This window comes from Lontra canadensis, unplaced genomic scaffold (genome assembly GCF_010015895.1).
Source record: "Lontra canadensis isolate GAN:19392208 unplaced genomic scaffold, GSC_riverotter_1.0 scaffold86, whole genome shotgun sequence".
Classification (NCBI taxonomy): Eukaryota; Metazoa; Chordata; class Mammalia; order Carnivora; family Mustelidae; genus Lontra; species Lontra canadensis.
Window position 1 is genome coordinate 6,615,694 of NW_022631080.1, and position 123,207 is coordinate 6,738,900.

Here is a 123,207-nt window from a genome sequence, read left to right on the forward strand (position 1 = left end):
CTGCTTTTGTTGTATCCCAGTTTTAGTTTATGCTTTTACTTTCATTTGTCTTTGCTTTTCATTTTCATTTGTCTCATAATGCTTTCTAATTTATTTTTCTTCTTGACCTTTGTTTGTTCAAGAATGTGTTGTTTAATTTCCAATTAATTTAATTTGTGAACTTGTGAATTTTCCAGTTTTCCTTAAGCTACTGATTTCTAGTTTCATTCCATTGTGCTTGGAAAAGATACTTGGAATGATTTCAGTTTTCTTAAATTTGTTAAGACTTGTTTTGTGACCTAACACGTGATCTATCCTGGAGATTGTTCCATCTGTGTTTGAGAACGTTTATTCTGTTGCTGTTGGGTGGAATGTTCTATATATGTCTGCTAGGTCCATTTTGTCTATAACGCTGTCAAGTCCTGTGTTTCTTATTGATATTCTCCCTGGATGTTCTATTCATTATTGAAAATGAGATACTTAAATCTCCTATTATTATTGTGTTGCTATTAATTTCTCCATTTCTGCCAATGTTTGCTTCATATATTTATGTCCTTTCTTCTTGGATGCATATATAATTGTTATATCTTCCTGGTGAGCTGGCCATTCGATCATTATATATTGTTCTTTGTTTCTTGTGACAATATTTTACTTGAAGTCTATGTTGTCTGGTATAAGTATGGCCACTCTGGCTATCTTTTGACTGCCATTTGCATATCTTTTTCCATCTTTTTAGTTTCAGCCTGTGTCCTTAAATCTAAAATGAGTCTTGTAGACAGTATGTAATTGAATCTTTAAAAAACCCACTCAGTGACTCTATTTTTTTATTAAAGACATGAATATAATTACATTTAAAGTAATTATTGATAGGCAATAACTTATTGCTATTTAGAAAACTATATTCTGACTTGTTTTGTCTCTCTTTTCCCCTCTTGCTCTCTTTATTTGTGTTTCATTGACTTCCTACTACAGAAGGAAGGATTCTTAGACTCATTTCTCATATTCTTTTGTGTATCTCCTAAAGGTATGTTCTTTGTGGTTACTATGGGGCTTGCAAAAAACACCTTATAACAGTCTACTATAAGATAGCAAATCAACTTCAAACAAAATACAACTTTATACTTTTACTTCTCCAACACTTTATATTATTGATGTAACAAATTATATTTTATATTGCATATCCATTAATATTATTTTTATAGTTTTTTTTATATTTCATTTTTTAACTTCTAGGCCAGAATTAAAAGTGATTCACACATCGCCACTTCAGAATTACACTATTTGGTACTTGTTTATATTATATTATATTTTCCTATGCTTTTGTGTAATTGTTTAGCATCTTTTCATTTCATCTTGAAAGTCTCCCTTTAATATTTCTTGTAAGGCAATTCTAGTGGTGATGGGCTCTCTCAGCTTTTATCTAGGAAATTTATTTAATTTCAAATGACTGTGTGGCAAAGAGGAATATTTTGCTGGATACAGTATTCTTGTTTGGCAGTTTTTTTCTTCTAGCACTTTGAATATATCATTGCATCCCTTTTGGCCTGCAAGGTTTCTGCTGAGAAATCCGCTGATAGTCTTATAGGGTTCTCTTGTATGTGATGAGCCACTTTTCTCTTGCTGCTTTTAAAACTTTGCCTTTGACTTTTGATAACTTCATCATAATGTGTCTCAGTGTGAAATTCTTTAGTTCCATCTTATTTGGCATCTGTTGGGCTTCTTATATCTGGAAGTTCATTTTCTTCCCCAGATTTGTGAAGTTTTCAGTCATTATTTCTTGAAATAAACTTTCTGCCTTTTCTCTCTTTTCCTCTGGGGCCCTAATAAAGCACAGATTGGTCTTTTGATGTCCCATAATTTCTTTAGGTTTTCTCCACTCTTTTTCTGTCTTTTTTTCTTTTTGCTCATTGGACTGGATAATTTCAAATGACCTTTTCTTCAAGTTTGCAAGTTCCTTCATATGTTTGTTTATGTCTGGTAGTGAATCTCTCTAAGGAACTTCTCAATTCAGTTACTGCATTCTTCAGGTCTAAAATTTCTGTTCACTTCTTTTTCCTAGTTTCTCTTTGTTGAAATTCTCACTTTAGTCATTCATAATTTTCCCAAGACCCTTGAGCATCTTTATGACAACTGTTTTGAATTCCTTGCCATGTAATTCATGTATCTTTGTTTCTTTAGGGTCAGTTCCTGGAGATTTATTTTATTCCTTTGATTGGGTCATTTTTCCTTGTTTCTTTATGTTCCTTATAACCGTGTTGTTATTTGCACATTTGAAAAAACAGTCAACTCTCTCAGTCCTTACAGACTGACTTCATAAAAGAAAATATCTTCACCAATCAGCTCAGCTAGAGATTCTGGGGGCCTCTCAAGTCTTTTTTTGTGAATGTATGTTCTTTGGCCTTGTACATGCAGATTCCTAGTTAGAGAGATTTGTTGGAGTTCTTTTTTCAGGAGTTTGTAATCTCTTGCTCCCTCTGGTGTGTGTCTGCTATACTGTAGGTCCTCTGAAGCAGCAGCATGTTGCCCGGCTCTTCATTCTTTGTAGCCCCCAGGCATCTAGAATATGCCTGTTCTTGTCTCTTTACTAACTGAGACAGAAACTAGTCCCTCAAACAGCCCTCCCTAAAAGCCAGAATGTCAGATGCATACTCCACTCCTTTCCCACTGAGGGAGAGGCCACCCAACTCTATCAGCCTTTGTCTGCTGTGCCATAGGCCTTCTGGAACAGCAGCATGACACACAGCTCCTTTTTGTTCATAGTGGCCCTGCAGCATCTGGAGTATGCTGGGTCCATCCACACTCTGAGATAGACAAGACAGAAGCCAGCTCCTCGGAAAGTCCCCTGAAAATCCAGAATGGTGGAGCCATGTTCTAGAAAAAGCGGCTGCTGAGTTATATCACCTGTATCTATTATACTGTGGTTCCCCTAGAGATCTAACATGCTGTCCAGCTCTTTTTTGTTCTCAGCAACCTCCAGGCACCTAGACTATGTCAGTTTCCATCAGTGCTCCAAGACAGGTGAAGCAGAAGCCAGTCCCTTGGGCAGCCTCTTAAAAGTCAGAACACTGAGTATATGGTTTATTGTTCTCTTTCCCTTCCTCTGTTAAAGCCAGGAGCTAGGTAGGAGTTGGTTCCAGATTACATGGCACTGTGCCAGGTGGAGGGGCTATGGAAAGAGAGCCCCACAAATGTTCCTATGGACTTCAGTGTATCTGGTTTCATGCTTGGACTCCAGTGCAGGAGCCTCTTAACTGGCCTTCAGATTTCTCACAGAGGGCATTGGTTCATATATTGTTGTGGAATCAATTTCCCTGAGCGGAAGGAAGTTCTGGGGCTTCTATTCTGGCATCTTGCTGACATCACTCTCTGTACCTTTGACTTGTTTTAATTGGTGAGAGAAACTGTTGTACCTAATTTTTTTAATATATCTTTCTTTTTAAGCAGCTAAATCTAATCCTAATGGATGCAGATGGATGCCCGCTTTAGGTGGCAGGTAATATTATACAAGGTCTTAAAACTTTATAAATATAGGATGATATAAATCCAAGATTCAAAATATTTTTTGTCTCCCAAATATCTTATGAAAAGGAAGAAGTTTAGAAGAATCATGAAAATACAGAGAAGTATAGTTCTCAGGAAAGCAAATCCTCTTTTTGTTTTTACCCATAGGAAAACAATGGTTCTCATGCTGTTTGGTTAATTAGGAAGAATAGGATAGATATCCAGACGTTAATCCCTTAGCCAGACTCATGCTCCACATCTTTTTTTGGTCTAGATACTTAGTCTACATCACAAACCAGTGTGAGCTTGTACTAAATAAATGTCTTCATTTTATTTATATTTAATCATTAGGTAAATGAAATAAAGCCATTATAAGAGATAATAGACCTCAGATTTAAAAATAAATATTGAGACTAGATACATATCTCTGCTTTTTCATGACATTTATCTGGCAGTGGGAACCTATTAGACTGTCATGATGTTCTATTCCATTGACTTATCTCCAGGTTCCTTATTATAGAAGGCCAATCCTTTGGATGCTTTTACACTCATCATTTACATGTACTTACCTACTTATCTCTTCTGAATCCACTAGTCCTTTATATCTGAATTCCAGTTTTGTATGTCTCATGCAAAACTCAAAATGCAAACATATAGCGCTCTTGACAAAAAGAGGTTAAATGTCACCATCTGAACGAAAATCAATTTTACTGAGTAGTGGTGGCCTGGCGATTCAGTTAAGTGAAGGTTCTAATTGCCTGCATGTTAAATAGGCAGATAATACTGACAACTTTCTGGAACATCTTAACTGAAAGAGAAAATATAATTAAAGACTGAATATACTGATTTTTTCTTTTTAAACTAAGTTTGTACTATACAACTTCTAGCCAATAATAAATGGAATTTCTCTGTCAATCCTTTCAGAAGCAGTTCGGATAACCACAGCAATCAAAGACATCTTGCAGGGTTGGATTTTTTTTTTCAAAGTTGTGAGAGTTTGGTAAAGTAAGGAGAAATTGTGGAAAGCTTCTACTGTACTTAAAAGATTGAAAACCACTGAGTCAAACATCCCGCTCATTTCGTGCCTGCTTATCCTCCTTTGCAGATCTGCTCACCTACATGACTTTATGTCACATGTTTTTACTTTCCTGCCTACTCTTAGCACTGCAGAACCAGACAGCCTTGAAAAAGATTAATTTTATTCTGTCTTATGCATCAGCAACAAAATTTGTCAACTTGAATCTTTATTACCAGCAATCACACCAAAGCTGAAAAACACAGCATGATTTCTCTTTCCACATTAGAGGTTGAATTTGTCACAGTAAAAAAAAAAAAAGGGAAAACAAAAGAAATCTTTAGGCCTGTAAATGTAATGTGTTTGATTTAGGAATCATTGAGAAAGAATAAGCAAAACAAATAAACAATCAACCCCCCAACTCTTTTCTAAGGATAATCAACTTAGGAAAAGAGGAAGATACAAGAGGTTAGGTGGTAATCAGGCAACAGGAATACACTTCTTGAAGCAACTATATGTAGAATAATAATGATTTTGGAGAAATGCTAACATTTATTCAGAGCGAGACATCAAGATAAACCCTTTATAGGCATTACCCTAACCATCCTATGAAACAGATTCTCTTATTGTTACCAATTTATGGATGAAAAAACTGAGGGTAAGGAAAGTTAAATAACTTTCTCAAAGTCACACAGTTAGATTTGATGGAGCAGGAATTTGACATCGAGTCTCATTTCAACACCTTCACTCATTCACTGCTCAAGAGCTCTTCTCAATCAGCTCTTGTTCTACCACTCGAACTGCCTTCTACAACCTTTCCCAATATTTTTCTTGCTTCCCTCCCTGCCTACCCAGCTCCGCTAAACAAATCACAGCAAACTATTTTTTTAAAGATTTATTTATCTTAGAAGAAGAAGGGGAGGGAGAAGGGGGGTGGAGAGAGAGTGCACATGCAGGGGGGGGGCACAAAGGGAGAGGGGGAGAGAGTCTAAAGCAGACTCTGCACTCAGTGTGGAACCCCACGGGGCTCGACCTCACAACCCTGAGATCATTACCTGAGCTAAAACCAAGGGTCAGACCCTTAACTGACTGCACCACTCGGGCACCCCCACAAACTACTTTAAATTATCAAAAACCCAAATTAGTCCAGATCTCTTTCTTTTGTAAGTGACAGACACCCCCCTTGAGCAAAAGAAGGAATGCACTGGGTCCCATAATGGAACAATTCTTCAGGTAAAGCCAGGTGTGGATGTACCAACAATGTTATCAGGTCGTACTTTTTATCTGTGACTCAGTTCTGCTTTCCTCTGTGTGTTTTACACCAGCTTTCTCCTTGCAGTCACAGGATGGCCACCAGCAGCTGTAAATTTAATCCTACTTTAGCAATCCCAGCTTTCCCAATGGTTCTAGCTTCTCAGAATTGCTTCTCCATGGGCAGGCCTGGGATATATGTTCACCCTTGGGGACAAGAGAGTGGTTTAGCTCCCTTCAAATTACATGTTAAGGGAATGAGGGATGGTTGTTTCTCAAAGGAAATTCAAGATATTACTCATAGGAGAAGGGAACGGAAGCTGGGTTGACAAGCACAACAGATCTTGCTCTGAAGTCTAGGTACATGCCTTTCTCCATGTCCTCACTATAATAACCCATTTCCAAAGCTTACCTCCATCAGCCTCCTTTAAGCAGACTTACTGAATTTTGACTGCATCTTTGGGACTTAAATACTGAAATTATATATATATAGATATAGATATAGATATAGATACAGATAGATATCTCCACACCCACCCACACATATACCATATATATATTTTCCCATAATAAGACTGAAAGTCATACTCAAAAGTTTTCAAACTGAATTAGCCATTGTCCTTCTTCTCATACTTATTCTACTACCTATATCCATTGACTTGGTGTAGAGCACCTCTATTGGCCCAACTGTCCAGAGCAGAAACCAGCCATTATCTTTGATTTTTCTTTCTTACTCCCATATCCAGTCAGTCATCAAGACTATAAATCCTACCTGCTTAATATCTCTCGACTCCCTCTAAATCTCTCCATCTTTCTTGCTACTGACCTAGCTCAGATTTCCTCATTTCTTGATTATTGTACTTATCATCTTGATAAATCTTCTGCCTCTCAAATATATCCTTCAATTTTCTAGAAAAAAATGATCTTCCTAAAACACAGATATGATCCCATCATGCCTCTTTCCCACCATTCAGTGACTCCCTATTGTATGACCGCAATGGGCCCCAGTTTCCTCATTGTTAAAGGAAAGGATTACATTGATGATTTCTTGGACCTTTCCAGCTTTGTGACTCTGCTAATCCTTGCCAACCTAAAGCAGTTATCTTCCTTTGGTTATCCGGTAATAGACTTTTCTACCTTTTGGACTATGGGCTGAGACCTCAGTTCTTTTTCCTATCACTCCTTATTATACCTCATGGGAATGCTGGGCCAAGATATACTAAGAAATCATTTCATATTGAAGACAGTTGGAAAAGTATGAGCATGAGAATTCCAAAGTCATAATCGGTTATCAATTATTTGAGACTTATCTTCTAACTACTATCTCTTTTGCATTCATGTAAATGTCTAGAAATTGTATCAGAGAAAAACTCTACCCTGTATTTCTTGCATTGAAACTTCTTCCAACAGTGAGAACTATAGATGTAGAAACAGAAATATTGTTTTATCATAAGACAAAAAGCAGAAGTATTAATTAATGCATTATTCATTACAAGGTCATTATTTGACATCTGTTGCAATATACCACCACAGGGATTCTCAGTCACTCCTCCCCTCCTAATCCTGAATACTGGAGAAAACCTTAAAAATGACTACATGTAGGAAACTTTTTTTTTTTTTTGAAATTTTCAAATCGAAGAATTTACTCTAAGCAAAGGAACGCCCCCATCTTCCCTTGCCCATTTAAGGTAACTACACAGATTCGTCAGTTTAGAATAGAGGTATATCTGTTTTCATATTTTGCTCCATATGGCAATAATTTATTATAGTGCATTCAAGTCATACCTCCATACATACACATTATAGTACCCAAAGGTATAACTGACATATGTTTTTCTCATATCTAGTAAGGTAGGGTGTACATTATTACTTGTTCTCGGCCAGTGTGACTGATTACACTAGGCTGGCCCTCCTTCAGAAAGAGTGATGGGTGACAGTTTACTTATTTCTTTTGCCTAGTTTTTAATCTGCCGTTACATTGTGTGCTGGTGATCATGTTTGACACAAAATGGCTAAAAAATGTTTAAAATGGATAATGTTGGATATAGAGAAAAAGAGGCAAGAAAGAAAATCAAATCTTATGTCAAAATGCACATTTTTAGGGCTGCTATACAGAGAACTTGATCATGAAAGTGGATAACAAAGCTCAGCTAGGAGTTAGGGATTGGTGGAAGTTTTTGACATTAAGAAGGGTATTACAGACATTGATAAATATCTATGGAGCAAAGATTGTATATAAGGCATTAATCTAGGTGCTTGGGATAAAGCAGGGAACCATGGAGACAAAAATGCCTGTCCTCGTGGGGATTACATTCTAGGAAAAGGAGACAGAACATAAATCAGTAAAGAAACAACATAATCAGTAAAAATATATGGTGAATAGATACTAATGGTTGGCAGGGGAGGGTTACAATTTAAATGATAAGTTATGGAAGACTTCATTGAGAGATGAAAGGGCAAATATATCTTTTGAAGAGTATTCTAGGAAGAGAAAACTTTTTTTTTAAGATCTTATTTATTTATTTGAGAGAGAGATCGTGAGGGAGGGAGGGTCAGAGGGAGAAGAAGACTCTCTGCTGAGCAGGGAGCCCCATGCAGGACTCCATCCTGGGACTCTGGGATCATGACCTGAGCCAAAGGCAGATGCTTAACCAACTGAGCTACCCAGGCGCCCCCAAAGAAAACTTTCCAAGTTAAGACTCTGACTAGTATGTTTGAGAAATATCAAGGCAGCCGGTGTGGCTGAAATTGAAAGAGCAAGGGGAAGAATAAGAGAGAGGTCAAAGAAGTATGAAGGGCAAGATGGCAGTGTGCCTTTTGGGCTGTCCTATGGGCTCTAGATTTTACTTTGACGGACAGGAGCAACACTGCCATCAACCAGAAGATTATTCAGGCTGCTATTTTGAGATGGGGCTATAGGGGACAAAAGAGCAGAAGCAGAAGAGGTCGCCAAGGTTTAGGTAACTAAGCTAAAAAATCAGAGAAGCATTTCCAAAGATAATGTACTATAAGGACTAGACATAGCTCTGATTCAGTTACCTGAATTTCTAGGTAAACCATTTCTAGGATGAGCCCTTAGAGCAAAACTGTGGAAAACTTTCTGAAAGTATTTTTAGATGGTTTATCCCATAAAATGTACTAACCCTTAAGTGTTGAGGTTTGACAGTTATAAAATTACTGAGATTTTTTGATATTCACCCTGAGAGGGCAATGATTTACATCAGAGAAACCCTTTGATTTTAATATTTTCTTCCTGGATAGTTTTGCATAATTTTATGTGATTCCCTTGATGAACCCACTAAAACTATTTTCCATCCATAGTTTTGCATAATCTGCACAATAAGGAAATCCTGAGGAAGAACTAGGAACTGGGCAATTCAGCAAGATCACAGAAACCATGTGTTGGGAGCTGCTTGTCAGCAAATGCTGCTAGAGATTCTTTAAAGATCAGGACAAATCTTGCAAATAAGGGCAAAATAACTGTCTTTGGGAAGATTTTGTATAGGCTGCATATTTCTTTGTGGGGTCATTGCTACTTCTAAAGAATCCAACTAGACTTATTATTTTGCAACACAATTTTCTGTGTGCCGGCATACTTCCTGTCTCCCTGTCCAGAGTTCCCCCCAAATATTCCTCTTCCCAACTCTTTGTTGCCCTGTTGAGGGGGCAATATAGATTATAGGGGGCTTTATGGCATCGGATGAGGGGAAGCTAGCAAAATATTCTAGTTACCTTTGCTGCACAACAAATTACCATTAACTTTAGTAGCTTAAAAAACTGTTTTATTTTGCGCATAAATTTGTGGGTCAGGAATTCTGGAAGGGATTGGGACGGTGGTTCTCATAGAACTTCTGTCATCTGAGTGCTCAGGTGGACTGTACATCAGAGGTGGCTCACTCACATGGCTGTCAGCAGATGCTGTCAGCTGGACAGTCAACCCAAGCACCTGTAAGTGGCCTCTTCATGTCGTCCGCATTTCCTCCCAATATGGCCACCTCGAGGTAATCAGATTCTTACAAGGCGGTTCAAGGCTCCAACTAGGAGTGGTCCAGCATGTAATACAGAAGCCACCACCATTTTGTTTGTTTGTTTTTTTAGCTTTGGATGCCGTGCAGTATAATTTTTAACACATTCTATGGTTATAAGTTAGTTATAAGTCCACTCAGATTCAAGAAGAAGGGACACGTACCCTACCATCTGATAAATGTCAGGGTCCAATGGCGGAGGAACACACGGCATAGGAGATGTTGTTAAGGCTGCATTTGGAAAATGAAATCTCCTACACCTGGTTAGTTGGTAAAAATAGATTGTGTGAAGTCACTGTAAAGTGTACAGCCCATGGAGAGATAAAGAAAGGAGGCAGAAACTGCAGAATGTTTTCGTTCTTGCATTCACAAGAACAAAAGGATCCAAGAAACAGACATCAAGTCTGGGTAACTTTCAACTGTCTTTATTCTGCATTCTACACTCCAGGTTCGCTTGCTATGATGATCTCATAGTAATTCATTCATCATTTCACAAACTTTTATTGAGTGCCCACAACATGTGCCAGACACTATTCTAGGCTCTTGGTGCCGATCAGTACATAAGTGTAACAAAAAGCCCACCATCAAGGAGAGTGTATTCTAATGGAGTCATGATATTAATATAAGCAATGTGAATTAAGTAAATGGCAATTGGAGGCAAGGCCTCATGTGGTCTAAAACTAGTTCCACCCTGAAGGATGTTCTGGACTGAAGTTTTGCCAGGTGACTGTGCAACAGACCAAGTGGTGGGTTCTTTGGGAAAAACATTTATAGTTAAAAGGGCTAATTTGCCCTAGGAGTTTAAGAGGGCTTCCGGATACCACTAACTTCTTGCTTCTCCCAAATCATGCTGTCTCACATCCAACTGGTGACCTCTGTTCTCCTTGTTGGCATCAAGGTCCAAAACCCCTAGGAACCCCAGTAATTCACCCCACCCTGTATACACCCACTTTGCCATCTACTTCAGAGTTGCATAAAGACACCCTGCATTTTTCACATGATTTGCCAATAGATTAAGGCAGGTAAAAATGTGTCAGTTTTAAGACCAGACCTAAAGAAGTCTTGCACAGGTTCACCTGGGCTCTTGCCCTGCTGCCACCGCCATGCAGGCTTGCTGAGGTTGGCTGGAGGGTGAGAGACAAGACATGTGAACCAGAGCCCAGCCGCACCTATTTCCCCAAGCAACAGCTAGCCCACCCCAAGACACATGAAGAGCCCAGCCAAGATCCCAGACGCATGAACAGTAAACTTCCTGTTACAGGCTACAAGATTTTGTGGTTGCCTGCTATGCAGCATTTTGGGGCAACGGGTAGGGGGTTGACACAACTGGGAAAAGGCAGAGCTCCTTCTCTTGGAGACCTGCTTACTGATCTTACTTTTTTTTTTTTCTTTTTTGAAGTCAGTGAGCACAAGTCCCTGTCATTGCTACTGGTGTTACCCTGGTGCTGGGATTCATGAAAGGAGAGTCAACATGAGCAGAGTTGCCTCTAGATGCAAGACAGAGGGGAGGTGTGGAGGAATGAAGTGGAATAAGGCTTCATTCCTGCCTGTGAAAGTGCATTTTAGGTCTCCTTGTGTGAAGGAACAAAAGTCACTCCTGTTTACCACCATTGAGGGATGAGGAAGAAAGCCAGAAGCGAAACATTCCAGTTGCTCCTTTGATATGCTTAACCCATCAAGCTCCCTGCCTAAAAGTGGCCTTAGCTTTTTTTTTTTTTTAATTGTAATTCAAAACAAACCTGTTTTGGTGGTTTGTCTAGGACGAGGGAAGCCACAGCATCCCCTGTGGCTATCAATCCCAGCAGGAATCTTGCCAAACAGAGCTCCTTTTCCAGAATGCACGGAGCAAGGATGGAGGGCCAGGCTATTTAATCTCTGCTTCCACATCATTGTGACAAGTACCACTTTTGAGGAAAAAACTGCCTCCAAACAAAACTAGCCTTTCAGGTAAGTGGAGCAGCTGCTCTCCCCACCAAGCGTCAGAAACTTTTCCACGAGTCACTTATTCTTTCGTGTCTCGCACAGCCCCTATCAAAATGCAAATACCCCTGGGAGAGATGACCTCTTTGGCCTTCACTTGTCAACACTTTGGGAATGGAAGAATTATTTTAAAACAGCTGAGCAAAAGAAAGGCAACTTGTTTGTGTAACTGTTCATTTTCTGTCTTTCTCAGTGGACGGCACGGTCCAAGAGGTGTAGGACCCTGTCTGCTTTGTTTATCCATCTATTTCCAGAGTCCAGAACACATATGAGACTCTCAATAACGCCCGAGGAAGGAAAGCAGCAGGGAAAAACAGGAGAAGGGAGGAAGTAGATAACTAAGGAACCGCAGAAAAGGGTAAAAATGCTGAATTAAAATTCTCACGCAGCATTTGCCCTTATATTCAGTTAATGACTTACTATGCATGCATGGGAGGGAGGGGTCTCTAGAGTAGGAGAAAGACAGAGCCGCCATCCTCTTACCTTAACCTGGTGTGGTTCTTTGCATTTTTACTCCCGCGTACTCCAAGAAGAACACGACAACCAAGGCCAAGAAAGTTTCCCTATGGGGCCTTCCACCAATTCCATGCTTGAAACGTGATGTACTCAAAGCCCTCAGCCTTTGGGATGGAAACATTCAGAATGAGAACTCCAAAGTGACCAAAATGAGAAAACAAGTTTCTGGAGGGCTCTCCGTTTTTTCCTAGCCAACTCCCCCACCTCCCCCCACCCTCGCCCCACTTCAGTGGCTTTTCAACCTTTAATGTGCATGTGAATCACCTGGGGATCTTGCTAAATATGCTGATTTTGATTCGATAGCTTTGGAGCGAAGTCTGAGCTGCTGCGTTTTTAACACTCTCCCAGGTGATGCTGATCGGCTGACTCGAGGACCACACTTTGAGTGTACTGTACTAAGGACTCGAGGTCTTCACCTCCAGCGTCAGGTGTGTGTGTGCCGAGCCTCAGCTTTCCGGATCGGTGTCCCGCATGTCCCCGGCCTTCCGCCGGGAAGGGAGGAGCCGGGGGCGGAGCGGGAGGAGTGGCGCGGGCCCCGCGTGGGTCCTGCCGGAGATCACCTCGGCCCCTTGGAGAGGCGGCCGAGCTGCGGCGGCGCAGGAGGGGGCGGGTTCGGCGAGGGCGCGGCCTCTCGCAAGGGGGGTGTACGACACGCGTCCCCAGCGCCCGCCTGGGCCACTCGGGAGCTTCCCGGCAGCCCGGTGCCCCACTTGGCAATCCGCTCCGTGCTTCTTCCTCGCGCCCGCCTCCTCTTGTCACCTCCCGTCTCAGCCTCCCTGCTCCATCCCCGCCGCATCAACCGCCGGCCGAGTGCCTCCGGGAGCGAGAGGTGGTGCGCGGGGCTGCAGGGCGCGCCCTCACGCGGACCCCGGCTCGGCTTTGGGGGGCACGGGCAGCAGCATGGACACCAAGCGCTGCTTCGCCAACCGCTTCGATGACTACCAGGGCAGTCTGCTGGCGGGCCAGTGCGAGGAGGCGGTGGCGCCCTTGGTCACCGCCACCATCGAGCGCATCCTTCAGGAGCTGCCCCCGCTCGGGGGCGGCGCTGAGGCCCGGGGGGCGGCGGCCGCGGCCAGCAGCTGCCAGGGCGGGCTGTACGGCGGCGTGGCCGGGGTGGCCTACATGCTCTACCACGTCTCGCAGAGCCCGCTCTTTGCCGGGGCCCGGGAGCGCTACCTGCGCTCGGCCAAGCGCCTCATAGACGCGTGCGCCCGCGCCGAGGAGTGGGGCGAGCCGGACGCCGACACCCGCGCTGCCTTCCTGCTCGGGGGAGCGGGCGTGTACGCCGTCGCCACGCTCGTGTACCACGCCCTGGGCCGGTCCGACTACGTGCAGCCGCTGGGCAAGTTCCGGGCTCTGTGCGCCGTCTGCGCGCCGGTGTCCTTCCTGGAGTGCGGCTCCGACGAGCTGTTCGTGGGCCGCGCGGGCTACCTGTGCGCCGCCCTGGTGCTCAAGCAGAAACTCGCCCAGGAGGTAAGAGGCAGCCCCGGCCGCGCGGGGGCGCTCGCCGCCTGCCCGGCCCTTTCCCCGGAGTCCCGGCTGCGGGAGCAGCGCACCCCTATCCCCCCGCCCCGTACTCCTTGTTACTCTGGCGCGGTCGTTTCCTCAGTCTCCAGAGGTTCATCTGTTTTTGTCCGTCTACCCCCCCTCTCTTTTTCAGTCTCTCAGTTGTTGGGATTCCGCGTCTTTGCGCTTTGTTCTTGTTTTACGCCGAACGTGGCATCTCCACAGATGCCTCCTTGCCCAACAGCTTCTTGGAGGCCCTTTGGGGCGGGGGGAACTCCTCGAAAATGAAAGGGATTTCCCTTCTTTTGACCCTCCTGTCGAAAAGCTGAAGCACCCGCGAATGTCAAGACTGCTGGCAAAGTATTGGAAGTTTGGGGGGCTGGTTAGGTTTTCATGGTTTCCATGGCTAACGTGGAGGTAAATGGCTTTGACGACACCCCCCCCCACCACCGCCGGTCCCCCGCGCCGCTGTCTGTAACCCAGAATTACTGCCCAGCTGCGGGTCTGATGGGCTGACTGTGGTTGCTTACTATTCAGTTAATCTCAGGGCTCTTTTAAAATGCCTAATGGGGCTGTCCTCTTTGAAACACATAAACGGAGACAGAAGTTTACCCCATTGTAATCGAATGTGCATTTTTCATTCTAAAACACGTAGTTAGGATTGTCAAGATGACAACGTACTTAACAGAGCAGGTTTTCTTAATGAATAGCTTTCCAGTGGCTCCTTGAAGTGAATTGGATTTCACAACTACATATTTTTTTTTTCTGGATTCACTTTGAATACAGCATGTGACCATTAGAGGAGAATGTGCCAGTTCCTGTGGAGTAGGGGGGGAAAAATCCTCCAAAGGATCATAGTAACTAGAACCGAGAGAGAGGCATTTTCATTCATAACCCAGTGGAGCCAAATACTGTTCTAGGGAGGAAGTGACACATTCAACATGACTTTATTTGGGTGAAAGAGGCGTTTGAAGAAAAATTAAAGGTACACAGTGTTTTTAAAGTGTAATTAACTTAGATAACTTCTAAGATAACAGAGGCAGACTGGATTTTTTTTTTTATTTATAGAAGGTGAGGTTGATACAAGTGAGAAAGAAATCAGTAAAGACTGTGCACTGTGCTAGCACGGTAGCAAAGATCTGTGTGACAACGTTGTCTTGAAATAGTTCACTCTGCTTCTGAGTCACTGTTATCTGCTAGCAGTTCCCCAAGGGCCCTTCCAGTTGTAGAAAACCTTTTAGAAGGCCACAGGGCTATTTACATATAATTTGCATTTCATTTGCATCTGCTCCTCAGACCTTGCAGTCTGGTGGTGGGCGATTTTCAAATTCGGAGCTTTTTTGGCCTGCTTTCCCTTTGTGTGCCTTGGGGTCTTCTCTCCAGAATGGGGTGGCGGAGAGTGGGAGACCCGTCAGGTCATACAGACGGACACACACCTCAAGGACTCATTGCCCCAAAACTGGTGGCCCAGGGCCAGTCTGCAACCCTGATCCAAACAGACATTTATTAAGACCTCTCTGCTGCCCTCCTGCCAAACCAAATCTGTCTTTTTATACTAATCAATTTGGGGTTCTTTGGCCCCTACTCCCAGGAGACAGAACAAGTTCTGAGGGTTGTTCAACCGCCCCCCCAACCACCACCACTACCACCACCACCAAACCCAGCTCTTAACCTGAGCAAATAAACTAGTCTCCGTGCCAGCCTCAGCTGCAGTAATCTGAGAAATTCAGGCTTGAAAAGTGCAGGGCAGGGGCTAAGCACGCCTGGCTGGAAGCCCTTCTGAGGGGAAAATATGTCTCCTGCGCCATCCCCACTCCTGCACCCTAGCCAGCATATGGCTTTGCCCTCAGTAGATGATCCATAAATGTTGATTAAATTGAGTTGCCAACTGCTGTCATTTCTCTATAAATAATCTGTTATTATGTCCTGGGTTTCTTTCCTTCCAATGTCATTTATATTCACTTTGCTTTGGCAATGCCTTCAGTTATCACCCTGGTCTGTATCCTCCCCACACTACTTGGCACAGCTTTGGCACCTAATAAATAGTTGAATGAATGAATCCCCATTTACTGGGATTAGTGCAATATACTCAGCTGGATTCTCTCAAACCATTACATGTACCTCTTAGAAACCAATCTTAGAAGCACTTCATTATGCCATTTCCCCCACTCAGCATCCTGCAGTTGCTCCCTATTACCTTCTCTCCAGGGACTTCTCATCTTTCTCAGAGCTTAGATCCTTAAAATGGCCGACAAGGCCCCACATGATTTGGCCCCCCTGCATACCTATTGCTCTTCTGCTCCCTCTGCTTCAACCACACTGGCCTTCTTGCTGTGCCAAGCATTTCTTGTCTCGGAGTATTTGTACTCGCTGTTCCCTTTGCTTGGAATACTCTTCCCCTAGCTATTTTTATAGCTAGCTCTTTGACCTTGTATAGGTCGCTGCCTCATCAGTGAAGCCTTCCTTCCCTGTTCACCCTCTATGAAACTGCAACCTTGTCCCCTGACTTGATGCCCTTTACTTGTTTCATTTTACTTGTTTATGTCTTTTCCAATTAGCAGGTAAGCTCCATACGTGTAGAGAGGTTTTATTTTATCGTTATAGTCTCATCATTAAGAGGTACCTGGGACATATTCAAGTTCTCCCCTTTTCGTTTGGGATTATTGCAAATACGGTTTATGGCTTGCTTTGCCACTCATTCTGAATGGCGACCCATTTATCAATATTTTCCTTTACGGTGGTGCTTTTGGTGTCATACTGGTAAGAATATGTCCTATTGGTCGGAATCCTTTTTTACCACCAAGGTCTCAGTAAATATGTGTTGCCCGAATAAGTGAATACCAGTTTCTTGGAAGTTTTGCCTGAGATCAAGCTTAACCTTGAGACCGGCGCTTGTTAAACTTGAACGTTCATGGGAATCACCTGCAGATCTTGTCAATAGAATATAGACCGATTCAGCAGGCCTGGCATTGGGCCTGAGAGTCTGCATTTCTAGCAAGTTCCCAGGTGATGCTGCTGGTCCAGGGACCATGCTTTGAAGGACCAAGGCGATGTAGTGCGGCACAGGATTGGGCATACCAGTCATGTCTGTTGAGCTTTGCTATAAGACACCATTCTCTGAAGCTTGATATATTTTTTATAAGGTTGTCGTTGAGAATACTGATCACTCTATCCTATCATGCTTTTATTATAAGGACCCACAAGGGGAATTTCTCTCAGTACTTAGAGTACAGAAATGGTTGTGCTCTTCCTGGAAATTGATTGAACTTTTTAATCTTTCAGAATATGTCACGTAACTGACATGTTTCTCACTTGATGATGGCTACTAGGAAGCCTGTGGCCAAAATTGCCCACATATCTGATATAAAGTGCCTTATGTAATTCCATATACTAGCATTTAATTTGGGTTAAATTTTTTTCTTCCTTAGTCTACCCTTTTTTGACTTCCTTCCATCTGATTTTATTGTTTGTATTGATAAGATTCAGAGATGAGAAAAAAACGTATGTCGATGTATGTACAGAGACCGTGACAGGAAGAGTCGCTCTAACCAGGTAATATATTTTTGTTCAATTTGGCTCTCCTGGAAATACTCAAGGGAAGTAGCTTTGATGGTTTGTTAAGCAGATATCCTTGAGCAACGGGGCACTGAAGTCCTATGAAATCACACCATAAAAACTTATAATGGGTCCATTCTGCTTTCCAGATTGGGGGAAATGTAACCGGGAAAAGTTAGAAATGGTGGAGGGATAAAGGGGAGGCCCAGGGACCACAATGAAAATAATAGCTTTACCACTGGGTGACCTTGAACAAATAATTTTATATCTCTGAGCCTCCGTTTCCTCACTTCTAAAATGGATGAATGATAACTTCCTTTTCACTTAATTCTGTCATTTATCCCTTCATTCCGTGAATGTCAGGTTTGGTTTTTTTTTTTAAAGATTTTATTTATTTATTTGACAGAGATCACAAGTAGGCAGAGAGGCAGGCAGAGAGAGAGAGGAGGAGGCAGGTTCCCTGCTGAGCAGAGAGCCCGATGTGGGGCTCGATCCCAGGACACTGGGACCATGACCTGAGCCGAAGGCAGAGGCTTTAACCCACGGAGCCACCCAGGCGCCCCGAATGTCAGGTTTTTACATGTACCAGGCCCATTGGTAGATGCCAGGAGTTAGTAGTGAGCAAAAATCAATATAATTATGTTGTGGCAAGTGCTCTGAAGGAAGTAAACAGGAAATACCTGGGGGCAGGGCAGGACAGAACAGGAGAGGGGTGGGATGCTGCTTGGCAGAGGACAGCCAGGAAGACTTCTCTGTGGAAGTGATGTCCTGGCTCATCACTGAAGCCTGAACTTGAAGCGGCTGCTTTAAGAGTAGGCATTCCAGCCAGCAGAGACCGGAAGGATGAAGCCCCCAAGGTGCAAATCTGCTTGTAGACTTCGGAGAAGTGGAAGGCTGCCCACGTGATGGGAGCAGAGTGAGCCAGGGCTAGAGGGGTGGGAGAGCCCTCAACCGACTACACAGTAGCTGTGAGCCGGCTCAAACAAGATCCTGCAGGGCCAGGTCAGTCAGGAGTTGAGGCTTGTCTCCGGTTTTAATGGTCATGTCTTCATCTTACTCACCTTTATAAAGATCACCCTGGTTTTCTGCATGGACAGTGAATTGAACAGTCACAAGGGGGACTAGTTTCACGGGGTCCAAGCCCCTTTTGTGCCAAGCATCCCTTTGTAAATCTGGTGAAGCCATCGATAACTCTTTTTTTCTTTCTTTCCTTCTTTTTTAAAAAAGATTTATTTATTTGAGAGACAGGGACACTGAGAGAGAGAGAGAAAGCACGAGCAGAGCAGAGGGAGAGGGAGCAGCAGGCCCCCGGCTGAGCGAGGACCTCGACATGGGGCTCAGTCTCAGGACTCTGGGATCATGACCTGAGCTGAAGGCAGTCACTTAACCGACTGAGCCACCCAGGCGCCTCCCATCAATACCTCTTAGAATAACATTTTTAGGTGCATAAAATCAAACACTTAGGGTTACAAAGGAAGCCAGTTATATCGACATTCAGTTACCAAAACCTTTGAAAAATTGTGATGCAGTGGCCTGTGTGTTTCTTTATTAACACGTTAAATAACAAGATTTCGCAGCAAGCCTACAGATTATGGTACCTTTGAAAGAGTGATGAGGGTCAGTGATATTTCGAGCTGTCTTCAACAAATGCAGTGTGATATGAATATAGCTGTGATTTCTATAGGTGGCAAAGTCACAAGTACTTGAGTGGTTTGTGGTCTGCATTTGTAATGAAAGTAAATGCGAAATTGTTTAAATGAGATTTGAAGAAATACAGATGTGATTTTATTTCCTCAGCCAGAGGGGGCTGGTCTGGAAGTTGCTGTGGTGACTCACTTTAGATCAAGTGCCTAGTATTTTGCTTGGCCCACAGTAGCTGCTTAATGGAATCAGAGTTGTTCCCTTTTGCGTCCACGAACAGAAAATCAAAAGTGATTCTGAACATCATATAGAAAATCACACCAGGGGCGCCTGGGTGGCTCAGTGGTTAAAGCCTCTGCCTTCGGCTCAGGTCATGATCTCAGGGTCCTGGGATCGAGTCCCACATTGGGCTCTCTGCTCAGCAGGGAGCCTGCCTCCTCCTGCTGTCTCTCTCTGCCTGCCTCTCTGCCTACTTGTGATCTGTCAAATAAATAATAAAAAAAAAAAAAGAAAATCACACCAGATACCAGGAGTATATCTTCCTTCCATAATTATATATATCTATTGCTAGATTGTTAATTGGGTCCTTGGCTCATTCCTAAGGCAGGTGGTTGGCAGCTGTGTAAGTGGTGATGCTTTTAGCTGCAAATAGTAGAATGTCCAATAAAAAGTGATCTGAATAATGGGAATATCTATTACCTCACTTTCTAAGGGGTGTAGAGCTAAGCCATTACAGATTGGTCCAGCAACTCGAGAAGGTCCTCAGAACCCAAGCCCTTTCCAACATTTTTCTCTGCAATTTTCAGTGTAGGAGTGTCCCACTCTCTAGGGTTGCAAGATGGCCACTGTCATTCCAGACATTATGTTCCCATTCAACTAAAGTAGAAAGGAAGAGTCTGAGGATTTTTTCTTGCTTCTTTAAAAAAATCATGTAAAACATTTTATACTTGAAGAATTTCCCTTCTGCCTCATTGTCCAGCACTTAGTCACTGGCCACTTCTGGTTTCAGGGGAGGCTGGGAAGATTAGTGTCCTTCATTTTTAACCTGGATCATTGAATGCAGGTTCTGACAAAAAAGAGGAAAGGAGAAGGAAAAAGCTGTTGCATGGATACCAAAATGTCTGCCTCCTGACGTCCCTTGGCAAGGTCTGTCTTATGACCTCCACTTCCTTGGCTGTTATGAATAATGTTGCCATGAACATCGGGATGCATGCATCTCTTTGAGATCCTGTTTTCATTTCCTTTGGATCAATATCTACAAGTGGAATTGCTGGGTCATAGGGTAATTCTAGTTGTTTTTTGAGGAACCTCCAGACTATGAGTTTACCTTCCCACCAGCAACGCACAAGGGCTTCCTTTTCTCCACATTCTCACCAACTCTTGTTATTTCTTGTCTCTCTGATGACAGCCGTTCTAACAGGGGTGAGGTAAGACCCTATAGTGGTTCTGATTTCCATTTCCCTGGTGGCTAATGATGTTGAACATCTTTGCAGTTACCCATTGGCCATGGGTATGTCTTCTTTGAGAAAATGTACAGCTCTTCTGCCCATCTTTAAATCAAGTTGTTTATTTTGCTATTGAGCTGTATGGAGTTGTTTATATATTTTTGATATTAACCTCCTATTCAAATAGAGTTTGCAGATATTTTCTTCTATTCCATAGGTTGCCTTTTCATTATGTTCATGGTTTCCTTTGCTGTGCAGAAGCTTTTTAGTTTGATGTCATCCCATTTACTGATTTCTGCTTTTGTTCCTTGTGCTTTTGGGGTCCTATCCAGAAAATCATTGCTAAGACCAATGTCAAGGGGCGTTTCCTTTTTTTTTTTTTTAAGATTTTATTTATTTATTTGACAGACAGAGATCACAAGTAGGCAGAGAGGCAGGCAGAGAGAGAGGGAGAAGCAGGCTCCCTTCTGAGCAGAGAACCCGATGTGGGGCTCGATTCCAGGACCCTGAGATCATGACCTGAGCTGAAGGCAGAGGCTTAACCCACTGAGCCACCCAGGTGCCTCAAGGGGTGTTTTCTTTGCTTTCTTCATATTTCACAGTTTCAGGTCTTATGTTTAAGTCTTTAATCCGTTTTGAAATAATTTTTGTGAGTGGTGTAAGATAGGAGTTCAGTTTCATTTTTCTGCATGTGGTTATTCCGTTTTTCCAGCACCACTTACTGAAGAACTATCTTTTCTCCATTGAGTTGTCTTGGTTCCCATGTCAGATATTAGTTGACCATATATGTGTGGATTTATTTCTGGACTCCTGATTTTCTTTCATTGGTCTATATGTCTGTTTTTATGCCAGTACCATACTGTTTTTATTACTATAGCTTTGTAATATAGTTCAGAATCAGGAAGTGTGATGCCTTGAACTGTACAGTTCTGCCTTAGAATTGCTTTGGCTATTCAGGGCCTTTTGTGGTTTCATGTCTTTTAGTATTTTTCCTAGTACTATGTTGACTAGGTGTGGTGAGTGTGAGCACCTTTGTGTCTTGTTCCTGACCTTGGAGGAAGAGTGGTCAACCTTTTATCATTGAGTATGATGTTTGTTAGCTGTGGGCTTCTCTTATATGGCCTTGATCATGTTGAAGTATGTTCTTTCTATATCCAATTTGTTGAGAGTTTTGATCATAATTGGGTGTTGAATTTAGTCAAATGCTTTTTCTGTATGTCTTGAGATAATCCTATGATTTTTTTTTGTCTTCTATTAATGTGTTCTATCACATTTAGTAGCATATGTTGAGCTATTCTTGCATCACAGGGATGAATCCCATTTGGTCATGTTGTATGATCCTTTAATTTGTTGTTGAAATGTGGTTTGCTAGTATTTTGTTGCAAATGTTTGCATCTTTATTCATTAGGGGTATTGGCCTATCTATAGTGCCTTTATCTGGCTTTGGTGTCAGGGTAATAATGACCTCATAAAATGAATTGGAAGTGTCCCCTCCTTTTCTGTTCTTTTGGAGGAATTTGAGGATTGACATTCTTTTTTATCTGCTTGGTAGAATCCTTCAGAACCTGTCGGTCCTGGTCTGTCTTTGATGACAGGTTTTTGGTTACTGATTCCATGTCCTTACTCCTTATTGGTCTGTTTAGATTTTCTATTTCTTTTTTTTTTTTTTAAGATTTATTTATTTGACAGATCACAGGTAGGCAGAGAGGCAGGCAGAGAGAGAGGAAGGGAAGCAGGCTCCCTGCTGAGCAGAGAGCCTGACATAGGGCTCAATCCCAGGACACTGGGATCATGACCTGAGCTGAAGGCAGAGGCTTTAACCCACTGAGACACCCAGGTGCCCCGATTTTCTATTCTTCATTTTTTAAAAAAAAGGTTTTATTTATTTGTGTGACAGAGCACAAGTAGGGGGAACAGCAGACAGGAAGAGGGAGAAGTAGACTCCTTGCTGAGCAGGGAGCTCGATGCAGGTCTCCATTCCAGGACCCTGGGATCCTGACCAAAGGCAAAGGCAGACGCTTAGCCAACTGAGCCACCCAGGCACCTCAATTTTCTATTTTGTCATGATTCAATCTTGATAGATTGTTTGTTTCTATGAATTCATCCATTTCTTCTAGATTGTCCAATTTGTTGGTATATAATTGTTCACAGTAGTCTCATACCCTTTGTATTGGGGTGATGTCATTTACTGTATCTCTTTATTTCTGATTTTATTTGAGTCTGTTTTCTTTTATTCTAACTATAGGTTTGTCAGTTTTGTTTATCTTCTCTAAGAATCAATTCTTAGTTGATCTTTTCTATTGTGTTCCTGGTCTAGATTTTATTTCTGCTCTAATGTTTATTCCTTCCTTCCTTCTGCTAAGTTGGGGCTTAGTTGTTTTTTCTTTTTCTTTTTCTAGTTCCTGGAAGTATAATGTTAGGTTGTTTGAGATTTTTTCCCCTAGTTTTTCTTAAAAATTATTACTGCCCTCATACTCAAAAGGTAAAGCCAAACAATGAGAAGATACAGAAAGATACATAACAGAATGTCTTTGAACATATTATCATTAATTTATCTTTTTTAGAAATATTCCATGTAAATTGCCTGTATCTTTCTCCACCTATGGAAATGATCTTATATATATTCTATAGTTTTCTTGCACATGACCGTATAGAAAGAGGTCTCATTCTTTATACTGGTTTGATTTAATGGCTATAGCACAATTTAACCATTAATGATTGATATTAAATTCAAGTTTTTTTCTTTTTTTGCCGTCAAAACCGTGCTGTAAAGAATTCACACTTATACATATAACATGCATTTATACATACACAATACTTACATGTAATGTGTACAGACATATACATGTCTTTTAATGTATATTTATGTATCTTCGCCTTCTGTTGCAAGTATATATATGTAGGATAAATTTTTTTATTTATTTTTTAAGATTTTATTTATTTGCCAGAGAAAGAGCACATGCACCATCACAAGCAGGGGGAGTGGCAGGCTGAGGGAGAAGCAGGCTCCCTGCTGAGCAAGGGCCGTGACCCGAGTGGAAGGCAGGCAGACGATTTACCTCTTAACTGCCTGAGCCACCCAGGCGTCCCTAGGGTAAATTTAAAACACAACTGCTCCTTCAAAGTTTACAGATCATTTCCATTTGATAGAGATGATCAAAACTGCTTTCCAGAAAGATTTTATCAATTTCCTTTCCCTCCATGAGTGTTGGGGAGTGCTGGTGTTTCTACATTTTCAGTGCTGGGTTTCATCAGACTTTTTAATAGATGAGAAACTGATAGGTAGAAAATGAGGACGGAAGTTTCTAGGGCAGAAAATTAGTCCCCCTATTGTTTCCTTCAACACTCAGCAAACAGAATGCATATGCAGGGTTTCACTCAGTCTGGGTTTGAGTGGTCTCTACAAGCAGCCGTGTGGTATGCACTGCTTATGAAAACACCGCAAGTTTGGCTTGAAATGACAGCAGGTTGGGGAATGTGGTTTTTTGTAGGCCGGGTCCAGTTCCTCATTGTCCGCTTATAGACCCACCCACAAGTGGGGCACATCTATGAGCTACAGCTTACATCCTCTGTTACTCTTTTTTTTTTTTTTAAGATTTTATTTATTTATTTGACAGACAGAGATCACAAGTAGGCAGAGAGGCAGGAAGAGAGAAGGGGGAAGCAGGCTCCCCGTTGAGCAGAGAGCCCAATGCGGGGCTCGATCCCAGGACCCTGAGATCATGACCTGAGCCAAAGGCAGAGGCTTAACCCACTGAGCCACCCAGGCGCCCCACATCCTCTGTTACTCTTGAGCCAGAACCCTGTGATTGCTAGAAGGATGTAGGGACAAACTTTATAAGTTTGATAAGCACTTTACATATTTTATGTCCTTTAATACTACCAGCAACCTTATGACTTAGGCGCCATTGCTATCTCCATCATACCCAGTGAGGGAACTGAGGCGCAGAGAAGCTAGGGAACTTCTTCCAGGTTACACCCCTAGTTGGTGGCAGAAATGAGGATCTGCCCCCTGCAGGCTGGTTGTCAAGTCTGTGCTTTCTGTTAGCGCTCCTTACACCTAAAGTGTGCACACAGATCTCCTGGGGATCTTGTTAAAAACCCAGTTTTGATTCAGCAGGTCTAGGTTAAGGCCCAAGATGCGGCATCCCTAGCAAGCTCCCAGGTGATGTTGTGGTTACTGCTACTGGTTCACTGAGCAGACTTAAGAGCAAAAGGCTCTAAATCACTATTTTTCTTCCAATTTTATGGGATTGCCTATCAACAGATTTGATGGATTCCCCCCAAACTTCATGATTTTCATCGTTTGTCCTTTGTGCTGAAAATGATTTCTTCCATAAATGCCAGACTATTAGCTCTTCAGGACATAGTTAATGCTGAAGGAAAGATTCACTGCCTGGCACATCTCCTTGCAGGTTTAAAAACTCTGTTAACAATCTGTGAATGAATGTATGGATTCCTTTTTTTTCCCTGATAAATATAATTTTGTACTATATATACAAGGTTTTTTTTTTTTTTTTGGAGGGGAGCGGGGTGGGTGGTTGGGTGAGCCTGGTGGTGGGTATTAAGGAGGGCACATATTACATAGAGCCCTGGGTGTGGTGCATAAACAATGAATTTTGGAACACTGAAAAAAAAATAAAATTAAAAAAAGGAAAAATAAAAGAATTTCTTTAAAGGCCCAAATACACCAAGTTCCAGCAGTTTTAAATTAGTTCATAATAATAGAAGAGACATGTCATTACATTTCCAGATCAGATAGAAAACATGATTTTGATGCTCATAGAACCCCTCTCATTTTAGAATCCTTTAATTAAATCTACCTGTGTGACATAAGTGCTGCCCCCACTCTAAATTAATTTAAATGGAAAACGCTGGGGCACCTGGGTGGCTCAGTGGGTTAAAGCCTCTGCCTTCGGCTCAGGTCATGATCCCAGGGTCCTGGGATCGAGCCCCACATAGGGCTCTCTGTTCCACGGGAAGCCTGCTTCCTCCTCTCTTTCTCTGCCTGCCTCTCTGCCTAGTTGTGATCTCTGTCTGTCAAATAAATAAATAAAAATCTTAAAAAAAAATAAATAAAATAAAAAAATAAATAAATGGAAAACGCTTAGACCTTTTCTTTTTATTTTTTATGATACAGTGATTTAGAAAAAATCTACCCAGTAGGGGCGCCTGTGTGGCTCAGTGGGTTAAAGCCTCTGCCTTCGGCTCAGGTCATGATCTCAGGGTCCTGGGATAGAGTCCCACATCAGGCTCTCTGCTCAGCAGGGAGCCTGCTTCCTCCTCTCTCTCTGCCTGCCTCTCTGCCTACCTGTGATCTCTGTCTGTCAAATAAATAAAATCTTAAAAAAAAATCTACCCAGTAATACAGATTTTCTTAGAATTTACTTATAGCAGGATGCCTGGGTGGCTCAGTTGGTTAAGCGGCTGCCTTCGGCTCAGGTCATGATCCCAGCGTCCTGGGATCGAGTCCCACATCGGGCTCCTTGCTCAGCAGGGAACCTGCTTCTCCCTCTGCCTCTGCCTGCCTCTCTGTCTGCCTGTGCTCACTCACTCTCTCTCCCTCTGTCCCTGACAAATAAATAAATAAAATCTTTAAAAAAAAAAAAGATTAAAAAAAAAAAGAATTTACTTATACCTTCTCCTCTATTAAATACATTCCATCAAAATCTAAGCTTATTGTTGGCATTGTAATTATTTGGCGAGAATATGGTTTGTAATTTTTTTTATAAACATATAATGTATTTTAATCCCCAGGGGCACAGGTCTGTGAATCGCCAGGTTTACACACTTCACTCACCATAGCACTTACCCTCCCCAATGTCCATAACCCCACCACCCTCTCCCTACCCCCTTCCCCAGCAACCCTCAGTTTGTTTTGTGAGATTAAGAGTCTCTTATGGTTTGTCTCCCTCCCAATCCCATCTTGTTTCATTTATTCTTTTCCTACCCCCCAAGCTCCCCACGTTGCATCTCCACTTCCTCATATCAGGGAGATCATATGATAGTTATCTTTCTCTGATTGACTTATTTCGTTCAGCATAATACCCTCTAGTTCCATCCACGTCGTTGCAAATGGCAAAATTTCATTTCTTTTGATGGCTGCATAGTATTCCATTGTGTATATATACCACATCTTCTTTATCCATTCATCTGTTGATGGATATCTAGGTTCTTTCGATAGTTTGGCTATTGTGGACATTGCCGCTATAAACATTCAGGTACATGTGCCCCTTCTATTACGCCTATTACCCAGTAGTGCAATTGCTGGGTAATAGGGTAGCTCTATTTTCAACTTTTTGAGGAACCTCCATGCTGTTTTCCAGAGTGGTTGCACCAGCTTACATTCCCACCAACAGTGTAGGAGGGTTCCCCTTTCTCCGCATCCTCGCCAGCATCTGTCATTTCCTGACTTGTTCATTTTAGCCATTCTGACTGGTATGAGGTGGTATCTCATTGTGGTTTTGATTTTGTATTTCCCTGATGCCGAGTGATATGGAGCACTTTTTCATGTGTCTGTTGGCCATCTGGATGTCTTCTTTGCAGAAATGTCTGTTCATGTCCTCTGCCCGTTTCTTGATTGGATTATTTGTTCTTTGGATGTTGAGTTTGCTAAGCTCTTTATAGATTTTGGATACTAGCCCTTTATCTGATATGTCATTTGTAAATATCTTCTCCCATTCTGTCAGTTGTCTTTTGGTTTTCTTAACTATTTCCTTTGCTGTGCAAAAGCTTTTGATCTTGATGAAATCCCAATAGTTCATTTTTGCCCTTGCTTCCCTTGCATTTGGCAATGTTCCTAGGAAGAAGTTGCAGTGGCTGAGGTCGAAGAGGTTGCTGCCTGTGTTCTCTTCAAGGATTTTGATGGATTCCTTTCTCACATTGAGGTCCTTCATCCATTTTGAGTCTATTTTCGTGTGTGGTGTAAGGAAATGATCCAATTTCATTTTTCTGCATGTGGCTGTCCAATTTCCCCAACACCATTTATTGAAGAGGCTGTCTTTTTTCCATTGGACATTCTTTCCTGCTTTGTCAAAGATTAGTTGACCATAGAGTTGAGGGTCTATTTCTGGGCTCTCTATTCTGTTCCATTGATCTATGTGTCTGTTTTTGTGCCAGTACCATACTGTCTTGATGATGACAGCTTTGTAATAGACCTTGAAGTCCGGAATTGTGATGCCACCAACTTTGGCTTTCTTTTTCAATATTCCTTTGGCTATTTGAGGTCTTTTGTGGTTCCAGATAAATTTTAGGATTATTTGTTCCATTTCTCTGAAAAAAAAAATGGATGGGATATTGATGGGGATTGCATTAAATGTGTAGATTGCTTTAGGTAACATAGACATTTTCACAATATTTGTTCTTCCAATTCAGGAGCATGGAACATTTTTCCATTTCTTTGTGTCTTCCTCAATTTCTTTCATGAGTACTTTATAGTTTTCTGAGTACAGATTCTTTGCCTCTTTGGTTAGGCTTATTCCTAGGTATCTTATGGTTTTGGGTGCAATTGTAAATGGGATGGACTCCTTAATTTCTCTTTCTTCTGTCTTGTTGTTGGTGTAAAGAAATGCAATTGATTTCTGTGCATTGATTTTATATCCTGACACTTTACTGAATTCCTGTACAAGTTCTAGCGGATTTGGAGTGGAGTCTTTTGGGTTTTCCACATGTAGTATCATATCATCTGCGAAGAGTGATAGTTTGACTTCTTCTTTGCTGATTTGGATGCCTTTAATTTCTTTTTGTTGTCTGATTGCTGAGGCTAGGACTTCTAGTACTATGTTGAATAGCAGTGGTGATAATGGACATCCCTGACATGTTCCTGACCTTAGCAGAAAAGTTCTCAGTTTTTCTCCATTGAGAATGACATTTGTGGTGGGTTTTTCATAGATGGTTTTGATAATATTGAGGTATGTGCCCTCTATCCCTACACTTTGAAGAGTTTTGATCAGGAAGGGATGCTGTACTTTGTCAAATGCTTTTTCAGCATCTATTGAGAGTATCATATGGTTCTTGTTCTTTCTTTTATTAATGTATTGGTTTGTAATTTTCTTATTACTGAATAAATTGGGAGAAATGTATGTAGTAAAAATTCTTTTAAATGGATTGAATTATTTTGCCAATAATTTAACCTCCCAGTGTTCTATAAGAGGTTGTTTTAATGGAATTTCACTGTATTTATTGACCTCTAAATGTGAAAATGATAGATTGTATTAATTTTTTTATTAACTTGGCTGTTTTCATTTTTGCTGGTTAATGAGTGATGTTCACCATATGACCAGCCCCTACAAAACACATGGTAGATTTCCTCTGTGTGGCAGGGAGGTCCTTTAATAACCCCACATGGTGATGGTCTCTTGGTAAACTGGCCAGCAATCCATGGTATGGTCCATCAAGTGTTTTTCTTCATGATTGACTTTCACTGATTGATCTCTGACCTATATTCATTAATTAAGAACAATGCCTTGGACATTTGCTTTGTCCCAAAGAAAAACATGTTGTTTTCATGCATTATTTATATCTAAGTACCACTTATCTTTGCCTCATTATTTTCTTTGTGGATCGAGTTACTAGGGAAATCCACCAAGTTAACAGACTCATTATTCTTGGGGTGCTAGCCCCTTGGACAAATTAAATTTTCAAGAAGTCATTTGATCCATCTTTTGCAAGCTGAACAAGGAAGTGTTTTGTTTAAGATCAGGTTTTCTTTTCTGAATAGCTTTATCCATTGAACAACCCAGACAAACAAATGACTTTGACACATTGAAGTGTCAGTGTTGCTACCTGGCCCGTAAAGAAGCTTTTTCTCGGAAGAGAGACAGTCTTACAGACTTGATGGGTGAGAACATCATCTAAATTAGAGGTGGCAAAACAAATATTGGTCATAGCACTATGTGCAGTTAGCTGTCACTGTGCCCATCTGCTGGCTCCATTGCTTTGCATGGAATGGATTTCCTGTGCTCAGTGGTGTGTTGAAATCTGGTGTCCATGGCAACCAGAACATCACCAATCTCAAAGCACTCACTGTGGGGACCAACTGAATGTTCACTTATACAATGACTTTAGGAGGGAACCACATTCCTAACAGACTTTACAGCTCTCGAAGGCTGAAGAGATCCACTGCTCAGCCAGAAAGTATTATCCTCATGCACATTTCAGTAACATAATCTTACTATCTGAAATGTTCTTTCCTTCTGAGGCAAAGAGAATTGCACACACATCACAAATCCCACTTATTGAAATAGGTTGGACTCTCAATGAAGACATGAAAGCAGAACTTCCAGAGTCTGCTAGCTTGGGGTTTGGATCCTGGCTCCACCACAATCGTTGGTTGACCTTCGCCAAGTTTCTTAGCATCTTGGAAGCTGAATTTCCTCGTGTGCGAAATGCAGTACTAGCAGCATTCACCCCGTAGGCGTAGGTGTGTTACGAAGATCCACTGAGAATGGGCCCGGAATGTGCTTAGCAGGGGGTCTGTCAGGCACAGGGTAAAGGCACTAAGTCAGCCATTATTAGTATTTTAAGTATGATCAGTATGATTTTCATTAATGCAAAGCGACACTCGGCGTTGGCTAAACATAGGTATGCTTTTTCGACATTGAGCCCGTCTGTCTAATGTTCTCCACAGTGACATTCAGAGCTGCTCTGGCCCTGATCCCAACAGCAGAGCTTTGAGCTCTTCACACAGGCCATGCAGGAGATGAAGCTGAGCAGCTCAGAGAGCGCGTGTAAAAGCAAATGGAGTGGCCGGTCATCACCCCTGAAACACGAACCTATGCGTGCTGCCCTCTGCACTTTGCTTTCTCTGGCAGGAGGGCTGTTTCTCTTTCGAAAATTTCAGGTCCTTTGCGGACTTATTCTAGGAATTGGCTTTCCTGAGTCTCTGACTTGTACTCCTCAGGGTAAATCGCCTAATTGGCTTTCAGCGGCGGGAAGTTGCTATTGCCAAGTGACGATGGAATATTCCTTGGTCGGTTCCCCCAGAATCTGGATGGCACATTGAACAAACTCTCTCTTGCTCTCAAGTTCTCATCTTTGCTTCTAAAGATCATTTGCTTGCATGGCACGAATTCAGAATTGGAGCGAAATTTCAATAGCTGTATCTCTGGTGAAGTGATAACATCAAATGAGTTTTCCTCAGCACATGTTCTGGATCATGTATACGTGGTAGCTTGTTTCAGAAAAGGATTAATACAATTAAGGATCCTTTCACATGTTCCTTAGGCTTCTGGGCTCAGAAATGATGGTTTTTCTTGCATTAATGCACTTTTCTATTTGTGTTCCAATACTGTGTGGTATAGGCTCACTGTCAGTTGTGCAAACTTAAATCAACATTTTACTCTTTAGCTCCTAACTCCTATTTGTATTCATTTATATATTTACCTGGCTCTAATAATAAAAGTATAATTATGACTTCCTCCTATCCCTAATCATTGAGTGGTTATGTATATCCATTAGTTCTGCTTACAGTCTGCAGTGCCATAGTAACTGGCTTTGGGTCTTGGCCTTCGTCTTTATGGGGGTCTGTTCTATTTGTCTCTGACCTGTGGCCTTAGGTCGGTGTTTCTCACATGTGAGCACACATTAGAATCCCTTAAAGGGCTTGTTATGACACAGGTGGCTGGGCTCCATTCCCAGAGTTTCTGATTCAGTAGGTCTGGAGTGGGGCCCGAGACTTTGCACTATTAACAACTTCCAGATGCTGCTGCTCATTTGGAGACGACATTTTTAGAACCACTGCCTGAGACTATTCCCTTAACCTTGAGCAGACATCTCAGAAATGGTGGGAACTAGGGGAAGGCATAGGGGGATAATACCATAAACTTGTTACCACCACTGGAAAATAACTCAAAAGACAGGACTTACTCTATGACAGGCACTCTGATAAGCATATTATATGACCTATTATGACTCAAAGGCTGCCTGTCGTCACACAGCTGGCAAAGTTGCTTAACCCATGTTTGACTATAGAACTGCTTCACTTCTAGGGCTTTAAGTCAGGTCTGATTTCTGCATGTTTTTCTACTAACGTTTACCCTGCTAAGAGGAGAGTGAGTTGTACCCAAGACATCTGGAAGAGTAAACACTCTGAAGCTGAAGGTGTCACCGAAGTGTAATTTAGGATTGAATAAAAATGGCAGTTCAGGATCTCGTCTGCAATTGTCACAAACATCCGGAAGCCTCGGCTTCCTGGAACACTAGGAAGGTTCAGGAATGGGAGGTTCTCAAAACCCATGGAAGTATAGGGGCTTGAGCTTTCTGAAAACAGAAGAACTAGTTGCAAGATTGATAGAGTGATTAGACATCTAGAGCCTTTCCCAAACCCAAGCAACTAGATGATGGTCTCAGGCTAGTTCTCCAAAAGTCATCTCTGGGCTGTAGACTGATGGGCAAGTGCTTCATTAAGAAAGGGCTTCTAAGGGACACCTGGATGGCTCAGTGGGTTAAGCGTCTGCCTTTGGTTCAGGTCATGATCTCAGGATCCTGCAGGGATTCTGCTTCTCTCTCTCTCTCCCTCCCCCCACCTTTTCTCCCCCTCCCCCTGCTCGTTTCTCTCTCTCTCTCTCTCTCTCAAATAAATAAAATCTTTTTTTAAAAAGTGTTTCTTGGAGAAACCAGTATGGGAGGAGTGGGGGCAAGAGTAAAGGGCAGGAAGCCAAGCAAAAGTGAGATTTGGGCTAAGTCCCAGCTCTGTCTCATCCTGCAGGGGAGCTCTGGATTGTAAGTTACATCACAGTGTTTGTCCTGACCAGAGGCACACTCTTGCCCCAGTGAGTCACTACAGCTAGGGGTGCGGGCTGTCATCTTCACAGGTATGTCTGTTCTGTTGGCATGTGTCCAATGTGGCTCTTGTAGCCTAAAAGTTAGACCCTGGAAGAAGGCTACAGGTGAGGGTTGTTAGAAGCAAAACATACGGACACAGTCAGGGCTAGGCGGTGGGGGGCAGAGGTGGATTCACAGACTCAGCGGAAAGGATCTGAGGGGATCAAGTAGAAATACCCAGTTTCTGTATGGGGGCCCTCCGGACCTTAGGAGAAACCTTGATAATCACTTTCTTGACAGACTGAATTAGAGAAGATCTGAGCTTTGAGGCCCAGGTCACAGTCAAGGGCAGAGATGAGATACTTTGCTGAAAATAGCAACATTACATGCTGAATGGTAAGACACCCCCCCACACACACACACATACACTGTGCACCCCCCAACCCGGCAACATATTACAGGCCTAGCTTCTCAACTCAGGCCCCAGAACACTTGCAGACACACTCACCCCCCAGGAGTGGGCAGGCTAAAGGAGGGTCTGTGGTTGTCAAATAGATTCAACAAAAATAACCACAAATACTGACATCTGTAGGTGTATCCCCTCCCAATGACAAAGCAGTTACACTGCCTCGTCACCCTACAGTCAGTGCCACCAATTGGCTAGCACTCTTCTTCCCCACCCCGGGTTCCCACTGAGCTTTTCAGGTTGAGACTTTTAAATAGGGCCTGTCAGAAGACATTTGAAGAAAGCATCTGCTGTGAAGGACAGTGATCACAACATATAGGAAAGCCAAACTTGGAATAAACAGTTAATACTGGGAGCAGAAGAAAACTTCCTGAGTGCCCAAATCTATAATTAATATTACCAGAGAGGAAAGCGATCACATGTATGAAGTAAAGGCAGGATGTTATTGAAAGCAATATTCAGAGGACAGAAAAAGAACTCTTCGGAATTAAAAATACGATGGCAAGTAAAAATAGTAGAAGGTTTAGAATATTAAATCGAGGAAATGTCCCTGAAAATTCAGCCAAAAGACAAAGAGACTGATAAAGAGAAAAGACTAGGGATGTCTGCGTGGCTCAGTCATTGAGCATCTGCCTTCATCTCTGGTCGTGATCCCGGGATCCTGGGATCGAGTCCCGCGTTGGGCTCCCTGCTCGGTGGGGGGCCTGCTTCTCCCTCTCCCACTCCTGCTTGTGTTCCCTCTCTCGCTGTGCCTCTGTCAAATAAATAAATCTTTTAAAAAAAGAGAGAAAAGACTAGTTAAAGTCTAGTTAAAGACTAGAAAAGAGGGGTGCCTGGGTGGCTCAGTGGGTTAAAGCCTCTGCCTTTGGCTCAGGTCATGATTCCAGGGTCCTGGGATCGAGTCCCACATCGGGCTCTCTGCTCAGCAGGGAGCCTGCTTCCTTCCTCTCTCTCTCTACCTCTCTGCCTACTGTGATCTCTATCAAATAAATAAATAAAATCTAAACAAAAAGACTAGAAAAGACTAGTTAAGACTAGTTAGTCTAACCTCCATCTAGTAGTCAGTCCCAATAAACTAGAACAAAGTATATGAAAAGGCTAAAAAAATGACTCAGAAATATTTTTCACAGGTGCAAGATTTGAGTTGTCTGCTTTCAGGGGCCCAGCAACATGTTGGGTGGAAAAAGAATAAAGAGATTGTAAAGGCTTCCAAGGAGAAAAGCAAAACTGGTTCCATAAAAGGATTAGCACCAGGCTTTGAATAGAAACTTGGGAAGCTGCAAGACAATGGAGCAAGGCCTCCAAAATACACAGAGAAAATTACTTATCAACCAGAATTCTATAGCAACCGAAATGATCAAGTGTGAGAGTAGGAAAAAAAAATAACCTTGCAAGGTCTCAAAAAAACAATTAAAACTTTTTTTTTCTTTCAAAAGCAGACATTCCTTTTTCTTTCAAAAGTGTGAGACAGAAATAATCTAGCCTCACAGGACATGTGTTAAAAGAACTTAGAGGCCAGAGGTTGTAAATAAAGCAGCCACCATCTGGAACTCTGCAACAACTTTATAACTGGCTATATATCCATTGTAAAGGGGGACTGGACCAAGGAATAGGAAACTACGGGAATCTCAAAATCTGGAGCCCCAGTGCAGGTGAAATGATAGGAAACTTCCAGAGTGATGGTAGAGACAGCCCCAAATGACAGCTGGGTATCCAGGCTTGAAGGCAGCCAGTGAGTACTGGAGCAGAGCTACAGCTGGGATGTTGCCAAGACAAAAAAAAAAAAAAAATTGAAAGCTTACCTGATGTGTTTGGATATACCTAAGGGAGTTTTGTAGGTCAGTTGGAAGGTCTGGGCATGCATTTATTACAGACAGAAAACCAAACAATATGAAAAGAGAAGACAGTTATTAACCCTGAGGTGGGATAAACTAGGAGAAAGAAAATGGTGATCATTGTACCTGGTTTTGCTGAGTATTAATTTAACCTAATGTTGTTTTGGTAAAAGATGTAATATAACTAGGGTGTTTGAGAAAGGGAATGTATGTATGGAGAGAGAATAAGAGAGCTAAATCTTCGTCTTCCATGTTAGGAGATTAGTAGCACCTAAAATGGAAAAGCCAGGATATAGCTGTATAAGAAGAAATATGAAGAGAAGTAGCAAAAGTACAGACAAGTGTTTTAAGTTTTTTTTTTTAATTTTTATTTTTTGACAGGGAGAGGGACACAAGCAGGGGGAGTGGGAGAGGGAGAAGCAGGCTTCCCGCTGAGTGGAGAGCCTCATGTGAGGCCCGATCCCAGGACCATGGGATCATGAGCTGAACAAAGGCAGACGCTTAATGACTGAGCCACCCAGGTACCCCTTAAGTTTTTGCCTCAAAGGAACAGAATGTGGATGGAGAGGGGTGGAGGGCAGGAGCCTGATATTATCTTAAGGAACTCTGATTTTTTTAAAATTATTTTTATTAACATATAATGTATTATTAGCCCCAGAGGTACAGGTCTGTGATTTGCCAGGTTTACACATTTCACAGCACTCACTATAGCACATACCCTCCCCAATGTCCATACCCCAAAGGAACTCTGTTTTTTAAGCTATGCACACGTATTTTTTTTTTTGAGAAATACGAATACAAAGAAAATAACATTTTTTAAAATTAACCTTACTCATGCTTTTTAGCTGTGACTTCTCCACAGTCTGTTCTGTTCCTCGCGTTTATGCTGTTCCTGCTCAGTGATGCAGGAATGTTCTGAGAGAATATCTATGGAATGTTACCTAGTAATGAAACAGCGTGGTCATTTATAGGTCAAGTTTGTCAATAAATACTTCCTCATCAAAAATGTGGCTTGATGTATCCTTTATATCCTTAGAAGACATACTAAATTAGGTTATAATGGTTTTTTACTAGTTTGAATGGTTGAATGGCTTTGTGTCAATTAAAATCTTCATATGGTTCAATTTCGCGTGCCCTCCTTAATAAAGGATTGAGGAAAATGAGGATCAGAGCTACATTTAAGCTTCTACCCCAGAAGAAGAGAGAACCCAGTTAAAATAATTAGAAGTGAAAAGATGATTAGAATACAGTAACGACTGGTTGAACCATTTATGTAAAGTAGAGCAGGAATAACATTTTTTCGTGGCAGTGCCTCTAAGATGCTCCAAGATCCTAAAATGCTTCCAAGACATTGCAACCAATAGTAACTAATAATTATATAGAACATTAAGTCTGCTCAGTACTTTTCACATAGACTCTTCCCGTTTAATCCTCACAGTATCTTTTCGAGTTAGATATTATTACTACTTCCATTTTCAGAATAGAAAATAGAAAACGTTGCAGAGAGGTTAAGTAACTTTCCCAAGGAGATTAGGGTTGATAAGTAGGATAAAGATAACGTTTTCAAGCATGATACTTTTGATAGGAACTTACCAGTTGGAAAGAGACGAGAGATCTAATTAGACTTTATCTATGGGACTTACAGCTCCCAGGTGATAAGGGACTGAATCTAGTCTAGAACTCAAGTTCTTCTCCAAGGTCGTGATCTTTCTGCTGCCCCGGGCTGGTGATACCATTCGTGTTAAAGTAAATTCTCCATTCCCTAAATATACCGATAAATGTTCACCGAACGGCAGATAATTGTTGGTATTCATGGAGAGAACCCTTGAGGGAGTTGGCAGAGCCTCAAAATCCATCCTGGGGATCCAGGACTGAACTGCTTGTTCACTTTGACCACCCCTGACCCCGCCCCACCGATTCCTCACAGTAGCTAGAAAACTCAAAGAGAGGAGGTATCTGGAAGGCTTTTCAGGTACAGGTGTGCAGTGCCCAAAGAGAGCACGATCAACTGGTAGTGTGATGCCGAAGACCAGCACGGATGCTAACGCGTGAGGATCTAAGGTAGATGGCAAATTGTGAGATAAATAATCCTAAGCAGAAAGTTTCTAATACCACATTTGTTATTTTTCTGAGTTTCTTTTGTTATTTTTTCATAAGCCTTTTTTCTTAATCAATCCCTCCCCGCCCCACCCCATCCCGGCATCTCTGGCTGCGCTTCTGGGTGTACCGTTCACAGCACATTTCATGTTTGTTTTCATCCTACACGTTTCCGAGGGAACCTTTCCTGCAGCATACCTGGGCCAACTCCGAGCTGCTCATCTCCACTCCTTTCTTACTTCTACTGAGCTGAATAATAAGCACATGCCTGGCAAACAGAAGATTCTTAGAACTTACTGAAGGAAAGGAGGAATGCAGATGAAATGCTTTTAATTTTATGAAAGTAAATAACCCCCTTTATTCGAGGCTCCAGAAGGAGCAACCCACATTGTGAAAGCAGCTCTTACCTTAATGCATTGTAGCTTTTATGGGTCTGACAGCAGAGCCACTTAGGATTAAGTATTTGATGGGTAGGATACTTGGTTATTCATGAATATTATCATATTTTCACTCACAGTCAGCTTTGTGACAGCCAAAGGATGCTAAAATTCTACCACTTGCACATTACACTTAGGCATTTCTGGGCTGACATGCAGACCTCTCTGATTGTTAACATTAAAGACAGCTTTCGGGAAACTGTAATTTTGGACTTGTATAATACCTGACATCTAAAAAGCTTTGTGTTTTGCTTTTTAAAAATAATCTGTTACTTTTATATTCACGTGGGTGATAAAGGTTGGAAAACATACGGAACGTTTTATCTCCCTCTGTTTAAAGTTTGCATTCATGCTTTATAAACATTGACAGATGTAGACACTTAACCATTATTAGATGGCCTCCCCCAGCTTTTTCTGGATTGTTGTGAAACACTCAAGTTTTCCTGTAAAGAAGAAAATAACTTACTGTAGACAACTATCATTTTAATCGCATATTAAAATACTGTCCTTCAAACAGTTGTTAAATATTTATGAACCATGTATGAATAGGAGGAGAAGAGTCAAAGGCAGTTTTCAGTTAAGTACACTTCCACAGCGAAGGAGTGAATACCTCATCAAATCCTTGCCATAGCAAATAAACAGATATCTGAAGAGATAATTGAATCTAAGAAATGAGAAGGAAATAGGAAACTGAATTTTGATACAGCATACTATGACTTAATATTTCTCTTCATCTTAGCATGAGTTTTTTAAAGATTTTATTTATTTGACAGAGATCACAAGTAGGCACAGAGGGAGGCGAGGGGGGGGGAAGCAGGCTCCCCGCTGAGCAGAGAGCCCTATGTGGGGCTCCATCCCCGGACCCCGACATCATGACCTGAGCTGAAGGCAGAGGCTTAACCCACTGAGCCAGCCAGATGCCCCTTAGCGTGAGCTTTTAATGAGCAAGGTGGTACCCGGAATGGTACAGCCGTTTCTGATTTGTGCCGTTGCGTATTGACCAACATGTAAATAACTCCCCATCAACACTTGCAGCCGGAAGCAGTTCCCAGTTCTTCCTCTTGGTGCCTGAGACTTCTTAGAGATTCTAAGTAAGATGAATGTGTCAAATGGCTTTTAACATTTGGCCTTGAAGCTTAAAGCATTCTGTGTTTTCCATCAGGCAAGCTGTGTTCTTGTCCAAATGTGAATCAAAGGCAGAACAATATTCTTTGATTTCTGTTACTGCCTGGCGTTTTGTTTTTGTTTTTGTTTTGTTTTTTTCTAAATTTCAGGCCAAACATGGTACCTTCTGAATAGTCCCTTATTCTAAAGTTCTGTTCCCTGGCAGTTAATGCTATGATGCTTTTAATGTGTTCACAGTTCCCTCTGGATATCGACTGCCAGGGATTTCTTTGTTTTTGGCTTTCTGTAGTTTCACCATCATGTGTCGAGGAGTAGATTTCACTGTAATCCCACTACTTGTTTCTGTTGGGCTGCTTGTATTTGTGGATTCTTGTCTTTAATCAGTTCTGGAAAATTCTCAGCTCTTGTCCTTCAAATATCACTTGTTCTCCATTTTTTAACAACTTTATTGAGATAGAATTCACACACCATACTATTCACACATATGAAGTACACAATTCAGTGGTTTTAATATGTTCACAGGGTTGTGCTGCTGTTGTTGGGTCCCCAAAAATGGGTACCCCAATAATGGGTCCGTGATTAAAGGAGCAAGACTGATACAAAGTGAAAGTCAAGCAAAGCTTTATATCGCACCAAGCATCAAGAATCAGACCGACCGTCAAATAGACCGGTCGGGGCCGCCCCTTACAGAGAGGACAACCTCTCCCTGCTTTCCAGACTAACTTTTATAGAGCAAAGGTCATGTGGTTGGGCCTGGCCACACACAGGAGGCTAATTGAATTACAATTCACCCCACAGTAGCCATGGAAACTAGCACATCACCTTGGTAGCTAGGAGACAATATGCGCCCCCCACTGATTGACTACCTCCACCTGGCCTGACCCACCCTTGTACTTGGACTTTGTTACCTGGGACTGGTTTCCGGGACTTGTTTTTAAGTAAGTTCCCCTGGTGGGGGGCAAAGTCAATTTAAGTTTTACAACAAAATGGCAGTTCAACCGGGGTGGGGCCGCTCTGGCTGAACAGGCCCTTACAGCTGTCACCATGATCAATTTTAGAAGATTTTTTTAAAAAGATTTTATATATTTACTTGGCAGGAAGAGACAGCGACAGAGGGAACACAGGCAGGGGCAGTGGGAGAGGGAGAACCAGGCTTCCCACCGAAAAGGAAGCCTGATATGGGGCTGGATCCCAGGACTCTGGGATCAAAAGCAGACACTTAATGTCTAAACCACCCAGGTGTCACGATTTTAGAACATTTTTATCACCCCAAAAGGAGACCCTGAAGCCAATTAGCACTCACTCCTCCATTATCCCCATTTCTTCCTCTTAGCCCACTGCCCTAGGCAACCATTACTCAATTTATTTTTTCTTTATGGATTTGCCTTTTCTGAACATTCCATACAAATGGAATAGTAGAATATGTGGCCTTTTGTGACTGGCTTCTTTCACTTAGAAAAATGTTTTGGGGGCACCTGGGTGTCTCAGTGGGTTAAGCCTCTGCCTTCGGCTCAAGTCATGATCTCAGGGTCCTGGGATCGAGCCCTGCATCGGGTTCTCTGCTCAGCAGGGAGCCTGCTTCCTCCTCTCTCTCTGCCTGCCTCTCTGCCTACTTGTGATTTCTCTGTCAAATAAATAAATAAAATCTTTAAAAAAAATGTTTTCAAGGTCCATCTGTGTTCTGGCATCTATCAGTCCTTCATTCCTTTCTACTGCCTAATAATTTTTCCATTCTATAGATACATCACATTTTATTTATCCTGTCATCAGATGATGGACATTCGAGTTATTTACAGTTACTGACTGTTGTGAATAATGCCTCTGTGAACATTCTTATACAGGCTTTTTCGTGGACCTACGTTTTCATTTCTCTTGGGTATATACTTAAGAATAAAATTGCTCAGTCAAATGGTAACTTCGTTTTTAACATTTTAAGAAACTGACAGCCTGTTTTTCCAAAGCAGCTGCACAATTTTTCCGTGACATCAGCAATGTAAGAGGGTTCTAGGTTCTCTACCATCTCGTTAACACTTGTTATTACCAGACTTTTTGCTTATAGCCACGTTAAGTGGGTGTGAAGTGGTACAGAATTGTGGATTTGATATGTATTTCCCTGATGACTATGGTTTTGAACATCTTTTCATGTGCTTATTGGCCATTTGCCCATCCTTGGAGAAATGTCGTTTCCATCCTTTGCCTATTTTTAATTACTTGGTTTTTATTACTGATTTGCAGAAGTTGTTTGCATATTTTGAATACAAGTCCCTTCCTTATCAGAAATAGGAATTGCAAATATGGTCTCCCATTGTGTGTCTTTTACCTGTATCAATGTAGCACAAAATTTTAATTTTTGTGACACCCAATTTATCTTTTTCCTTTGTCCCTTGTGCTTTTGGTCTTATGTCTAAGAAGACTGCCTACCTTGAGTTTATGATGTTCCCCATTTTCCATACCAGGGCTTCTGCACCTTGGGTGCACATTAGAATCACCTGGCAGATCTAAATACACCTGCTGCTCAGGTGGTGCTCTAGAACCATGAACTCAATCTCCTGGAGTGGGACTTAGGCAGCAGTAGTTTTATAGATCCCACAGGTGACTCCAGTGTGCAGCCAAGGTAGAGAACCAGGGCTCTGTATCCCTCTGGGATCCAAATGGACCTTTTATTATCACTTCCTGCTGCTTCTCCTCGCTTTCACATTTGCCATTCCCTTGTTTTTCTGTGCTGCATTCTAGATCACCTCTTCACATCTCTCTTCCAGTTCACCAGTTCTCTCCTGAGCATTATTTCACCTGCCGTTTAACCAACCCATGCATTGAGTTTTATGTCTGTCAATTTTTTTTTCTTTTCTGTACATTCCAGGTGAGCCTTTCTCAAGCTTTCGTATTGCTTATGAAGTTTTGTAAATTGTACCCTTTTTTGGAGCATTTAATGCATTTGTTGGGAACGGAGTATCTGTTAATTTAAATATTGGAAATCCTTGGTGATCTAAGTTCCTTGTTTGCTGTTCCTGCATGTGGTCACTCATGGTGGCTTGTTTTCTTGGGTCTTTGGTCTTTCCCAGGGCACACGCATTCGGTTGACTTTAATATGTGGTGCCTAGATAGAGGATGCTTCTCTTTTTTTGTTGCTTTTTTAAAACGATTTTATTTATTTACTTATTTGACAGATCACAAGTAGGCAGTGAGGCAGGCAGAGAGAGGGGGGAGCAGGCTCCCTGCTGAGCAGAGAGCCCGATGCAGAGCTCAATCCCAGGACCCTGAGATCATGACCTGAGCCGAAGGCAGAGGCTTAACCCCCTGAGCACCCAGGCACTAGAGGATGCTTCTTTACAGAGATCTGTGTTTGCTCTGTCTGGGATTCAGGAATACTGGTGGCCTGGAACCACTTTGGCCTTTCTCCTGGGCCCCCAGCTTAATACAGGAGATAACCAGCATTAGCCCTCAGGACAACCTTCCCTGCTTATCACATATACTTCGGCTCAAGTTTTTGGTTTTACTTTTTTTTAGGGGAACATGGGGCTTCCCTTACTGTATTTGAGTCTAACTATGTACTGGCAAGTAAGCCTTGCGAAGGATATGGGGAATTGCATCAATTACAAGATTTTGTCCTTTACAAGATGCATTTTGCTCATGTACCAATGAGAAAGAGAAAAACCAGTCCATTAAAAGGACACAATACTTTTTATCAGTGAGGATTTTACACTTCTTGAAAGAGCTCTCTTTAGAGTTATTTAAACATGGACTTTTATCATAGATCATGCTGGTGTATACCTAAAAGGAAAATAAAAGCAAAATACATTTGTTATGATATTCATAAAACTTTCTCACATTCACACTTCAACAGGTCTGAGTTACTTTCTCCTTTGAGTCACTGATGGTCTGTGATTTTCCACAATATAAAGTCTTCTGTGCCATTGAAGGCACTGTGATGCAGCATTTCTTAAGAGAGTGTTCTACTTTGTCTCTTGCATTTTTTTCCAAGTCGTTGACATCCATTTGGGACATTTTGGTGCACATACATAGGCCACAAGAGGAAAATCCTACTGCCTCCAGACAGATCGTGATTTTGAGACACATTCTAATTTCAGAGATGTTAAAATGTAGAAAATAGGTGCATCTTAGAATCGATAAGTTTGTTGTCAAAGAGAAAGGCCTTTCTCTTTGTCTTCACCAGTGCCTCTCACAATGTAGCTTGCAGGCCAGTACCATTCTGCACATTTGTTATTGGGCTAAAAGGATGTAAGTGCAGAAATGGAGAGTAAGCACTTCAGAACTTTTTAAGTAATTATACCAGATAATTTTTGTCAATTGGATCTAATAATTTTAAAAATGGTACTTGTATTTAATATGCATTGTAATTAAATTTTCCTGGCAATGTGTCAGTATGTTATTTTAGAAATAGAAGAGACAAAGTTGACCTTGACCAGTGATAGTTTGACTACCATTGATCCTAATGGTGCCCAAAGTTTAGCTTCCAGCAGAATCATCTGCAGAGCTCGGAGTGGGATTTGAGAATCTGCGTTCCAGGTGATGCTGATGCTGCTGTTCTAGGAACCACACTTCCAGAACCACTGCCTTAGCCCACCACATTGCTAGAAGCAGGAATCTTATTTCCAAGAACTTCTGGCTTGGTTTGTAGGACAAGAAATCCTGATGCTCTCTTGGAAAGTTCATGCTTCCAGCGATCACTCTTCATGAATTTAAAGTAAGTTCTCCGAACTTCACTTTCATTTCCTTTCATAGGTGCACTGTTGAGAACACCACCAATTTCAGGCCTGGCACAATCAGTGTAGGCTACAGGGTAGATATGATCTTATTACATTAGATGTTCACACTCTTAGAAGAGCAAAAGGTGCATTTTATTGTTTAAGTGAAGTGGTTCTGTGATTCGGATGTAAATAAGCTCCCAGTTCTCTTTGGTAATACCATGGACGATCTGTTAAAGCATTCTAGGGTCTGACCAAGTAGCACAAATGCCCAAGATAACCCTTTGCAGTGGCAGAGTGGCATAAACCAGACAGCATACCAGACTCCTGGGACATTCCTGTTGCTTTGTCGAAGTGACAGGAGGAAGCATTTTATGAAAAGTGTGTCTTGCATATCCATAGCATAGTTCCCAGCAACAAGTATTGTTATCATTGTCATCTTGAAGAATATATGTTAACCTTAGAGACCTTGATAAATGACCTTTTAGGGGGAAATTAATATCTTTAGACCAGTTGAATATATTAATCAGTGGTGACATGGGCAGAGTAAATTTTCCTCCTGCTGCTGTGGCACATGCTGTAAGTCCTTGCAGTGTCCACAGGCAATGTTTATGGCCCTCCAAATATTAGACTGTACCTGCCATTTGCTGGGGTGGGAATAATTTACAAATCCTGACTTCTCTTAAAGATCTAGGATGGGGGCCTGAGAGTCTGCATTTCTGAGAAGTTCCTGGGCAATGTCGCTGTTCCTGGTATGAGGACCACGCATGGAGTGGCAAGATGCTAAACACTTTTGAACCACTTGCTTCCAGAGGAGTACCCCTTTTTTTCAAACTAGCAAGTAGGGTGCTGGCATAGCCCTTCACCCAGAAGCTTAGCATGCTCCCCCGGAGTAGTCATCGCCCGCATCGCTTGGTTCATTTAGGAAGAACATTCTGCTTACTCTGTGGACGGTATTTTCATCAGAAACCACTCCTTTTATGCCTGTGTCCTTTAAGATCTTTTCACTTTGCTCATTAAAAATGTCAACTTTATTCTCGTGGAAAAATGCTGTCGAGGGAAGAGTTGTGATGAATGTCACATTGAAGGTGATCACATGGCATTGTATCAGAGGAAGAAAACCCCAAATCCCAAGGACAGACCCATGATGCAGGCTTGTGCTATGCCACTTAATAACGTCCTCAGAAGGCCAATAGCTTTCACTTCGCAAACCCAACTTGAGGTCAGTGGTGCGTGAGGGTGAGTACTGCTTTAATAAAATATTTTAATTGCTTGCTTTGGTCCTGGGTGAAATAGGAGTGATGAGGGAGATGATGAGAGCCTGTGTGCAGCCATCACTCACTGTGAGGCCTCATGTGCTCCTGTTCCCGAGGAGCAAAGTGCAATATTCTAGCAGGGACTTTTGCAAACAATGAAATCTCAGATCTGAGTGTGAAAGCCGGACTCCTTTCCTACCTGAATGTATCAGTGACGCTTTTAGCAATAAGTGGTAGAAAACCTGATTTACAGTGGCTTAAGCCAATAGGGTTATTATTTTAACATGAGAAGAAGTCTGCGGTTAGGTGTCTGCTGGCATTTGTTCGATGAGCTGGTACTGTACTTTTTTTTGCCTTTCCCACCTGAAGGTTGCAGAATCTGTGTGGAAGCTCCAGACACAATGTCTGTGTTCAAGGCAGGAAGAAGAGGGAAGGCCGTACTGTGTATGGATTTATCAGGGAAGCAATATATGACCATGAGATCTCTAGCAAATTTGTTCTTCTGTCTGTTGACCCAGACTGTTGGGTGGCCACAGAGAGGAGCCTGGGAAAGCTTGAATTTATCTGGGCCACCTTGAAAACTGTCGGGGTTCTATCGGGTAGAAAAAGATATTGGGTAGACAACTAATTGAATGCCATACCAAAGGTAACTAGAAGTAAAGTTTTTCCACCTTCTTTGACTTAAACTTAGGTGTCTTCTTAACAGAATCCAATATTCCTTACTAGAAAATAGAATATATGCTAGGGAGAGGCTTGGTAGAGGGAAGAAGCAGGGGTCAAACAGCCTTTCAGCACCCAAACTTTATTCCTTTTGACTGAGATACATATATCTATATATCTATCTATCTATATCTATCTATCTATCTATCTATATATACATTGGGTTTTGAAGGCACAAATTACAGCTAAAATTGAGAAGAATGGTAAATGGACATCGTGCACACAAGGTAGCTTGGAGATTCAACAACAGAATTTCCAATGTCATAAATATGGCGGCACCCCTTATCCTACAGTTTTATTAGAAAGTTCAAGCATTAAACAGCTTGTGTTGTCAGCTTAATGAATCCCTAATGATTCTGAAAGAAAACCTTGTACTATTAATTATAATTAGAATGCCTCTTGGGACACTTCAAGATTCACTTCTTGATAAGGAGCAATCAATAAAGTCTTTTGATAAAGAATGAAACAACATGGAATGTGAAAATCAAGGGAGTATTATGTTCCTTTTAAAAATGTTCTTTGGATACTTATTCTTAAAATAATAGGTTTCCAGTGATGTTACTGTAGGTTTGCTGTTGATTTTTAGACATTTTACATCAAGTAGAGTTAATTAGACCTGTGTGAGATTATGATTTTCCACACTGTTGAGCTGGGTAACTGCTTTCCCCCCTCTTCTTTTTCATTTAACCTTATTAAAATAATTTAGTTGCTAGGAGTTAATTCTTCTTTTGAAGATGAAGAAAAATGCAGTTTTGAGGAGAGAGGGTGATGTATTTCTCTTGATTAAAAACACAGTGCGTATGGTCAAGATCAGGCTTTTCAGCTTGACTTTGTAACATTTTGAAGGTGATTGCCTTATTTAATCCCCTTTCTCTGTGCTTTCTGGCTCTGAATTCACTCAAAACTTTTTATCTCTAGCCTGGTCACTAGATGAAAGGGAATGATGATTTCTGTGTTGTGCAGATTTTAGAATTTGGATGAGAACAGCGAGATAAAAGACAACTTTTAATTTCCTTTCATTCATCTAGAGGAAATAGAAGTGTTTCACGGGTTCCCATAGAAAGTCTGGTAGGAGATGGTGATTGGGAAAAGATATGGGTGGGCCTCCTTTGATCTCTCTCAAATCAGGAGATTAGTTCTTACAGAGAATTCCCTTTCCTGCTTCCAAAAGAGTGTAAAATAGCTCGAGTCCAGGTGTAAAGGATGGGCAGAGTCCTGGTAGGATTGTGTGGCAGAGAAACGACAACATAGAATCTCAGGGTTTTTTGTGTATCCCTTCTAGTAAATGAATGGGACTCATGCTCCCTGGGAGATGTGAACATTGGCATGCTGGGCTCTAACTTCACGTTGGTTCCTCTGCCCTTTGGACATATTTGTAAGTGTTATAGACTCTTTTGTGTTTGCACAGAACTTGGAAACTGCTTCTACTACTGCACTTGGCACTTTAAGTCCTGAGCTGAGTATTCCTTGTGGGCGGACCCAAAAACTCAACCTCCAGAGGGCAGGGAGTATGTCTTGTCTTGTTTTCCATCATCCTTGGTACCAAATAAATGGATGCATGCATGTGGAACCCGACTGCAACTCTATGTCCTTTCGTGATCCCCATTTTCATTGGAATGTTGTGCCTGCTTTCTCTATACTATTCAGCTTGTTTTGAGAGTCTTTTTGATATGACTTTGAGGGGTACTTGAAATATCTTGACCTTTTCTTTTCAGAGTACATTGATTAGAGGGGATACCTTGTGCAGCAGTAAAGCAAAAAAGAAAGCTGGGGGGAGTTGAAGAGAATGTGAGAAACGTTGAGGTTGACAGGCACAGACCTATTCAGATTTTGAATTAACCTTACATGTTGCTGCCTAAGAAACAAACAGTAAAATGGGCAGCTCTGTTGTTTTTAGGAGATGAAAATATTCTCTTGGCTCCACGCAGCGAGGCTGTGATCTTGAAACACTGCCAGCCTCCCTGCTGGGCAGCCTGCCCACACTTCGCCCAGGCACTGAGTTCTTTCTCAGCTGCTCTGGCGTCTGTACCCCTCCTGCTGTTCCCCACTTTGCCAAAGGCCAGCCTCCCTGAGCCATATGAGAATCTGCCCTTTGTTGTACTTGAGCAGAGGTTGTTTCCAACATTTCAATTGCTCTTCTCCTCGTGAGCCAGAGAGACAGAGCGAGAGAGAGAGAGACGCAGCGTGACAGCTGTTAGATTCTCCAGCCAAAATGTAAGGGCTGTTATGAAGTGAAGCATCCCGTCCTGGAAGTGTGTGGCCTCCCTCCAAGTCCTTCTGGCTTTAAAGTGGTAGTCAGGCCTGCCTTTGTGCAAAGAGCTACCGTGAGAGATTCTGCGGTGCTCTGAGCTCTGGAGCTCCTGTTAGGAGTCACCTGAAGAATTTTTTTGGAGACACTCACTCTCGGTCAGTTACTGCTGCAAAACAAAATGACCTCACAACTTAGTGGTTCATGTTTTGTTTGTTATTGCTCACCAGTCCGTCTGATGGTAGATCTGGGCCAGGATTGCTCATATTTCTGCAGTTAGCTGAACGGTCAGCCACAGCTGACCTTCTGATGCAGGACGGTCCCACCTATATGCCTATATGCCTTTCAGCAGGCCGACTGTTGGCTGGAGTGATAGGGGTCACTGCTTTCCAAGAGCGGGAACAGAAGCAGGCAAGGGCTCTTGAGGCTTAGGTTCAGAAGTGGTGTTTCATCACTTCCGCTGCATGTTGACTAAAACAAGTGACATGACCAGTCCAGTTTGAAGGACGGACTGTTGGACTCCACCCCTCGCTGAGAGGAACTACAAGGTAAAATTGCAAGGGCATGGATGCAGACAGGGAAAGGCCTGGTGGCAGGCTTTGCAATCTGTCACAGTGTGTGGTATCAGAGACATCAGAATGTAGTGTGTTGGGCATGCACATGTGGATATGTCTTCTCAGGGTTCTAGGTTTCTTTTTTTTTTTTAAAGGTTTTATTTATTTGTTTGACACAGAGAGAAAGATCACAAGTAGGCAGAGAGGCAGGCAGGGGGTGGGGGAAGGAGGCTCCCCACTGAGCAGAGAGTCTGATGTGGGGCTTGATCCCAAGACCCCAGGATCATGACCTAAACCAAAGGCAGAGGCTTAACCCACTGAGCCACCCAGGCGCCCCTCAGGGTTCTAGATTTCTGGGAAGTGTGGGGTGATGTGTGTGTGCCCAAAAAGTTATGGGCAGGTTCTGAGTTTTCCACACTCCTGCCTCCCTTTTTCCCTCAACATGTCTCATTAGGGCTGTCACAAATAATCTGAAATACCTTTCTTCACCTTGCAGATATCACACCATTTCTCCCGCAGCCCCTCCACATGGCCAATGCTAGGTATTAATTCTATGTAAGTGCAAGGTATGGCCAGAATGATTAGGTGGTATTCAGTGATGTGCTTTTGCTGCTTGTTCACATGAAAAGAAAAAAAAAGATGGTGATGATTAATCCCAATTATTAAGCTATTATGTGGGGGCTTTGGACAGAATTCTTGACTTTAGTTTGAAATACAATGACTCAACACCTGAGATTTTCCTTCTCAGAGCAATACAGAATTTCATCTTATCAACTATGAACATCCATGGTGTGTCTAATTGTGTGTATTTAATTTTTGTTTCTGATGACTCTCATGGTGGCCTACAAAGCCCTGTATGAGGGGCATCCTCCCTTCCTGGCCTCAGTTCATTGACCTCCTCTCCTACCTAGCTACCCTTGGCTCTCATCACTCTAGGCACACCAGCCTCCTTCCTGCTCTTCAGGCACATGGGCACCCTGCCCCGTCAGGGTCTTTGCATGAGTTGTGCCCTTGTCTAGAAAACTCTTCCTTCACACATCGCTTTAGCTAATAGGCTTACCTCCTTCGGGTCTTTGATCAAATGGCACCTTTTCGATGAGACCGCCACTGCCCCTCCTACTTAATACAGTACGCTCCATCCCTTCCCCACAACATCCCAGTCCTCCTTCCCTGCTCTACATTTTCCTCTTGGCATCGATCACCTTCTAGTATACCAGATAATTTAGTCATTTATAGTATTAATTGCGTATAGACCAAACCTCCTCCTCCTGTGTGTTGGGGAGTCCCCAAGACCACCCCAGGATTGATGATTCAGTAGGAAAACCCAAAGCACTCAGGATGTAATCATAACCATGGTTACGATTTATTGCAGCCAAAGGACACAAAGTCAAATCATCAAAGAGAAAAGGGGGTTGGAGTGAAGTCTGGGGAGGAGCTGGATGCAAGCTTCCAAAGATCCTCTCCCAGTGGAGTCCAAAAGTACGAGCTTAATTCTCCTAGCAGGGAGTTGCGACAGCACATGGGAAATGTTACCCATCACGGCAGCCCATTAGAGACTGAGTGCCCCAGGTTTGGGTCACATAGGAGGCTGGTCATGAAGGCACCTTCTACGTGGTATGTACCCAAATTCCGGTCTCCCAGAAGGAAAGCAGGTGCTCACAAATAAACACTATTATTCACGGAAACCATATAGGCATAGAGAGGCACACTTACTAGTCGTGGGAGTGGCTCTCCGGAAATACAAGTTCCAAAACTCCTGCTGAGGGTCAGCCTCGGAAGCAGACTTTTCTAAAGATGGCAGTGTCAAGCCTGGTGGGATAACTGTTTTCTCCACGCCATGCAAAAATATAAGCTCCTTGAGGCCCGAAATCTTTATTTTGTTCCATGATGGAGCTATCCCCTGGAACAGTGTTTGACGCATAGTAAGTGCTCAATAAATATTTACTGAAGGAGGAACTGGAACCCAGACCCTTGAATGGACTTTCTTTGTGGCAGAAATACTATGTGAAGGAGACAGAATCTCATGACTTACACCTCTGAGGCTTTGCCCGAACCAGCAGACTCCTATACTCCCATCCAGACAACTCTGTGTCCAGGGGGGCTTGAAATGAGCTGAGCTTCCACACCCTGATCTGATTCTCTGTTTCACCTGTAAGTCCATCTCCTCCACAAAGGGCCATTCTCATGATGGACTCATGTAGCATGGGAGCCGGCAAGGACCTTCTCCCTCATGAGTCCACTTGCCCAGGGACAATGTGTGCAGAGGAACCTGGTTGGTTGCTTAGTGAGGACACTGATCTCTGTTTTTTTAAAAGATTTTTATTTATTTATTTGACAGAGATCACAAGTAGGCAGAGAGGCAGGCAGAGAGAGAGAAAGGGAAGCAGGCTCCCTGCTGAGCTCGATCCCAGGACCCTGAGATCATGACCTGAGCCGAAGGCAGAGGCTTAACCCACTGAGCCACCCAGGTGCCCCCTGATCTCTTGATCTTATTTTTCCCCTTTACCACATCTGTTTTTTGTTTTTTGTTTTTTTGTTTTGTTTTGTTTTGTTTTGTTTTGTTTTTGCCATCCCACAGAGCCTAGCATAGTGCTAAGGAAATGTTATGTTTTCTTTAAACATCACTAGCTGCTAAGTGGCCTGGGTACACCAATTGACTCGTGTCCAGTTGTGACATTTCTGCAGGCAATGTCTTAGTTTTTTTCTCTTAATGTTTATCTTTAAAGGCAAGTATGCCACATTAAAGGACTTCCCCCCCCCCCCGAAACCATATACATGTCCTTGTTTTTCTTGGTTTCCAGATCCTAAAACCATTTTTCACTGTGACCATGTAAGCTCTTTAGTTGCCCTATTGTCACTGACTCTTCAGGTAAAAACCTCATTTTTCATGTCCCACTCCCTCAGTATCAGAAGGATTAAGCTAATTTCAAAACTACTTGTATCAGGACTTCATCCCACCTGGAAAGTCTATTCATTTCATCAGAGCCTTGCTTGTCACAGTCTCAAGTTTGACAAATGGGCGGAATGAGTCGTGTGCTGCAATTCCACAAGTAGCGCCATGCCCACCTTCTATGTCTCTACTTGGGCTTGGTCTCAGCTCCAAAATACCGAGTTGAATTTATCAGCAGGAAAAATGAAAGGTCTTCAAAAGCAGTATCATAGTACCATCTTAGAATATAAATACTACGTAGCATTTGCTATCAAAATTAAGTTTTAATATTTTTGCAAGAATGTGTTGAAACATCGTCCTTAACAAGAGAATATCCTCATTTGGCAATTTAATAACAGTCCTAACGAATGCTGAGTCACTTCTGAACAGGGAAAATATTCTTCTGAACGGAAAGGGAATTGTGAATCTATTTTTAGCACAAATAAAAAATAATTGCTTATCAAGATTCCTGGACTGATCAGATGAATTAATATTTCTGGCCAAGAAATGATAAATTCTGAGGGAGATAAACTGTCAGGGAGCATTCACCAGCAACTTTAACAAATGGCTTGGTCTTGACAGAATCGTTTTAAATACAGCTTCTAGCTGTTTAAAGTATTTAACCATTTTGACAAGATTGGGTTAGCCTTTCCTGAAACTTTAAAAAAGCTGACATGAAAAAACATGCCAGTATATTAACTTGGCTAGTGCTCTTGAAGGCAGTGACTTTGTTACTTTCTAGAAGTGGTAAGGACCTAAGAGAAGTTCTGTCTCAAGGTTGTCTTTCTATAGATGAGAAAACTGAGGTCCAGAGAGGTGCACTGATTTGATGAAGGCCACACAGTAAACTAATAGAGCACAAAACAGAACTCAGGTCCTTTCAATTTCAGCTCACTGGACCATTCTGATCCAGTTTTGTTTTGTGCTTTGTTTTATTTTTTTAAGATTTCACTTATCCATTTGAGATAGAGTGAGAGTAAGGGAGCACGAGCGGAGGGCAGGCAAAGGTAGAAAGAGAAGCAGGCTCCCTGAGTTGGGGCTCAATCCTCCATCTCAGGACCTCGGAATCTCGACCTGAGCTGAAGGCAGGCACTTAACCCGCTTGACTGACTGAGCACCCAGGCGCCCTATTCTGATCCAGTTTTATGCTCTAAGGCAGGGGTTCTCACAGTCCACCAAGCATCAGGATCCCCTGGAGGGCTTGTTCATACACACATCGCTGGCCTCTCCTGCCAAGTTCGTTTCAATAGATCTGGGATAGGGACGGGGAATTTGCATTTTTTTAAAGATTTTATTTATTTATTTGACAGAGAGAGATCACAAGTAGACAGAGAGGCAGGCAGAGGGAGAGAGGGAAGCAGGCTCCCTGCTGAGCAGAGAGCCCAATGCGGAACTCAATCCCAGGACCCTGAGATCATGACCTGAGCCGAAGGCAGCGGCTTAACCCACTGAGCCACCCAGGTGCCCCGGGAATTTGCATTTTTATTAAGTTCTCAGGTAATGCTTGATGGTCCTGATCAGTGACCATACTTGGAGAACTACTGGGTTAAGGGGTGGAGGGAATGTCAGGAAACTGAGAATAAACGTGGAATTTTCTTGGGGGGAAGAGGAAAGACTGATTTTAGCTAGTCCCGAGTATCTTTGTGCTCAGAGAATAGGTCTGTTCGTTATTTTACCTTTCCCGTTGCACTTGAAATTTTTGTTAAGTGAGGTCTCTACTCTTTGCACAAATACCTGGTAAATGTCTTACCTGACTCAGATTATGACCCACTGGGTGACTGGATAATGGGTGAAGGGGACCATAGCAAACCAAGGCTAAGGAAGAGAAAATCCTTGAGAGCTACCTTCAAATATGGAATGATGGCTAACTGCAAACACCTTGTCAGATCCTAACCGCCCCCAACCAGGAAATCATCAAATCGCCTTTATTCATTGTGAATATTCACATTAACATAGGAAAAAGGAGATCTAGAAGTGATGACTGGAAACAAACAAACAAAAACCAGGTAATTGAGTTGACAAAGGGAATTAAAGTTAAAGCAGGAATTGGATTAAATTGCCAGAAATGTGTTTTCTCTTTTCATTGGTGCTATAGAATTTTTAGCACTTAGTATTAAGGTTAAACCTAAAAACTAAATTCTCTCAATAGATTCTAAGCACATCTTTCCATTAACATAAGGTTTCTTATTTCCTGTTTTTATCTTTTTGTCCATATTCATTAGCTAGATTAAAATGGATGCCTTATAATATACTGAGACAAAATCAAAATTGGTGGTAGCATCCTTTCTCCCCACCTCCTTCCAGAAACCTGCCTGCCTGCTTAGAAGAAACCCATATTTGTCTGCTCAGAGTCCCTCTTTGTTATCCCTTTCACCATCCTAGAGTGGGCAAAAATGATTCCTTGCTGACCTAGAGGCTAAATCAAGGTTTTGGGAGAAGGGAAGAGATAAGAGGGAAGGAAAGAAAAGAACCCAAGTGGATTCTGGGGCCAGAGAAATCATTTGTGTGTAAAAGGTTCTGAAGCAGCTGTGAAGGACAAAGGGATTGGAGAATGGGAAAGGGGTCTGAGGAAGTGTTACTATGGGTTATGAATAGATTTATTGCACTTTGAAAGATAAGAAAAGAAAGGAGTTTCTTTCTGATGATCTGTAATTGCCAAAAGAGACTTTGCTCCAGGATTGGACCACATGGCTGCTTGGATTTATTAAGTTTACCCAAAGTACCTCAGACTCAATCTCTGCTCTAATAAAATTTGAAAGACGGAATTGAGGGAATCCATGGAAAATTAGGTTTCCAGGGAAACCAGCCTGGATGGGATAAGAGGAACACTATACCTATCTATCAATTAATAAATATTTACAGTCACATGAAAGCTCTTGCTGTTGGCGAGATGGGAAACTTTCCTTGCTACTCTAGGAGAACTAGTGGAAGAAGTAGGGCTATGGAGGTCCAGGAGAGCGATGATCCAGCTCTCTGCTCAGCAGGGAGCCTGCTCCCCCTCCACACACACATCCCCACCCCACCCCCGCCTGCCTCTCTGTCTACTTGTGATCTCTGTCTGTCAAATAAACAAATGAAATCATAAAAAAAAGGGGGGGTGAAATACACTTCGGCTTCCAAAAGATGGTTTTGGTAAAAACTCTGAGTCAGCTTTCCGTTCTTGGGAAACTGAGTGTATCAATTACCTACTGCCGCCTAACACTCTGCCTCAAGAAACTGAGTAGTTCAGAATAAAAATAATTAATTTTGGTCAAAAATCTGAAATCTAGGTAGGGTTCCTCTCAGGAGAGATGGCTTGTTTCTTGTCCTTCTGTGATCAACCGGGAAGGCTCAACTTGGGGGTAGGGGAACGATTTTCAAGATGGCTCACTCAGAAGGGTAGCAAGTCTGGGCTGGTTGTCTACTGGGAGCTCATCCGGGGTTGGGAGCCTTGGTTCCTCTCCGCACTGGACTTCCCATGGAATGCTCGGGCTTTCTTCCAGTATGGTGGCTGGGTTAAATGAGCATCCTGAGAATATGGCGGAAGTGCATGGCTCTTCATGTCCCAGCCATGGATGTCATACAGTGTCGCTTCTGAAGTACTCTTTTGGCCAGAGCAGTCAGGATGGCTGTCGAAGATCAAGGGGCAGGGGAATGCAAAGGAAAAGTCTGTGGATGGGCTATTGTGGACGTTTTTGGATAATGTAACCTGCCACGTAGGGAAACCTAAGGCACGTCCTGGGCTTTGAATTAGTGTCTCCATATTTGTCACCTTGTTCCCTTTCCTTTTATCCCCGCAGACAGAATGGTTGGCCCTTACGAATAGTCTAATCTCAGAAACAGCCCCATTTTTTACTTGCATCTTTAAGAAGCCAGTTTGGGCCATTTTTAAGCATTTCGGGCTACAGACCTGGGAAGGAGAGATTTAAAAAGAATTCAATAAGAGAATCAGAAGCTCCCCGTGTTAATCAGTGGCTTTCCCAGCCAGCAGCGGCCCTCCTGACGCACTAAGAGATTCATCAATTTTAGAACTTGACGTGTAGTAGCCGCTATGTTCATTGTAAGTGCTTCCTGTCTTAGTTCGGGTTCCCCTAAAGTATACTCAGAGACAAGGTTTTGGAAGTGACTAGTTTACGGAGCAGGGGACCCCAGGAAGCACAGTGTGGGAGTGGAAAGTGAGGTAAAGAGGGGAAGAAAGCCCAGAGAGGGCAATGATGATGAACACGATCTCCCAGATGATCCTGCTGCTTCAGTCCAAGACAGAGAGGCAGAGTGCTGAATGCCAATTAGCTTTCTTACCTCTCACCTCACCGCACCCCCGTGCTTTGTCCATCTGCTCCATGGCTGTGGCCGTTTCTTTTCTATCTCCCATCCCAAACCATGGTTTGAGGTGCCTTTGCTTGCCTACCTTATGGTGATTTGTATTCTGTTCCATCCTTCTCCTGGGTATAGCCCTAGTCGTCATTTTAACTGCAAGGATAAGGGCTCGCAGTCCCCTTCTTTTGTGGGAAATGGGAACGTTCCCTGAGTATCAGCAGTTATAGAGGGTGTAAGAATTGAAGGGAAAGACTGCTGTAGGCCAGTGTGCCTACAGTGGTGCCGGCAGACCCCCGGCATCACTGGCGTGCTTGGCGTCAGTACCTACAGGATGACAACACACGGAGGCACCTGAGCATGTAGGCTTTGGATCCCGGATGCCTGCGTTGGGATCTCCGAGCTCCACACTTGTGCATTCCCAGGCAAATTACCTGAACCTTCTGTGTCTCGTTTTCCTCATCTGTAAAGTGTGTCATGTGATTATGCTGCAAATCAGCTGAGATAGGAAATGCATTGGGAACGTTGCATTGAGAATTACTGAGCATTCTCTAATGCTTCTTATTCTTGCCCATGTCTCAGACCTAGTGAGTCATAATCTCTGAGGACAGAGCCTGGAAACCGGCATTTCTAACCAGCCACTGAAGTTTGAACACCGCTGCTCCAGGCTGAGAGGCAGAGGCAGAGAGAGATCAGGTGATGTCAAGACAAGATTGATTAGCACGGTAACACCTCATTTCCTTAGCAACTTTGGGAAATGAGGAGTTTTCCTGTGAGTTCTCCAGATCCAGATGGCTGACACTTTTGTCTTGTTTTAAACATTCAATCTTTTTTTTTTTTCCTTCTCTTTTTTGTAGAGAGAGGATGGGGGCGGGGGAAGGAGCAGAGGAAGAGAGAGACTCTTTTTTTTTTTTTTTAAGATTTTATTTATTTATTTGACAGTCAGATCACAAGTAGGCAGAGAGAGAAAGGGAAGCAGGCTCCCTGCTGAGCAGAGAGCCTGACTCCGGGCTCCATCCCAGGACCCTGGGACCACGACCCGAGCCAAAGGCAGAGGCTTTAACCCCCTGAGCCACCCAGGTGCCCCAAGAAAGAGACTCTTGAGCAGGCTCCATGCCCAGTGTGGAACACGAGGCAGGGCTCAGTCTCACGACCCTGAAATCATGACCTGAACCAAAATCAAGAGTCAGACACTTAACTGACTGAGCTACCCTGATGCCCCTGAACACTCAATCTTAAAAGCTAAAACTTGATGTATTATTCATTCTGAATTATAAATTCTATTACATGCCGACACAGAATTCTGGAAATAGTAGTGTTGTAGCAATATTGTTGAGGTGACTCAACATCAGAGAGCCAAACAAAGAGTAAATATTTATTGACTCCCTTGCCTGTGTCCCCTCATGGTAGTCGGTGCTGGGGATACAATGAAAAACAGGACCTAATCCCTGCCTGCAAGATACTGTGCAGTGGAGGAGAGGGCAGGAAGTGGAGATGACACGGCAAGAGAAGTGATAGAACAGAAGGCTGTTTCGCACTTTGTCATGGGGATGTCCTAATGAGGCTAATGAGGCGGGAAGGTATGTGGCCTTCATCCTGGGTCGTTGGAGTGCTCAGGCCTGCTAGCTTATAGCTTCTGCGTCCTTCCCTTGTTTTCATTGGACATCCTTTGTTTTGTCAATTTGTCTGCCTTCAAACGACATTGCCATCCTCATGTAATGCACTGCCTCTAATCTGCTATGGGCTGGAAACCAGGTGCCTTAAGCTTGCTGGAACGGTGCCCTCTCAGAAAGGCCTTCTCTGACTTTGCCATCTAAAACAGCATGGCCCATTCCCCCCGTGCCCCGTCCCCATACATTACAGCCCCATACCCTGCTTGATTTTTCTTCATGGCATGAATCACAATCACAACCTCGTGATGACCTATTACATGTATTTCTTTATGTTCCACATTGTGTATTTTCATTAGAATTTAAGTGCCAAGAGGGCAAGGGCTCTGTCGGTTTAGTACTCCCTCTTTCTTCAGCACCTAACACATGGCCAGGCTCAGGGTAGACCTTCAATAAATACTTACTGAGTGAACAATAATTGCAAATACATTTCTTTTTCTTTATTTTATATTGAGGTATACCTTGCCTCCGGTCAAGTGCACCATCTGAAATATTCAGCTCAGTGACTGGGGTATGTATGTGCACACGTTATTACGCCACCTGGACCAGGATATAGAGCATTTCCAGCACCCACCCAGCAGGCCCCCTCAGGCTCTTCCCAGTTGGTCCCTCCTCTGAGAGAGACCTGCTCTACCGACTGCTCTCACCACTGATTGGTTTTGCTCATTCCTGAGTTTCAGACACATGGAATCACATAGTTTGTGCTCTTATGTCTGCCTTCCCAAGGTGATCTGTGAGATTTATCTGTGCTGAGTGTACCTGCAGCCCACACTTTATTTCATCACTTGCAATGGTCACAGTAAATTTATGGCCATATGTTTAACCCATTCTGCTCGCATGCGGGTTGTTTCCAGGTTTGGCTCATAGGGAAAATGAGTCTGGGGGATGGTCCTTGCAAGGCTTTGAGTAAAGGCCATAGGTCAGTTCTACATTTCTGGGTCTGTCCCCTTTTTTCCTGCTACTTCAGGGTTCTGATTTATGCTGGACCTGTGATGAATGTCTGAAATTATCACATTTATAAAACCCCTAGATGGTCTGGTAGAGAAAAAAAGCCACATTTCTGGTGGTTTATCCCACGACATAGAAGCAGAATGCTGATTAGCCATCCCTTCTGGTATCCTTCCCTTCTCTTCCTCTTTTGCCCTTGATTCTTATTCGCTTTCTGCTAATTCCCTCCAGTAACTGGGGGCACCTTTGGGCCTAATGTGTTTTATAGCAGTGTTTCTCAACCATGGCTGCACATTATAATCACTCGGGGAAATTTAAGAATAATACCCATGCCTGAGCTTTACTCTAAAGCAATTAAATCTGTATCTCTGCCAGTGGGGCCTGGGTATTAGTGTTTTGGAAGAGTGCTCCAGATGATTCGAATAGGCAGCCAAGTTTAAGAACCATTGCGGGACACACCTTGGAAATAGTATAGATGTATAGAATCAAGTAACAACTAAGCCCTTTCCCCCCAAAATGAGCAAAATCAACTTGTTTCCACATAATTTACTAGATAGGGGTCTTTTGAATGCTGTCTACTTTATAAATTTCAAGGAGCGATATATGAGAACTGCTTGAAAATGAGGGAGCCCAGGAATGTGGCTTTTCACCCACACCATATTAGTCACTTCATGGCGTCTAGAGCAGTATTAACTCAAGCTGGGCTCATGAATTATAGTTTAGATCCATCATTTAAAATCCAGGCTGTGGCATGGACACCTTGACTACAGCTGAGTGGGTGCCTCAGAAGGACGGTTATTGTGATGGCTTTTTTTTAATGGGCGTTGTGTGTAAGCAGGATTAGCACCAATGGGTCCTAAGTGTCATGAGGTCAGGGTCTATTTTTTTTCCTATTTATTTTTTAAGTAGGCTCCATGCTGGGCATGGAGCCCAGTGCGGGGCTTGAACTCACAACTCTGAGATCAAGACCTGAGCTGAGGTCAAGAGTCAGGCGCCTAACCAACTGAGTTACCCAGACACCCTGGTCAGGGTCTATATTTTTTTTTTTAAACTTTATGTATTTGATCGACACCCAGTGAGAGAGATAACATGAGAGGGAGGTCAGAGGGGGAAGCAGACTCCCCTTGGAGCTGGGAGCCTGATGGCAGGACTTGATCCTGAGACTCCGGGATCATGATCCCAGCCGAAGGCAGTCGCCCAACCAACTGAGCCACCCAGATGCCCCAGGGTCTATTTTTAAATCACCTTTCCTGACAACACCCAACAGTGTTTTGTCCACTGCAGCTAATATCTACCAAGTACTTTGTTCATTTACTGAACTCAGCATTTACAACTCATTAATCTGTTAATCCTCACTATAACAGCAGTCTTGTTGAATACTTATGTACTATGCCCTTTTATAAGCTCTTCACGTGTTTATTCATTTACTCTTCTCAACACTGAGTCAAGTTTTTATTATCATCCCCATTTTATGGGTTAAGAAATGGAGGCACAATTTAAGGAGTCAGAGATAGTAACTAGTATAGGATTCAGGTAGTTTGGGCTCAAGAGACATTTTCTTTTTTTTTCATTGTTTGTTTAATATATATTTATAAATTTTGTCTGTAAACATGGATTAGAGAAAAAATTACATTAAGAAGGACTTTTGGAAAGTCAGCCTGGGATTTAGAGGGCTTTAAACTTATTTTAATTCCAGTACAGTTAACATACAGTGTAATACTAGTTTCAGGTGTACAATATAGTGATTCAACACTTCCATGCATCCCCCAGTGCTCATCATACCAAATGCCTTCCCTACTCCCCATCACCTGTTTCACCCATCCCTCTGTCCACCTCCCCTCTGGTAACCATTAGTTTGTTCTCTAGAGTTAAGAGTGTGTTTCTTGGTTTGTCTGTCTGTCGGTCTGTCTCTCTCTCTTTCTTTCTCCCACGCTCCGCCTTGTTCATTTGTTTTCTTAAGTACCACATAGGAGTGAAATCATATGGTATTTGTCTTTCTCTGACTTAGCATCATATTGTGACTTCATGTCATTGCAAATGACAAGGTTTCATTCATTTTTATGGCTGAGTAATATTCCGTTGTGTATATATACACCACATCTTTATCCATTCATCAGTTGATGGACACTTGGGCTGCTTCCATAATTTGGCTACTGCAAATAATGCTGCTATAGATATGGGGGTTCACGTATGCCTTTGAAATCAGTGTTTTTGTATCCTTTGGGTAATACCTAGTAGTACAGTTGCTGGGTCATAGGGTCATTCTATTTTTAACTTTTTGAGCAATGTCCATGCTGTTTTCCAGAGTGGCTGCACCAGTTTGCATTCCCACCAACAGTGCATAAGAGTTCCTTTTTCTTCATGTCCTCACCAACACTTGTTTCTTATGTTGTTGATTTTAGCCATTCTGACAGGTGTGAGGTGATATCTCATTGTAGTTTTGATTTCCATTTCCCTGATGATGTGTGATGTTGAGCAAACAATCTTAAAATTTATATGGAACCACAAAAGACCCCAAATATCCAAAGCAGTTTGGAAAAAGAAAAGCAAAGCTGGAGGTATCACAATTGCAGGCCTCAAGTTATATTACAAAGCTGTAGTCATCAAAACAGTATGGTATTGGCACAAAAATAGACACACAGAGGAGTAGAACAGGATAGAAAACCCAGGAACAAACTCACAATTACATAATTAATCTTCAACAAAACAGGAAAGAATATCCAATGGGAAAAAGACAATCTCTTCAAATGGTATTGGGAAGAGTTGTCAGCTACATGCAGAAGAATGAAACTGGACCACCTTCTTACACCATACACAAAAATAGACTCAAAATGGATGAAAGACCTAAATGTGGGACCTGAAACCATAAAAATTCTAGAAGAGAGCACAGGTGGAAATGTCTCCGACATCAGCCGTAGCAACAATTTTCCAGATAAGTCTCCTGAGGCAAGGGAAACAAAAGCAAAAAGAAACTATTGGGGTTACATCAAAATAGCTTCCAGACGGTGAAGAAAACAATCAACAAAACTATCAGATGACCGAGGGAATATGAGAAGATACTTGCAAAGGACATATCCAGTAAGAATTAGTATCCAAAATATGTAAAGAACTGATATAACTCAACATCCAAAAAACCAACAATCCAATTAAAAATTGGGCAGAAGGGGGCGCCTGGGTGGCTCAGTGGGTTAAAGCCTCTGCCTTTGGCTCAGGTCATGATCTCGGGGTCCTGTGATCGAGCCCCGCATCCGGCTCTCTGCTCAGTGAGGAGCCTGCTTCCCTTCCTCTCTCTCTCTGCCAGCCTCTCTGCCTACTTGTGATCTCTGTCAAATAAATAAAATCTTAAAAAAAAAAAATTGGGCAGAAGACATGAACAGACCATTTCTCAAAAGACTCTGTTCTTACGTATCCAGTGCTTCTCAAATTTTACCGTGCATAGAAATCACCTGGGGATCTTGCTAAAGGGCAGATTCTGCAGGTCTTATAAGATCCTGGGTGGTGGTGATGCTCCAGGTTCATGGTCCACACTGTGAGGAGCCAGGACATACTCTATAAGATAACTTCTATTACTGTCTCCATTTTCAGGTGATTATTCTGGGGCTCGGAGAGGGTAGTGTTTTCACCAGCAGATCCCCACTGTAAAGTCAGAGGTTGGAATGTATTAAATAGAGCCCACACCATTTATCTTTCATTGGTACTTTTAAACCTTGGAAGTGAATCTCCTATCAGCTTTTATCTTCATCACGTTTTCTTCTTATGGCCTAAACAGGTCGTTTCACCCTTGCTGTTAACAGAGAACAAAGAGGAAACAACTCAGCAAATTTTCACTGGGGATGTCTTTCTGTGGGTCTTTTTTTTTTTTTTAACCATTGCCTTCGCTTTTGAAAAAGTGGCACAGACCTGGCATCCTACTGCTAGTATTTCTTGTTAAACTCTCTAAACAACATTCAGAAATTATGCTGCTGTCAAAAACTAATGATGTACTATATGATGACTAACATAATAAAAAACTATAAAAAAAGAAATGCTGCTACTTAAGGTTTGGTCATCAGCAAAGGGATTAATTTCTAGTTTTTGGGTGAAAGGAAATATTTCCTCTCATGGCCTTGGCCCCCACACTGTCCTAATACCATAGACTGCCTTCTTCCTGAGTGGCCTCCCTGAGAACAAGGCCCATCAAAAACAAAATAAGAATCCAATTTAATGTTCCTTGCAACAATTCAACCATTACAGGTTCCAGGAAGAGCTCTCTGTGTTCTCCCATCACTCTGGGTAATGTTTTCTAACCAGATAATGCACGTATGTGACAAAGAGTTTTTGCCTGGAGGAAAATTTATTTACTTACTAGATTATTTTAAGTGGCACTTCTTGGCTCAGAGAACCAGAGGGAACAAAGTGTATAATACAAAATTTGTAACTTATAAAAATATGTGACTTCATGCAACAGGAATCAGGCCTGAAATCCTAGTGTCTCTACATTGTAATGGGGTCCACTGTTAAGAAAAGGGCTCTTGGCTGCATCTTATTGACTTGAATTCTGAAACCGTGCAGAAATATCAGTTGAGGCAGTGGCTTGTGCCATATTTACCAATGTTGGGGAGAAGAAGAAACCACACCTGAAGTCTAGGGGCTGTATTCACGTCACTCATTCATTCCATTCAGTTACCCAGTGAAGATCCTTGAGGGCCACTGGGCGAGGTAGCCTGGAGGTACCAAGGGGCATGAAATATGGTTCCTGATCTCCAGGAGTTCACAAAATCACTGGGGATACAAAACAAAAAGGAAAGAGGTTAACTGAGGTGGTGTGTGACAAGGATTATACAAATGGTGCCCTGTGTCTTACAGCAGCGTTTCCTCAGAGGGACTCTGTACAGTGCACCTGCATCATCCGAGAATTTCCTGAGATACATACTCTTGAGCTCTACCCCAGAACCACTGAATCAGATGCTCCATGGTTGGGGCCAGGGATCTCCACTTCTAACGAGATCATAACACAGTTTGTATACACATTAAAGTTTTAGAAGCATTTTTAACACTTAACATTTCTAATCATCAGGGAGATGCTAATCAAAACCACACTGAGCTATCACCTCACACCTGTCAGAAGGGCTAGGATCAAAAAGGCAAGAAACAAGTGTTGAGAAAGATGTGGAGAAAAAGGAAACCTTGTGCACTGTTGGTGGGAATGTAAATTGGTGCAGCCACTGTAGTCCTTTCAAAAAATTAAAAGTAGAACTACCATATGATCCAGTAATTCCAGTACTGGGTGTTTACCCAAAGAAAACCAACACTAATTTGAAAAGCTACATGCACCCCTATGTTTATTGCAGCATTATTTACAAATGCCAAGATACAGAAGCGACCCAGGTGACCACTGATCAATGAATGGACAAAGAAGATGTGGGGAGTATGTGTCTAGTGAAACACTACGCAGCCATAATTAACCGTGAGATCTTGCCATTTGCAACAGCGTGGATGGGTGTAGAGGATATAATGCTCAGGGAAGTAAGTCAGACTGAGAAAGAAAAATACGATTTTGCTTGTATGTGGAATCTAAACAAAACAAATGAATAAACAAAAGGCAGAAATAAGTACAGAGGACAAACTGGTGGTTGCTGGATGGGGAGGGTGTGGGAGCTAAGCAAAATGGTTGAATGCGAGTGGGAGGTCCAGGCTTCCAGTTACGGAATGAGTAAGTCACGGGGAGAAAAGGCACAGCATAAGCAGTATAGTCAATGGTACTGTAATAGCACTGTAGGCTGACAGATGGCAGCTACCCTTGCGGGGAACATAGCGTAATATAGAGTCTTGTCAAATCACTATGTTGTACACATGAAACTAATGTTACATTGTCAAGTATACATCAATTAAAATTTTTAAAAGCACTGTTTTAAAAGATCGCTTCTATCAGAGGAAGAACACAGGAAGGTCTTGTCCTCATGGGCCTGTCATTTAAAAGAAAAATGAAATTTAAATATGAATTATCAAATGTGATAAGGAACATTAACAGCTGCGACTGGAGGTACAAAGAAGATGGAAGCAAAGAGAGGAAAATTTTGTCTGCTTTGCAGGTGGGGAGATCTCTGAATGTTCCCTGGAAGGGGCCTTGGAGGATGGGAAATGTATCATTGAGGTGTGCATTTGACTGTAACAGAAAACTTAATTGGCAGTGAATCGAAGAGGGCTTCTTTCTTACACAAGTAGTCGGGGGCTAGGTGACCTCCAGTGCTGATTCGGGTGTTCAAGGATGTCAGGGTTCTGGGTCAGTGTCTCTGCAGCTCTCTCTTTTTTTTTAAATTAAGGGATCATTGCCATACAACATCCTATTAGTTTTAGGTGTAGAATGTGAAGCTCTAAATTTGTATATATTGCAAAATGATCACAGTTTCTTTCCATCATCATACATAGTTTTTTTTTTCTTGTGATGATTAGGATTTACTCTATTAGCAAAACTTTCAGTATGCAATATAGGGTTATTAACTATAATCCCCATGCTGTATATTACATCTGCATGACTTGCTTTATAACTGGAAGTTTGTACCTTTGACCCCCTTCACCCATTTTGCCCATCTCCTTCCCCCCCACCTCTGATGATCACTATTCTGTCTCTGTACCTATGAGCTTGATTTTTGTTGTTTGGGGAGGGGGTGGTTAAAGATTCTGTATATAAGTGAGATCATACAGTATTGTCCTGTCTTATTTCATTTAACATATTACCTTCAAGTTCCATGTTGCAAATGTGTAGTATGCCTCTTTTCCCCCCCTTACAATCATAAGATGGCGTTGTAGCTCTGAGAATCACATCCTCATTCAACTATATTCATAGGCAAAAAGAAGAGGATTGGAAGTGGGAAAGATGGGACAAAGAATTCTGCTTTCTTATCAAGTAGGCAACCCTTTCCTAGGTGCCTCCCAGCAAACCTCCCCTTTGTCTCAATGACTAGAATTTGGGCATATAACCATCCACACGGGGAGCTGGTCTACTTTCTATGGCTTCTAAGAATTCTAGCCCAAGATTAGTAGAATTGGACTTCTTTTTGCAGGGAACAAGTATTTTTAAGTGGCAAAAAGACTATGGCACAGCAGGACTATACTTGGTGGAATCAAGAGTAAGGGCATTCCCAGGAGAGGGAAAGACATTAAGTCAGGGAGGGTGGAGAGTGTATGAAGAATGATTACTAGATGAGTTTGTCTGAAGCCAGGGGTCTTACAAAGGAGTGTCGAGGCATTTGTCTTTAATCTGGAAACCCTTCATTTAATTGGAATCGAATGTGTAAATCCTTTTCAGAAAGGAGAGAAAAGCATAGCTGCTTTGGTCAGAAGGAAGATGGGAGCCCTGGAGCCAGCCTGGTCAGGCTCTGACCTGCTTCAGCTGAGAGGACTGAGAGGGGTTTTTGTTTTGTTTTTTTTTTGTTTGTTTGTTTGTTCTGTTTTTTGACTAAGATGTAATTGACAATACAGTACTATATAAGTTTAAGGTATACAGATAATGAATTCACTTACATGTATTGTGGAATGATTAGTGAAGAGAGTTTAGTTGACATCCATCATCTCACATAGATACCAAAAAAAGGAAGAATGTTTTTGTCCTTGCAATGAGAACTTTTAGGATCTATTCTCTTAGCAACTTTCAAATATACCATATAGCAGTGTTAACTGCAGTGATCATGTAGTCCTAAAAGGGCGTTCTTGAAGTCCAAACTGAAGGGACAGTGCACTGCTACTTTGACCCTGCCACCCCCAAGGTTCTCAGGGGCCTTCTGTGTCCTTGTAGGAGGAGGCAGTGAGGCATCTGGCAAGGTCACCCACTTGGCTTCAAACTGGAACTTCATAGGTATCTCTGGACAACACAGTCACCCAGGCTGGGTATGTGTATTTGGTTTTAGGATATTGCTTTTTGTAAATACCACGTGTGGCCCTGCAGCTCTTAATCCTGTTCCTGACCTTGAACTGCTAAAAACTAGAATTGAGGGGGACATCATGGGGGAACACCCAGAGGAAGGGGAGCTCTGTTCCTTGCAAGAAATGGTGCTGTTCCTCACCTCTTGCCCTTACCACTCTCTGTTAGTTTCCTAGGGCTGCTGTAACAAAGTGCCATGAACTTGGTTTTATAAACAATAGGAATTTATTGCCTCATAGTTCTAGAGGGCAGAGTCCAAGATCGGGGTATTGGCAGGGTTGCTTCCTTCTAAGGGCCCTGAGGTAGGATCTGTTCCGTGCCTTTCCCCAAGCTTCTGCTGGTTTGCTGTGGCATCACTTGCCTTGTGGACCTCTGCCTCCATCTTCCCGTGGCGTGCTCTATGCCTTCACGTTGTCCTCCCTGTGTGCATGCCTGTGTCCAAACTTCCACTTTTTGTGAGGACACAAGTCCTATCAGATCAAGGCCCACCCCAGTGACCTCAACTTAATCATCAAGTTCTAAATAAGGTCATATTCATGGGAACTGGAGATTAAGACTTCAACATGTCTTTTTGGAGGGATACGCTTTGACCCATACCACATCACATATTGGAGACCTCCACTTCTCTTTCTCTGGGGCCTTCCCTCCCATTCTTGATCCCAGTGATGATCCACAGGCCAGTCCATTAATTCTTATGCCAATGCCAATGCAATTTACTAGGGAAGGTGGGTTACTCCAAGGAATGTTTCACCCTCACTCTTCTATTTGAAGACATAATTGTGTAGACAAGTGTATGAAAAGACATGCGGGGCTAAGTTATATACCTATATGCAATCTTTTGCATGGGATCCTAAGTTCGAATTCAAAAAAGTAGAACCAAAAGACTGAATAATTATAGTCATTGCCACTGTTATCATCTATACAGCACTTTCACATGGATTCTTGTTTAGAAGTATATTCCTTTCTGCCAGTGATCAAAACCCCTTTTTCCCATCCACTTTACTCCATAATAAATTCTCCTTGAAGGTGTGTTCTGACAGGATTATCTGACAAAAGTCCTTTACTTAGAGATGTAACTGGACCTTCCCAAATTTAGTAGAGTTCGTGCAACACTGAGCTGAAGCCCAAGTAAGGGGAGATGGAGAGAGATAGTAAACGAGACAGACACTGAAGAAATACAAAGCAGAATTTAAAAAAAAAATTTTTTTTTTTTGTAAGGGCACTGACAAAGGGAGTTAAAATTTGGTTCAGCCATTTTTAAATTATATGGCTCTATTTGGTGACATATTATTATTAAACTTTGAAACTTGCTAATTAAATACTACTTACTAGTGAGAAAATCTGCCCTTGATCAACAACGAAAAAGGAGAAGTTACTCTGCAGACTGTGGTCTCGGCATTTTCTTGCACTCAACCGTGTCATCAGATGCTCTGACCATTTCCTCTTACACAGTGGAAATTTCCTGTCATTCCATTTTCCCTGCAAATGGAAGATAGCTGAACAGAACCTCCATTTACCCCTCCCTGTACTCAGACGCTCATTATGTCATCAAGTCTTCTCTGTCTTTTATCTCTATCAATAAGCTCCCTTCATTTCTCTTCTTTAGAGTTCTTGAAGGATGACACTTGGCCATTGCTCACACTGTCACTCCTACCTAGAATGCTCTTCCCTCTTTGTTTTCTGCTAAAATATATCCCGTCCAACTTCAAGACTTAGCCAAGGTGAGAGCTCTGGGGCACATACAAAAAGGCATAAAATGGGGATGCCCCCAGAAGGGCTGGTAAGCAGATCCTCAGGTGACACAGTTTAGTCTCCTTCTGTGTTTCTTTGCAGCCCTCTTGCTCTGCCATGCCTGAAGTGCTCATCTTATTGACCAGTTGGAGTTTTCTGGAACTCTGCTCTCCTAAGATCTCCCTAACTGCTCCAGTGAAATAGAGAGCATGGAAGTCTCCAGAGAAAGACGGCCTAAAGGCAAAAGAGCAGGTGACTCTTGGGGTCTCAGACGTGGAAAAACAACCAGGACCAACAGGGCCACATGTAGATTTAGGTACCATTTCGGCTGCTGGAGGATGGAACACTTCCTAAAAAAAGAGGAGGCAGATATTTGGGCCTGTGATAGAGTCAGTGAATTTCATCTCCCCACTTCCCATCAGGTCTAGGGGAACGGAGACTAGCTGCAGAGACCTTGTGGTCTCATAGAAGGTAGGACACATTGATCTGGCCTGGCCCATTGCAGATCTTAATTGCCGGTGACCCCACTTCCGGAACCAGAAATCCCAGCATTCCTTTGGCAGTCTTACTTCCCAGGGTCACAGAGAATTTGCAAATGGGGTGAAGATTATAGGACTAACTGTGAGACCATGGCTAGGATGGACAGATTTAACTATATTCCCAATACCTTTAGTCCAGTGATAACAGCTGTTGGAAACTGATAAGTGAGGTATTGTATCTAGAGCAATCATTTGGATCCTTGGTTATTCTTGAACATTGAACCCCACATGCCTGACTTAAAGGAGTATCCTTACTAAAGCTGAGAGGCCCTTGCTATCGCCTAAACTCTTCTGGTACATTCCTGGAATGACCCAAGGGGCTGGGAAAGTGGTGGCAGACTCCTAGCACACAACTCCTTAATACTGATCCCCACAGATCACAACCTTGTTTCTGTCACATCCATAGCTCCCCCATCTCATTTAAATCCAGATTAAGGAAAGCATTTAATACGAGATTTCAGCCTTTCTAAATTAGACCAAGCTGGCTTTGGAGATCTCAGTAACAAGCACCTTTGTATTTTTCCCTCCATTATTCTGTTCCTCAGACAGTGTCTGCAGCTCTGGTGGGTGTGTGTGTAGCTCTCAGTCTCTGAGGTCATGCACTGTGTCTTTTTCTTTTTTTAAGATTTTCTTTATTTATTTGACAGAGAGATCGCAAGTAGGCAGAGAGGCAGGCAGAGAGAGGAGGAGAAGCAGGCTCCCTGCTGAGCAGAGAGCCCAATACGGGGCTCCATCACAGGAACCTGGGATCATGACCTGGGCTGAAGGCAGAGGTTTAACCCACTGAGCCACCCAGGCGCCCCATGCACTGTGTCTTTTATTAATTCTGTAGACTCTATACAGAGTTTGACACAGTACTTGCAAAATATACACATACTATTGCTTGATAAATAAATTTAAGATATTTGGTTGGTTCTGAAGATCACTTCTGTAGTCTTTCTCTAGCTATAGGCAGTGAGTTCTACAAAATTCCTTTGTTGAAGGCAATTCTGGTTGAAGGTCATCTTTATGGTAGAGTAAGTATGGGTGGATCAAAAGCAGCCCATAAGAAATATTTTCACATTCACTGACATGTGACCTTACAAGCAGCTTTCCAAATAAGGAGAAACAGTTTATCATTTAACATTTAACATTTTATCACTTTAATTTATCATTTTATCATTTAACATTTTATCACCTTAAATTAGTATTTGGTGATTTTTTTCTTCTTCTTTTCCTCAGCTCACTTGAGAGTTATGTCTTTCATCCCTCCAGTTTCAATAAAAAGATATGTTGTGATTTGTTGTGGAAGATAGATTTTCATTTGTTAAGACTTTTGACTGTGTCTAGTCCTGTCCAGGATCTCAGTCTTTCTGATTTTGTGACTTGAAATTGTTGACTTTGAACTCCCAAGTGGTCTACCGTAGTGAACCACTATACTCCAGGGATGGGGAGGCAGGCCCTGGGAGACTTGTGGTGGGAAAAGTGATGTTGGTGTGGATCCAGCTCAACTCCTGTCCCCAAACCCCCCCCACCAACTGGTATCCCCTTGGCCCTGCACCCAGAGGTGCAGAAAAGCGATACCATCCGTGTTTCTCACACACGCCTCTCAGGTGCCCCCTGAGGATGGTTTACAGTATAGACGCATAGGCCAACTTCTCCTCTTCCTTTGTCTTTCATAAGACATCATTGCCAGAGCTTCTGCTCCTCTTTACCATCTATTTTCCTTCCTGCTTCTCAGCTCCCTCTTCATCTGAGGAGCCTTCCACAGCACTGCCCTCCCACTTGGTATTTCCTAGTATCACACTTCTTAGAGTAGTGGAGAGGTGTCAGAATTCTATGTATGGGAGAGGAACTCCAGTTGGAGGGAAACTTGTGGAGTCATAGAAGAGAATTCCCAGGTTTTCTTTCATGTCAACAATTTAGCTCATTTTACACCTCACAGCTTGTAGACCTTGTGCAAGTCCTCACCCCACTTCCTTAGTCTGGAAGCAGGAAAGGTTCCCTGTTGCCTCCCTGGCATTTCCCAAATGGAGTTGTGAGATTAGGGATTATGCAAAAAGAGGGACCTTTGGTCAAATATTTTCTTTGCAAACTCTGACCCACTGTACTGAGAAATCATATGTTTTTGGGGGGGGTCTTTTTAAACCTAATATTTAGGTTATCTCAAGTATTTAACCACAAGGACATGTGGTTAATGGTTTCCCCATTGTCCCAGTCATCCATTATCACGTGGTAAGACAGAATTTTGTAAGTACATGGATAACACATGAATTGCACTCTTCTTCATGGCTTCCAAGCCTGCCGCAAAGTGGACTGAGTTTCTCTGTTCAAACTGAATGTTCTCTCTCTGTCTTTCACAACATGGTGTGCTATTCCACTGGTGTCTGTTTTTTCAATTTGCTGGTAGTCCACCTCTGGGCCTTTGCTCATGCTGTTTTACCTCCCCAGGTACTCTTAACTTTAGGCGCAGCTTCGTTCCAGATCCTCTGTGAAGCCTCCTCAGGCTTCTCCTTCCTCCAAATGCCAGTAACTTGGTCTTCAGTACTGCATCCATTAAAACCAAAAGCTGTCCCCAACGACAAAACTCTACGTTCCCCTAAGCCATATCACGTCCAGCTGCAATATTTCCCCTGAGCTGCTCTTGAGGATATAAGAAATGCGCCAAACGAACCTCTTCATTGATTGATAGGTAACAAGACTATTCATTCAACCATAGAAGTGGTACCTTTTGATAGGCAGCTTTTAGTGGTTTTTGTTTTCTTTTGTTTTGTTTCGTTTGCATTGAGTACTGAAGTATAGCACAGCTACTCTGTATTTACCCGCATAAAAGCCCAACACACTTATTTCCATTGTACTTTAAGGAGAGAATAATTGTTGTGGAGTTTTTTTTTCCCCCCAATTTGACAGAAGTGGTTGCTTTCAAATTTCATAATGGCTCAGTGCCTCAGAAACACTTTAATCCTCCTGGGCCGGTCCCGGCATAGGTATAACTGGAGGGTCTTGTCCATTTGGCCTCTCTGCAGTGGAAGATGAGCCATGAAGATAATGCAGACATTATCTTTCGTGTGTCCTCAGAGTTACGTAAATAACCATACCTCCCTTTCTGACTGAGAAGCTGTCATTAGTTTGCTTTTCAGGTCATTCTCTGTCTACTGAATGAAATTCAATAGTCCTTGAAAAGTCAGCCTTCCACAGCCTAATCACTAGATCATTGTTAAAAAAAAAAAAAGTTATCCTTTTAAAAGCATTGATTTTTCTAAAGTAATAGGAAGGCTATTAGGTTTTCTTTTTGTTTTTCTGTACACCTTTAGGAACTATTCAATTTTTCTATTTATTCGTATTAACTAGATTTCCATTTTAAAAAAGACTACATGCTTTTGGTACACACACACACACCCAGGTGTACAAGGGGGTATATCAAACAAGAGATCAGTGTTCCTCTCATCTCAAACTGGCAGTCTCCAGTTCTCATCCCCCAAAGCAGACAATTTTACCTGTTTCTTGCGAATTTTCTGAGGAATATTCTAGACACGCCCACACACAGGCATGTGCGAGCAGAGCAGGTTACAGACGCTGCCATGTACCCTACTTTTTGAATCCGACCCTGTCTGTTGAAGAACTCGTCATGTTAACAGGTACAGATCTACTTTGTACCTTTCATGGCTGGACAGTATCTCATTGTCCAGGTGGTACCACAGTTCATTTAACCATACCCTCTTAACGGGCATTCTGGTTGTTTCTAGTGTTTTGCCATTGCTTATAACGCTGTCATGTATCAGACATACATCTTTGTATACCTATAGTTAAGACAGTTGTTTCCCCAGTATTTTTTCCAGGTTTTTTTTGGATATAATTGACACCCATCATGGGTAAGTTAAGGATATGCAGCACAATGGTTTGATTTACATATATTGTGAAACGATTATCAGTATTTAGTTAACATCCATCATCTCATATTGATACAATAAAAAGAAAAAGCAGAAAAAGGAAAAAAATTTTCTTTGTCATAAGAACTTTTTTGTTGTTGTTATAAGAATAATTAAGGATTTATTCTCTTAACAACTGTCCAGAAATCCTACAGCAGCCTTAGCTATGGTTGTTATGCTGCACATTACATCCCTACTACCTACTTGTAAGTGGAAGTTTGTACCTTTGGACTCCCTTCCTCCAGGTCCTCCTCCCTTCCGCCTCCCACCTCTGGTAACCACAAATCTGCTCTCTTTTTCTATGGAGTTTTGTTTTGTTTTGTTCTGAGATTCCACATGTGAGATCACACAGCATTTGTCTGACTTGTTTTTGCATAATGCTCTCAAGATCCATCCATGTTGTCACAAATGGCCAGATTTCCTCCTTTTTTATGGCTGAATAATATTCCATTGTGTATACCAGATACCACAATTCTTTATCCATTCATCTGTCAGTGGTTTCTTATATCGTTTCCATGTGCTCAGTGTTTGATCAGTGTTGCCAAATGGCCTTTCAAAGAGGAAGTTCCTATTTACCCCCACCCCAAATACTGTGTGAGATTGCTTGTTGCCCCACCAGTTACCTGTGCTATAAATTATACTCACCTGTTTCTGCCACACTGCTAGATTAAAAATGGTATCTCATTTTCATTTACATTTTTCTAGTTTGAAGATAATTTTTGCCAAAGTTTGAAGTCTTTTGCATATCATTATGTGCAGATTCCTTTTTTATGTCCTTTTCTGTTTCTCCTTTGAATTGTTGCTTTCTCTTGGTTTGTAAAATTTAAAACACTAACATTGGGGTGCCTGGGTGGTTCAGTGGGTTGAAGCCTCTGCCTTCGGCTCGGGTCGTGATCTCAGGGTTCTGGGATCGAGCCTCGCATCTGACTCTCTGCTCGGTGGGGAGCCTGCTCCCCCCCACCGCCACCCGCTCTGCCTGCTTCTCTGCCTACTTGTAATCTCTGTCTGCCAAATAAACAAATAAAATCTTAAAACACTAACATTGTCTGTCACATATTTGGCAGCATATATAAAATCATCCCTGTGTGTTTTCTTCTACAACTTCTGTGATTGCTTTTTAAGTGTTTAAGTATTTTATTCTTCTGGAAATCATTTTATTATGGGAAATCGTCGCAAAAACAATACTACTTACATCATTATAAGTTTCAGGAGAACAGAGGCAGAGTTTTTTATTAGTACCAGCTGTGGCCACAATATAACGGGTAGCCCATTTCTGGCAATTTTTGTTTGTTTGTTTGCATCGACTTGCTCTCAAAAGATTCTATCACCTGAAGTTTGGGAGAGTAAGTGGTCATAACACACTTTATTGAGATGGCAGTAATTAGGCAACAGTAGCGGAGGTAATGGTGGCAGTTAAGGAGTCATTCTCAACCTCGTCTCCATTGCTTCCCCCTCACAGTGCTCAGGGCTTTTGGTACCATAACAAATGTATCAACCCACATAGAACACCTTTCTGGTACTCCCATGTGAGAATTTGTCCCCTTTGAACTGCTTCTGAGTAGAGGAGCACCCATACTATTGTATAGCAGTCAAACTGAGGGCACGAGGGAGAGGGGGATGTCCTAGAAAATTCTTTGGAATCCTCTTAGTAGCTACCAGACAGTACCATGTGCAGGTTCCCCTGGGTAGTTAACAAATTGAACCTCACCTCTACCACTCGTTTAGAATCTGTACTTAATAGACAGCTAGGGCCGGGTACATTTCTTTTTTTTTCCAAGATTAAAAGGGTCTTCTTTTATTTTTGTTACATTTTTAATAGTACTTTTTAAAAATTTTTAAATTTTTTTATAAACATATAATGTATTATTTGCCCCAGGGGTACAGGTCTGTGAATCACCACGTTCACACACTTCCCAGCACTCACCATAGCACATACCCTCACCAATGTCCATAACCCCACCACCCTCTCCCTCCCCCACCTCCCCCCAGCAACCCTCAGTTTGTTTTGTGACAGTAGGAGTCTCTTATGGTTTGTCTCCTTCCCGATCCCATCTTGTTTCATTTATTCTTCTCCTACCCCCCAAACCCCCCACATTGCATCTCCACTTCCTCATATCAGGGAGATCATATGATAGTTATCTTTCTCTGATTGACTTATTCTGCTCAGCATAATACCCTCTAGTTCCATCCACGTTGTCACAACTGTCAAGATTTCATTTCTTTTGATGGCTACATAGTATTCCATCGTATATATATACCACATCTTCTTTATCCATTCGTCTGTTGATGGACATCTAGGTTCTTTCTATAGTTTGGCTATTGTGGACATTGCTGCTATAAACATTGGGGTGCACATGCCCCTTCAGATCACTACGTTTGTATCTTTAGGGTAAATACCCAGTGGTGCAATTGCTGGGTCATAAGGTAGCTCTATTTTCAACTTTTTGAGGAACCTCCATGCTGTTTTCCAGCGTAGTTGCAATTTTTTTATTTTTTTTCATTTTTTTGTCTTATTTTTTAAGGGGCTGGGTAAACTTCAAAACACGGTTGCTATTATTTCAAAATACATAACAAACACCTTTAAATCTCAGTGGCTTGCAACAACAAACTTTTAGTTGTTTTCACTCATGGGGTAGCTCTGTGTGGGTTCAGGTCAGCTCCATGTGTGTCCTCATTCCTGTAGGGTTCTCAGTTAGCTGGAGAGTAATCTCATGGCAAGTGCAGAAGTACAAAAGGACAAGCCAAATCATGCCATCATACTGAGCTCACCAAGGTCAAGCTGAAGGGACTTCCAAGTAGGTTCTACCTACTTATGATAGAACACAACCTGGGGTAATAAAAATAATGAACTTTGGAGCCTGACAACAGTGGGATGGCAGATACTGTTAGATAGCCATTCAAAACCCTTTCTCTCTTTCTTCCAGGTTGGGGGACCCTGGTCCCCACAGTAGAGAATCATAATGCCAGATACTTTTCCAGCCTCGCTTGTAGCATAGGTAGCCGAGTTACATGTTTCTGGCCAATGAGACATTGGAAGGACTCTATGAGGTGCCTCTGGGAAATTACTTTCCTCTTTGAGTATGCCATTTAAATTTTATTTTTTTTAAAGATTTTATTTATTTATTTGACACAGAGAGAGAGAGATCACAAGTAGGAAGAGAGAGAGGGGGAAGCAGGCTCCCCACTGAGCAGAGAGCCCGATGTGGGGCTCGATCCCAGGACCCTGAGATCATGACCCGAGCTGAAGGCAGAGGCTTAACCCACTGAGCCACCCAGGCACCCCTGAGTATGCCATTTAAATGCCCCAGTAGTCTCATCTGCAAGTTGGGGCGAGGTATACCTCACAGAGTTGTATTAGTCAAATTTACTCTGTAACAAACAATCCCAAACCTCTGGCTTACAATGACAGGCACTGGTTTTCCTCGCTGATGGTCTGCGGGTCATCTGGAGGTGGAGTGGCTCTGCTTCAGGCTACAGGTAGGGATCAGCCCAACTCCATGTATTTCAGGACAAGGCAAACTACACAAGCGTGTTTAAAGCATCTACTGTGGGGTCTCCTGCCTGGCTCAGGAGAGCATGAGACCCTCGATCTCAGGGTCATGAGTTCAAGCCCCAGGATGGGTGTTGCGATTACTTAAAAATCTTTAAAAAGGAAAATAAAGCTTCTGTGTCCCTAGCATTCCTTTGATGAAAGCAGTTCTCATGGCAGAGCCCATCAGTAGGGCAGGGAGGTATGTTCCACCCAAAATGAGAAATCCTGAAGTTACATAACAAAGGTATGGATGTGTAATCCTACTGCAGTAGAAGGAAGATTTAGAACTTCCTAGGTGTGTGAGCCTAAACAAATTGCTAGTTGACTCCCTGTCAAGACAGCAGGGGCCTCTTTCCTCTGGGATGATGTGAAGATTAAAAATAAACCATGTGCCATAAAGGAGGCCCTTAACCAAAGTTAGCCCTGCACCCCCACCACCAAACTCTGTTTACTAAGCGGGTTCCTCCCAGAAACCAAGTGTGTGATTTAACACCGGTGTTCCATGACATGTGGATGAGAAGTCACCAAAACAGAAGGCTCCCCGAGGGAGGAGGCAGAGCATTTATTCACTAAGCAAGCATTCATGGAACACCTGAAATCATTATTTCAAGGCCATTGTCATGCTTTCATGCTTCAGTAAACCGTAACTGGTTTTTGTTTTTGTTTTTTTGGGGAGCTGGGGCAAATGACCCTCTACCCCTCAAGAGCATATGAACACTGGTATTTCAGGGTTGATTTGGTTATTTCATAGGCTCCCTCTGCTGGAGGAAAACGGCATCTTCTTTTCTGAAGATGAAGTTCCTTTACCTTTAATTGAAAAGCAACTGTAATAAAAAATTTGCTGCATTTCTAGCCTGGCTTTTCATATAGTGTTTCTGCTGCCACGTCCTAAACTTACCTGCCATGGAGCTCTAACACCGACTGGCACGTCTTGCCTTTTCAAAGCAGAGCCTTACAAAAAACTCTGATTTTAAAGAGTTTGCCAAAAATGTAGATTGTTAATAAGAAGCAGGTTCATGTTTCCTGTGAATAATGCCCTTCTTACTTCAGTTCTAACCTTCTCAGCTTTAGAACATCTGGGAGTATTATGGGAAGGCTGTGCCGGGCCTATTTAGAGGTGCTTGCTAAAAGGAAATTAGCCTGAGTCACCAGGTTTGTTATGTAGGTAGACTATAATTGTCTCTAGCAAAAGCAAGGATTGATGCAAAGCCAACACTTCCCCTGCCAGGGGTAGCCACACTTTCTTAGAGCATGCACGTTTTCAGGGCTATCAAAATGAGATTTTTATGTGAACTTATTTTTTTAGAGAGCCATTGTTCGTTGCTTAATGTGTACAGAGTTTCACTTTATTTCTGGCTAGGCAGTGTGCCAAATATGTCTCCTTTGCCTTTGTCACCTCTTTATCTTTTCGGAGTTGCTTTTTTGGATTTAAATAACTCAGGAGTGTATTCAGTGAGTTCTAAACTGGCTGAGTCAATGAAGCTTCTAGGTGATGGTATTGAGGGAAATCTTTTTTTTTTAATTAACATATAATATATTATTTGCTTCAGGGGTACATGTCTATGAATCATCAGGCTTACACATTTTACAACACTTCCCATAGCACATATCCTCCCCAATGTCATCACCTAGCCACCCCATCCCTACCCCCTCAACCCCAGCAATCCTCAGTTTGTTTCCTGAGATTAAGACTCTCAGGGTTTGTTTCCCTCCCCAGTCCCATCTTGTTTCATTTTTTCCCTCTCTACCCACCACAACCCCCCTCCCTGAGTCTCAAATTCCTCATATCAGGGAGATCATATGATAGTTGTCTTTCTCTGGTTGACTTATTTCACTTAGCATGATACCCTCTAGTTCCACCCACATCGTTGCAAATGGCAAGATTTCATTTCTTTTGATGGCTGCATAATATTCCACTGTGTATATATACCACATCTTCTTTATCCATTCATCTGTTGATGCACACCTAGGTTCTTTCCATAGTTCGGCTATTGTGGACGTTGCTGCTATGAACATTTATCGAGGGGAATCTTACCGTAAACGGGGACTCCAATGTACGTGGGGCAGCATCAGCACATCCATTGCAGCCAAGGCCAAAAACTGTGTTCTCCTATGGCTTTGAAACCCAGAGCGTGGTCCAGCATGACATGGGGACAGATTGGTTAAAAATGCAAGATATCGGCCCTTCTCCTAGACCTACTGAATTTGGCTGTGTACCTGCACCAGTTCTCCAGGGAATTCCTGTGCCCATTAAGATCTGAGAAGCACTGGTCCACAGTGAGGGAAATCGCGGAGTAATGCCAACTCCAAGGTATGCAAGATAGCACTGGCACCTCAGAGTCTGCCATAGCCAGAGACACCTTACTCCTGCCCTCCACTGAGGTCTGTGACTAACATCCATGGGCCCAGGGCCAGCTCCACCCGTTGGCCCTGTGACGCCGGCAGTGAGCCCACAACCCCTGCCCTGCAGTCGGTGCTTACTATCCTTGTTAACTGGCACTTGCAGACTTCGACCTCATGGACTTTGACTTCCTGGACCTAGCCATCTACCCTCCCCTGACTTAGCTGACTGTTACAGTCTATTTATCACTGGGCGTCTTTGGTCCAAGCTCCTGCTTTCCCAGCTGGGATGGAGCCAGGCCCAAGTGATGACACATGTTACTGCTGAAATTCCATTAAAAGAAACTGGGTGGGGGGGGCGCCTAGATGGCTCAGTTGGTTAAGCAACTGCCTTTGGCTCAGGTCATGATCCTGGAGTCCCTGGATCAAGTTCCGCATGGGGCTCCCTGCTCAGCGGGAGTCTGCTTCTCCCCCTGACCCTCCCCCAGTTCATGCTCTCTCTCTCTCTCTCTCAAATAAATAAGTACATAAAAATCTTTAAAAAGAAAAAGAAAAGAAACAGTGGGTCTTCAGCAACTAAGGCTTTAAATGAGTCATAACTTTTAAGATTTCAGATGATAGAAATTAAACTTGAAGTAGCTTAATTTTAAAAGTGGGGGGCACCAGGAGGGGTCAAATATCATGACATGATTTTGGGGATATTCCTGCTCTAAAAGCATAACTCAGAATGGATCATGAGGAACATTGTACACATCCAAACTGAGGGATAGCCAAGAAAATAAATTGCTTATACTCTTTAAAAATGTCAAAATCAAGAAAGACAAAGGCTGGGGATCTGTTCCAGATAATGAAGTACAAAGGACATGAAAGCTCAATGCAATGTGTGATTCTGGATTGGATCCTATAATAGGAGGAAAAAAACTCTTTAGGAGGATTTATTGGGATTATTGGAAAAGTTTAATGTGGCCTGTGGATTAAATAATAGCATTGTATCAGTGTTCGATTTCTTTGTTTTGATAATTATGCTATAGTTAGATAAGAGAATGTCCTCGTTTATAGGAAATGCATACTGAAGTATTTGGGGGTAAAGGCAACTTAACTCTAAAATACCCCCTCCAAGACCAGAGAAGAATGGAGCAAATGTGACAAAATGCTAACAAAATATGACTATGGGGCCACCTGGGTGGCTCAGAGGGTTGAGCCTCTGCCTTCGGCTCGGGTCATGGTCTTGGGGTCCTGGGATTGAGTCCGGCATCGGGCTCTCTGCTCAGTGGGGGGCCTGCTTCCCTTCCTCTCTCTCTCTCTGCCTGCATCTCTGCCTACTTGTGATCTCTCTGTCAAATAAAAATAAAATCTTTTAAAAAAAACATGACTATGGGTACATGCTATATGGGAAAGTTTGTAGTATTCTTATACATAACCTTTTGGGATTCTGTACTAAAAATTTACAAAAATAAAAATAAAGGGAAGGGGCGCCTCGGTGGCTCAGTGAGTTAAAGCCTCTGCCTTCGGCTCAGGTCATGATCCCAGGGTCCTGGGATCGGAGCCCCGCATGGGCTCTCTGCTTAGCAGGGAGCCTGCTTCCGTTCCTCTCTCTGCTTGCCTCTCTGCCTACTTGTGATCTCTGTCTGTCAAATAAATAAATAAAATCTTTTAAAAAAATTAATAAAGGGAGAGTTTTATCAGCAGAACACTGGGGAACTTCAGAGAATTAAAGGAAGAAATCTAAGACTCAGGGCAACTCTGGAGAACTGGGAGTAAATTCTTGATGCCACCAGAGCAAACTCTGATCTGGATAAGCTTCTTGAACAGAGTAATAGAAACCTGGAAATTTAGAGCAAGAAAAGGGCTTTTAAGGTCCCTAAACATCTCCCATTTCACAGATGAGAAAACTGAGATCCGGACAGCAAAAGTGACTTGCTCAATGACAGATAATTAGTATAATTTCTAACTACAGGTATTTAGAACTCCTTTTGCCATGGGTTTATTTTTTTATTTTTTTTAAAGATTTTATTTATTTGACAGACAGAGATCACAAGTAGGCAGAGAGGCAGGCAGAGGGAGAGGGGGAAGCAGGCTCCCTGCCGAGCAGAGAGCCCGATGTGGGGCTTGATTCCAGGACCCTGAGATCATGACCTGAGCCGAAGGCAGAGGCTTAACCCACTGAGCCACCCAGGCGCCCCTGCCATGGGTTTATAAGTGGATCCCTAAAGTTTGTGGCTTTTCCTTATATTTTTAATGTAGAGTATGAGTTGAAGCAAGAACAAGATTAACATGAATGATATGCTGTAACATGATCATATGTTTGATGAACAGATATCTAAACAAGATCCCCCCATGTGATGAACATATCCCCCCAATTTTGCTAGTAATATATTTATGATAAGTATTTAAGTGTGTATTTAAGAGTGGTAATAGTCTTTTAACAATTTCATTCATATGTGAAAATCAGCTAGAAGATTCGACTTTCTCTACTTATCACGTGCATGAGGACGTTCTGTCCTTTTTCCATGGCATTTTTCTCACCTCACAGAACACGTCATCTTCTGGTTGCAAAGTAGCACCGGTCCAGACTTGATTGTTGGAAATGTCCCTGTGATTTGGAGAGACTGTGATTGCAGTCCATTTAGAAAGGATAATCTCGGGCATGGAGGAGCACCTAAAAGCCATCTAGTCCCACCCATCCCTTCTAATGGTGAAAACTGCCTGCAGTTGGTAATTCAGACTCTCTCCCACACCTGTTTTGCACTAGGGAATGGACTTAAAATGGAATAGTATCTATTAACATATACCGAAGTCATTATCTTTGACATCACTTCTGAAATAGCGGTATATTTAGAGAAAACAGAGCTCCTTTAATCATCCTTCCTATAATCCTGTATTATCTGTATAGAAGAGGCATTTGTGTAGTGCTTGGATAATGAGTCTGGGAGCCGATAAACCTGCCTTGACCAATTACCTCCATGACAGCTTTTGAAATTGAATGCAAATCCTAGCTGAAGGATCCTGCGTAGTGGAGTGCAAAATTGAATATGTATAATACGGTGGCTTAGTGTGTGGTGAGAAGCAATGAATTAAAAAAAAATTAAGTATGTTTTCTGTCACCTGTGTTCAGACATGATCACGAATTGCTCACATAAATTTTTCCAGAGAATATGGATCCCTATAGTTCACTATGGTGACAGACACTGTCTATTGCCCACCACATATCCATTTTTACCTCATCTTTACTAATGGAACCCTAATCTCATTTAACATAGCAGTGTTCTCAGATAATTACTTGATTTTCCAATCTCTCTGTGAAGGTGGCTGTGCCACATAGTACTAGCTAATGACATGTGAGTGTAAGTCGACTTGTGAGTTCTGGGAGACCTTTTGCTTCACTGATTTAAAAAAAAAAAGGAATGGATATGACTGGTGTTGCCCTTCCCCATTTCTTCCTGCCTTGGATATAAACATGGTGTTTGGAGTTACAGCAGCCTTTTTGTGCCTATGGGTGAAGCTGGGGGGAGGGAGGGAGAATTGTGACATTCTGACTGACGTCACAAACTACTAAACAGTATCAGCCGTGCACTACTTCCGGACCTTGTTATGTGAGAAAAAATAACCTCTTACTTGATTAAGCCACTGGAAGTCAGAGTTTCTAATAATTTCACTTAAATGCATCCTGATACAAGTATAGTAGACCCTTCTGGGCAAGTGTGGCTAGCTCCGGATATCCCCAGTTCTCTGTGAAACAGTCTTGCTCCCTCTCTGGCTGGACTTTTGCACCCGTGTTGATGCATTTGGGGTAAATCCACCTGACAGAGGCCGAGCCAATCAGATTCCCTCTCAGGAGGTTGACATTCAGTTTCAGTGGTTCTGCTTGATCCCGCAGTGTGACTAAATTTGAAGGACATTATAAAACTTGGAAGTCAGGTATGTGTTATGTTGTGATAGGAGGTCACCTGCAGCCGTAGAGAGGTAGGAAAAAATGGGTCGGTGGAAAGTGAAAGAGGCAGAGTCCAGTGTCATCAAGAGAGAGAACACTACCTGGGGCCTGGTACATTTCTGGTCTAAGTATTTGTCCCTTTGTAGTTTTGGCTGCCCTTCGATTCCAGGAACTCTCCAGCTTCCTTCCAGAGAGCCAGGCAGCCCTGTGTGATTAGCAAGGTGGTACCCCACAGAAGAGGTAATGTGCTTTTTCTGCAGTTCATTTGCCCAGAAAGGGGCAGATCTCACACACAAGACTTAGGAAGGCCCTTCTTCAGGACGGCTAGTAAGGTTAGTGTCTTATAACCAATGGATCTTGACATTCAGACAAAATGTATTCATGACCAGTGAAACCATTTCTTCTAGTACTTGACAGATACGTTGTTCAATACCCTGATTTATTTTGCTATTAAAAATTATAGTTTAGAGGTGCCTGGGTGGCTCAATGGGTTAAAGCCTCTGCCTTTGGTTCAGGTCATGGTCCCAGGGTCCTGGGATCGAGCCCCGCATCAGGCTGTCTGCTCAGCGGGGAGCCTGCTTTCCCCTCTTTCTCTCTGCCTGCCTCTCTGCCTAACTGTGATCTTGCTCTCTGTCAAATAAATAAAATCTTTAAAAAATATATAGTTTACGGGGTGCCTGGGTGGCTCTGTGGGTTAAGCCTCTGCCTTAGGCTCAGGTCATGATCTCAGGGTCCTGGGATAGAGCCCCACATCGGGCTCTCTGCTCAGCGGGGAGCCTGCTTCCCTCTCTTTCTACCTGCCTCTATGCCTACTTGTGATCTCTCTCTCTGTCAAATAAATAAATAAAATCTTTTTAAAAAATTACTGTTTACACATAGCAATATGTACAAATCCTAAGCGCATAATTTAGTGATATCACTGTATGACTCATATACTCACTATCCAGATTAAGGAAAGGAACACTTCCATTAGCGCAGAAATTTCCTTTATACCACTCAGTACCACTTGCCCCCAACCCCCAACAAAGGACTCAGGGCAGTAACCACCTTTCTGTATCACTGTAATTTGTTTTGCCCTCTTCTTGAACTTCATATAAATGGGGTCCCACAGCAAGTAGTCTTCTGTTCAACATGCTCATGAGATCCAGCCGCGTGGCTGCGTGTGTCAGTGATTAGTTCTCTTTTTATTGTTGAGTAGTGTTCCATATTGTGAATATACCACAATTCATTCATTCATTCTTCCCTCGGAGGACATTTAGGGTGTTTCCAAGTGTTATGATTAAAGCTTGTGAATAAACTCTTGTGAGTTTATTCTGACACAAAGTGGACCTACCTACTTCTTTCCTTGGGCACTGATGAATTGTAGCAAAAGTTCAAATTATACATCTTTCCCAGTAATAAACATATCTATAAATTTATATAGATATATAGATCACATGCATGCACCTGCACAAATTTTGTCTCGAGTTGTTCCTTTCTGGTGTAATTAGGAGGGCTTATTTTGTAAGTACCTCTTCATAATTAATTAGACATCTAATGTACCTATCCATTTGACATAGAGACACGGGACTACTCTCTCAGTATTGTGAGGATGCCTGCTTTGGTTGATTCAAAACTTGCTAAATGGTCAGTAGTATTTTGTGTTGCAACTAATAAAGCAAACTTATAGGAAGGGTACGTGGCATTAAGCTTGTAATTGAAAGTCTAGGGGCTCCTGGGTGGCTCAGTGGGTTAAAGCCTCTGCCTTCGGCTCAGCTCATGATCCCAGGGTCCTGGGATCGAGCCCCACATCGGGCTCTCTGCTCAGCAGGGAGCCTGCTTTCTTCTCTCTCTCTCTGCCTGCCTCTCTGCCTACTTGTAATCTCTGTCAAATAAATAAATAAAATCTTTAAAAAGGAAGAAAGAAAGAAAGAAAGAAAGAAAGAAAGAAAGAAAGAAAGAAAGAAAGAAAGAAAGTCTAGTCTGTGACCAGGTATAAATACAGCAAAGCTACGTGAACCACATAAGATTAAGCCGAGTCCTTTGTTACAACCACCTGTGCAATTTGCAATATTAAATAGTGCCAGATTTGCAATGCAAAGCCCTATAAAGCAATGCCTGTGTCCCAGCATCATGAGTGGGGCTTTTTACAAAACAGGAGTGTCCAGTCCTACCCCACCTCCCATAACATCTTGGTCTACAGTGGGGCCTTGGTTTCCAAACCCGTTCATGTAATTATGGGCTATAGCAGCTGGCCAGCAGAAAATTTCTTTCCTGTGTCCATCGTCACGATTCTGGTGATTATCCTCAGCTGAACACTGGTGCCTGCAAATGGATTTTATCTCCTGTTAAACTTTCCTCAGGCAACATGAGATGAGGCATACAATTTACTCTTTATGAAGACAGCCACATTAAAATGATAATAAATGATGGAGAGTGGCTGAATAAGACATATTCAGGGTAATAAAATATGGAGCACAATATGAATTTATTCAGGCCAGCCTTTATACTAGGCTAGGCTTTATACTTAAATACTGAATTTATTCAGGCTAGGCTTTATTTCTACTAGGCTGTAATCTCCACTGATGGCAGGGATTTGTCTCTCTTGTTCACTGATGTTCTCCTGGTGAGCCATAGGAGGGCTCAGTGAATATGTACGGAATAAACCGTGTATAAGACAAGGACCTTATTTACTAACTTACACGGTTATAACTCCTACTTACACGGTTATAACTCCTGCTTTGCGTAGCACTGGCTATATATCCCAGGTGCTCCCCTCAGCCTTGCTAAGGACCAGGAAAAAGCCTCCTTAGCTCCATTCATTTGGCAGCGACCAACTTGGAATCTGTGGAAGCTCAAATCTAATGAAGAGGATTTGGGGACCTTCTCGTCCTTAACAGAGAAAAGGTGTCGATTTAATTCATTCTTCGGTCTTAAGCCACACAGCCAGCTCCTCCTAAGATTCTCTATTCCTTCTCCTTCCCTTAGGCGTAAAACGAAGATCGAAATCAGCCACCATGACACTTTTGTTCATCGTGGCCACCTGATCCCTAACCAGGGGTGGTGGTGGCCACTCCCTTCACATCTTCATGCCCAGATCACCCCAAGTCTCCTTTTTTGGTGCGTCGATTATGTAGAAAGCGATTTGATCTGAATTTTATAATCTGGCTCTCCTAAGATCCCTGGCTAAAACTTTCTGAATAGAAACCAGACAACAGTAAACCACAATCATTTTCCCTTGCAAGCACCTGAAGACCCATTGTCAACATAACAAAACTACTTTGGACGAGATTACACAGAGGGTTCTCTACAATACCTACGTGAATACGAAGGGAAGAAAGAAAGTAATGCACATACTTACAAGGCATATAAATCATGAACCAGAAAAGTCGTGGGAAGTCTCTTGGTCAGCAGTGTCATTTCATAGATGAAAACCATGAAGCCAAAGAGGTTAAATCACTTTCCTGGGACCATATAATGACAAAGCCAGAATTTCTGAATTTCTTAGCCATGGTCACCCACCCCCTCACCACGCCCCCATTCCCCCACCCTAGCAGCTTTAGGTTTCATTTTGCACACACAGGGAAGGTACCACTCATGGCCAAACCCACACTCTATCACACTGGTTCCTTCAGCCCCAAAGAACAGATTTACTAAAGTGTATTTTAAGATACTGGGGGGAAAAAGACCTAAGCAGTTTTAAAGAAACTCTGCCTTACCTCCCCTGTTTCTGACCTCCAGGGCAGCCATCAATCCTGTAGGCCCACACCAAAAAGCTTGGCAAAAGAAACCCTTTCGGCCTGTTCTGTCAAAAGTACCTAGGTGAAAGAGTTATTGAGCCTTAAAATGTCACAAGTTGTTCAGATATTATTCTTATATGGCCATTTTCACAAGTAGTTCTCTAAAGTGACAAAGTAGGCAGCCCGTAATAAAATCGCTGAAGTTGAGGTGACACTAGTTCCTGGGAAAGCGGGTAATTGCTTCATAGCACTTGTTGCTGAGGCTCCCGCGGGCTTCCTCTCTGTCCTCCCAAATCGACTTTGAGGATTTCAAGATCTACTGTCATAGTAGCAGATGGGAAAGTGCCCATTGTCCTTGACCTAGAGCAGGATAAATGGAAGGAGAAGGGACATCATCCAGGGCTGTGGCAGCAAAGGTGACAGCTTGCTCCCCAGGCTTTGTCTCTGGGCTCTAGGATAGCACTTAAGAAAAATCAATCACAACTTTGTGAGTGCCACTTGGGCCGGGGCTGGAAACTGCAGTTAAATTTGTCCACCTAAGACAGCCTCACTTTAAAGAGCTGAGATACTAGATGTTTCCATGGAAACAGGTACATGTGGGCAAAAACTGCTTTACAAGGAAATGAATGCTAGCCATCCTGTTAGGTTGGCGCTTTCTGGCTACCCAGTTGATGTGAGTAACCCAATGAACAGTGACTTTTTTAAATTAACATATAATATATAACTCGTTTGAAGGGTACAGGTCTGTGATTCATCAGTCTTACACAATTCACAGCACTCACCATAGCACATATCCTCCCCAGTGTCCATCACCCAGCCACCGCATCCCTCCCACGCCCCTCCCCTCCAGCAACCCTCAGTTTGGAACAGTGACTTTTATTTATTTATTTATTTTTAAAGATTTTATTTATTTATTTGACAGAGAGATCACAAGGAGGCAGAGAGGCAGGCGGAGAGAGGGAGAGGCAGGTTCCCGCCAATCAGAGAGCCCGATGCAGGGCTCAATCCCAGGACCCCGGGACCATGACCTGAACCGAAGGCAGAGGCTTAACCCACTGAGCCACCCAGGTGCCCCTGGAACAGTGACTTTTAAAAAGGGAATAATTTTTCTCTTATAACAGGAGTCTGGAGATAGGTAGTCCTGGTTGGGATACAGAGATGATAGCCACAAACCTCAGGATCTTTTCTTTCTTCCCCATCATTTTTTGAATGTTGGCCTTTGATCCATGTGCTCATTGCCTCAGGGTACAAAATGGTTGCTATAGCTCCAGGCCTCACATAAACATCCAAGACACCAAAAAGAGGAAAGGCAGGTAACAGCCAAGTCTATCCACTTTATTTCCATTTATCATGAAATAAGATTTCTAAGAAGCTCCTGCCCCGGAATATTTCCCCACTGATCAAAATGAGGCTACATAGCCAAGCCTAGCTTCAAGGAAGGCTGAGAATGGAGTATCTGTCAAGAGACAAAAACATTGATGTGATTGGCTGAGGCTATTCACTATTTATACCCGAGAGCTAAACGCAACTGTCACCCTAATAAAATTGAGATCTAGTTATCAAAGAATAAGGGGAGAGTGGGTGTTGAGTAGCTAACTAATGGTGGAAGCCACAAATATGTAATCAGAATTCACCTTTTCAAATAGGAAAGGCCTTTACCGTATACCTGATTGTACTCAACTACTCATCTCTATATTTTTGAATTCACTAGTGCAGCGTTGTGCACTTAGCAAGCACTTGAAAAAATGTTGAATCACAGTTTGAGAACACTGCAATGACTCATTCATTCAGCAGCGGCTTAGAGGAGGGTCTGATGTGAAATGTCAATTATGCATCTGGCATTCATAACGGAGCCATTCACTTTAGAAGCATCAGGAGGCCAGAGACGAAGGATACTCAAGTAGCCAGTACGGAGAGGCTAAAACAATTGCTAATTCTTTAAGCTTTCTACTTAGGAAGAAAGTACCTAAGAGAATATGCGTCTTGACAATGCCTGGGACAGAGGACAGGTTAAACATGCATCATGATCTCATTGCAAAGGACCTTTGGCCTAGCCTGTGCAGAACGAAACCACTGAAACAGACCATCACAGCCACATCCCAGAATTAGAACCCAAATAGTTATAGACAGATTTGTAAATAGTTGTCATAAACTGTTGAATCACAAAATAACAAAACACTGTTGCTGAGAGGCACATTAAAAACCAGCACAACTCCTTGTTTTTGTTTTTTTTTGTTTGGTGTTTTTTGTTGTTGTTGTTGTTGTTGTTGTTTTGTTTTGTTTTGTTTTGTTTTTTTCAGAAAAGGAAACCAAGATCCAGAGGGTTTGTGTGATTGGCCTAAAGTTACATAATTCATGACAGAGACTTGTCTAGAAACCAGATAAACTTGAGAACTGTTTTCCAGAAGCAAAGAAATGTGGCTTGGGGAAAGTAGGACAGTGAAAGGCTCAGAGTGTGGTGATGAGAAAAGTAAATACACAGACATGAAGGGCCGTCCATTCCCAGTTCATAAATTAGAAGTTACAACAACTGAGGACACAAGCTGGTCCTGGAGTGGAACATGGGGATGAGAGGTGAGCAATGGCAAGGTTCTTTTAGGAGAGAGATCCTGAGTGATCCTGATCTCAAGGTCATTGGTCTGAATGGTGGGAGTTGAGTGACTAATTGACCTTTGGATAGCTTCCATGTGCTGTGCATGTGCATTATGCTAGGAATTGTGCTGAGTGTCCTATGCGGAACACTCACAGCAATGCAGTGAGATGGGTAGGTCCTGTTGCTGCTTTTTACAAATGAGTAAACTGAGGCTTAGAAATTTTCAGAAGCACCCCCCCACCCCATTTATCCACAGGGCATATGTTTTAAGCCCCCCAGTGGATGCCTGAAACCATGGATAGTACTGAACCCCATATACACGATGCTTTTCCCTATACATACTCACTTGTAATAAGGTTTAATTTACAAATTTGGCACAGTAAGAGGTTAATATCAAAACTAACAGTAAAAGAGAACGATTACAACGAAAGAGCGCAATAAAAGTTATACAAATGTGGTCTCTCTCCGAATACCGTATTATCTTTCACTCACCCTTCTTGTGCTGATGGGAGATGATAAGATGCCTATGTGATGAGCTGAGGGGAAGTCAATGATGGAGGCACTGTGACTTAGTGATAGGCCATTGTTGCCTTCCGATGATTCATCAGAAGGAGGATCACTTCTTTGGGACTGTGCTTGGCTGAGGGTGACTGACACCACAGGAAGCAAAACCTCAGATACGGGGAGATTTGCTGTTTAAGTAACTGCCTAAACCCATCATGCTAGAAAGTGGTGAAGCGAAGTCTGGAACTCGGGTCTGTCTGACCTCAAAGCCCCTATTTTTTTAATCATCCTGCTCTGCTCCTTCTTTCATTCCAGAGCCATACAAGAGCCAGTATGGAGCCCCAAGGAGCCTCAGGGGTCAGTCACCTGGCACAGTGCCGTGCGGTGGGTTCTCAGACCAGCATCGCGCCCACCGCCTGAGAGCTTGTTACAAACAAGACCTCAGGCCCCTCAGGTCAGACTCTCTGAGGGGAAGGCCCAGGAGGCTATATTCTAGCTAGCTCGCTAGGTGATTTTAAAGCACCCTAAAATTTAAGAAGGTTTGACTTAGCAGGTAGATTTTAGTGCAGTCTCTTTCTGTTAAAGGTGAGGAGGCACACCTGGGGAACTTAGTCGGTTAAGCAACTGACTCTTGATTTCTGCTCAGGTCATGATCTCAGAGTCATGAGATTGAGTCCTGCTCTGGGCTCCACGCGGGGCATGGTGCCTGCCTAAGATTCTCTTCTCCCTGAGAGGGGAACCCTCTTGCACTGTCGGTGGGAATGCAAAGTGGTGCAGCCTCTCTGGAAAACAGTTTGGAGTTTCCTCAGAAAGTTAAGAGTAGAGCTACCTTATGACCCAGCAGTCGCAGTACTGGGTATTTATCCAAAGGATACAAACAGTGACTCAAAGGGGCACGTGCACCCCAATGTTTATAGCAGCAATGACCACAATAGCCAAAACACTGAAAAAGCCCAGATGTCTATCGACAGATGAATGGATAACAAAGAAGTGGCGTATATACAGTGGAATGTTCCACAGCCCTCAGAAAGAATGAATCTCGCCATTTGCAACGACATGGCTGGAACTAGAGGGCATTACGCTAAGCGAAGTCAGTCAGTCGGAGAAAGACCATATGATTTCTCTCATATGTGAAATTTAAGAAACAAAATAGAAGATCACAGGAGAAAGGAGAGAAAAATGAAACAAGATGAAATCAGGGAGGGAGACAAACCATAAGAGACTCTTAATCTCAGGAAACAAACTGAGGGTTGCTGGAGGGGAAGGGGAAGGGGATGGGGGATGGGGGAACTGGGTGACGAGCATTAAGGAGGACACGTGATGGAATGAGCACTGGGCGTTGTATGCAACTGATGGATCACTAAATTCTGTCTCTGAAATTAATAACACAGTATATGTTAATTTAAAAAATATCCTTTAGGATATCTGGGTGGCTCATTCATTAAGTGTCTGCCTTCAGCTCTGGTCATGATCCGAGGGTCCTGGGATGGAGCCCCACATTGGGCTCCCTGCTCAGCAGGAGGCCTACTTCTCCCTCTCCCACTCCCCCTGCTTGTGTTCCCTCTCTCTAGCTGTCTCTCTCTCTCTCTCTGGCAAATAAATAAATAAAATCTTAAAAACATAAAAAAATTTTAATTTTAAAAATTTAAAAAATAAAAATTTTTAAAAATCCTTTCTCCCTTTCCCTCTGCCCTTCCTCTCCTTAAAAAAAAAAAAAAATGAGGAAACAGTTCTGATGACTGAACCATCATCACTGGGGCAGAGTAGGATCTCAAGCCCAGGCCTCCTGAATCCCAATGCAGTGTACTGTCTGCTGTGTCCTATGATTTCTCCATGACTGTCCTACAATATGTGCACCGGTGCCTGTGCCGGAAACACTAGATGAGGTTCAGTGGACCTCTGACCCGGCCCAGCATACCCATTCATGTGGCATATCCGGTTTCTCCCTCCACTCCCCTATGAGTCACACCAAGGGTGTTTCCCTATACCTGAGAATATCTTTTGTTTGGGAGGTCTTTTGTTCTTCCTCCCTTTAGCTTTTCTCTTCTTCATCATGATCGTCGTCATCATCATCATAGTATTATTATTACTTTGCTTTAAGAACTATTTTTTGCATTTGTTCACCATTTCATAGCAGTGATTCTCAAACTTGAGCATACTTTGGAATCACCTGGGGAGCTTTTAAAAATCCTGATGCCCTGGCCACACCCCAAACCAAATACAGGAGACAATCTGGGTGTGAGACCCAGGCATCAGGATTTTTAAAATCTCCCCAGGTGATTGCACTGTGCAGGCACCTACCGGCAACTGCTTTTTTATGAGTCTCACCAAGACCTGAGGAGGTAGGGGGGCAAGTCCTTCTGGTGCCCTTTCCATAGATAAGGAAGCTCGGGCTCTGAGACATTTAGTATCTTACAGAAAACAATGACATCATCTAGTGGCACTTGGTGCAGACTGGGTTACCAGGTAGTTGTAATAAATCTTTAAAGCCAGCAGTCAGTCTGCAAGAATGGGGTAAAATCTGTTTGTCTTTTCTGGCTTCCAGTGTTTTCTGGGCTCATGTTTCCTGACATGAGAAGGGGAAAGAAACAACTTTGAAATGGTGTCTGGAACCAAATGTTTATAACTGAAATTCCCTGCTGAATGCCTTTAATAACTAGAAGATAATCACTAACTAGAGCATCCCCCCTCCCGTTCCTCATCACCCAGCATAATGGTCAGGGAACATCAGGAAAACCAGACGGGAGGGACTTGCTCATTCTGCACCAGCACACGTGCCCTGTTTGGAGACTAATTAAGAAAATAACAAACCTGGCCGCATTGGCTAGAAGAACTCTCCACTGGGGTTTGTAAATTTGGACACGTTTTTCCTACACACAGCATATTGGAAGAGAATTTCCCGTTGTTGCTTGCTTCTCTTCCCGGAGTATTCTGATGATTTAAATTATGGTGTGCAGTGTTTTTTGCCAGGTGCTCTCTCTTACTTCCTTGAATGTCTTTGGGAACTTAATGACAGTTCCTTCAGTTTATCTCTCATCCTTCCCAGGAGAAATCCTCGGCTGCAAGCAGCCTCTCTATTCCCATAATCCCTTGCTACTTCAGGTGCTTTCCCTGGACCAGCAGCAGCAGCAGCAGCACCATCTGGGAGCTTGTTAGAAATGTAGAATCCTGGTCCCATCCCAGAACGACTGAATCAGAATCTGCATTTTAACAAGAGCACCAAGTAATTTGTACACTGTGGTTTGAGAGACATTACTCTAATACCCAGAGTTTTCCCCACCATCCCACAACTTAAAATGGCCACCATTCCACCTACTTCTATTTACCTACTTCCTACTTGTCCTTCAAAGCTTAACTCGGATCCCTCTCCAATATTTACTGCCCCCACCCTATCCCCCTATAGGTCATGACTTTTCGAATCAAAACAAATGTTGAATGTTTCATTGTTTAAATGGTTCAAGTATAATGTTGAATGTTTCATTGTTTAAATGGTTCAAGTATTATTAGTGTGTTTGTTTAGAATGTTAGAAATTTTGTGTTTTGCAAAATTACACTATAAACAACAGTTGCTGACAGACTTAAGCTAATCATAACCAGTAATAACAATGATCAGTCAGGTTAGACCAGGTTATGTTGCAATAAGCAGAACCTCCAAGTCTTAGTGACTGAAAAGAACAACATTCCATTTCTTGCTTACAACACATGTGCAGTGTGGACAGCTGGGGACTCTGTTCCAGGTTTTCTTAATCTGGACCCAGGCTGATGGAACCTCCAAAGACTGGAGATTCAGTGGTTTCATTGGTGGAAGCCCACAAAAATTACCTGCTTCTTAGTGGGTTTTGCCGTAGAGCAATACACATTGTATTTGCGCACATTCCACGGGCAAAATAAATGACACGTCTCTGTCCAATTTCAAGGGAGCCAGGAAGTGCAATCTCACCCTGGACCTAATAGAAAATCTGGAATATTGGTGAAAAGCCTTAGCATCTATTACAAACAACAATGAAAACTCTAAGACCCTGTTTACCATTTCCTCACTGGGAGAAAAGGCAAAATACGAAGCAGGGGATTACATGTGGACAGAAAAATGAACAAATCTGAAAGTAAAAATAGAATTTAATAATAAACATATAAGGACGGCACTTCCTTAATCTTTCTTTTTTTTTAATTAGTGTAATTATTAAGATTACATCTTCCCCCAGAGTGCCTTGCACACGCTTTGCACAAAATAGGAATTATTCGATTCATCAAAATCTCTTTCCTGCTTGAAAGCTATCCCTTAGCCCTGTCATGTATCTTTAAGCTTCTTCTCCCTCAAAGGAGTTTCCCTCAGTTTTTGTCTTCTCAATGTTTGAGGTAAATCTCCACCCACTCCAGAGATCTTCTGAAGGCCTGGCTCTTCTCTGTGACCTAGTAGGTTCCAACCAAACCACAACCTCCAAAAGGCATAAAAAGTATTAAAAAAAAAGACAAAAAACCTAGCCGATTTTGAATATTGACTTTGTACAATAAAGTTTCCCTAACTTTTTAATTTGAAATTATTTGCATTGAGAATTTTTAAAAATGAGTCTCCTTTTGGGGATGGGATATTTTTTCCTGCTTCACCATGGTATGCACAGGAAACTTAGGATTGTCTCTGGCTCTCTCCTGGGATGTGCCATGCAATGCTATCTCTTTTACTGGCCCTAGATCCTGAGACAAGAGACACATCTTTGAGGCTTCCATCATTCCAATTCCAGGAGGGAGCAGAGGGCACACATCCTAGCTATCTATAAATCCCCAAACCTATCCGGTGGATTATAAGACCTCTCCTAAGGCTTGGCACAAGGCGGGGTAGGAAGGAGAGCCGGAACTCCATACTGGCTTTCAACTTCCTGGTTTCCTTTTTGTGTCAACTCTTCCTACCTTAAACAGCTTTTAGTTCCATCCTGACTCTATATGTCCTTCAAGAGTATTCTTTATGGTATCACCTTTAAGTTGGAAAATACCCAGGTTCTGACAACTCAAAAGCTTTTTCCTCAAAGCTTTTGTCTGTGGGCATCAAGTCATTTTGATACCCCTTGGTAGTCAAATGGCTTGTTTCTTTTCTCTGAGCAGAAGCCCAGGCTGCCACCTATGGTGGTAGACAAAGAATTGGGGCCAAATAAATTGCTGGAGGGAAGCACATAAATTAATATCAGATTTTTACTGTGTGTTCGGTGCGATCTAGGAGTGGCTTTCTGCATTCCACGTAGATGAGCAGTCACACACTCAGGACATTTTGGACCATTGCTTGATCACGTTGGCAGTGGTTGATCTGTAGCTACAAAAGACCACCACTTCAGAGGGCCTGTGGGCAGGCTTGCCTGGGAAAGAGGTCTGTGGTGAAGGAAGCTTTCTGTGGCTTGTTCATTTCATCCATTTCCTTAATGAAAGTCTCTGCTGGCCATGGAGATGGCTCAGTTACCACACAACCCTCAGGTGGGGCGAAGAAACATAGCATGGGCTTGAGCTTCCTCTCAGCTCTTCAAACGCAGAGCCCAGCCCCATAGGAACTATTTCACACAGACACCTCTGTGTGAGGATCGGTGAAGGGAATCAGTTCAACTAATGAACTTTAAATCAAACTTGCTTTGTATTTTTGAGGTATCATAATTTATTTTAAATCAACGTAGAAGACAATTTATTTGAAGAACCAAATCCATCCAAGATAACAATGCACACATAGGCCTTAGGTGCTACAAATACAAGAGAGGGAATTTGGGTTTGCTTTGGCAAAGGCCCAATGGGCAGGGAGCCCCTCTCTGCCATCCCATCACTTCCCCCCCCCCCACTGAAAATGCCACTTCCTCATTCCTTGGGCCTTGGTGTTTCCGAAGCACCGTGGCCCTCTTCTCAGAAACACGGAGGCCATCTTCTCAGAGGTAGTGTGTGTGCTTAAGAACGCATTCCTGCGTGCTGGCTCGGGGCTGGAGACGCCTGAGAAAGCAGACAGATAAGGAAAGGACAAGCGCCTCCCACCGCATCTCTTCTTTCTGTGCTGTTTGCTCAGGGAGAAGAAAACCGCACACTCTTCCTCAGTATTCCTCCTCCACACACTTTTGATGAGCACTGTTTTCACTTTTTATTTGCTGATCAATAAGCCCAAGGGTAGGTCTTGTCTGTTCCCAGAGATAAAGAACTGCATGCATAACTGGTCTTTATCCAGCCAAACTAGCACTGTTTCTCTTTGTTTTTCACAGTGTTTCTGAGAGATAAGAGGAAACCATGCAGACATGATGCATGACCGGGGAGGTTTTGAAATACTTTGTAAACTCAGGCTCTATTCTGAGCTGTGGATTAGGGATGGAAAGAAAGGAAGAGGGCACCACATGTAACCTAAGTTGATTTTTTTCCTGCATTTAAAACAAGCAGGTGAACACACACACACACACACACACACACACACACACACACGCAGAGAGAGAGGAAAAAAAAAACATGAACACATGCTCAGCTGAGGAAAGAATAAGCTGATTTTCAATTAGTAGCATAGAAGTAAAATAAGAAGAATATTAGTAATTCAAATGAATACATACCCTGAAGATTCAATGATCTTTTCCTATCGAAGAAACTATTTCTTGTCATATGGATTCAGGACCTAAGTTCATCTGAAGAGCCAGATATATTGCCAGGAAAATGTGGGCTGGGACCAGGTTAGAGTCCTATGAAATGCATGCTGTTCGAGGCTCTTAGCATGTTTCTGAGAGCAGGCCAACCTGGAGGCGTGGTTGGAGGGGGAATAGAAGCTTTTAAGTAGAGTAAGGCTCAATGTAACATCAGCTAGCACTGATAAAGGCACAAAGGAAAAGGTGTTTTTTAACAGCAAATGAAAATTTAGGGTAGCAATTTGAGTAGATGCAGGGTAGAAAATCCTTTAGGAGAAATTGGCTGCTCAGCTCTGCAAAGACCCAAGGTTGAGCCTTGAAATGATGGCAGTGATGTCTGGGAAGATAGAGTCTTCAGGAATTTTAGGCAGAAAGGAGGAGTACACCCAAGAGACAGAGGTAGGTTGCTTATAGAAAGTAAATTTAAGTTGAAAGCCACAACATCATTATTGCTGAGCAACCAGATAGGAAATGAGTTAGTAAAGTCTTGGTGAAGTTGAACCGTGCTTCCTTGTCTGTATTACGTTCTCTGCATTACTCTGTCCACCCTTAAGCTCATGGACTTAAATTGCTCTATGGTAGACTTCTGGCTATATCTTATCTCCAGTGCTGGAAGTAAGTTCCCTGTAGGGAAAAAACATGTCCCAGGTTTTCTAGAATTTCCCCCATAATACCGGGTATAGGACCTCACTGGAATGGTCACTCAGTAAGTGTTAATTTGGCAGAATTAATTAATGAACAGCCTCCTCTTTATGTAATTAATTTTCTAAATTAATTGGAGGAGGCCAAAATCTGGATTATATTTTGCCCTTCTCATGTTGAGTAGATCAGAGGAGCAAAACCCTGCAAAGAAAGAAAGAGAGGCAGGGGGGAGAGGGAAAGAAAAAAAATCAGTAGTACTTTATTTCAGAAGGAATTGGTGAGTATAATGGTAGATACCAGACAGAAAGATTTGGTGTGTGAGTCTTAAGAGAGGGGCCAAAATCCAACGGACTTTTCTTTGATCTTAGAGTCATTCCGTCAGACCAAGGCTGAACTTCAGATGATTCTTGGAGGGGCAGGTAGGGGGCAGACAGTGGCCACGGTTATTCTGACTGGTACTTTTCTGGTGCAGGAGTGCGTTTCCGGAAGGTTGGCTTCATGAGAGCGGAGGTCTTGGCTATCTTTTCTTTGTCATACCTCCAGCATCTAGAACAGCTTTCCCGCCATGCAGTAGGGGCTTAAGAAATAATTGTGGAAGGAGGGGAAAGAGGGAGGGCTCTGCTTTCCATGCCAGTAAAAACCTGGTGCTTATTTACTCCCAAAGGCCCCCTCAGGTTCGGTCTTAGGAACTGAGGATACCAAAAAGGTGAGAAGCCATAGTCTTGGGGCATCTTGATTATCTAGTAGAGAGAGACAGGGACAGAAGCATAACACCCCAGGTGGTAAGTGCTCCCCCAGAGAGTCATGGTGAGATAGAAGGAATGAACCAGAGGGAGGTGGGAGGAACCTCTCACGCGTAAGCAGAATCCTAATAAACTCAACACTGCTTTGTAGGCTCGAGAACATTTTCATCTCTAGGGTCCTAAAACGGACCGTGGGTAGATTGAGTGAAATGTGGAAGCCCGCAAGTCATTGCGTTTTAGCCTCTTCTATTCAGAGTCCGTTTGACATTGGAAGTGATTTTTGCCTTGGTACTTACTGGACTTTGGTTTCATTCTGGGGTGCAAAGGCCACCGTCTGGCATGCAGCAGCCTGTCGTAGCACTGTGGCTTTATAAGCAGTCTAAATGACACAAACTGAAGGTCTGTTGTCTGGGCCAGACCTGCGCCGCACACTGGGAGTGACAGCTTTGTTAAGCATGATCCATTAGGCCCAGTCTTTGTTCTTCTCTTGTGCAAGTTCTTGTTCCTGTGACAAGGATTAATAACATGACCACAGTAAAGTGGTCTTTGCATTTTATAAAAGCCTAGGGCAATAAAAGTGTGTGTTTCCCATCAACACAGCAAATTTTCTGAAGAGGGTGGATAAACTTGACAACAAAAAGAGAATCAGTTATTTAAAAAAAAAAAGTCACTGCTCGCTAAGCTTGTTTTTATAAGAGGAAAAGGATTTGGGGAATATGCTGATGGACCTTAATGAAAAAATCCAGTGTCTGTGGAAAAAAAGAAGATCTTGATTTGACTTTTGCTTCTTGATTTCCTTACTCAGGTACTGACCCCAGCACAGATCAAATCAATTTGCCAGGCGATTCTGGACTCTGGGAAGCAGTATGCCATGAAAAAAAGGAAACCATTCCCTCTGATGTATTCTTACTATGGAACTGAGTACTTGGGTGAGTGAAAGTGTTGGCAAAGCCCTCTAATATCCACACTGACTAAAAACTAGAAGATTCCATTTTTGTTATAGGTCATCACTATTCGTTTAACTAGAAACACTTAAAAATGCTGTGTAAAAACAAATATTGACAGATCCTACAAATCACAATTTAATGTTTGTTCTCATAGTCTGACAAAAAGGTATTTTGATGATTTGCTTTCACTAAAGACTGAAGTCCGTATTCTAGATTGTGAGTTCGTGGGCTGAATGTCACCAAAAGTTTGTGACTGGTTTATACACTTTTTGCCAATGGTGCTTCAGCACAGGGGAACAGGAAGAAGCCACTGACATTTCCAAGTGTTTAATATTCGTGGATTAATAACAGACTCCTGATTCATAATGGCTACTTTTGTGATAAGAGGCCTGGAGAGTGAAGATTAGTTCCTCCCCTCTTGAATCTCTCAGTGATTGCCCATCACTCCTGAGCATGACTTACAGGCCCCTTTGCAGATCTCCCTTTCCTGGTTCTGCCCTGCATGACCTCCTACAAGCAAAGTGCCCTCAGATCTTCCAAGTCTTTGTGCCTGTTGCTTTTGCCAGAATGCCCGGCCTCCCCCGACCCCTTCAACTTAGCTGGAATACTTACACCTAGACTTCAAGGCTGATCAAACATCGAAGCTGTGGAGAAACTTTGTGCTTTTGGAAAAAGGGTTTATTGAGTCCTCTCTGGAGAAACATTCACACATTTCAGGTTTTACCCTGAAGCAAAATCGGTTAGTGTCACGTCACTCTGCTACACATTTGCTGGAGCCTTTATCACATCACGCTGTTATCAGTGGTTCGCCTGTCCAACCGCCTCAGTGGGCATTGTGCCCCTTGAGACAAGGATTTGGGCATTAATGGCTTATTTGGGAGGTGATCCTAGAAAGTGTTGCTAAAGGAATGAGGAGGTGAGATAGGGTAGAGAAAGAGATTAATAAGGGATGTAAGAGTGAACAGCTGTGGATAACTGAGGCTTGGTTCCACTGGGGACCCTGAAGTCTGTCTAGAACATGCCTCAGAATTGTTGTACCTCAGTGGTGAGGGAGCTGAGATATTCATCTACCAACTCCCTGCTTCCTGGGTGAAGGGCTGTTCCCAGACCTGTTAATTCCCTAGGATTTCAGTCCTGCCCCTGTGGGCTGGGCATACCCCTGTGGCCAGAGAAAACCTCAGGCAGAAGGATAAATGCTTGAGGTCGAAGGTGGAGAGGAGAGGTGCCCCAGAATGGTGAGTGTGGGCGAGGTGATGGGCAGGGTACGGCAGTGTCTGCTAGAGTTCCTTAATAGAGCTATTCCTTTCACTATCTATCTTCTTAGAGAAATTAACATTCTAGCCATTTACATGTATAGCACAAATCAGATTGCTATCTAATGCATAAATATTTTCCTGGGAAGCTTTTTAACCCAACAAAAATCCAGTGAAAGAAAGGTACCTTTAAGTATTATGACTAAATTTTAGGAAGAATTTTTATTTTATTTTATTTATTAGGGGGGGCATTTTTATCCCCCATAAAAAAGTTTTATTTATTGGAGGGGCAAAGGGAGAGAGAGACTGTCAATTAGACTTCTTGTTGAGTGCAAAGCCTGATGCAGGGCTCGATCTCACGACCCTGAGATCATGACCTAAGCTGAAACCAAGAGTTGGATGCTTAACTGACCCGAGGCACCTAGGTGCCCCGGAAGAATCATTTTTGACTGGACAAAACTGAGGCCATTTTTGGAGAGTTCAAGTGCCTGAGTGCAAAGAGAAAGCTTTACTGTTATGGAGTTGAGTTTACTGTGTCTGCCTTCAAGTAATATTGCCATTCATTTTTTTTAAATACTATGATTGTCTTTTCCCTAAATTAAATGGGCTGTCCTCCCAGTTGTGTGAATTAATTATGATTTGTTTCTTGATACAGGAGCAGCTCACGGCCTGTCGTCCATTCTCCAGATGCTTCTGTCTTACCATGAGCACCTCAAGCCCTCTGATCAGGAGCTGGTGTGGCAGAGTGTGGACTTCCTCATGGAGCAGGAACAGAACTGCAACTGGCCTCCCGAGCTCGGCGAGGCCATCGAGAGAGAGAACGAGCTGGTGCACTGGTGCCACGGCGCCCCAGGTCTCACCCACACTATTACCTGAAAACATTAGCCAAAGAGAGGTGTCTTTTCTGAGGAGTGAGGATATTTCTCATGTTAGGTCATCACTACTTGAGCTAAAAAGGTCAAGATGAAGCTTGTCCAACCAAAAAAAAAGTCTTGATCTGTAAAGGATCTCCAGAACTGATGCTGTAATTTTATTTTTTTTTATTTTTATTTATTTGACACAGAGAGAGAAAACAAGAGAGGGAACACAAGCAGGGGGAGTGGGAGAAGGAGAAGCAGACTCCCCACTAAATAGGAAGCCTGATGTGGGGCTCGATCCCAGGACCCTGGGGATCATGACCTGAGCCGAAGGCAGCCGCTTTAACAGCTGAGCCACCCAGGTGCCCCTGATGCTGTAATTTTTAAAATATATGATCTATAGCTATTTGTGTATAAGTTAAACTAGCACTATTCTATAACATATAATATGAACCACATAGGAAATTAAATTTTTAGTAGCCCCATTAAAAATGTAAACAGAAACAAATGAAAGGAATCTTAATAGTATATATTTTATAACCCAGTATACCCCAAGTATTATTTCCACATGCAACCAATTTAAAACTCAAGCTATTTCAGTTTTTTTCATATTAAAGTGTTTGAAAGCTAGTGTATATTTTATATTAACACCCCATCTCAATTCCCACTAGCCACATGGCAAGGGCTCCATATCTGTGCTGAACAGTATAAATCTGGAGGCTGCTAATTCAAGATGCAGGCCCTGGACCAGGGGCCGGGGCAACATGCGAGCTGGTTAGAAATGCAGAACCTCAGGCTCCATCCCAGATGCACGGAATCAGAATCTGCATGTTAACAAGATCCCTGCGTGATTTATATGCACATTAAAGTTTGAGATGCACTATTCCATAAGTCTTCAAATGAGGATTTCCATCATCACCTAATAAAAAGTCTAGAGAACTGAGAAGCCATCTGCAGTGAACTCTCGGGAATTGAGCCTAGAAACTTATCAGACTCTATCTCTTCTGTTTTTTCCTTCCTTCCTTCCTTCCTTCCTTCCTTCCTTCCTTCCTTTCTTTAAATCCCATTATACTGTTAATTAGGCTTCCTGAGAAGGAGCAATTTGAAAGAAATTAAATTCAAATAAATCAATTAATTTCAGTTGATTGGCCAAGGGAGAGATTGAAAATACCAAAATAACACAAAAGTTTTGGATCAGGAGTCGATTTAATTTTCTTTTCTTTTCCAAAGATTTTATTTATTTATTTGAGAGAGAGAATGAGAGTCAGCAGGAGGAGGGCCAGAGGGAGAAGCAGGCTCCCCGCTGAGCAGGGAGCCTGGCACAAGGCTCAATCCCAGGACTCCGAGATCATGACCTGAGCCAAAGGCAGACCCGTAACTGACTGAGAGCCACCCTGGTGCCCCAGGAGTGGATTTAATTTTCAAGGCTATGCTTCAGTGCCATGATATATTCGATTTCTCTTTAGTCTGTTACCTGATTTTTATGATTTCCTTTCCACTCCTTACCTAATTAATCTTCTGTAATCCAACTGCAATTTCATTTTTTCTTCGATACAGTTTGAGTTGAAGAGTAAGTTTTAGCTCACTGGCCATGTTCTCTCCACCTGCCACGTTCACCTAAGGAAGGGACTTCAAAGCCTCTTGTGTGTGCTCGTACCAGCGCCAGCACGTTGCGCATTACGTCCAGGCTAATTCCCGCTGGTGATGACTTGAGCCCATTTCTTCTGGCTTTGAACTTCCTGGAGAAAGACAAGTCATTTACCATTCTGGAAATGATATCGCTTCATGTTAGGCTCACCAGTCCCATATCCCATTTCCCTTTAATCATTCTCAGGGATGGTGTCTGGCTATCCTCCATGCACCCCCAGAATCCTTGAATTTTGGAGGTGTCCCAAGTTAAAAACAGAATATTTTAGAGGGACTCAATGTACTAGGAAAAGCATTGCAAAGGATGGGAAGATAATACTTTAAAATGAGTGACTGGGTCAGTTAATCGATGGGGGTGTCTTTGTGGAGCAGTTATTCCTTCCTCATTGTACACCACATTCCTTCTGTCTTTGTAAATCCTGTACTGTAACCGTATGGTGTAGGATTTATCACCTTGGGGACTTTATATCTCCTCATACATCATTCACGTTCTGTGTCTTCATAAGATTAAACATAAGGTGCAGAGCAAACTCATTAAACCCCTGTATCCACTGAACTACCAGAAATAAACCGCCTCACAAATGAATAGAGAACCAACTGGGGCCCATTCTGCATGCTAACCCGCACTCCCCCCTCAAGGGTATTGGTCTTCCTTTTATGAGATGTCCTGAAAACAGCATAAGTGTGATTATAAATCTGGTGGGTACAGGTTAAAGACCATCAAGTTGGCAACACTTGAACTCCCTCAAAATTCTTAAAAAAAGGTGACTTAGAAAAATCATTTTCACTTGATGGTGGGAAACATTTTTTGAGAGTAGATTTATGAACAGCGCGGATGGTTTGGGGCAGCAGACTGGTTCCGTGAATAAAAACCTGCGGGAGATAATGCAAATGTGGAACTTCATCAGCTCTATCTGATCTCCCCCTATAATTGTTTCCTATCGACTGGTTCTTCACCCCACCTCTATAGGTGACAGCCCTCGTTATCATGTAGGCAGTATGGAAATAGTTCTTGCCTCGAGGTTAATAACTTTGGGTTCTAATCGTAGCTCCAACGCTAACCACTAAATGACCTTGAGAAAACCACTTTGTGCCTTTCGTGGCTTTGTTTCTTCATCTGTGAAACGAGTGTGTGGAGACGGAGCGGTGAAAGTCAGTCTTTTGATCACTGCAGATCCCCTTCATCCTGTGGACACTTGCCCCTCCTGACGGACACGCCCCGAAAGATCCGCAGATGCCTCGCATTTAGAAATTAGAAATAACCGGTGTAGCGTCTCGTTTTTCTCACTAAATGCACCGAAGTATAGCAGGCAGATCCATCTGACCTCTTCATAGCCTTAATGATTCTGAAATACAGGATGAGAGCCATTAACCAAATCATTAAACAAATGCCACGGCTAAAATAAACTCTGGGTTGCGTTATGTTACATCATTACCGTGGTAACACTGACTGTGCATTTCCTTTCCGCTGTGTGAAACACAGGTGTGGCTAGTTTTTAAAATCATTTCACAAGGGCTCCTGGGTATGTGACTTTGACTAGAGAACAAGGGCTTCTCCAGGGTGGGTGTCATTGGTCACTAAGGGTTGTCGCACACCGTACGATGCGGGTCTCATTGAAATGACGGACCCAGATCGGACCTATGCGGTGATGCTCCAATCTGTTCAAACTACGCGTACCGAGTAGAGCTGTCACGAGGCTTTGCTAGGTTGCGAACTTTCACAGGCTTAGCTTCTCAAACCATACTTCTTAAGTAATAATTTCTTTTCCCAGCGTTTGGTAAACATGTGTATCGTTGCTGACTTGGGTTTCTTATCAGTGCACAATAACCAGTGTTCTGATGACAAAATGACACAGTTCCTATCAAAAGCAAAGAAACCCAACATTCCTTCCTTTTAGATTAAGCAGCCTTATTATGGATTTCAGTAGGTCAGGTTAGAAGACAAGGGGTTTAGAAGTCTTTCAAGGTCCTTTCCATGTACCATTGTGTGATTCAGGCTGCAGGAAAGGTCCTTTGTCTCTGGCCAGAACCATAGGATCGATAGCTTTTAAGCTGCCTTGGGCTAATGGCCTGGCACAGCCATCGGACCCTATCAGCCCTTCTTGCTTCCACACCTCGTCTCCGCTGCGGTGTCAGCCTGTGCTGGGATGAGAAATGAGATGTTATAAAGCCAGCAGGTGTTTGTGGAGCCCTTGCCATGTCAAACACCAGGCTGTAGACGAGGGGAGCAAAGGTGAACAAAATAGAGTTCCCGCCCGTGGGTAATTTGCACTATTCTAGGGGAATAGAAACATAATTGTAATATGATATTGTGTAAGTGCTCAGGTTTGTATAGGGAATGATGGGAACTCAGAAAAGGGATTCCTGGTACCCCTCCAGGTTTAGGAAAGGCTTCCTGGAGGCAGTGATGCCTGAGGTGAGTTGGCCAGGGCCAGAAAGTTGGGAAGATTATTCCAAGAAAAGTCAGTCAGAGGCTTGGAACTACATAGAAAAGGAAGGGGAACAGAGGGTCACAGAGGGCTCTTCGTACCTCAACTGGAGACTAGCTTCACCTGGCTTCTGAGTGGATGCTAAGAGGCACAGATGACACCTCAGAGTTGGTCCATCCTGAGGCAGGGGAGCTGACCTTTGGTCTCCCCGTGTTAGCCAGTCTTTGGCTGAAATCGCCTGGGGAGGTGGGCTTATAGCATAGCCTCTCCTTTGGCTGAGTGCAAATCTCCCAAGAAGAGGGCAGCTGAGAGCTTTATTAGTAGCCAACTTGTAGCATCTGGGAAATGGGGCACCTGCAGGTAAGGTAGAGGCAATCCAGCAGAGCACCAAGGGCTCCCAGTTCACCTGGCGAAATCCTCCTCATCTTTGATAGGCCAGATGGTGTCACTCCCCCTAGTGGGCCTTTCCTACCTCTAGGGGTGGGTTAGGAGCCTTCTTGTGTGTTCCATGACAGCTCTACTTCCCCTCAGATAACTTAGTGCCTCTAGTTAGATCATAAGCACTATGAAGGGAAGGGTTTTTTTTTAAACCTTAGCACCTACTACTGTACCTGGTATACAGTAGGTGCTCAGTTACTATCTAAACAACGACCACATCCTTTGAGCCTTTTATTAGCCTCTTTGCCATCTTTCTGACAACATGATCATCTCATAGTTACCCCATTGTGCTTGTTTAGGTCTCTCTTGACACCAGCGTGGGACATTTTCTCTAATACTAACCACATCAATAAAAATAAAAACCAACGAATCTACAACAAAATCCCTCCCACTGGTTCCCTACTGCCCACAGAATACAGTCCATGCTGCCTAAGTGGACTTGTAAAACCATCCATAACGTGAACCCAATCCACACTTCCATCTCCCTGTCCTGTTGGTTACAACACTGCTCTACTGGTCTTCATGTGGATTGTGTGCCGTGTCTCCAAATCTTTGCCCTTGTTGATCCTGATGCCTAGAATGCTCTCTCTAACTCATTTTGGGCCTAGAGTTTCCTATGCATCCTGCAAAGTCCTAAAGAAAGCCCTGCTTCTATCCCAGGCTTCTCCCCAACTCTCTCCCTCAGGGAACTTCCACTTTTTTGATCCCTGTAGGGTTATTGACAACATCATTCAATTTAGGCTCCAACAGCATCATGAACTATATGTCCTATGATGTATCGCTCACATGCACAAATTTTTCTCTCCCTTTCTAGACAGTACCTTCCTGAAGGTCAGGAATCTTGTTTAGCATTTACTTCATAGAACCCAAGGCCAGGACTGGTTACATAATTTGGGGGGGCCTGGTGCAAAGTGAAAATGCAGCCTTCTTTAAAAAAAACAATTATTAATTTCAAGATGGTAACAGCAGAGTATTAAACCCAGCTTGAGGTCTTCTGGAGACCCTTGGAGACTATACAGGTCACATGCCCATGAAACAAGTCCTGCTTAGGGCTATGTATGCAGTAATCAATGATCACTTAAAAATGAGTGGATACAGTGAATGAATAAATGTGTAATTAACTAAGTTCAATTCTTTTAAAATCTTCTTTTAGCTTGTGGAAGACACTTCGTTTCTAGAACTGAGGAAGGACAATAGGCTATAGGTGACCATTGTCAGTAGTTGACTGGAAAGCCTTGGCGGAGGAGAGCTTCTGGTTATGTGTTAATCATAGGAAGTGTTAGAGAATAAATTCTTTTTTTTTTTTTTTAAAGATTTTATTTATTTATTTGACAGAGAGAGAGAGATCACAAGTAGGCAGACAGGCAGGCAGAGAGAGAGGAGGATGCAGGCTCCCCGCTGAGCAGAGAGCCTGATGCGGGCCTCGATCCCAGGACCCTGGGATCATGACCTGAGCTGAAGGCAGAGGCTTTAACCCACTGAGCCACCCAGGCGCCCTAGAGAATAAATTCTAAAAGAGAACACAATCATGACTCATACAAACATAAAGTAAGCATAGGTCAACAATTTTATTTAGCTCATTAATTAATGAAGGAACCGGAAAGGTGTTACAGCTGGTTTCAAAGTAAAATTCCAGGAGCAGACATATTTATGGGCCATTAGGAGTGCAGACCTACCGTGGATTTGCTTACTAAATGCAAAACCAGCTGCTACCGCAAAGGCTGAGGGAAGTCAAAACCACCTCTCCCAGAGAGAATGCGATTTTCTAGGAATAGGAATTATTTACATTACTATCAGTTGTCTACAAGGTAATTTCTGTCTCCACAGAGTTGTAAAATAGCCTGGTTTGGAAAGACAGTGAGAGGCCAAGATAACCCTGATGGATGAGCTTACGCCTGCTAAATTCCAGTCTTTCCCACTTTATGTAGGAGAGAGGTAGAGGCCGTGCGGGAGACGGAGAGATCTGGTGTTACTAATCTCCTCTCTCAATATGAGCATCTGGAATTTGGGGGAACTCATTTTCATGAATAGCTGTTGCTCCTCTTGTTTCTGTTCCCGCCTGTGTAATTGAGATTGCCTCTGCTGAGGGGTTTGGAAGGCAGATGTCTTCCTTTGGAACAATCAAGTAGGGAAGGACTCGCTCCATGGCTGGAGTAGAAGTCTTGGCCAGGTCGTTTGGGATCATTGTTTTTTCTGGAAGGACTCCCAGTTTTGTCTGAAGAAAATGTGTATAGTTATAAGCACGTTAACATTAGAAATGCCGAACCTCTGAGGGGGCATAGGCAGACTGTATAAACTCTTAGCCATTTCAAATAGCCAGATATGCAGAATGCTTAGCAGAGTATCCATCGTTAAATCTTAACCCGTTTGTCAATTATGGGTTGTATCACTCTTTGTACTTGTTGCTCTGTCTCTGGGGGCCAATACCATGATACAATTCAAACAACTAAATCTCACAGGTAAAATAAGACTAGAAGATTCTAGAGTGCTGTTAATGAAAACGTGGTTCCCGGAAGGGCGCTTGTTAGAAAAACAGAATCTCAGGCTTCACCTCAGACCCACCAGATTAGAATGGGTGTTCGACACTGGTGATGTGTGAGCCTTTTACAGAGTGTTGGAGAAGTTCTCCGTAGCATAAGGCTCCAAAGTCACCTCTGATATCTCCAATGTTTTCACAGGAATTGCCTATCTGTTTGCCAAAGCTTATCTGGTTTCCAAAAAACCACAGTACCTGGACACGTGTATCCGGTGTGGGGAACTTACGTGGCAGAAGGGCCTGCTGAAGAAGGGACCGGGGATTTGCCACGGTGTGGCTGGAAGTGCTTACGTCTTCCTGCTGCTCTACCGTCTCACCGGAAACTCCAAATACATCTACCGGGCGCAAAGGTCAGCTGATCATCGCGTGGATTGTTCTTTGTTTTTTTCCTAAACGTGAATCGAATTCATGTTCTGAATAGGTGATAGAGTCCCATGGTTTAGAAAGTGAAAAATGCGTCAACTGTGCACTCTAGCAATGTGCTTCTCTTTCGAGGTGACAGTGTTACCACTTTCTTAGTTCTCCTTTCAGAGATCCAGTGTGTATGTATATACAAGTGAATAGGCGGGCTGTATATCTGAAGTTTTGTCCCTCTTTTTTTTATACAAGTGGTAGCACCTTGCTATCTGAGCAGTCACCCTAAATCAGCACATGAGCAACTCTTCACTGTTATTGTTGTGTAATATTACATTGTACGAATAACCCAGAGTTTAGTTACCAAGTCCTTGTAGAAGGATATGTGCATTATTTCCAATATTTTACGTTACGAATCATGCTGTCATGAATAACCTTGTATATATATCATTTTGCCCATGTATGGGTCCATCTGAAAGATAAAGCCCTAGAAATGGCATTGCTGGGCCAAAGGGTATGTATATTTGAGATTGTTTTCTATTGTAGTAAGAATATTTCACATGATATCTGTCCTCTTAACCTTTTCTTTAAATATGTATTTATGTATTTGAGAGAGAGAGAGAGAGAGCACGAGCAGGAGGGGCAGAGGGAGAGGGATAGAATCTTAAGCAGACTCTGCACTGAATGCGGAGCCCCGTGCAGGGCTTGAACCCACAACTCCGAGATCATGACCTGAGCCAAAACCAAGAGTCGAATGCTTAACTGACTGTGCCCTCCAGGCGCCCCCCCTCTTAACATACTTTTAAGTGTTAGCTGTAGGCAGTGTTGTACAGTAGATCTCTAGAACTCATTCACCTTGCACAGCTGAAACTTTTATAACCATTGAGCAACAACTTTCTGTTTTCCCCCTCTGTCTCCAGTGTCTGGCTACCACCATTCTATTCTTGACTTCTACGAATTTGGCTAGTATAGATACCTCATATAAGTGTTACCATGCAGTATTTGTCTTTTTTGTAACCTGCTTAGTTCACTTAGCATAATGTCCTCATTTAGAACAGTATCTGACACAAAACTGCAATGTAAGTGTTCACTGTTATTATTACTAAAAATTAGAGTTCTATCACTTGAGACATTTCTCAATGCATAAATGCATGTCCATATATCTATGCATATATAACCATGTATATATATAAATATTAATAAGATCCTACTATTATGTATATATAATAGTACTATACATGCTATTTACAGCTAATGATTTTAAATTAACAATTTCCAAGGGACATCCTTCATTTCAGTTTCTATAGATCTAGCTCATTGTTTAAATGACTGTACAGTTATTCATTATAGATGTACCATGATTAATTTCACCAGTCTTTAAGTAATGAACACTTGGTACCTGTGTGATCTTTACAGATAACGAACAAAATTGTCCCAGATATCTAGTACATACATTTCTGTGTTCTTGTGCAAGCATTTCTTGTCACAGAAATTTTAGAATTGAAGTCATTAGACCCATTGTTATTCCTGGCCTGTTTTTATCTTTTGCCCATTTTTTTTAAAGATTTTATTTGTTTATTTGTCAGAGAGAGAGAGAGAGAGTGAGCACAGGCAGACAGAGTGGTAAAGGGAGAAGCAGGCTCCCTGCGGAGCAAGGAGCCCGACGCGGGACTCAATCCCAGGACCCTGGGATCATGACCTGGGCCGCAGGCAGCTGCTTAACCAACTGAGCCACCCAGGCATCCCATCTTTTGCCTATTTTTATCCTATTGTGATGCTTAGCTTGAGGACTGTAACTCTCTGTTACAATATATGCTGTGAACATTTTCCTATGTTGCCATTTCTCTTTCAACTTAGCTTGTGGTCTTTTGCCAGACCAAAATTTTGAGTATTTTTCTTGTTAAACTTTCAAGATTTCTGGATTTTGTGTTATACTTAAAAAGACCATTCCCACTCCAAGATTACAAAAACATCAATTTACTTGACTTTTAGTACCTTTGTGATTTTAACTTTTCACAAAAATAAAATTTATACCTCCTTCACCCATTTGTCCCACCCACTCAAAAGTTACCTTAACTTTCAAATCTTTGATTAATCTAGAACTTATTTTTTCTAATGGTGTTATCTGGGTATCTGTCTTTGTGTTTTTTAATGAAAAAACAAAACGTTCCAATAATATCTATTGACGAATTACCCCAATGATTTGAAATGTCAAATTTATCATAAGCAATTTATATAAATGTTTGTTTCTGGACTTGCCATATTTTATTATTCATTTTCTCTCATTCATTCTTCCCATTGTATTTTATTTTATTATTATTGTTTTTAAATATTTTATTTATTTATTTGACAGGCAGATCACAAGTAGGCAGAGAAGCAGTCAGAGAGAGAGGGGGAAGCAGGGTCCCCGCTGAGCAGAGAGCCCAATGCGGGACTCGATCCCAGGACCTGAGATCATGACCTGAGCCGAAGGCAGAGGCTTTAACCCACTGAGCCACCCAGGTGCCCCCTTCCCATTGTATTTTAGAATCAGTTTTCAGATTTAAAAAAATTCTGTGGCCATCTGATTGGAATTTCAATAAATTTATATGTTACTTTAGGGAGAATTAACATCTTTAGAATATTGTTTTCCTATCCAGGAATGTGGTATGTTTTCCCTTTATTTAAGTTTTTAGAAATGTCATTTGGTAAGGTTTTCATCTTATGAAGAAGCTCTTGCATGTTTCTTGTTAATTTTCTTCCTAGGTATTTTATGTTTCCAGGTTTGTGAGCACAATCTTTATTGCAGTTTAGCAAGCTAAGATGCACTTCTTTCCTAGAAATCTGCATTGTTATAAATGTCTTAGTTTTGATAGATGTCATGATATATCTGGCCATCTTTCTGAACTCCATTACTGTTTATATTAGATTTTCATTAGAGTCCATTGGGTTTTCTAAATAGATGAACATATTTGCAAATAATTACAATTTTGTTTCTTGCTTCTTCCTTTGTATTCTCCCCCACCTCCCTCATTGCATGGGTTGGAATCTCCATAAAAATGTTCATTAATGGAGGCAATAGTAATGATGATTTTATTAAGAATGCTTCCATGTTTCACCATGACCTTTGAAATTTGCTTCTTAGGATGTATATCATGTCAGATTATGACACTCCTCTGTTTAGGAAAATCCAGTGGCTTCCCATATGACTCAGAGTAAAAGCCGAAGTCTGTCCTCTGAACAAAAGGCGCTACAGGATCTTGCCTCCCGTTGCTTCTGTGATGTCATCGTCTACTTTTTTCCACCTAGTTCTTTCTACCACAGTGGTTTCCTGTTGGTTCTTTTAAGGTGCCAAGTGCAACCTACCTCACAGTCTTAGAAGTTTTGGTTCCCCCACCTATAATGCTCCCTTTCCTAGGCACCTGAATTCATTCAGACCTTCACTCTAAAGTCATTTTCTCACAAAGGTTTTCCCAAGCCAACTTAGCTAATATTCAGTGTGTATATATATATGTGTGTGTGTGTGTGTATGCACACACACACATATATACACACACACACACGTATACATATATTTTTTCCAGGTGAAATATATATATATATATATATATGAAATACCCTTTATGACTTTTGCCAGTAGGAACTGAAGGAAAAATACTAACATATGTCAGGCCTCCATTTGGAGCTTCATTGTTCAGGAATTCCTTTAACATATTTTCATTCATGGCTCCCTAATCTGTTTGGTTGCAGCCTGACCCTTTATTTCCCAAAGGTAGAAAAAGAAAGTCCTTTTGAATTCTGTCTAGACTAATGCAGTATCACCTTTGGGACTGGTTTCCTCAGAGATTGTCAGGCCCTAGAAAGCCTAGTAAAAAAGGACCAAAACAACCCCTCTATTTTTCTGGCAGACCCATCCTAGTTTACAGTTTTAGTTATGAGGTTCTGGGGCCCAGGGCCCTTCAGACAGGTTCCGTTTCTCACTTCCAGGTAGAGCCCGAAAATGTGCAGGTCATATTTGAATATTTGCGGGACATCGCATTTAATTGCTTTAGTGTACTGAAATTTCCATTTTATTGTAATTCAAAGTTAAATATTCTATGGCCCAAACTGGGGAAACTTCCCAAATTTTGGCAGTTCCTAAAACACTAATGTCAGACAATATGTGCCTTCCTGTAATAAACATTACTTGGTCACCGGTTGAAATTTATAGTTGCAGAAAAATAGTTGATAATGGTTTCAGTTTCTTCCATCATATTTAATTATTTAGGGTTTCTGCCTCTTCTTGAATTAATTTTTGTAGTGAATATATTTCTATAAAAGCTTTTAGTTCATATGGATTTTCAAATGTTTGATGTAAAACCTTAACAGTGTAGTTTCATGGTATTTTAAATTTCCCATGCCTGTGATTATGTACCTTTTTGCATTCCTAATGGTTTTCCTTTTTGGTCAGACACCAGCATTTTGTCTATGTCACTCATCCTTTCAAGGAACTGGCTTTTGGTTTTGTTTATTGATTCTTTTTGTGCTTCATTTGCTTCTTAATTCATAGAAACTTTCTGCCTTTATTTTTTCTAGTGTTTCTTTCCTTTTGTATTTTCTACTATTAAAAAAATGCTTCATGAGACTACCTTACATCTTTCTGATAATAACAATAATGAAATTCTCAGATGAATGAATTTTCCAGAGTTCAATTCTTGTCTAATCAATAGGTTTTGATATGTAATGTTCTCAGTGTCTATAGTTCTTTTTAGTTCTAGAATTACCATTCTGACTTCTATTTTGACAGCAGTTTTTAGAAAAATGAATTTGCTAGCTTGAATTTTGCATCACTGGGTAGATTTGGGGAACAATCATTTTCATCTTGTTTATCTTTTTTTAATTCAAATTCCGTTAGTCATTTTCACTTGAATGGGATAACACACTATACCCGTCAGAACACAATGAAACTGCTATTCCCATATATTGCTGGTCTATTTACTCTTATAAAATGCTATATATCATTTAGAAATTATTTTGAAAAGTGCAAAAAATGTTTATCATACTACGTTCAAGTAAAATGTAGGATACTAAATATTATACAGACTATAATTTCAATAATGTGCTAAATAAATCAAAGCTTGGGGGGGAAGGGTCAGGAGGAGAAAGAGCAAAATTAACTATGGGTTTCTTTTCAGGTACGGTGGAATGGTTGTCTCCGTTTTACAAACATTCCACTATGTTTATGTGAAAAACGATATTTACCATATATCAGATGCTTGCCATATGCTCAGAGCCTAATATATGGTATCTTTAATCTTTACAGGTCATCTTACACAACTCTGCAACTTCACCATTTTAAAGTCAGATTAAGAAATTTGCCAAAGGTCATATAACATGAAATTATCAGAGTTGGGGATCTCAGCTCCAAAGCCCTTCCTCTTTCTGCTCTACCAGGGCTTCGTAATCTAGGGCTTGTGAATTTACTTGAGAAGAGCATTATATTTCGAACTGAAAAGGAGCATTACCTTCAATTCTGGACATGGGTAATAAGCCACAGGAGAATTAGCGCTAGCCGTGACTCTCACCAGTAGAAGTCACAGCTATTCTCATGCCGTATTGCTCTTGTTGCAGATATTATGAAATATATTTGACTCTCGTAACTACTAAAAATGTCAGCAGTTATTAGACTCACTGCTAGATCTTGTGCTTTAATGTGTTAATGAAGAATCCATATATTATTATTTCACAAATTTGGTTTTACAACTTTTGCTAACTGTGCCTCGATAGAACTAATTTCCTTGGGAATCCTGTGTGTTTTATTTTCTGTATTTGAAGACTTTTTTTCTGGGAGGAGTACAGACTGTGAAATGATCCATGGCACCGGAAAGCTTATGGCTCCTCGAAGCTATACTTTGAAGTTTCATGGCATAATGACAAATTTCGAATTAACTCTCAAGAGACATCATCATTCTACTATTGAAAATTTTAAACTCCATTTAAAAATTGTTGCATATTCAGGAAAACAGTTGATAGAAAAATTGTACCAAACAGAATTGCAATATGTTTCCTGCTGACTTATTTTAAGCTGCTGTTGATAAATCCAAGAGCCCTAAAAAGATCAAATAAGTAATTATTCTTCATGGGACTCCCCACACACACACTCACACACACACACACACACACACACTCACACAGTAGCAATAATTAAATTTATGGCAGTATCAGCTCTCAGGCCTTACCCATCTGTGAGTTCCTCTGAATTGGGTGATTGCATCATTAACAGAAACCAACAAAGCAGGTCCGAAAAGACAGAACACAGGTCACAACACTTTCAAAGCTCTAAAGTACTATAAATGTTACTCATTGTAAAGAATTTGAATAGGATTTGTGGCAAATACAGGTAGAAGAAAAAGGATCTTTCATTGAGAATCTGGAGGCTAGTGATTTAAGGCAGATGTCCTAAAAATAATCTATCTTGTAGCTGAGTTTGCTATTTGATGTCATGATTATAAAATGTTGCTCGCCTTTTCCCATTCATCTTATTCCTTTGTTTGCCCAAAGCACAGATTGTATAAAATCTTGCCCATTTATTTTCATAGTCTCTGCTCTCTGTCACATATAAATGAAACCTAGCTCAGAAATGATACGACTGCAGAAACACAGCATATTTACTCTTTTAAAGGAACAGTCATACATCAGTTTGCTTCTATTCCAAGTAAATAAAAATATGGTTATTTATCTGTCTCTTTTACTTTTAATTATCGAATGGCAGAAGGAATGAAATCCACAGAAAATACCAAACTGCTTTGCTTTGCAAACTCTGACAGTAGTTGAATTTGCTTGTCAACACATTTTGTTGTGAAACACACACTGTTATATAACAGATTTTCTTCTCTCTCTTTTTTTTTAAACAGAGAAAAAGTCTTTCTTAAAATATTAAGCAACTCAAGGCCAATAATCTGGAAACCCTCGTGTTAAAACTGTTCATATGTTCTTCTTCTTCTCATAGGTTTGCTGAGTTTTTATTTACGGAGGAATTCAAGGCCGGCTCTCGTGTCCTTGAAAGTATATACAGCTTGTATGAGGGATTCTCCGGGACGGTGTGCTTTCTGATCGATCTGCTGCAGCCCAATCAGGCTGAGTTCCCTCTCTTCAGCGTCTTTGTCTAGAAGGCTCCATCTCCCACTGTGGCCCTGCAGAAGGTCCCTGAGATTTCCCGAGCCTACCCGAGGCAGTTTCCACATAAGCCACATTCAATGGTATCACAACCATGAGCCTTAACATTGCCGCCAGAAGGAAGGAAGGGAGGGAGAAGGCAGGTGAAGGCAACATGATACCAGACGGAAGGAAGAACGTTTGTGAACCTGCAGAATTAAGACCCCACAGCTCTTCTAAACACCATAGAGACTTAAAGTTTCAGGGAATAGTTGTGAAACCAGAGATCAAAGGAAAAAAGGAAAGAGAAATCATCCATTTTTCAGTTATGGCATAGAAAACAAAGCTGAAATGTGGACCATGTCAATAAGATGCCAGTACTTTTGCAATTGGAAAGAGAATTTGGCCATTTGTGGGTACCCTCCACCCCTAAATTCAGAAATAAACACAATAAAAAACCAAAGTAATTGCCCAGCTGAAAATTTCTAGCAAAGATAAAATGTCAGATTGCTAAAGGACAAAAAAAGGAAACTCTTGGTTGTCCTAGGCCTTTACTTATTCAAATTCATGTTTTTACTGAATGGAGAAATTTGCAGATGGATCTCTATCTTTAATCATTTCTCTGGGCCCTTTAAAGGAAACATATCATAACCTTCTTTTATTTTTGAAGATTTCGTTTTTAAGTAATCGCTATGCCCAGTGTGGGGCTCAAACTCACAAAACTCAGTTTAAGTCCTGAAATTCGAAGGTTCTTTTGGGCCTAACATCTCTTTTCCTCGTTCCTTTTTCTTTCCTAAAGCTCAATTAGAATAGTAAAATTCATAGACTAGCAAATACTGTAGCAAGTGTTGCAGTCAAGTATTTTTCTCAATTTGAAATGTGAGCTGTGTCTTCTCTATTGTTAATTCGTATTAAAATGCTTATGTAATCCCTATGAAGCTATTAGCTGAACTGTAAAATACACTTGTGGTAAAAATTGCTCATCTCAAAGATCAGGGTGGCCACTACAAAGTTATGTCGTTCCTGCCTTTCATGGAATACTAGGGCTCCTGGGACAGGCAGACCCTGGCTGAGAATGAGACCTAGTGATGGTGAAAAGAACATTGCTAAAGTTCATGCTGTTAGGTTAAGAGATGAGTGAACTCGTTGGCTGATTGCCTTAGTCCTCCAGACACGGGCTCCACTAGAAACTGTCTATAATCCCCACTGAGCCAAGCTGTCATATTAAATTCTACCCTGCTATAGACATGTAGAAATTGTAAAACTACTTCAGGTAAATAGGGGTTTGCAGAATACAGTAACACCTGTCAGGTCAATGTGAGCTTACCCAGTTCCTAGAATTTGGTTACTGGCGATTTCATATATCGGAGTAAAGAGAGACTTGTGTGCCGTACAAGATTTAAGAATTATTGAAATAGTCATCAAATATTTGCATATATGTGATAGATGTAAAAAATATATATGTGTATTCTACATCTATCTCCATGTAAACCCAAACACTTATTATTAAGTTCAGTAATTCCTAACTTCTTGCTTTATAGATAAACTGGGAGGAGTTGGGAATACTCTGTTGCCTAAAATGTATGTGTGTGTGTGTGTGTTGACAAGTATGTGTGTGCCATGTGCTGTGTGTGTGTGTGCACTTGTGCACACTTATTTTCCTGGGAAGAGGTTCTCTAGCATTTATAAGATTCTCAAAGAATCTGTTGGCACTCATCAGAACAAGTGAGGACAAAATGGTTTTGAAAAACATGCACCCTTTTCATTTATTGTTTCATTTTCATATCCTCAGATATAAATAGATGAAATTGGCTTCGCTTGTTCATTTTGAAAATACTCAGGCTGGAGCAACACCACATAAATAACAGCTTCAGATGACTCTCAAAGCTGGGTTCTAGAAATTCTTTCATGAATAGTCGAGGCCCTCTCAGAAAGCCTTAAGGCAAAATGCTTTCTATGGAGTAGTCTCCTTTTGAAATGATAGTGGTACCTGTTTTTCAGCATCTGGTTTCAATGCATTCCCTTTAAAGGCTGAAAGTAATAAGCATCCAATATACCGGGCTTTGTGCAATACATATTTTTTTCATCATCCACCAACCCTTCAAGATGATTTAGGTAATTGATCCAAAGTCTCACAGCTGGGACGGGGCAGAATGAAAATTCAAATCCGGGGTCTCCCTTCACGAGTATGTTTATTCAGTCTTCTAGACTAGAATTTGGGGATACAACAGTGAACCAAAGTCCCTCCTGGAAGGTACCTTTGGTTTCTGTTTGCTGATCCTTTCACCATTCATTTTGACACCTGAAATCTAAAGCCCTAAGAAGGGATAATGTAGTTTGACATATGAGTTTCATTTCTAGGAACTTCAGGACAACTGGACACATTCATGCTCGCCCACCCTCTTAAGGTCTAGCAGGGTAACCATGACATTGTGCTGACCCTTCCGAAAAGGCAGCCCTTTTGTGTGTCAAATCCAAGCAAAGGCCATGTTTGAGTGTGTCTTTATGAGTTGACACCTGGGTAAATGAGAAACAAGGGTAAGTTTGTTTAGCACTTAAACATGCTGAAAGTTTTCATTTTCCTGAAAGAGTTGAATTGTAGCTTTTGGGAGACCCTCTTCTATCTTGTATTCCCAAGAAGAGGGAAAAGACCCTTAAGTGTTGCAGTAGAAAGCATGGCATGTCACTTCTTATTTCCTTAACCAACTTGTTCCCTTCTAAGCAGTTACATCCTTTTCGGAATATGTGCTTAGGCAGGTTGGCTCGTGAAGGCTGCAGGGACATTCTCACCACCACTAGTGTAATTTTAATATTAGTTACTATATGTGGCATGAATAGTTATAAACCCCGAAGGTAACAGTGGAAATACATGAGGATAGACTGAAAGCATCTCTCCACAGTGGGGAGACTGGAATATACTTTAAGAATGGGAAGTTTTGGAGAATATTACAACTCTGTGAATTTGTTTCATTAACACAGTTATGGACCTTCTCTTCCACACATACTCCCAAGTATCATATATTTTGCCCAATCGCATTTCGGCCATCAGTTTTTACTTTTTTGCTCCATTTGTAACCTAATAACTGAGGTTCAACAAGCAGGTTTTTCAGCATAGATACCCCCTGTGATTCTTCAGGCAACTGACGACACTATTAGGATAATAGTATTTACTTTCTGGTCATTTGAGAAACAGTCATTTTGTTGGGCTATGTTAAATAGCAACTCTTTCATGGCACTATATAATTAACTTCCTTTGACGCACTAAGATTTTAATCAAGGTAGTATTCAAATTGTTTCAATTCCTGTAGAGAACAAATGTCAATAATTTCAGTGCAACTGATGCAAGCTTGTGATTTATAACCATGCTGAGGAACCCATGAATAAAGGGAAAAAAAAACATTAGTATTGCAAAGAGCCTTCTCCACCTCACAGGGTTGTCCTGAGGATTGCCAATGAAAAAATGGTTATAAAAGAGTTTTGTAATATGCAGGTCCTTTATGTATTTTAAAGGGAACCTAGGGTTTTTTTTAAGTTTTTATTTATTTATTTGACAGAGAGAGAAATCACAAGTAGGCAGAGAGTGGAGGGAAGCAGGCTCCCTACTGAGCAGAGAGCCCAATGCGGGCCTCCATCCCAGGACCCTGGGATCATGACCCGAGCTGAAGGCAGAGGCTTTTAACCCACTGAGCCACCCAGGCGCCCAGGAACCTAGATTTTAAGTACCTATGATGTGTGTAGAAAACTGTGCTTGATTTTGACCTCAAATACGCATTTTAGCCAAATGGAATCTCCGTATGTGGATACAGTGCTTGGGGTCTGGATCACTTGATGGGTAAAAATGAATATATTTTATTCTTTTTTTTTTTAAAGATTTTATCTATTTATTTATTTGACACACAGAGAGAGAGATCACAAGCAGGCAGATAAGAGAGAGGGGGGAAGTAGGCTCTCTGCTGAGCAGAGAGATCATGACCTGAGCCAAAGGCAGAAGCTTAACTCACTCAGCCACCCAGGCGCCCCTGAATATATTTTACTCTAGAACCAATCCTGACCATAGTATTTGTGCCTCCTGACTCACTGGGGCTTAGTAAATAGGAATAGGCTGGTTTAGCTCGAGCTCCTTTTAATGCAAATATTTATTTTGCTTGCTGGAAACAAAGGATTACAGTGCCAGTAATGTGAGAAAAGGAGCTGGCAGGCGAGCTCTGCAGAGCAAAAATGAACTGGGAAATACAGTATTTTTGGTTGAGTTTGTAATTCAGGCCTCAGTGTAATTCAGGCCTCAGAACTGTGTGACATATAGCAATAGAAGCATACTCTCAATTACATATGAGGCCTTCTTTGGGGGATCTGGGTTGTTTATTTAACACTGTCCCAAATTAATAGCTAAATGAACAGCCTCAGATTTGCCAAGGCCACGTTAACTTGGCATAAACTTGGCCAGGAAAGCAAATGGAAAGGCAGCCACAGGTAGGTGGGGAAACTGGCTGGTGTTCCAAATGTGGGTTTTATTGCTTCCTGGGACCTCTAATTCCCACCCCCCACCCCCATCACCAGCCTCCCCTGCCATTCAGCAACTTCGTGTCCTCCCTTTGGTCTTTAAATAGTACATTCTGATGTTTATTTTTTCCTGTGTGTGCTTAATCATGTGACCTCCTTTTGCCTGGGAGGGCAGGATTTCTCCTTATCTCTTCCATCCAGGTCGGTTTGTAGCTAAAAGCTCCAGGCTCCATGAGGCTGGACTCCCCTCTGGACAGAAGGGCTGACCTCAAGGTCAGCCGCAGCAGGAGTTGGGCCCATTGTGCAGTGGGGTCGCAGGTCCAGGACAGCTCACCCTGAGCACAGCTGTGCAGGAGGATAGAATGGCGGCTGCATTTGTCCTGCTTCTCCTCCATAAAGAAACCTCCTCATTGTATTTGTAATGTGGGAAAATGCCAGAGTTGATGCTACATTAAGTATCTGGGCCTCCTGCATTACCATAAATCTACTGGGCTGTGGGGGCAGGGTGCCCTCTCTCCCTCTTTCTTTAATTGGAAGTGCTAATGAATTGAGGCCTGATGGATGATGCCTCTAGGGGTAAAAAAAACGTTTTAAAAAATTCCCTTCAAATATTGAACCTTGTCATTTCCACCTAGACTCTTCCACAAATGGCAAAGTCCCTGACCCGATCTGCAGAAATGCCTGCATCTTTGTTTGCCTTCAGGTACCTGTTACTTCCACCTCTGAACTGAATCTGAAAAATCATTGAAAAGGAAAACCAAATCATATTTTTGTTCTTTGGAGCAGTTTGTTGGTGAGTCATACGGTGAAAGGAGCAGGCTAGCTTTCCTTTTCTTGCCTTTCTCCTCCCGGTGCAGTATCAAGGAAGAAGGGAGAAAAGATACAGGAGGTGAGGCTTGACTGTGGAGGACCGTGAAAACAGTTTGCAAGCCCTTCCTGTTTGTTTGCTCTTTGGTTTTTCTTAGTCCTGCCCCACCCTGTACGAAATTGCATGTGTGTGTGTGTGTGTGTGTGTGTGTGTGTGTGTGAGACAGAGAGAGATTGAGAGAGAGAGAGAGATCGAGAGACTGACTTAGGGAGAGTCAGTATCACATATGATATAAAACCCAACAGCTCTTAGATATATCTGAATGGTAAATTGGTATATGCTGATTAATGAATGGGTCTTCACTGTGTGTTAACTGCCCTCTAATGAATTAGTGCATAATTAATGAGGGTCCTAGTTACACTTCTAGTTGTCTATCTTCACCATTCATTTTCATTAAAACTCCTGCCAGGTTAGAGCCATTAGTAGCCAACTGTAGAAGACAACAGATGTGAGTTTCACAAAGAGCCGAAAGCACGAGTCACATACAATTTAAAATTTTTCTAGTAGCCACATTTAAAAAGGAAAAACAAGAAGATGAAATCAATTTGAATAATGTATCTGATATAGCTCAATGTTTCCTGAATATTCTCATCTCAACATGTAATCAGTACACAATTATTAATGAGCTATTTTACCTTTTTTTTGGTTGTGAATCTTCAAAATCTGGTGTGTATTTTATACTTCCTGCACGTTGCAAATCAGACCAGCCACATTTCAAGGGCTCACGAGTCACACGTGGGGTGGCCACTGTGTTGAACAGCAGAGGGCTGGCATTCACTGCTGCTTCACAGTCTTGATGAGGTTTTCCCACAGCTGATGTATGTTTTTGTTGTTACGAGAGGAAATGGAGACAAACCACTGCATGTTATTTGAGTCCTGCAGTGTTTCCCCAAATTCTGAACGCTAAAACCAAGAGCTGCCCTGGGGAAAAGTAGATTCTGTGATTGAATAAGTTAGGCAAGTTCTGATCTTTTGCCCCCTTTTGGAGATTTTTATGGTGTATTAACATATCACAGACTGAGAAAGCCCTCTTGGATAAAGAAACCTGTTTGAAGTTGTTGACTAACATGGTTAGTCTGACATGCTATGTTTATGGTATACTTCCAAAATTTGTCTTTTCTACAGTGCAGTTTTAATACTCCTCCCTACACCCCGCCCCATTAAAGATATCAGAATGATGGTTCTGTCCCAGAATATTAAGCCCTATTAATTATCTTGTCCTCAGAGACCTTAGATCATTCTTCACTACACTTTTGGGGACAAGAATTCTGAAAATCCTGAAAGTATCTCTACATGAGAAAAGCTTTTGTGTCTTCCCCTCCTTCTCCACTTTTCTTGGAGCCTATCTCTACTTATTCTTTGTATTCAGAATCACTTGAGAACCAAGATACATTTCCTTGTTCTAGAACCCCGTAGTAAACTGAAACCAGCAGATGGCTTTAATGTCTTGCACATGGATATAGATCTTCAGAAAGGACCCAAATACACACCTTCCTCTCATGCTTTCAGAAATTATGAGCACTCTAGAAAGATGAGGAGAGAAACATCTGAATGTGTATAATACAGCCTTTTAAGTAGAGTAATACCGTCCTGCTGTTGCTTTCTATTTTGTGTGTGGTGTTGATTTACATGCTTTAATGTGTACTGTTTTTGCAAAGTGTAAGATTAACCGCTGTCAATCTTCAGCAAATGATCTTTTTGCCTTTGCTTTAGTGGGACCTCTGATGCCGCCCCCATAAGTTTTGCTTTGTTATCTGTGCTTAAGTGGCAATTACCAGTTATCAACTTCTGTCGCTGAATTTGGTCCAAGTTGACTGCAGTAACTCTTAATAATGTGTATGTATTCAAACAAGATTGATCTTAATGATCAGTTTTGTCTCTGTTTTTTAGGACTTTAGTATTTCAGTATTAGAAATGTCTTCTGAAAACTAACAGCAGAATCCCTTTGCTCTTGAAAATGCAAAGTATACCATCGGTTTTATATAGACTCTCCAGGAGTAGGAGTGGAACATTTGAAATGCAAGAGTTTGGTTTTAGAATCTGTCTGATCATGAAGGGCAGCCCCTTCTCTAAAAAGGAAACAGCTTTCCCAACTTTGAACATCTGGGGGAGCTCTACTTGGAAAGACAGTCTGAGTTTTAATCTCATGGATTTAATGGCGCTAAATTAACAAACATTTTTAAAATGGATTTTGTAGAATCCAATTATTAAGGAAACACTTTGCAAAGCCATATAATGGGGAATAGTCAAGCACCACATGTTAGTTTTGGAATGTGTATTTACCAAGTGAATAGGATTTACTTCGCCAAAAAGAGTTTTTGCACAATTCACAATACTTACAGAAATATGATTGTATCAATGGAGAAAAAAATCTCACCCTCCTAATGATACATTTCACATTCTCTAGTAAACTAGTGCAATTCTTTATTATTTTAGGGGATACAAAAGAACAATCTGTCAATAGAATATAACTGCTTATTCCTAATTGTATCTAGGAATGAATACATACTATTATTTAAAGTAGTCTTAAATTTTGAAGAACTGATCAATAAATTAATATTATTAATAAAATTGTACTCTTTGCAATACACTTGCCTCAGCACAAATGCAGATTTAACATAAAATTATAAAAAAATACACCAAATAATAGAGATTAGTTATTACTTTAAACTTCTAATTTCCATTAACATTAAGTCCAACACCAGTTATCTCTTGCATATAACTAAAATTTTGAAAGTCTTGCACACAGAATGAGAGGCTTCTTCAAAAATGTCTTTTTGCCAAAAACAGGTTCTACGACCTCTTGCTAATTATATTATATTTCTTTAGGGGTACTTTGAGGCGCGTTCAAAGACGTATTGTTAGCAGTTAGGTCTAAATTTAGAACAGAACATTCTGCCAGATATTTTACTATATCACAAAATGTTGTAGTACTGTATTTTATAATGAAACCAAATTCTCAAGTATTCTGGTATGTTACATATTATTATACCAAAAAACCACTTTCTATAAGTCTATTATTATGTACATAATATTTAAAAAAATGGGTATTTCAGTCCTAGAAAGAAAGTATAATGTAATACATGACATTAAATTGATCTTTAGTCAAAGTTCGCTTAGGTATTACAGGGAAAGAGCAATCATAGACTTGAATGTATACATTCTTCTCAAGGACAAAATGGTAAATGATAATACATAAAGACACAGTCATTGGGGCAAGTTAGCTGGCATGCACACTGAGAAGGATCAACTTGCAAATGCTCATCAGATTTTAGCTTTTGCTATTGGTTGTTCCTGGAGGGGGAAGTGCTACAGGCAGTTGATCTTGCCTCCCCTTCGTGTGGGGGGCGTTTCTCACCGCCTTAGCGTGGTATAATGAAATCTCTTTAGAAGCAAGATTGAGTCAGAAGCTTAGAGACGCACCTTACTGTTTTAAAAACTGCTGTTACAATGTTCTAAGCACTGTGGTCTTTCCAAATGTGTTTTCTGTATTTTGTACTGTAGAAAATAATTCACCATAAACTGGGCTCTATAGTGTTTAAAGCAATGTTATTTATTGGCTTATAATTCCCCATATTTATGTACAGTCTACTTAATCATATGGAACCTGTGATAATCCTTTGCCTTAAATTAAAATCCAATGCTAAATATTGAGTGCGCTCTAATTAATAATTCTAAGCTACAAATTAATTTGTCCTTTAAAGCTTAATACGGTGTCAAATAAAATATTACCCAAATATTCTGTGGAGTGCTGCTGCCTATTCTGTGTTTGTGACAGTGTGTGTATCTTGATCCAGGACATGGTGGCCTGCTGGGTTCTATAAATAGATATTAGTAATCCTTTCAGAGAATGGGCCTGCTACCTCTCAGCTGTCGGCTGTATCCTCCCCTCAACCCTTGTAAATAGATTTTCCCATGCCACACAAGAATGAAGAAAAACAGCCCTTCGTGTTCTCTCCCTCTACAATTTTTGTCTTGATTTCTTCTGAATCTTCATATTCTATTTGTGTCGACATCATTTTCCTAAATAGAAAAATGACAGATATGCCTTATGATTGATGGACTGCCCTAATTTCAGCAGGGAAAGGGACCTTGT

The 123,207-nt window shown here is 42.0% G+C and overlaps 1 protein-coding gene across 1 annotated transcript; it reads left to right on the top strand.

Annotated features, from left to right (window-relative positions):
- The first annotated feature begins 12,941 nt into the window (after window positions 1–12,941).
- LANCL3 (LanC like 3) lies at window positions 12,942–115,338 on the top strand. Its single transcript, XM_032883138.1, has 5 exons — window positions 12,942–13,740; window positions 96,975–97,098; window positions 99,025–99,222; window positions 106,419–106,626; window positions 113,598–115,338. The coding sequence occupies exons 1-5, from the start codon at window positions 13,168–13,170 to the stop codon at window positions 113,755–113,757; spliced, it is 1,263 nt and encodes a 420-aa protein (XP_032739029.1). The 5' UTR covers window positions 12,942–13,167; the 3' UTR covers window positions 113,758–115,338.
- Window positions 115,339–123,207: the final 7,869 nt, after the last annotated feature.

Coding starts and splice junctions, on each gene's coding strand:
- LANCL3 (XM_032883138.1), top strand. CDS start 13,168: ATGGACACCAAGCGCTGCTTCGCCAACCGCTTCGATGACTACCAGGGC. Junction 13,741..96,974: donor AGCAGAAACTCGCCCAGGAG/GTAAGAGGCAGC, acceptor TTCCTTACTCAG/GTACTGACCCCAGCACAGAT. Junction 99,223..106,418: donor CTGGTGCCACGGCGCCCCAG/GTCTCACCCACA, acceptor ATGTTTTCACAG/GAATTGCCTATCTGTTTGCC.